Below are 118,383 nucleotides of genomic sequence, written 5' to 3'. Positions count from 1 at the left end.
CAAGCATGAATTTGTGCTCACTTTCTGGAAATAGGCACTGGTGACTGCTTGGGGGGAAAAAAAAAAAAATCAAGCCTGTGGTAATGGCTGAGGATTTCTGACCTTTGCTCTAACATTTCAAATTTGTTTTTATTGCTTCTAATTGGCCTTGCTTTGGAGCACGCACATTATCTAACTGCCAGGGCACTGGCTGTCATTATCTGCTGGGCCATTTGATTTGTGGTTTTTTTACGTTTGAAACTTGTCAGACATTCCCAGAAAATACTGCGCTCTCCTTGCAGTGTCAAATATGGGCCTGGTTAATTGTGCATCCCGGAGAGTGAAGCATTTGAAGTAATCAGGCATTGATTGTTCAGCTGCAATGGACGCAATGGAAACGGAAAGTGTAAAAATTAGATCAGCAGCTACATGACAGCAGCCAGATTTCTTGGTTTCAGGGATCAGAGGTTAGCCATTTTCCAGCCTTGATGATTCATTTTTGATCCCACTCGCATGGCTTGGATAACTTCGTTTTCTCCTCAATTTACAATTTAAACACAAATTCTCTTCTATTTTGGCCCTCTTTAATACACTAGCTGCAAAGTCACTAATTCAGATCTATTGCTCCCCACCTCAGCTTGTGTCACCAGATGGAAACAAAAGTCAAGAAATGTGCATGTGAAAGAGCTCAAAATGCCACAGTGGCACACGTATGCCTATGGCAGTGGCTTTGTAAAGCTCAGCTTATCTAAAACATTAGCCCGGTTTGTAAGTCTGCCGATTCATTTTAAGACCTTTAAGGTTTAAGATTTCCTAACAATTAGAAATCCAGATACAGTTGTTTTAGATGTGAACATGTACACAACATTTGGAGTTGATGTATATAGGGCTTGTATTCCTGCAGACGGGCTGAGAGCACTCCAGGAAGCAACAGGAATATCCCCATTTTGCAGAATGTAAAAAAGCATTGCTGGAAATACCAAGATGTTAGACCTCAATGTGAATTATGCATCTGCTGTATTTAGATAGAAGCAATTTTGCTGTTGAAATCAGAGGTTGGCATTTTTTTCCCATGGGGTTCTGTAGCTCAAAATTGTGTTGAGATCAAGCATGTAGTGGGGGTTTTTTTAGCTGTAAAGGTGAATGTATTCAGATTATTCAAGTGGTGATTTTTTGGATGTACAATTAGTTAACTGAGAGATGTGGTATAAATTTGGTATTGTAATTGCTATGCCTCTGAGATTTCAATTTGCAAAACAGTTTGCATGGCTGCAAGATTAACTGTTGTATGTGCGATGAGCATGCAGCAGAGTTGTGATTTGGTCATGACTGTCTGTCAATTGGCTGTATGTCCATAAAAATCACTTTGTCACAAGTACGTGATATGAACAGAGTGGTTGATGCTCACGATGCTTCAGTTCAGTGGATGCCTGGATGGCTGCTAAAAAAGGCCAGTGTCTAAAAATCCCACCTGTAAGTGCTATTGGTTAGGCAGGATTTCCTTTTTCTGTGTTACCCAAATAATGAAGAAGGATGGAGGTTTAAGACCCATTTTTATCCTCTTTTCATGTTTCATATTATACTGTCTCCCTCACTTGCGGAGAGGAGAATGGGAATGACGTTCAGCAGCACTGCTCTAGTGGACTGGACGAGTGGGCGCAGAGAAATCGGTGCCTGTACAGAAGAGCCAGCCTTAGCGCAGCCAGGAGCCGAGCCCTGCCTGCCCGTCCAGCGCTGGCTCTGCCCTGGGAGCAGGCAGGCAGGCTCTCAGCAGTGACACGGGCAGTGCTGATGCAGCCCCAGGGCAGGGGATGGACTGACGGGCTGGCTTTCCTGTGTTTTGCGGGATTCTCTGTTTGGTCCACAGCTGCTGCTGCGTTTGGGTCTCCAGTGTTGTCTAGGAATATGTCAATGTAATTATACACAGAACCAGAGAAACCGCTTGTTCTCACTTCAGTGTGCCTTTCAGCGTCTCCCTCCCAGGGTCCTAATTTATTTATTTTTGTCTAAGTGTTTATCTCTTGAAAATACCACTGTGCCTTCGGTTGGTGATTGAACTGTGGAGATGCAGTAGATACTGAACTGGTGGCAGCTGTGACAGCAGTGAGGAGGGGAGGGCTGGTGGAGGTGAAGCCCTCTAAGCCCTGTGCCCCATCGGCCCTTACATTATTTCAATTCTTTTAAAATGTATTTTAAAACCTCCTTCTGCAAATAAAAGCAGAAGCACTGACAAACACACACTTGCGTGGTGGGGAAGGCAGGTGTCTCTGTGTCACTACGGCACGCAGGTTTAGAGGGCCCCAGCTCCTCAGGGGTGAGTCAGGGTGGAGCGATCAATAAACCTGGGCTTCCATCTCAGCTGTTTTCCTTTCAGTTCTCCCCAAGTCTGCTGCAGGGCCTTCGACAGGTCACTTCACTTTTGGTAACATGGCTATGTGAACGGATAGGTCCTCCCCTTCCTAGCGCCTGTGTCTCTGTATGAATTGGTACAGCACCAACACCGCCTTGGCTTGGGTCTCCAGCTGCCGTAGCAAATACAGATAACTGATATTAGAGGGAGCAGACTGAGTGCTTAAAGAGTAGATGAGGCACAAGTAGAGGACTCTCTCCATTTGTGTCCTGCCATGGCAGTGGGGGGTGAATGAACAAAATCGGCAGGGTATGGCGGGTATTGGGGTGGCCAGGAGCTGTCTGAGTGGGCACCCCAAAGGCTCATCGGAGCCCCTTGGCTGGTGTGAGCAAGGCTGACAGTGCAGTTTGATTTCCTTCTTCAGGATGGGAACGTATAGTCAGGTTTTGCCACTTTTACAAAGGAGAAGCCATCAAAAGGTGTATCTGCTTTTACAGCCACAGCACAGCCAGCTTGGCGAGGGGAGGTAATTCATGCTCTGTCAAGATAAGTGGGAGATGCAGCACCATGGGGTTGGAGCTTCGTACATGCAGGGGATGATGATGGCTGCTTAGAGCTGGTGCTGCTTGGGGTGAGTGCGGAGGGACCCCACTCTCCACCAGCAGTCTGCAAGCAGGGTTGTAGGGCTGCCTTGGCTGCCAGCGGGCAGCCAAGAGCTGGTTCCTCTGGCTCCTGGTCCCAGCGTTTGGCTCAAAGGCACCTCTGCAGTTCCAGTGTGACCCACCAGTGCTGGTAGGGGGCTGTGAGGCGAAGCTCCCTGCTCTGGGATGGCCTGGTGCTGCCTGAGCCCCCCTGAGCGAGGGATGGTGCTGCAGGACCCACACCCCTTGTCATTCAGCCTCTCATCGAAGCGAGGTCTCTGGGTACAATGGTGTGAGTTGTGCCACTTTCTTCCCAGGCCTGGCTCTGCCCAGCAGCTAGACAGACCAGGGCCGGGGCTGTCGCTTGTGTCCGTCTTGCTGTGAAACACAAGTGTGTCAGGACCCGGAGGGACGAGAGGCAGCGAGAGTGCCGGGCTGTGAGATGGAGGATTTTAATTAAGGCCTCTAAGCAAAGAGACTATATAAGTAAATAGAATAGAAATGTTACAGAATTAACTGATAATAAAGGATAGAGATTTACTTTTCCTTAAAGTAGCAAACATTCATCGTGCACACCATAAACACGCACCCAGCAGCACTTTGTCTGGGAAAGAAGTAGTGAGACTTATCAGGAACCAAAGCGTTACAAAGTAGGTCTGTTCTCCCAGACAAACTGCGGGAAGCCAAGGAGCTGTTTCTGTGGTGCTGAGTTGTGAGGAGCTCAGTTCTTAGCCCATGAACTCCTGGGGCATCACTGCAAAAGTACTTTGTATTTAGGATAACTCTGCTCCTTTAGAGGTCAGTAGTTAAACTCCCACTGCTCTGCTAGGACTGTAGCCCGAAAGGTGCGCTGGAAATGCCACACTCCAAACTACAGCGACAACTAAAGCTTTGCATGACTGTTAGATAACTGGAGTTAACGGGCACAGTGAAATAGTAGTATCACATTGGGCTCTTTGAAGGCACTGGTCTGGATGCTGGAAGCACTGCCATCATGTGTCAGGCGATGGGTGTTCCCCGGCCACGCAGTGGGAGTCTGTCACTAAAGAGTTTGACCCCAGCTGTGAAGACCCCCAGCAGTGGGGGCAATTCAGTGGTGAGCAGACCCGTGAACCCAGCTGGCTGTCCTGTGAACAGTATATGCCTCAGAAGGAAACAATCACAGTGATACGAGGGCTATTAATGAGCAGAAATGAAGTGAAACGTTTCAGCCGTGTGGGAGCCGCAGTGAGGAGAAAAGAGTGGTAAGTGCATTACCCGAAGGGAAGCAGTGGGGTCCTTCTCTTGGAAAGCTCAGAGCTAGCACAAAGCCCTTGAAGTCTCCTGGAAGGACTAACCCTGCTCTGGCCAGAGGAGGATGGGACCAGCTGCTCTTTAAGCACCTCTAATTTGTCTCGAGCTGCCAAAGCCTTCCTTACAGATGCACTTCACCGTGAGACTTTACACATGGCTTCTCCTCAGAGCACACCCCACACGCAGCTTACCTGCTGCTGAAACACCGCAGTGTTTTACAATACCTGTCCTCTCTCTCTCTTCCTTTGGCAGGAAGGAAAAACTGCCGCTTTTTAAATGCACTACCCAGCGGGGCCAAGGGAACAGCCATGCTGGCGGCAAGCCAGAGAAGAGGAGCCAGGCGCATCTGAAGGACCAGTCTCTCTCCAGGCGATGAGGGCAGAGGAGGGCTGGTCTGCGGGGCGAGGCGGAGGAGCACGTCGGGGTCTGGAACCAATGATGTTTCTCTTTTTTTTCCCAGACAAGTATTTCTAAGATAACAAATAGTCCAAGGGGGAAAGCGAGAAAGGGAAATTAGCTAGAAATTTTACTATTGATTCTTTTTTATTTATAGATGGTAAATCAATGTCAGGGCTTTTTTTTCTTTTCTTTTTTTCCCTTCATCTCTGGGAAAAGAAGAGTGACCCGATAGATTTACAGAAATCATTTGCAGTGGCTGAAAAGCTATTTGTTAAAATGAGAAAGCCTCCCCTTCCTCCACCAGCCTCGCTCTCTCTCTTTAAAGGGGTAATCCATACGATGAGCTAACGAGGGAGTCCTGGCTCCTCTGCTGCACCATGTGATGTCTCCCCTTTTAGTGTCAGGCTCAGAAGCTCTTATGCCAATTGCATGTGCTAGCCCTGTTACCTTGCATTAAGAGAGCCTGATAAATAGCTTCTGCGAGTCAGGCAGGCGCTCCTCAGTGTGCCGTTTATCATCTGCTGCATGGCTAGGTTTTTTGCTCTTCTATCAGATCATTTGAGGAAAAGGGGTCATATGAGAAATGTTACTGTCAGGCTGCAGGCATGAAACTCACGGCGAGACCTGTCTAACAGGCAGGAACCATGGTCCTCCAGCAAAAACTGGTTGGGGCCTAGAAAGACTGGACTTCCCAACAGATGTACGACTGAGGTAGTGTAAGCTAAGGGTAGTGTTGAAAGGGATGAACAAACAGTGTTGTGCCACTACTGTAAGAAATCCCAGGTAAAACCTCACCACCTTCCCATTACATGGACAGCTCGTGAAATCTCTGCTCGAAGCCACCATCACTAGGCAGTCTTGTCTCCTGCGTTGTGTGACTAATTGAAACATCTGCCAGCGATGCGGATTTGAAGCGCGAGGCCAGTGGTTCTCAAATTGGAGAGTAAAAGAGGGTGACCCTGAGGGGAGTCCGAGTGTCTCCCAGGGGATGGGAAGGGAGAGTGCACTTAGAAGTGCCTCTTGCCAACCCGTCAGAACCCTTGGGAAGCAGCTTCTCTTCACTGTCTTCTGCTAGGAGTTGGGCTGCAATGGTGGCTTGGAGGAGAGAAGGTGCCAAGACCCAGTGGATAGAGAGGGAAAGGATGAACCAGACTGAGGGTAACGACAGATGTGTGAAACAAGACTGAATGAGCTCCTTCTGCTGTGGGGTGGCCCTGAAGAAGTCGTAGCCCCAGACACTGTTCTGTAGTAAAAGAGCTGGGCTGGTTGCTCCTCTCCTCTCTCCCAGGACTTGAGCGCCATGATCTAGGAACAGAGTCAGACTCAGCTGGGTCCTCGCACTGGCCTGTGTGTGTGAGAAGAATGCATCCTGGGGATAAATGAAAAGGTATGAGAGAAACTGAGAATTATAGGCTAAAACAGACCTTCCGGGTAACTTAAATTTACTGTCCCTTGTGAAAGTACTCCCTGATTCTTCAGCAATGGAGACCTGGCTGCAAGGCCTGAGCATGACCAACACTGAACTAAGGTGTGATCCTAGGAAGAACTGAAAGTAGCTTGGGTTGCATTCATGCAGCCAGGAAGCTAGCAGGCCCTCATATGTGCTCATCTGTCTCTGAATATGGTTCCCATATCTCTCTCTCAATGGATAGAAGGGAGTTCTGTGTAAGGTCCTTGAGCTCCTTTCCATACAAGTAAACACCAAGCAAGCAGGGTCAAGGCTGAGGTCTGCGTTCTGTGTCTCAGGACCTCACACACACTTCTGGAGCCCCATCACAACAGACCTCCTGGGAGCCACTGGCACATGGTTTCCATCCAGTTAGCATTAATGCATCCAGAAAGAGTGAGCAGGTACAAGTCAGGACAAAAATTTGGCTTTGCATGCCTTTGAAAAAGGACAAGCTACTCAGGATCTGAAAAACTTGAGCTGATTGTGTCTGTGCATTAGCCACCCATCAGTTGGGCTTTCATTAGTTAGTTTCTCTCTGATAAGGGGAACTTGGTTAAAAACAAGAAAGAGATATCCCACTGGAAGGAAAATGATTTAAAACACCAAGCAAACCTGATATTGTCAGTATTTCAAGGTGACGGGGTTAAACTGTGCACATTTTTAGGGAGAATAAAATGCCTTCATATGATGAATTCCAAGGCATCCAAAAGGCATGGTGCTGGCTCTCTGTCTCCAAAAGCAGAGTAACGAATAGCAGCGATAGTGTGATAATTAAAATGACCTCTTGGAGATATGGATTAGAAGGTACGCAGAGCAGGGATAAGTTCTCCTTTGAATTAATCTAGTGCTAATTTATGACTATCGTTCGGTTTTATAGGGTTTTAGTGGAAGACTTTCAAAGTTGGTTTACTGGGGGGATAGATAATGTTCCTTCTGCATATTCATTGGAAAAACACTTGCAGAATTCCTCATTATTTCTTTTTGAATGATTCTCTCTCTATATATAATGAGAGAGTGTCAGGTATTTGCTTAGCCGCTAAATAATCTATTCTAGAAATATGAATAAAGTGATAAAAGCAGCTGTGGAATGAGTGTGTTGTTTCACTTTCATTCCTTCCTCCTCACAGGCCCCCAGAGTCACTTCAAAACCAAGATGTGGACAAGCGGGTTCTGGGAAGCCCTTGTGCTGCCCTGCTATCGGTTGTCAAAGGCTCCCACTATCTGATTTGTAAAAGTCAGTCTTTTAAGTTTAGATTCAATAACTGGATCTTCCTGGAAATCACTGTCTCCACTTCTTACTTGTCTCCTGCCACCCGTATCTGCCTCACAGCCTGCCATTTCCAGGTCCTAGTATAGACCTAATGTGGACTGCTCATCTCTGCCAGAGATGCTTCCTTTCTGTTGAGATATCCTAAGCTTTTAGTTGGATAGAAAGGACAGATTGGAGACAGTTACCCATATGGGAAATGATGACATCCCATTTGTCAACTCCTGTGCTGGTAACCTTCTTCCCATCCTCTCCACCTGCCTAGCAATACCATAACATCTGAACATAAGGTTATCTGCCAAGAGCATCTGCCTTGCTCCTCAGTCGGGCAGCACGCCCTTTCTGGAGCCCACCCTCCCCATCCTCATTCCAGCACGTCATGTTCAAACTCTTTGCTCTTGCCTCCCATTTCACTCCTGTCTCAGTTTGTCTCTGGCACCTTCTGGTCCACCCACAGCCCCAGCTGCCCATACCCATTTTTTCCACCCTGAGATCCCGATCATGTCTCCTCTGAATCCTATAGGCAGAGTTGACTCTATAGCGCTTTCTTCAGAGAGCCACCTCTGCTTTTGGGGTTCACCAATAAACTGTGTTTCTTGAAAGCTCTCCCTGACCAGCTGGAGATGGGAGCCTGAGCCTTTCACTGGGGGGTCTTTGCTAGCTTGCATGATGAGGGCTTACACTTTGGCGTGGCAGAGTGTGCATCATGTGCACCCACCAAGTCACAAATTCTTGGGGAGACTATCATGGAAGCTGAAAATAGGAGACCTTTTGCTCCCAGTCTCTAGGTCACTTTCCTCCCACATGAGCACTGAAGTTCTCCTCCTCCACCTAAGCAGGTAGATACTGCTTCAGAGCCTACTTCTGGCCTGCCATGAGCCTCTTCTTCCTGGAGAAGATGAGCTATGTCTCAGACCTAAGTAATGCACGTTGTATGCTCAACAGTAATTCTTTATGAGTCACTTGTGTCAGGTCCAAGGTAACCTAACACCCAGGATTCTGAAAGGTTCAGAAGCCAATATGGGTCCAAAACTGGGCATCTAATTTGACAGAATGGTATTTACTCTTAAGAACAAAGGCATGTGTTAATCTGAGCACAAGTGGAGGGTTCTTCTTGTGGGAAGACCAAAGCCCCGTTGCATTGCCCTGCCTGCTTCCACTCTCTGCTTGGAGAGCTGGAGGGCCCTCCCTTGGAGCAGTAGCAATGTATTTACCTCCCTTTGTACAGGACTGGGTGATGAATATTAAAATGCTGAAATTAACTTGTTTTTTATGCATTCTGCTCTCCTGACAAGAAAATCCCGCTACAAACCCCTGTGCAGGCAGTCTAACTGCGCTCAACTGGACCCTCGCTGTGAGGGGATTATATGTTCTGATTGGGGCTGCGTTTGCAATTATTTTCTCTGCCACACCAAAGGCCTTTACTGCAGAGCTGCAAACCAGTTATAGGAACATGAAATGCTTTGACTTCTTCACTAGGGAAACATTAATCCAATCACAGGTTATGTCCATTACAGACTATGGCAATATTGTATACAGGAATTCCCAGGAGAAGGTTCTACAAAAATTGGAATCTCTCTATAACCATGTTATGAGATTTACTGGTGTGGATAAAATGGGCAGAGTTAAAATTACCAGGCTGGCTATCTCTAAAAGACAGGTGAAGTCTGCTGGCTATCATTGCTTCATAATATTACAAATGGAAAAGCCCTGAAGTAATTGAATAACACATCTGCTGAAAAAACCTTGTGAACTGCTATAACCTAAAGATAGACTGCAAGGAAACAATGTATGTACAGCACCCAGTTAAAAGGAAAAAGATGCTTTCCTTACCTGGTGCAGGAAGATATCGCAAATGCACACAGATTCTCTCTTTGCCTCCTAGATTACACGTGTGTGTGTGTGTGTGTGCACTTTATATATATATGTGTGTGTGTGTTTGTGTCTATCATCTACCTTTTTTCATATAAAAATAAGTTAAACCAGTTTCCTCAGCTGCCAGAGGCATGGTGCTGGATGGTAACGATTCATAAGCAGAGCTCACTGTGTTTCCTTTTGTACTGGAGATTGCTAAAAACATTTGACATGGCTTGCAAAGGAGCCGATTTCTGTCCCCTTAAAGTCTCTCTGTCCTTGTGCAGAAAAAGATTTCAACACTTTGCAAGAGTTGATTAAGGTTTTCCCTGTGCTTTAGTATCAGTATTCAGTGGTCCGTAGCCACAGTTTAATAGCAGAGAGCAACTTCGCTGGGTCGCTGCAAGCCCAGGGCTACAAGGAAGATGTGTACTGATACCGCTGCTGCAGCCACGGCCAGGAGCAGTCTGTCCGTGTAAACGCCTGCACCCTGCACGCACCGTTCAGAGCGGGAGGATGGCCCGCAGCCTGCCGACTGCCTCAGTATCGCCCTGTAATGCAACCGGGTCACCTCCAGGCATGGAAGAGCCAGGCTTTCCGGAGCCACACGCTCCAGACCCAGCAGAGCTGACCAACCATCATCTCATCCGTTCTCTGGAGGTAAGGGCACTATGGACTGGAGTTTTTGTGGTGCATGAGAGGGGATTTCAGATCAGGTCAGACACAATACATCCTTCTATGGTTCTGCCTGGGCACGGAGGAGCACCTCTCATTACTCGTGTTCGTCCCCATCTGGTAGCTCTGAGCACAGATCCAAGGGCACCTGACGTGAACTGCATTCCAGCACCACGGCTGTCAGGGGTTGTCATAGCTGGTCAATACAGGGAGGTGTGATTTATTTCACGTTTCATGCACCTCTCCATGGCAGACTAGCACACATGGAAAGAAGATATGCTTTTGAGAGAGTGAGTCTGGAGGGGTTTGCATCCTCCTGTGGAAGGAACACGGGGGAGGCTGAGAGCATGGGTACTGATGGGCACGGTATGTAAAAGACCTTTGAAATCAGTCTTTTTTTTTTTTTCCTGACATTCTTCATTAAGGAAGTTCTTTATCATTGAAAATGTTTAAAAAAATCCAAAATTACAAAATATAAAAATGCTGCTTTTCCAGTAATGCTTGCAATTTATTGTCTGGAAGCAGTGGGAACAGAAACCATCCAACTCTAACTTAAGCTGCAGTATCAATAGCCTGGGTATACGAAGGAAGATTTTCTTACCAGGTAGTGTTTGGAAGAGAAAAGTACTAGAGCAAGTTGTGCCATTGGGAACAAAGTCTTCCTCACAGTCACAAGGGAGCCAATACCCTCCTGTGATCCTCCATTACATACACAAAATTACACTGAGTATAAAGAGTCCCCTGTTCATTTTGCACATTTAGGGCTGTTACCCCTGGTACTTTCTGCCAAAGGAGCCTGAACAAATGCTGGGGATTTGTACACATTTCCCTTTGGTGCTAGGTGAAGGTGGGGGATTTTTTTGGCTTTGCTCCCTGTGTGTACCACTAAGATTGCTTTGTAGCATTTATGCCCCATTTTAAGGCTGGATGAAGAAATTTCTAGAGGTGTAATTTTTTTAGGCCCTAAGTGTTACCCATGTTGTGCGATGCAGTTGCGAGATGCCCCTTTACAGAGTCGTGCTGCCATAAATGATGAGGCCGCTTGCTGGTGTTTGCAGTGCTGAACGCAGAGCGCAGTCCTGCAGGGAGACAGCGTGCTCTTGGCGGGGAAGTTGTTTTCTGGCAAATCCATGTTGTACTTAGCACTTTCATTTCTTTCTCCCCCAAGGCAGATTCCTTTTCCTTCTCTGTCCATCACAGCCCTGTCACACTCCCAAAGAGTTTGAGCAGCTGATCCTGAGTCACCAAGTGGGAAATACGTAGCGTGTCCAGGGAGGCTTGACTAAGAAGTAGGAGGAAGAAGGGAGAAAAAAAGATGGAGAAGCACGATTTAACTTTAGCTCAGGAAACTGGTTAAAGCATAGAGGTGCTCTTTAGCATGGGAGTGGCTCTTGCAGAGCTTGTGGTTCAGCACTGAGGGTTGGGTGAAACCTTTGGTCCTTCTAGGTGAAGAAGAGTTTTGCTATTCTTCTAAATAAAGCCAGGACTTCACCCTGGAAATCTTGAATGCAACTCTCAGCTCTTCCATGGATCAGATGTTGCAAGATTTAGGATAAGGTGAGGAATATTTATTTCTGTGATTCACCTCTACCGTCCAAAACCCCATGATATTTCTACCTCATACTAATGTTGCTTTATATACCTTTTTTCCGTGTGAGGAAACACCCATTTCTCACATGGTGGCCCAAGACTCAGGCAGCTGAGGTGAGCTGAAGCAGGACAGAAGTGGGTCACAAAGCCAACGAGGGAAGTGAATGAGACTCCACGGCTGAGCCATGGCAGCCAGCTGACTGATGGCAGTGGGTGCTTGGCTAAAGCATCACAGATGGTCCCAAGGCAGTGTTGGCAGAGAGTAAACAGTAATTAATAATGGCTGTTAAATGCAGATATTTCATACCTCTCAACCTTGAAAAAATGGGGAGAAGGATTTTTGCAAAATACTTCCTTTTTTATCACTCTCACACTACTTGTTCAGTACACCCTCTTCCTGAACCGAGCTGTCATTCAGCCATCCTGAGACTTCCCAAACCATTCATCTGAGAATTTCTGACTGAAATGGCTGTGAACATCACAGTCCCCAGGTTATTAGTTAGTTCCATGACCATGATGTGATCGGGGGATCTGTGAGATGACAGAGGTTGTGTGGAGAGCCACACAGAGTACCCCAGAAACCCCCATGCCATTTACTATAATCAGTGTAGGTGCCACCTTTTGGGGTTAATCTTGTTTGCCCAGGACAACCTCCAGATATCTTTGATGACAAATGAAGATTTCCTAAGCTTCCTTGCTCAACTTCACCATAATATCATACTTATTACATCCATGTAGCCCATAAACAAAAAGCTAAAAAGAACGTACTTCGTTTAGGCATTGCAGATAGGGACAGAGATGGTTAGCTGGAGTAGCTCTGCCACGAATGCCAACTGTCCTGCCTCCTGATACAGTGGAGGTGCAAGACATAATAGGGACAGTATGATGGTGCAAAAAAAATGGTCACAGCCAAGTTCTCCCTTCAACCGGAGACATGTGGTATTTGAATGAAACTCTTCCCTGGTGCCAATGCCATTTTTAAACAATTTAAACTATAAATTTCAAATCTGTAACTGGATTTAGGGCAGCCTGTGTATGGGTTGAAAAAAAAATCTCTAATTTTCATTAATTTAGAAAAATTGTGGCAGTCTGCACAGTGTGGGGCCAGAGGTGGAAACCCAAGCCCTGTTTTGAGCTAGCGTGCCATGTAGCATGGAACATGCCAGGTTAAAAGGAGGGCACGTTCTGGGAAGGGGAACTTGTATTTGGAAATCATCAAGGGCCGTCAGAGCAACTAGAGCTGTCCAGGGTAAATTTGCCTGAATTTTGTTCCAACCTCCTCACTATTTCAGTATCCAAATGCCTGCAGTTTGTATAAAAACATGGTTGTACTCCAGGCTGCAGGTTCAAAACATTGGACTTGACTGAAGGCACAACTGAGAGGGATGAAGAGATGCATATTGCTGCTTCTTTGACATGTGTTTATCGGCACATTTGTGGTCAGTGTCCTGTCTGCATGTTTCCATGATACAGAGGGGGTGCCTGGGGGTAGCAACAACCCTCAGGCATTTTTTTAATCCCTTACTCTTAAATGCATGTAGGCCAAAATCCTTTGTTATTGTGAGTCCTCTGGGTGAACAGCTATAGGTGAGTTAATACAAACAATAATAATGATCACAAGCGTATGTATCAAAAGTGGTACAGACTAGCCTGGTGTTTGAGGAGAAGCACATCCAACCTATTCAGCCCTTGGCTGCCCCAAAGCGTTTTCTTGTGCTGTTGGGAGGACGGCAGTGCTGTGTGTTTCTGGAGAGGGGATTAATCAGTGGAGCCAAACACCACTAACCCCTTGTTACTGCCTGCCACAAACTTAACCAAACCCAACAGAAAGAAGGAAGCGGTCCCTGGTGTAACCATGGACGGCAGTCTGGCGTAACCCACACGGACCACGCACCCAGGCAGGGACACGGCTGCTCACCGTGAATCGGGTACATCCCAATCCCGTCTGGGCAAGTTCTGGCGTCAGAAAAGCAGTTCAGTCCCAAACCAAGCCATGAGGCTAATCATTCATCAGCACAACTGCACTGAGGCCAACGCAGAATAGCAGAAAAGACTCTATCCCCATGTACTTTTAAATCATCAAGCTAATAAGCACCCTGGATGATAAGATGTAATCTTTTAAATGCAGTATGGATTTCTTCCCTGAATTATGCATGATAACATCTTTAGGCATGAGCTTTATTTTTTTTACTGAAAGAGCTGTCTTTTGGTGGTGGTGGCGGCAATCACTGTGTTTTACAATGTGGCAGGCTGGCCTGGGGAAGGCTCCCTATTGCTAGACAATCTCTGCTAACTTCCTAGGAGTGTTGGGCCCCAGGATGGTGCCAGAGCATCTCCAGGAGATGTGAGGCTGTCAACCCACTGGTTCAACAAGCTGATACTGGTCTCCAAGCAAAAGTAGCCAAATCTCACATCATTGAGAGAGATCAACAGGGGAAAAGGAAATGAATACTAGGATTTCAAAGGTGTCCGGACAAATTCAGATCAAACCTGGTCACATGCAGTCCCCACCCGGGGCTCGCTGGTTGCTCAGGGGTGTATGGGAACCACACATTACACAAGAGGCAATGGGCACAAATCAAAACAAATACATGAAATTCCCTCTGAACACAAGAAAGCACTTTTTAACTGTGAGGGTGGTCAAACACTGGAACAGGGTGCCCAGAGAGGCTGTGGAGTCTCCATCCCTGCAGATATTCAAAGCCCAGCTGGACATAGCCCTGGGCAACCTGCTCTAGCTGACCCGGCCTGAGCAGAGGGGATGGACGAGATGATCTCAAGGTCCTTTCCAACATCATCCATTCTGTGATTCTGTTTCCTGTTTCTTATACCCGTTTCTGACAATTTTACTGGTCGTTTTGCAGCAAGCAGTGTAATAATGTAAACATTTAGCTCTTTTGCAGCATTTTTCACTCCTTGATCTGCAATGCCTTTAATGAGGTTTGTAGTTCATCATCCCTTTTTAATAGCTAGGGGAACTGGGGCAGTCAGAAAACAAGTGATTTGCTTAAAGACACTCAGGAAGATAGGGGCAGAGGGACCAAATTTCCTGAGTGTCACCTCCCATTCCTAGACCAGCGCTGCAACTGCAATGCCTGTGCAAGTGGTATTTCGAGAGAGATGCCTGGTGTACCTAGCACCCAGTGACAGCAGAGGCCGAAGGCGCTGGATGCAGCACTCTATCCACAGATGCAGCCCTTGGACTGTAAATCACTGCAAAGGAGAAATGCTTCTGTGCTTTGCCAGGGAGACAATGGCGCAGGCAGCTCTGCTCCGGTGAGCTCAGCTGAACCACAAACAAGCAAGCTGGTGCTTTAATGAAGGCGTATTCACAACTGGTAAAAACAGTCTTTACCCACCAGTGCTTCAAACTACAGGTCTAGTTTCTGTATATCACATGCTATTTATTTTTTTTCCAGTGCTTCTACTGCAGGTCTCAGATTTGGCCAAGTTGCAATGCATAACAACAGAAACATTCTTTCTTAATAGTACTAATGTTACCAATCCTTAGAGACTGATGTTTCTAATATAAAAATTCCTTAACTAAAGCTCACATGGCTGTGATTTTGCATCTCAATGTATTTTGATCTATTGACAAGCACACCTTTATAAAAAAAAATAACGTTCTGATTTTTCTCATGAATATTGAAAGGCAGAAGAGCAGATGTGCGTGCATGTCTACACACACACAAGCACAGAGCCCCCACTTTAAGTACTTGCTTAAATCCCAGATCCTGACAAATAGGAATGATCTCCTTGTTACTCTTTTGGTGAGCTGAATAAATACGTGGACTGTGTTTGTATGGAATAGAGCAAGCACGCAATGGCCATTTATGGACGATTAATCACAGCCATGTATTCTTTATTTCCTATTTCTGGGTGATACAGTGGGCTGAATTTTAATCAGCTCTCACTATGGTGGGTTTTCATGTTTCTGCTTTCAGCAGTTAACACTTTAGAGATATCAGAAAATGAAATTAGTAGAATGGCTATGGATTGGGATCACACTCTGGTTTTAGCAATGACTTTGCTTACTGCCTTCAGAGAAGGAACAAAATAATGTCTCGTGAGTGTGGGCTTCTGGGAAGGTAACTTGGAAATGGGTGCAGTTAATGATCATACAACAGTCAGTAGAACAGTGAGCCGAGTTCAATTAAAACCAGCTCTGAACCCAGATTTCCACTGTCTCTATCTAATACAGTTATTAAAACTAATGCAAAACAGGGAACAAAATGCTACCACTGGCATGCAGGGAACATTCCTATTTGGAGGTGCTTCACAGCCGTTCAACTGGGATAGTTGTAAGCAAGTGGAAAAGGGAGGCTCCAGTCTCGTGCCCCACTGAGTCAGCGATTCCTCCGACAGCAGGAATGTCTACAAATGAACACGGGGGTTTAATGTTTTCTGAACTTGTTACTTGGTAGACGAAGCTGGCTTCTTTTAATGGTCAGAACTGGGAGCTACCCCTGCCTGGACGGGGAACGCTGCCCTCCCTGGTCTCTGACTCTGGTACAGTTGTAGCTCAGAAGATTGGCAGAGCAAGTGCTGTAAGATTTCAGGTAGAGCTCAGCAAGGCTCATTTAAGGATTATTGCAGGAATGGCTCCTTCGTTCTTCCTTGTTTTTTAACTTAAATATGCAAGATGGCAGAACGCTTTTCAGCAGAGACACAATCTTCATCCCTTTGTTCAAGGAGCGGAGAGAAGAATAATTAACAGAGCCCTTACTTCTTCTCCTTGGATGATGCTCAGTTTGACCTTTACAGTACTGAAGTGGTATTAAGATGAGAATCATGTACTGTATCCTGACCTCAGTTACACCACGGTACCTCTGAATTTGGAGTCAGACCACTAAAGTAATTAGAATTGACTGGGACTAAGACTGGTGCACGCAGTATTTGATATTTCTGGCATTTATATTCAAGGCAGTCAGTGGGATCCATTACATCACCCCACACCTGCCCTATGCACGCTCCACACAATGTGTTTATTACGCATGGTACTAATCGCACAGCAGGCGATTAAAATGGAGAGCATTTTAAAAGTCAAATTGGCCTTTTACATCACATAATTTGGGATGGGGGCCAGATTGCTCTGGATGATTTAGATACCTAACTCAATCAATGAGTATGAGACATTGAAATGCCTTTGGAAAAAAACCTGCAGTCCCTAATCTTTAAATTTCATCTTTAATTTCGGAGTGAAATTGGTGCTTAGAAAATATAGCTCAGGGAGGGCCGGGAAAGAAGAGTCCAGTGAGCAAACCTGAAATCTCGCTGAGCCAGGGACTGTCGTCAGCCGAAGAGGAGATGGGAAATTAGCACGCAGCTCAGGCTGGCTCGCTCGCAGGAATACATTGACAAAATCGATGCAGGGAGATGATGCCATCCAGCCCCTAAAAACCTACAGTCCTTTGAGGGCCCTGGGTGACAGATACTTTTCCAGGTATTAAGGCTCTGGCAGCCCAACCAAAGTACAAGATCAAGAAAGTAAATTTGAAGGAGTTACTTTATTACAGATAACGCTGCCTTTTCCAGATAGCCATGCTTCAGTTAAACCCACTGAACCAAACGCCACGTTGCAATTCAGTCAGGAAAAGCAGCTTGCCCTAAGATATGATACAGGACAAGCAAAATTAATAATTTTGAGACGTATCATCATAGGAAGAATGTGAGGAATTTTTTTTCTTCTTTTTATTGGGACTCTTGAGATTTTCCTCCTGGGCTACTACTTAAAGCCCAACTTTTTTCGTGCTGCTTGCATCCAGTTTTCATACCCTAGCATAAAAACAGACCTCTGAAAAGAAAGCAGCATTATATTCTGTCCTACACAGTGGGCCAAGTGGAGAAGAGTCACTTCACCAATGGGTGTTACTCAATGATGGGAAGAATTTAAGTGATTTTCATGAAATGAGGATTTAGCCCACAAAGGGGCTTGGGGACATGGAGACTTTAGAGATTTGGAGCCAAAATGATAGAGCTTTGCTTCGAAGTCAGCCTGAGACTGCAGAAAACCACTCTGAAATTACCCGCTGGCTTCAGGTTATCTTTTGTGTTGGGAAGGGGATGCTTCAGCTGTCTTTCCTGGGGCTAGTGAAAGATCTCAGTCTTCAAAGCTGCCAATATTCCAGCACTGGATGTGTGTCTAAGTTGTGACAAATAAGACGGGATTTACAGAGGAAGAAGTGCTGTGCAAGTAGAGCGATGGAGGTAATAAAGAGTTTCCTCCTGGATGCACAAACATTTTTGGGGTTTCTCAGGGTCTTACTTGCTAGCCCAGTTTGAGAACAACATTGCTCGTTTGGGCACATATGTCTGAGTGTTTGTGCAAGAGCACATACACATGTGCATGGGCAGATTTCTGTCAATATCCAAGCATGGCCAGTTTGTCCTCTGCTACACCTAGAAAGTGTGAACAGCATGGAAATGAAAATCTACTCCTCATGAGTAATAATTTTGCTCTTTTATGTAACATGCTGTAATGAAGATTATTAAAGCTGCCTTCACAATTTCCAAGGCCAATTCTTTTTTATTTTATTAGGAATTAAACTTTCAGATCCCACATGTGGCTCTGAAAATCTCAGTTTGTAGGTCAGAACCACCACAGAGATTTGTAACAACTTACTCCTTGCCATAGGCTTTGTCCACAAACAGACACAGATCGATGGAGTGGGACTCAAACAATGGATGCAGGCCAATGACCAATATTTTGTACCTTCCAAGCCCTGGGACCACAACACAATGTATGCGGGAACCGCAGCAGAGGATCCAGCTGGCAGAACATGCACAGGCCAATCTTACTGCATGAAAGCTTCATCCAGTTGCTCTTGTTACCCCGTGCCTTCCAGGGAACACCATGTTAGAGCAGTGATTTGATCTTCAAGGGTTGGACCATGTAAGATCCAAAGCAAGCCAGCCCAACTCCTCTTCAACACTCAAACAAATGAATATTAAATTCAGGTGTATATTTGATTGCCCAGCATGGGGGGCAGAGGGCTCAACAATGGGGGATGTTGGAGACAGCCATTACAGCATCAGCCCAGGTTGTGAGGATCCTTACACTAATTTCCTTCTCTGACCTCTAATCTTTTTTTTTTTCAGTTCCTATCTAGATCAACGTTCAAAGACACCAAAACTAGTGAAGAATAGACTAAAATTTGAGCTAGAGTCCAAGCCAACAGGTCAATGAAGACATAGTTCAAGATGGCAGCATCATTCAATCACCTGTGCTAACCTGTCAGCTGAAAAGGAGCCAGCGAAGGATTGTGCCTTCAGTCTGCTGGCTTTTGTCCTCCATCAGGCCTTTGCAAGTCATGGCAGTAAGTGTGGTCCCCAAACCCCAACAGTTTAGAAGAGAAAGCTACTCCCAGGGCGTCTTTTTGGAAGCAGCAAAGTTGCAGCTTTAGACTGATGTTCATTTTTATTTTGTGATCATAGCTAATTAAAAGAAATTAATAGAAACATAGCCAGATCCAAAAGTTTATTAGAAAAGAAGCATTGTAGTTTAATTATGCCTCTATGTTGTGTATGACACAAAGCCCACTGAAATCTGAATACTTGATGATCTCTGGAATTTGACTAAGAGCTCTTCGGCCTTAGGGAGAAACTTGACAATTACTAATCTACATATGCTGACAATCTCTACATATCAGGGGCCCCATGAGGGTCTTTAATTGCTCTGTAAACTTCAAACTGGAGTGTTCTTCAGTAGGAAAAAACAAGATGCTGCATTCAAGCTATAGAAGAGTGGTAGTTGACATGTTTATTAAATACCCCCAGGCCCCGAAGGATTGCAAGGTGGAAGGTTCTCTAGGTAGAAGAAGTTATAAATGCAGCATCAGATTTATTCAAGACAGAACAATTATGCGTGAATGCTCAGGAGCAACTATGGCACGATGGATCCAGGAAAACTTTCTGCAAAAGCATTTCTGCAATTCCAAACCGCTTTTCTATTCTCTCACTTCCACAGCCCTTTTTGCCTCATTTGCTTGAGCTTTATGACTACGCACACAAAATGTCTGCATGATTTGAACAGAAGTGGGCAATGGATTTTATAAGGTGCTGACCTGAGCTTTTTCAAAAGCAAAGTATGTGACGTTTGCCTTACTGTTGCATAATTGTAGGCAGTGAGTTTTGTCCATGTATCTGGCAGGGGAGGGACTTCTATCCTCCAAGATACCTTCATACAGGACCTGAATTCATGCCAGAAATTTTAGTAGGTCGGGCTCAAAATGTAGCTGCAGGAAAACTGATCGTTTCACAGGAGAACTGATAGCTTCATATTCCTTCCCTTTAATTTACAGTTTGACACAAGCCCACACTTTGATGATTAAGGTTACTCGTGTGTTATGGACAGCGCAAAAGGTTATTCTGGCTCATTCTCCTGTTGCTGTATTGACTTGATGATGTCGGCTTTGATGTTTACCTTCTACATTGTCAGCATAATCGCCAAGCAAATTCTGATCGCTTCATTTCTCATTTTATTTCTTTGTATTTCAGGAATGTCTGGAGTTATCCTCCCGCTGCCGTGAGGGTTTACTACCCCTACTGAACTGGCCACAGCACACGGAGAAAGAAATAACACTAACCCCTCCAGAAGCCATCTGACACAGCAGCATCGGTCTCGACAAGGGGTTTTACAAAGTGCTTTATCATTTCTGGGGAGCAGAAGGAATAGACAGAGCTTGGACTGCACCCCGACGGGATGTGCAGCACTCACCATTAGGGGAACACCTCGCCTTGCAATGAAGTTGATCAGGAAATAACTGGAGGGAATAAATCTGGAAACTCCCAGTGCCAGCTTCATTCTGGGCTCTAACGACAGAATCCAACCCTTTGAATTTGGGGAGGGAGAGTGTTATCGACACAACACGTTAAACAACCTTAACTCCAGTGAGCAATGGCACGACTATAACACTTGTTTATTAGCAAAATGCATCTGATCTCAAAGGCCTGCATGACAAGTTCATTACATATCAATTTAATTAGCTGATTTACATTTAATTTACATTTCAATTAATGTCTTTAGCAACAAAACGTTGCCTTAATAGGGTAATTGCCTGTTAGGCAATATGTAAAAGAATAAATAGTCACATTCTGAGGAAGAATTCCTATTTTCAATTTTTTATTACCATAAATAACCTAAATAATTATTGCTCTTAAGGGGCCACGTCCCAGTTCCCTTCTGGGCCTAATTATAAAGACTTAGTACCTCATTACGCAAAATGGTTTCAGAGTCACAGAAAAGCATTACTCTAATCGTGACTCATTAGTTTCAACAAAAGAGGGGAAAACTGCAAAAGTCGGCACATTTCACCATATTATTCTTGCGGTTCATAAGCAGCAGCACATTTGAGAAGCGGCTGTTACAGCTGTGTAGGCGTTTCTGTCACAAAGCCCTACTTTCAGATGGGTTTTTTTTGTGTAACTTCGGTCATTAAAAGAGCGTCACATCCAACGGGAAAAGCTGGCACGTGCACCCCTGCCATGGAGCAAGAAGCTTGAGCAAACTTTTGCTTTTCTGTTCCCTGAGAGCTCATCTTTTCCCCACGCGGCCACACACATGGTGGCTTGGTTTGAGGCTGTAATGTAGGATCCATCTTCTTCTACCATGCCAGAAGGGTTGCTTTCATCACCATAATACATCCCAGTGCATAGAAAACAGACGTATCTTTTAGGATTTGTTTGAATTCAATGATGCTTTATCACAGTGCTCCTTCCTTGTAACTAGAGAGCAAAAATTGACTGCAGGCTTGGGTGTGACCAGACTGCGACTTTAAGGCTCTTAGTGTTGGATCCAAACCACTGTGGCAATGTGATGTAAAACACTGATCTCATATACACTCACTGCTGGTTTAAATCTGTTCAAAAAACCATGGAAGGTTTGGTGCTGGCAGGTTTCATGCTACATTAGGCACTGACTCTCTGTGCTAGTCTAACGTTACACTGGATCCGGCATCGTCTGTCCTACGGCAGCCAGTGCAAAGCCAATGTTAAAGCATTAAGCTGGCACAAACTCTGTGTCAGGAGCTCTGGCTGATTTGATGTACGTGTCTGTGCTTTGTTTGGATGAAGTTTGTTCTGCTGGCGATCCAGTGGTGCAGAGATCTGGAACTGATGACTGGAACTAAGGCATTGATTGCATTTGCTTAAAATGATGTCATGTAAGGAAATAAAAAGGGACTGATTAAGATTTTGTTTAGCAAATAATAAATTCCTAATATTCTAGGAATATATAGAGCTTTTAAAAAGAAAGTGTTTCACTAATGAGAAAACAACCTTTTCATATAGTGTTAGTTTCCTCATTAACCTTTAATGATGATTCATATGTAAAAGAAACCCAAACTCAAACACCATGCTATTCTTTCTTACATTGCACATAAAGCCAAAGCTAGAAATAGGGTTTTTTAATGATAGTATTGTGCAGCTTCTAAGAACAGATAATTGGTGGGTTTTTTTCTCCCCCCCCCCCTTTTTTTCCCTTCTTTCTTTTTTTTCCCTCTTTTTTTTTTTTTAGTGATTAAGTGTTACTGTCCTCATTTTACAGGTAGTTAAATTGGCAGCATAGAAATGTTAAGTGACGTTTCATATCTCAGAGCTGTAAGGAGAACCCCTACCCTCACGGTCCAGCCATCCTGCTCTAATGTCTACTGAAGTCAACAAGAGCTTTAGTGGATTTTGGAACTCATCTTCAACCCCGAGGTCTTCAGACAACTCAAGACTGTGATGAAAACACTGCCCCACGCTGTGCCAGATTCCTACCTGGTGTAACTCACCCAACTCCAGAGACAATTCATCTGGACTATGTGCCTGGGCAAATTTATCGCCAAAGACTGGGCAAGTTCTAGTTGCTTAGTGCTTAATTTTCCTATAACAGGGTGCTGTATGTGTATACCATTAGGACAGTGAAAAATCAGGTGGGAGGCACATTCTTCCAATACTAAATGCACCCTTTCACTAGGATAAGGAAAACAGTGCTGTTGAGAGAGAGAGAGAGAGACAGAGAGAGGCTTCCACTTCAAAAAAAAATGTCTTATTACCTTCAGAAGTTAATTGCTTAGGACTCAGATGTATCTCCTAGTATTCTGCATTTTATTTTTGCTCCTACACTTGATAGATCTGGAATTCTCTTCTGAGCTGCTAACTCAATTTTTGCTTTTTAAAGCTCATTTAAAACCTTTCCTACTTTCCTGTGTCTGTGATTAACACTAATCCACTCTACCCTTTCTTTTCCTACGGCTTCTTATATTCACCTCTTGCTGCAGCCTGCAAGAACTCTAATTGGCATCTGCTCTTCTTTTTGGGTTTCCATTTTTTTCTTTCTTCCTGCTCCATTTTCTCTCTGTTGCTATCTGGGCTGCTCTATGCCATCCTGTTATACTTTCTAGCCAAGATCTGCCTAGTGCTGTAAAGGATTTGATGTTTTTCTTTAGGATGGACTCTAATAATAGCCACAATCCTGCCCCTTTACAAATCTTTCTTACAATGAAAAAAAAAAAAAAAAAGTTCTGCCCTCCAGAGTGAATTCCATTGAAAACCAAAAGTTCTTGTTAAAAAAAAAAAAATCGCTCTCTGTTCCTGATGGACTGGAGAAATTTTAAAGGAGCAACATTATAATTTATGGGGAATTTCAGCATAGATCTCAGAGCTCCCTATTAGACAGGGTAACTTCAGCTATTATTTAAAGAAAGCGTTTCAGTTTTCTTCTCTAATACAACAACAAGCTACAATTTATAATAGGAAAACAAGCCAGCCAGAAAGTCCTTGAGGTTCTCTAGTGACTTGGCTGTTGTCAATCAAATTAACATGGAAGATGCTCAAACACTGCTCCTTTAATGGGCAGAGGGACAAAACTCCTCACACACTGCAGAGAGGCTTTTGAAAAACAAGTGACTAGCTGCCATCTGAGCTGGATGAAGCTAACAGAAGCCAGAGCCTAGGACAATAATGGGATGTGATGGATTTCGAGCTTTAACTGCCATTTCAGGTGGCCTATGCCAAAACTGTGATTTCTCAGCCCCCTGTTCAGCTGCTGCCTCAGCCTGGCTGCCCAGAGGTGAAGCTTTTCCCCCTGAAGACCGGTGTCTGACACTTGCTTCCTGGCCGTGCTCAGAAGTAGCTCAGTGAAGACAACTCTGACAAGCTTGGAGCCCCGTTGTGCCTTTGCTCTCAGGGCCTCAGAAGCCAGCGCTGCCTGCCGCCCTCCCAGCATCTCCTCTGGGAATGCCAGGCGCTGCAGTGCACGAGCTCCAAAGCGAATTGTTCAGAGCCCTCTCCTCCGTTCTCTGCTCAGTAAGCAGTACTTCACCATTTACTTTCTTAACAGAGTCACAACGTTTACAGACAGAACATACTGTTAGACCATTAGGGTAGCCTCCTGTACACCACGGACCATTAAATACTGTTGTCACTCTTCTTTTTGTTTGACTAAAATATGTCTTGTTTTGACAAAAGCATTTCTTTAGTCAGCTCCTCATTTTCCTCTGGTATTGACAGAAAATGGAGAATTCACTTTCCCTTTGATAGCTTGTTCCAGTGGTTACTCACTTTCTCTGTTACGATATAATGCCCAATACCTAATTCAAATTTTTCTAGCTTCAGCTTCTAGCAACTGCCTCTTGCTATGCCCTTCCCAGTTATATTAAAGATCCACACAGTATCCTGCATTTTTCAACACAAAGGTACTATCCACTGTAATCAAGCCACGGCTTTTGGCTTTCTGCTCAGGCCACTGTGCTATCACTGCTGCAGCTAGAGCCATCACAGCTAACTTTCCGTGAGCAGCAGTTCTTCAATGCAGAATACAGGTGCCCTTTTGTACGCTTCCAAGCCAGCTGCTCTGAACCACTGCAGGACCAGAGTCGTTGTCTCTGGGATGGCACAAGAATGGACAAGAATAGTTGGTAATTTCTGCTTCCTCCATGACTACCGTCTTGAGTTGCTTTGCCAACCCGACAATGTTCTTTTCTTTGCTTTTTAAATACAAAGCTGTACATACATAAGGAATAAAAAGCTCTAATTTATTCTGCAAAAGTGTTCATCAAGTGAGAGACAAGACTCTGGGAAAAGATTAAGAGCTTACATTTTTCATTTGACTTATTTCACATAAAATTTCATAGAGGATAAAATGATGGGAGGCAAAGAAGCAATGATATTTCTGTTTTATCTCTGTCTAAGGACCATAAATCTTTCTGAAGTATCATTAATTATAGCAGCACCATTCACAACGCTATTGTTAAGGGTCTATCAGCAGTCCCATTATAAAGCCCTATCTTCAGGGGTTTATAACTTGGTTAGAAGAATTTTGTTTCAGGCAAAAACTTCACTGGGGCAATGTCTCCATCTAAGACAATTTTTTTAAAATGCAAAAACACAAAGGAAAGTGTTACCTCTTTTGAACTGAGTAAGGGAGAGCCCAGGAACTTTCTAGGGGTACAAAGCTAATGCTGTCTTGGCTGATTTTATCAGTACTATTTGTGAATTCATAAGACTGTACTCATAGAAGTTATCTCTCAGATGAATTTAGATCACTCCTTTACAATGCAAGTTTCCAATTACTACAACTGAATTCAAGATCTGGAATATTCCTCTAGTGGCTGTAATCAAATCAGATTTGATTTCTTCTTTAGCTGCAGAGTGTCGAGAAAGAATTTAGCAGACCTGGAAAACAGCTTACACGTTAAGAAAACTTCAGTGTCTTTAGGTAGCTTGCCTTTTTTTTTTTGTTGCAGGCATGACATACATCAAGAATCAGTGAAGTTAATGGTCACGTCCACCAAAGCAAGTATTGGCTTAGCAGCAATACAGCGGAATTGCTCTGTCATGGCTGAGCCATGGTGAAATGTTAGAGAGGCACTGAGTTTCTCCAGATGTGTAGTGAAAAATGCTCTTCAATAGGCACTAGAGAGAGTGGGAGGGCACAGGGAAGAAAGGTCGTTGCTTCGCCTACATAACAACGTGACCAGGTGGCCTTTTGCCTGTAGCAACTTGTAGGTTCATCAAGGAAGCCTGAGAGCTCTGCCCAGTTGTGTCCTTGCACGTTAGGAAAGAGCAAGACGCTCGATAAGACGGGATCGACAAAATCATTGTGGCCTTTTTCTAAAGCAATAGATATTAATGAATGCTAACTTCTGGGCAACATTTTTTCCTGCTTTAACGTGGAAAGATTAGATGAAAACGTATTTTGCGAAGAGTGTGCTGACACCCTCAGGTAATCTCCATCCTCTGTCCTCATCAATAATCTAACACTCTACCTTCCCCGTTACATTACTGTCTGCAGTAATGCAATTCACTTTGGTCCCCTTAGATCCTATTAGAATCTCTCACATTACAAAATTCTTCCAGCTCTGCTCTATAGCGTACTGGGATTGTTTAGTCTTAACTTCTGCTGGCTGTTTTCCTCAACTACAACTCTTTGCACAGGAATTGACTTTTGTGAATTGCACATTTAACCTAGCAGTGAGGGAGCAGATCAAAATAAGTAATGCATGTGGGTATTGTCCTATGGGGTCCCTAAAGCGCTCTGATTCTGCTTTGAACACTGTTGAATGTATCTTGTGATAATGAGTTCCACTATCTGAAGTACTTTCTTCTATGAGTTTGATTGTGTTGTCTTTTAATTTCATTGCATGTGTCCTTTGAAAGGATAAATAGGCATGGGTAAATAGAACAACCCATTTCTACGTATTATTCAATCCCTTATGTACCTCTTTTGTATTACATCTTATTTTTCTCCTCTCCAAAGTAAAACAGTCGTAATGTTTTGTTTGTTTGCCTTTTCTAATATGGAAATCTTCCCATATCTCATAATTTGTTGCTGTTATTTGAGCAGATGCCTTCCTGGAATTCTCCACAGTTATTAATGACAAGACAATTGTACTCGGTGATGATCTCTAAATAAAAGGCTCGATGTGCAGTGAGACAGAGGTCTCTTCTGGCTGCTCTGTCAACATCAGGGGCTTAAAGTAGGCAGAAATGGCCCTCTGACAACACTCAGAAGAACTACAGCAGAGGGTGGAAAAATGTGGAAAACTCCTTTATTTCCTTCATTCTTATTGCCAGAATGACTGTGCAATGCCACTTTGCACCCAGCGTAATGCTTCCCAAGTTTAAGGAGAAAACCATTCTTGGCTTCTTAGCCAAAAGTGAATCTCTGACAAACTCAGCGATGTTAGACTTGCTTTCTGATCTCCAGTCTTATCTGATCTAATTCTGTCTAATCCACAGAATTTTTTAGATTCTGAACTTTAGAATATCCAGTTTGCAAACCTGACTCTTACCATTTTTCCCACTTTATCTATTTTGTAGCATATTTCAATACTTTGAAACTCCTGAGGCCTGACCGTCATGAGCACTGCAACAATATGGTATAAATCTTGTGATAATTATCTTAAACCAGTGCAACCTCACTCTTTTGACAGTTACTCCTGGTTTGCAATGACAGAAATAAGAGCAGAATTGAATATTTTGATGACATCAGGGTTCTTCCATAGCAGGCATGTCAGACGGCCTGGAGGACAGAAAAAGCTGAAGCTTTTAAATGGAGGAGATGATTGCAAAAACCTTAAAATAATGAAGAGCTGTCATCCAGGCTCTTTCATTACATGGAACTAAGTATAAGTAGCATTACAAGAAGATTTACTTTTGTAAAAGCAAAGGAATTCACGCGCTTTCACAGCAGGGAAACTTTATAGCAGTTAAAACCTCAGGTCTATTAAAGTAGCATGCACTTCTTGTGGTTTTGCTGATCAGTTTTGCTTATTAGCAAATGGATTTGTACTAAAAGTCAGGGTTTCCCCTCATTGTCCCCCAAATTCCTGCATCATTGTTCCTGCAGTGCAAATGCAAGACTAAATCATGCATTTCACCGTAATGAGAAGGTCCAGATGGCTCTCACACTGCTGCAGAAAGGGCTGGACAGGAAAAAGACTGCAGCAGCAGCCTTTCTTTCCAAGGCCCAGCGGGGCGAAGTGGCAGAAACTCTGCAGACCAGAGGGATGGAGAAGCATCTCTGTGCAGAGTGCATATCCCTCCAGTCTACCCCAGACTCTCCCTGGTTTACCAGGGAAAAGCACTGAAATTCATTGCTGCCTTATCTTCGGAGAAGCTTTCTGTCCTGCCTTGTGCTCCTTTTTCAAGGGTTATAAAGTACTTCTGTTCCAGGGCACTGCACATGGATATTAAATTTTCATCACAAACATGATGCCATTTTTGATTTCAGCGTTTATCTATCTTCCGTTCTTATATGGCCACACTTACCATAATATCTCATACTTCACAATCTTTAACACATTATTTATCCCTCCAAAAAGCATGTATATGAAAGGTACCTGAAAATAAGCAATAAACCATTTTAATACTGTTACCATCTGAGGCTATGCATCTTTGAGAATTTTCTTCTCATCAACTCTGGAATGCTATTCATAACTTTGAGACTGACAATGCATAGAAAATTATTTTATCCAAGTGTCAGCCCCTCCTTAATATATGTATTAGAGGTCTGCAATTCAAAAATAAGTCTTTTCCAGGCCCTAAATACAGAATCCTGTCCTTTGCTCGGACAAAAAAAACCCAACAGCTGTTACAGAAGTCACATTAGTGAAAATAAGGCCTGCATTTCCAGTCATTTATTTATATTAAAAGATTGGTATCAAGTATTAGTAGTGATATTTAATCCATCTATAGATTTCACTTTTGTCTGCACTGGCATATTATGTTCTTTGCATAGCTTCCTTTTTAAAAAAAAAAATTAAAAACCAAAACATTTTGAGAATGCTGTTTCTTTCCAGATCACTTAGCACTAGCTTTCTAGATCACTCAGAATGATTTTTCTTTGAAATTGTAAAATTAAAATAAAGCAAGGCACGGGATGCATTTGGGCCACGGAATGCATTTGGGCCACTGCTCTCTTTTGGAGGTAATTAAAATTGTCCACTGAGTTTCCTCCCCTCTCTACAGCTGTACTGGTGAATTTGGAAAGAATATTTAAAGGCTTAAACCCCTCCCACAGTCTGAGGCTGAAATGAATTGCAGTTGCCAAAACAGAAAGTCAGACTACTTTGGTGTTATCCGTGACTGTATACTCTGAGAACAACTTAGCAGCAAAGACATTGGGAAATACCCTTGATATGATCATAATGGTGATCAAGACCAGTGGCGTAAATTTGAAGTTGTCTAGTAATGAAAGCAGAAAGGGAGGCCTGAAAAGGCAGTTTCAGATGAGTGCGGAGACGAGTCTCTGAAGATGGGACCAGTCAGAATATACCACGTCTACTCTGCGTCTCGCCCACAAAGGACACTAAAACAGGATCCTCAAAGAGTCAAAAGGGCCCAGATGCCTAAAACAGGACATAGGTGAAATCCAAATACGCATCAAAGAAAAAAAAAAGACGAAAGCATGGAAAATCACTGTTTTTTAGCTATTCAGCCCTGCAGCTGTGTAAAACTTGGTTGGTGTCCCCCTTTTCTGAAGGCAAGGCTCTCTTGGCACCTTTCTGCAGGAGGCTCAGGAAGCTGGAGGGATACAGCCACGTCCCAAGCTTTGCACTCCTTTTGGATGCCCCACAGCAGCACTCTGCTCATGTATGGCCTGTCTGGTTCCCTGCCCTATGCTGGACGCTTTAGCTTTTCCACCAGCAATCCATCTCTCAACACAGCACCCATCATCGTGACCGTCTGTCCTTCGGGAGGCTGAGGCGTTGGAAATTATTCCACTTTCGATACACCCCAGCAGCTCCCTGTCAGCACCACAGGCCCCCGAGGGAAGGCCAGCCTGTGAGGCGCAGGAAGAGGGCAGGCGGCAGCACCTGAGCAGACTGTGTGGATGAACAGGGACAAGGACGGAAGGCCCCGTGGAGAGCAAAGAGAGGGCAGAGGGGCTGCTGCCTGGGAGGGGAAGGGGGACAACAGCACGGCATGGCGGGAAGCAGCAGCGGCCGTTGACGCAGGGCACTGTGGGAAGGGGCAGGCGCGCCCGCGCAGGGCATTGTGGGAGTGATGGTGGCCGTGAGCCGGCCGGAGGGCCCAGGGCATTGTGGGAAGGAGGGGAAGCCGCCGCCGCCGCCGGGGTGGTGCGGAGCGGAGCGGCAGCCCGCGGGAGGCGAGCCCGGCCCGGCCCCGCCGCGGCCCGCCCGCGAGGGATGGTGCGCATGCGCAGCGCGGCGGGGGCCGGAAGCGCCCCGGTTGCCGTGACAACGGCGTCGGCCCCGCGGCGCGGCTGAGCCGGAGCGGGCCGGGAGCCGCCGGGCGCCCGCCCCGGCCCGCCCGCCCGCCCATGCCGCGGAAAGCGCTGCTCTGCGTCCTGCAGCTGGACGTCCGCTCGGTGAGTGACCGGGCCGCGGACCCCGCCGTCCTCAGTCGGGGCGCGGCGTGCCGCAGGCTGGAGAAGAAGTCGCGGTTTGCCCTTCCGGCACCGCTTCCCGCCCCGCTTCCCTCTCTCAGCCGCCGCCCCGCTCTCCCGGCCCGGGGGTTCTTCTGGGAGGCCGGTCCGGGCCCAGCTGCCGAGCGGGGGGCCGCTCTCCGTCTGGAACTCCAGCTCAGGTCTGGCTCCTGGGCAACTTCTGCCCCTTCTCTGTGTGCATCCTCCAGCAGCCGGTCCCTGTTGGGGTTAGCAGCAGCCGTGCTCCTTCACAGTTCTCATTTTCCAGTGGAAAAGGTCTTTTTTAAGACACATGGGCTCTTGGGAAGCTGTATGGTGTGGGAAAAACACTCTTGAAAAAACAGAGCAAAAGAAATCCCAGGAAACAGCAGCTTGTACGTGGCATATGTGCCCCTGTGAGCGATGAGGTCCCCGTGAGGGGCAGGATGTGGCACTGGGCTGCTCTCAAGTGTTACTTGAGTGGGTGTTACACGGTGGGGAGGGGGGTGAGGTCAATAGGTGTGAAAGTGTAAAGTTTCTACATTAATTGTGTTAGGACCGTTCCTTGTGCACTTCGCAAAGTTTTCCGCTTATATACAAGCTGGGAGTAAAGTAAGAGTCTGTATTATTCTCCTGATAACTTTCAAGAAGTAGTTGAGGTAGTGCTCTGTTACGCTGAAGTTGTTGGCTTCATACACCCTAGTCGCTGTAATCCAGAGGTTAGGCCTCCTCGCGGGGCAAGCGCTGCCAGAATACTTACTGCTGAAAGGAAAACCTGAGGTGCCATCCAAGAAATTCAAGTGCAGATCCAGAAAGTGGACCGGTATTCCTGATTGCTTAGCCACCTTTGTTCCCAAACTTGTGTGGCTGCTCTAAAATAGAGCTGTGAATTTCTACACATAGATGGTGAGGGTATCACCGCTGTGTCAACAGCTAGTGTTTGTCTTCATAATGCAAAGGCCCGCTTGGTTACTGGAAAGGAGCAGATGTGCTTTCATTTTCTGTTCCTATTGCCGTGAGCTATTCATGTGCCAGGAGAGAGTACAGGGAAGACATTCCCCCAGGGTCAGGCTTCTTCAGTTGTGGGGTATTTGTTATTCACCCTGCTCTCAAGGCTACAAATAATAGTGGAAAGGGACAGAACAGTAAATCTATACCACACATCTGAGTGCCCCTTTCAGCACATGTGTGTCATTCAGTTATATCCCTGCTATGCTATATAATTTCTCTCAGATAACCCTTTTAATAAGTGTATTTAGTCTGGTTTTGAACCACTTGTTTTGCCTTTTTTTCCCCACTGGAGCCTACTGTGGCATTTCACTCCTGTGATTGTTTGAAAACTTTCCAGCCTGAATTTCCTTCTGGCTAGTTGATGCCCTACTCTTACACAAACGTCAACGCTGGCCTTTCACTTAAATAATTTTTTTCCTTCCTTGGTATTTACTCTCTTGATGTATTTCTTGGGCAGCAGTTCCCTCATTTCACAATTGATCTTTGTCAGCTAAAGAGACCTGGTTCTTTTGGTAGTATTTTGTGTGATAGGCTCACCAGTCTTCTCATCATCTTAGGGAAGGGTGCTACTCTTCCACTTTGAATTTGCATTGATCAGGATTGGAATTGAATTCAGCATTCCAGCTGGGATCTCACTGTTGCCTTAGGTGATGTCAGGGGAAAAAAGTCCCAACATTCATCCTATATGTCTGTAATATTAGTGTCTTCACAGCTGCACTGCAGTTATGCTGTCATTTATTAATACACTCATCATCTTCCCCTCAGCCAGCTTTGAAGGTTAGCCCCCCAGTGAAAGCAAAAACTGTTGTTAATACACAGTAGGTGCATCTCACCTCTGTTACTGTGGTCCCGCAAACAGGTTTTTCTATATGTTTTTGTTGACCTCTGATGATTTCTGCATTTTAATTGGAAAAATTTCATGAGAACACTCTGACTTCTTGTGTCAGGGTCATTAAAAATATTAAAAGGCATGGATCCCAGGATATATAGAGGAACGTTTTTAATGGTAACCCTCAGCTTGATGCCTCCCAGTTTTGCACGTTATCGATGCTGTCCTTTGGCCAGTTCTCTGTCCCCTTAGGACTTTCATACTAACTCCCATCTTCTGCATCATACGTAATAATTTCTCATGTGGCACCATATGATATCCTTTGTCCAGAAAATAGACTTTCAAGAAAATTGCTTGATCTGTTTTTATGAAACACGCGCTGCTGGGCTTTTTTCTATCACGTTTTCCTCCGTATCTTTATCCTTTACTTTTGCGTATTTAAATATTCTGATTGATGAGGTTATAATTTTTCGGATCTCTTTTTCTGCATCAAATGGGCCTTGCATTTGTTATTTTTCAGCCGATGGTACTATCCTTGTTTTCATAACATAAGTTTTAGTTATGTATAGATCCAGCAAGAAAAATTACATTCTTTCAGAACCTGGGCTGAATATGATTCAGCCTCCCTGTGGCTCCTTGGTCCAGGCCTGGTGCATATTGGGTAACTTCTGTTTCCATCATTTCATTCTTTAAGTTGTTTTTTTGCTCCTGTATTAAGTGTCATTAAAACCAAGGCAAAATATTCAGTTGTGTTTGGGACATAGATTTGTTAGTTTTCATATCTTGGTTGATGTATACTACGTCCACTTGTTTTCTCCTTGTTTGCCTTGTGACTAAAGTCTTGTCCAAATTTCTGATTCCTTTTCCTGTTCTTTTACAACGCTCTGCATATTTCTCAACCCTCTTTGAAACCTATCCACCTGTGTCAGAAGTTCTGTCCTCTTTGTTTTTCCCTTGCTTTAGGATGCAGAAGGGTTTTGCTCCTTTTGACTTAATGAAATTCCAAGATCTTTTCTAATCTCAGTCCACCAGCTCTCTGGTTTATCTCACTGCTAGTTTTCTTCATTTCTGAAAGACTGCTCTTCTAAAATGGAAAACCTTAGTTAAAGACCTTATTTGGTTTATCCTGCCATTAATTGAAATTGAATAATTCATGATTGCTCAGACTGAGATTTCATTGTTACTTGTTTTTTTGAGACCAATTTTGGTGCCTACCTCTGCTGCTGGCATTTAGATTGCTCGTGTAGCAACAGAATGAAATTCACATTATTCTTCATGTCATTGCTACCTGGAGAATTCTCAAATGCAGCAGCAAAGGTAGGTAAAGCTTTAAGCACTAAGATGAATTAATAGCATTGTGGATTACTGCCAGGTAAGGAGACTAAAATGGCGTCTCTTCACATTGAGAAGATTATTTTTGCAACTCGAAGTCCAAAATGCTATTCTATCTGGAAGCTTGCACTCAGCAGAAGTTAATATTGTCCATTGCCCTTCATAGGGAATTCTTCTTGTTTTGATGGTAATGGGCAATTAAAGGCATTTTTAAAGGCCTGCCTGTTTCATTGGTTACATATGCAGCTGCAGTTTTTGGACTGCATGTGACAAACAAATGCCATAAGGGGTTGTGGGTCAGTAGAATTCTGTTCTTTTCCATGAGATGAATTCAGTGATTTCTTTATGGCTATTTGTGATGTCCCAACAATAGGGCTGGTGCACATTTTCCATCCTCCTGGGAACTTCAGCAGAGAAGTCTAGGGTAACACTGTCCTAGACATTTATCATAGTCCTCCTGGTTCATTGTAAGATCAGTTAATTGCAGCATTGATATCCCTCTTCCTTAGCTGATCCACAGATAATACTATTACAGTTTTTGAAATGGTCCCTCATCCTGCCTGAACAGTTTGCAGTCGGATACGAGCTTCAATTTGTCTCCTAAGTGTTGTGCAGCTCCATGCATCGCATATTACAAAATAGGTTTCATGAACTGCAGATATACATGTGTCATTCATTTTTGGAGCTGGTTTAAAGTTACGTGAACATGTAGATTTGGTGTTCCATCCCAGGCAATGAATTGTGCAGTTCATCTCCAGGGTCGTAGAAGCACAAGTTTCCACATGTGCTATCTTGCCCCACATGCTGATTTGTAAGACTTTATTTTCTTTTACAGGATAGCCAGAATAAATGGCACCTGTTTTTTGCAGTTTTGCTCTCTCCAATGTCTTCAAACCTCTCACTTTTCATCTCAGTAAATAGGCAAATATTGGTTGCCTTCTCTAAGGTGAAAGGCACGAAACCTCAGCCAAAAATTATTGTAAATTCTACAAAAATGTCAAGAAGAAAAGCAAGAACTAACCTCATGTGACTTGTAGTATGTATTTTAGGGGATCTTGCCTTGTATGAATGAAATCTGTCTCTTTCACTCACTCCTATTCACACTTGCAACTGCATGAGTGTCATACAAGCTGTTTAATGCTTGACAGTCTGTTTCAATTGGGATATCTATTATTCTGGCACTTTTCTTGCAGATTTGAAGCCCTCATTTACATGGAGAGGAAACCCTTTTTTTTTCCTCCTCAGATATTTATGAGTAGAAGCACTATTTTTTTGGCTTATACTGTATCTATAATAATCTATCACACATTGGTTTCTGTTATTTCTTTCACCTGAGGCTGTTTTTCTGCTGTTTATATAGTTTTCTTTTAAATCCAGTTAGGATTTCTCAAGTAAAACACTCATTTGGGAGTAGGAGACTGTAACCAAAGCACTTATTTTAATTCCTGTCACTCTCCTCCTTTGTCTTTCTACCTGGCAATTGAAAGTCTGAACACTTTCTCCAGCAACCTTATGTTGGAAGAGACAACCTCATATTTATTATACTGCGATAAAAAGTGAGCAGTAGAACTGAAGTGAAAGGTGACAATTCTCTGGTTGGTAATAGAATAAAACCACATGTCTTGGAGAAAATAGCAAGTAGTTTTGCAATGAGTTGTGTACATCCTTGCAGTGAAAACACAAGTAAGAATGTTCATCAGAGCTTTAAAAACATACCAACTTCTTCTTACTTAAAGAATAAGAATTGCCCAGAGAAAGTTGAGAGATTAGTGGCAGTATCTGGCAGCCTGATGAGGAGCCTTCCCTGCCTTGAATACCCTCCAAGGTGGCCAAACTTCTCGGATAAAACTTTGTGTGCCGTGTGTCTGATAGTAACAGAACAACAGTTGCTTTTTCTCATTTCCATATTAGAAGGCAAAGTTAATACAATATTTGCAAATAAACTTGCCCGTTTTGGTGGCTGGACAGAGTATGGATATCTCAGCATGTACATTTACCAGCTTCATTCTCTATGTAGCTAGGCTGAAATTTGGACGGGTTTTTGTGTCTTGGCATCATGTAGACTTCATTCTACATGACTCTTCATACAGAACCTGATGTGAGCCGTGATGATTCACTCTTATATAGTCAGTGCATGCCTTTAACTGTATTAACCTGGGATTGGGATACCAGGTTTCAGTTTTGCTTGAAGACAATGGAGTATGTTTACTTAGAGTAAGAAGAATTTGGTCCTGATTATTTTGAAGTGGTGACTATTTTTCCTGGTCAGTCTGTACAAACAGAGTTGCTTTAGAAAAGGAATTTTTTCACTGTAGTCTGTTATAATCTGACTCTCGGAAATCAACCATTTCAGCCTTGACCATTTCATTTTTATCTTGAAAACAGCCGTTACTTCTGTAACTAAAGTTCAGTTTGTTTAATGAATGTGTTACTCTTACAGATAACTTGCCCCGGAGTGCTGCTGAAAGACAAAGAGGAACTTTATCTCAGTGTCTCTGTACTTGGGCAGTACAAAAAAACTCAATGCGTCCCTGCAGCGTTTCCACTCTTCTTTCAAGAAAAACTAGTATTTGAAAAGGTAAGATAATGTCAAGAGCTAATAGAAGCCAAATAAAACCCATCCCAAACTCCACAAAAACTCACGGCAAAGCCCCGGAGCACAAGTGATCACACTGAGGATGATATAGTATTATAACTCCTGCTTCTCTTCAGCACAAAGGAGGTGTGTGCCTGTATTATCCACACGGTGACTCAAGAATTATGCGTACTGAAGATTATAATGTATGATGAGACTTTTTAGGTGTTTGTTCATTCTTTTGTGAACTGTCCTTTTTCAGTGTCTGTTTTCCTGGCTTGGAAGGAACTGAATGTTATTGTTCTAAAAATTGTGGCAAGGTGAAGAACAAAGACTGTACGATATAGGAGAGTCAACTTAATTTAGTCGAAAGATAGAATAGCAGCTCAAGCCTTTTTGGTGACATCTTTCTCCCTTTGAGATACTTTTCTCATGGTTTGTCACCAGAATTCCCGGGTTGGTACTCTGGCCTTATAATTTATAGTTGTTTATCACATATTCTGAGTCCCTACTAGCTTCATTATTAGTACCACAGGGATAATGAAACACAGTATCTTACAGATATGATCTGGCTTCTTGACTACCTATGAATAATAACACTTTGCCCTTTCTAGTTCTTTTCCTTTAAGCATCCCCCAGCACTTTGAAAACCAGACTGAGTAAACATCAATGATGCTCTGGTGATGTGGGTAAGATACAAACAGTGATAATTTCACCAGCTACTGAAGAGTAAAAAAGACCATAGTCCTTAAAGGCAAACATACCACAAACTATGTAAGGGAAATGTACTGAATACTGTTTTCATTGTAATTTAGGGGAACTCCAAGACACCAGGATCTATCTGCTTACAAAAGAGGTGAACAAGAAAGCTGAGAATATTATCTGTCTTCTTACAAATAGCTATTGAATAGGTCTAGATACTTGTGGAGCACCAGTACTTGGTGTTTTTTAGTGTTTGGTACCTTGAACAGCAAAGTGATCTACACCACTCTGCTGAGACTTTTGTACAGAATTAGCGGGAAGTCTATTACCTGCTGAATATCCAGTGCAGCATCCTCCCCTATTCCTTGCCATCTATTCACATGGGATTCAGGTTAAGAGAAACCCTGAACAGTACATGAATAGTCACTTCCATGAAAATGAAGCTTAAAGCGTTACTAATATATTAAAGAACATATTCTTCATCTATCAGAATTCTAGTACATTCAGCAATTTACCTTTCTCTCTTGAAATTTTTTCAGGCAATACTTATCGCTACGTGTTCAACTCTTTACAATACCTCCTAATTTAAATATGGAGAGGTAACCCTGAATGGCTAGAAAGCATATGACAAGAACTGCTAGCTTTCAATGAATTTGATCGTGTACCAAATGATAATTTCAGTTTCCTTTTTTTTCCAGTGGGGATAGGACTCTTGGCAACAATCTGAAGCAAGGAAGAATATTGATTTTTACTTTTTTTTCCTTCTCTTTCCCCAGAGGTCCATCTGATGACTTTGACCATGCCGTTATTATTATTTATTAATTTCTTTTCCAGGTATTTGCTGATATAGTTGATCCTGGAGACCTTGTGGAGTTACTGGAATGTAGGTTCTGCTTTTTATGTATACTATGTTGTATGTATTAATGTCATGCATGTATGGGCTCTAAAGACTTTTCAGAGGTTTAAAGTATGTGATAATTTTTTCTGTCAGGGGCCTGTTCTCTGAAAAGCTGGTGGGTAACCAATGTAGTATATCATGTACTAAATAAGTAGGACCCTAGCACTAGTGGGTTTTCAGAACAGAAGATTCATTGTCAGTGCACGCAGAGGTTTTTTGCTGTCTTTGGTTACTAGTAACTTACCCAAAATACTGTTATCTAACAAAATGCCTCTAGAAATGTATGCTATATACTTTAGAACAGGAAAAGGGTAAAAAGTCATAATTAATGGAAAATCCAGCTGGTTATCCAGATAGGTAATGGATTCCTTTATCTCATCATTTATTTGATTAATTTTCAAATATATAAGGATAAACCTTCGATTTTTGTAAAATTATTCTTTTCATTTTTTAAGAAAATTATATCTCTTGCCACATGTGGAGCATAATGAATTATAGTGAGACAACACTGACCCTGAACTCAAACTCCAGGAATATGCTCCCTCATGCTGGGAGTTATCTGAAAAAGTGGCGAAGCTTGCATTGTCTTCTTTAAAAGAAGGACAAACTTGGAAGCAGATAGCACTTACCAAGTTCTAAGTCAAATTTAGAGTTGTCATTTGTACACTGCTAATGCCATTGTGTTCATCTGTGGTATTTATGTAAGTTGTTCTTAATTTTCTCTTATTGTTGGTGTAGTGGAAATAGTGCAGCTATGTACAGTGCTATGAAGCTTAAATCAATGAGCCGTTTTTCTTGGTTTTGACTATGAGAATTGCTTTCCATTTTAGTTTTTTTTAACTCACGAAAAAACTTTTTTCCTTTCTAGTTGACACAGCAGTACTTGAACTAATACAGCTTGTTCCTCCAGGTATTGTATCAGTCTCTTCATAAATTATGCAGTTTAATAGGTGAATTTCCATGAGGACATTGGCCATTACAGCACAATCACTTCTTCCAATACACAAACAACATAGAAAGCTCTTCAACAAATAGTCCCCTGAATATAAAATGTTAATAGATCAAGAGGATCTCATTCTTGAAAAAGAATAATAACTGAATATTGAAATGTACCATACTCAGGCTTAGGAAAGTGATAATATTTTAAAAATGGAAAATAAACTGAAATCATCCAGTGCACACTTATTAACTGCATCACAATTCACTTGCAAAGTGGCTGTCTGTGAAATTTCAGAGTGCATAATCTTGTTCTCAGAATGACACTTTTTTCCCTTCCATTTTAATGGTGACCATTGGGAAAACTCTTATCCTCACTATAAGTATTACAGGTCTCTTGGGATATGTGAAGATAATAAATAGCGATTTGTCATACTTCTGTTATTGGTTTGTGTGATTATAAAAATCTATTTTAATGAAATTCAAGTGTTCCCATGAATAATGTAAATCTGCATTTTATTGGAAATAAAGTCAAGTTTTAAAGAGGACTCGTTTGGAAACTGTGGTATTAAAAGCACTCTCTGTCACTTGTCCTTAGTACTTTCAAGGAAACGATTACTTCTCTCAGGTGACTCACCAGACTGTTTACTTGAAGAAATGTACTGAATGTGGATTTTTGTTGTGGGACGGTAAAAGATCTTGCATAAGGGATTTAATTTCAGGGGTCAGAGATAGGTGTGATACAGCCCAACATAAGCTGACAAGATGACTGCAATAGCACAATTTAATTTTTTTTTATAATATACATTCAAGGTTTTCCCCTAAAGAAAATAATTTTTTTTTAAAAAGTGGCAAACCAGGATAGTGAGAAAATCTTGAGAGAATGATTTTGATGTTGCTTGCATTTCTTTCTTACTACTATACCTACTATTACTACTACTATTACTATTCGGTAATATGGAATGATGCAGTTTTTCATAAGGGATTGGCTGCCATTAAAAAAAATACTGGTTTCTTCTGTGGCATGGAAGGGAAAGAAAGAGGAAAACTACTAAAGAATTGCCTAGAGAAAGCTTCTTATATGTCTCTTATAAAACAGTTAACACAATAATCTTTAATTTTTTTACAATAACAGTGAAACATACTTTCAGAGTAGATTATGCACATTTCTGCTGCTGATTTAACTTGATGAGGTTATTTCCTAGTGTGATACAAGTTTTAGAGCCATGCTGTTAATTTGTAAAGAACAAAATTTATCTTAGTTTCAGTATGGTCTTGTGTGTGGTGTCTGTACTATATGGCTTTGTCTATTTTCCAATTAAAATATATATTTTCTTTTTAGTAGGAAAAATTCTAGCTACGTATGAAGAAAATACAAGAGATTTCCTGTTCCCTGACCCTAAGCTTACCCATGGGCACCATGGTTTAGATCGTGAGATTTTAATGAAGAGATCCTCTTCTTTTACAGTGAGTGAATATCTGTGCATTGTATTTATGATACAGTGTGTTTCACTGAAGAAACCCCTTGAACTACTTCAAATGAAAAGCGATTACTTCTGACAGATTTTGCCATTTCAGGTGTTGAATGTACAAATCCACAGTTGAACTTTGGTGAAGGTATAATCTTTTTTCAAAATGCTTCCAGAAATTATTTAATGTGAAAAAGTTAGTTTCCACTTGGTTTGCAATGTGGCACCATGGCATGTCTTCCATTTCATTTAATCTGGGGTGCAGTCGGTAGTTGAAGCGATGCAAGAGAAGAGGGAGATGTCATAGCAACTTCACGGTTCTCAACAGATAAACCATGTAACTCTCCCTCCTCAGTCTCTCTTTGTAGCATTTTGTTTCAGACCATTTTTGGTACTGTTTAGGACAATGACAGTCAGTACAAATTTATAGTGCTATGCCATCTGACCTGTGGGCCTCCCTGAGGTGCAAGATCAGCGCTAAAATAGTAACTAACTGAAATTTAGCTTAATGCTGCATGATTGTTTTTCAGTTCCAAAGCCTGTTTCTTAAGGTCTATTCAGGCCATTCACGCTCATTTAGTAACTTGGCTTTTCTACAGTTTCAAAAAAGCTATGATAGATGACAACTAATTGGCAGAATGAGTGCAATGAATTAATGTTAATTTTCTGGAGATAAGGGCTCAAGTACATAGTAAATGAAAATGAATTCATCTCACACTGCCCTTTCATAGAGTTTGACTGTTGAATCTTAGGTGTCTGGAGAAACTCAGGAGGGCACTTTGAAGGTGATGGTGATGATGTAGGAGATGTGTTTTGGGATTTGTTTTGTTTGTCTTATTTTGATTAAGTTTTACTAGTGGATTGGCAGGACATTTGGATGGGGAAGATAGGGACTCAGTTGCCCTGTCCATTGTGATTGGATTAAAAACACATGGCAGGCGGGAAATGCTGGTTAAAGGTCATTAGTATCTTTTATCTGGTACAATCTTTCCCCTGCAAGGGCAACCTGGAAATTGCCCAGTCACTTGCAATTAGAAGTGCTGATTTGGTGTGTAATGCTCTGTTATATTTGAATGAATTGAAGCTGTGATTTTGTGATACGAAATGTATGGTTCTGCAGCAGCTTAAACTGTCCCTGCAAAAATAGCCATTATTTTTTGGCCATAGCATCTCTTTGATATGGCTTATCCTATGCATGTTAGTGGTGGCTCAAGAGAGGGGGTGGGACTGTATTGCTTTCATATTAATTATAGAATAGGTACTTTCCTGGTGTTGAGAAAGAATAGATAGGAAGGTAGTAATAAATGAGATGGTATTAGCAAAATGGTTTCAGATATTTTGTAAATGCAATATAATGAATCTTTGTAGAAGCAGAGCCACTAGAGAAATTTAAGGTTTTTTGTTGGACTGAGTTCTTTAATACAAAAATCATGTATTTTCTAATAAAGAGAAGGTGCCATAATTTGTGAGCTGTGAGAAGACGTGATCAGTCATTTGGATGTGTAGCTGAATGATGACACTATAGTAGCTTTAAAAAGTTGACTGATGTAAGACAGCAGTGTACTTCCATGTCCTTCGAAGCAGTGTAGATGAAATCCATCTCTGTCCTGGAACAAGGACTGCAGAAGCATCTGTTGCTCCGTTCCATCTCCATCGCAGAAAGAACAGTTTAAGAAAGGATTTTGGCATACTGACCCCGTTTTCAGGAATAATAAAGAAGCTGTGTTTGATGGAATTGGAGGGAGGCTCCCGAAAAGAACCTGTGGTTCCTCTCCTTGCTTGCCAAATGGGATAGCTGTGAGAGGATTTTTACCTCCAGTAGAAATGCAGTCTCAAATGTCTCCATCTTCTAGTGTTCTCTAATCTTTACTGGCAAGTATCTCCTGCTAACTCTGTCAGCAACAAGCACTGAATGTGAATGCTAAGCAAAAGGGAAAGTGTTAAACAAGTGTGAGGGACTGAAAGAGTTAATGTCTGTCAATGTCTCAAACATTGTAGAGGTCTGCATAAGGAAGAGGGCCATTAGCAGGAAGTTGGCTGGCATGGACACAGGGGGTGTGCCGGAGGGTGTGCAGTCCTGTGTTCTGGCAGAACCAGCCTGGTAACCCACCACATATGGCCAGAGGCCACACAAAGCTTATCTGAGGAGGGGGCTTGTAGCTCCTTGGAAAGTCCCTAAGACCACCACCCCAATGGGCTGCACATGCTCAGTAGGTGAAGAACCCTCTGGAACACTACCATATATGTTGAGAACTGTCTAGAATGAACCCATATAAGTTTTCAAGAGGCGTGACTGTGGACGGAGATTTAGACTATAAAAGACACAACTGCAAAGAGCCGGGCGCGCGCCCATCACCGGAGGATTGCCACGCTCGTCGCCGACATCGCGGGATCCAAGGGTGGTGACTTATCTGTTTTCTTTCCCCCCCTCTTTCTTTTCTTTTTTTTTTCTTATTCCTCTCTTTTCTCTCTTCTTGTGAACGTTTTGCTGCAACCCACGCTGCCCACTGTTATGCCTTCCGCAGTTTGGATTGTTCGAATAAAGCGTTCAAAGTGATCGTTTGGTGTCGTTTCACCTTAATTTAGCCCGGGGGAATCCCAGAACCTCTACGGCCCTCTGGTCTGTCCGGTCCGGGTCGTAACAAATTTGGCGTAGTCGGCAGGATTCCCTCATTGGTGCTAAAGCGATCACTGGGACTAGGCTTTTACCAAAGCCCCTCTCTGAGAGGAGTCATACACCAGGGGAGACAGTCCTCTGAGGACTAGTACGGGATCTGGTCCCTATAATTGTACACTCATAATGGCCTCCCTGGGAGGACCGATTGTAGATTGTACCCCTCTCCTGGAGAGGTTAGAGGGCTATAGCGCCCGACCTTCTCTCTCTGGTATGACTTGGGCCCACAATAATTGGCACGATCCACAAGCGGTAGCCGACAGAATTTCCACCTTGGCTAAAGAACGAAAACTGAAACAAGGAAAGGGGAAGGCAGTAGTTTGTGCGGTTTTAGGAGCAGCTCTGGTGGCAGCACAACGGAATAAACACATGGCCCAACACGTGGAAGGGGAGACAATAAAATCCCTTCAAGATCTGGTGGGGGCTCTGCAGGAGCAATTAGGAAATGAGACAAGACATCTCTCTGATCAGCTTACCGCCGAGCGGGTGACTAACCAACGGCTGCACACCGCTTTGACGGAAGCTTTGGAGCGGGAGCGAATATTGCGGGAACAATTAGATGAAATCCGCTCCCCAGTTGTTGTAGAAAATTCGGATGCCGATTCTGACGAGGGGAAAAATCCAAAACCGTTATACCCTCTTAAAGATCTAGACCGTATAAAAGAAATATTTTCCCTCGGGGAGGGAGCTGTAATGCGACCTTTAATTAAAACTGAGACTGTGGATGGTGGTCAAGGAGGACCCCAACAAGTTACCACTCGTATCATTCCCTATTCTCCCACTGATTTGGGTAAAATTCAGGAGAAATATTCCCGGGGCCCCCGAGAAACTGAAACTGAGTATGTGTGGAGAGTGTCTCTTACCGGGGGTGACCGTATCTTGCTGAGTGAGGACGAGGCGAGAGGATATTGGGGTCCGGGAGTTTTTCTAACCACAAATGACAATAGAGAACCCTGGTCCCTGACCCAAAGAGTGGCATACTGGGCGGGTGGATTGGATCCCATGGAAAGGGGAGACCCCTTCTCGATTAAAACGCCTACGGCGGGGCACATTTTAGAAAGTGTACAGAAAACTGCGTGCCTCCAGTTGATGCATGACCGGTTATTGGTTCCGCAACAGCCCTCTCCCATGCAATATGTGGCAGACCCCGACAGGTTGCATCCCCTTATAAGAGGATTACCTGATGCTTTGAAATTATATGCGGTGCAACTACAAGATCGGTTGAGGGCGCCTCGACCCCAGAGAAGGGGAGCCCCCCCGGAGACGACATGGGGAGAGGTGGCACAAGAATTGATTAATTACGGGAGACGGATGGGATTTACCGGCCAGGGAGAGACAAAATCCAAGGCGGACCTTAGGAGGGTGGAAGGCAATGGGCGAATAAAAGCTGCACCCCCGAAGCCGACGCGGCCCCCTGATAGTAAAAGATATGTCTTATGGACAGAAGGCATCTCAAAGGGGATTCCCAGGGAGGTGATGGATGGGTTACCCACCCCCAATCTGGAAAGTTTGGTGAAAAGCTGGGACAAAATAAAGGAATCCCCATCTCCCTCAAACCCCAAGGATTTTGTTCTCCCATCCCGGGAACCTGAAACAATAATCCCATCCGCCCCCCCCGGGAGACTGCATTGATCGATCTGAGCGTCCCGGAGTCGGGAAACCCCCTCCGCCGTCCCCAGTCGGTGAGCCGGGGGATGGCCGGTGGATCTATTTAAGGAGGCTCACAGAAAACGACAAAGGGGACTTGTTAATTACCTTTCCCCTGGGTCCCTTTAAAACTCCAGTCACCTTTTTAGTAGATACCGGAGCCCAGATGTCGGCTCTCCGGGAGGACGTGGCTAACCGCTACGGGATAGTGGCGGATAAAAAGCGAATTTGGGTTACTGATGTGTTTGGAAATTCCAGACCTCAATCGACTGCTCGAGTAAAATGCTGGTTGCCTGGGGACGAATCCCCGATAGAGGTTTTGATGATATTGGGGAGGTTGCCGACGAACATCTTGGGACTTGATTTGCTCCGAGGGCGTGCTTGGGTGGACTCGAAGGGAAAAGAGTGGGTGTTTGGTTTACCGACAGTCACGGTGCGACTGTTACAATCCGCGCCGGAATTACCCCCGTCTAAGGTTGTGAATGTTAAACCCTATCCTCTCCCTCTAGGAGCTAGAGAAGGGATTGCTCCTGTGATTTCAGACCTGAAAGAAAAGGGAATAATTATCCCTGTACATTCCCCCTATAATTCTCCCGTTTGGCCTGTCCGCAAGCCAGACGGCAGATGGCGGCTAACAGTCGATTATCGGCACCTAAACGCCAATACAGGCCCCTTAACCGCCGCGGTGCCAAACATAGCAGAACTAATCGCAACCATCCAGGAACAAGCACACCCGATTTTGGCAACCATTGATGTAAAAGATATGTTCTTTATGGTTCCCCTGCAGGACTCAGACAGAGAGCGTTTTGCTTTCACATGGGAAGGTGTACAATACACATTCACTCGCCTTCCCCAGGGCTATTGTCATTCACCGACTATTGCCCATTATGCTTTAGCACAGGAACTTGCCCAAATTACCCCCAGGGAAGGAGTCAAAATATATCAGTATATTGATGATGTGCTAATCGGTGGCCCTGATGTTTCCATGGTAGGACGGACTCAGGAAGACATAATTACCCATTTGGAAAATTTAGGACTCCAGATTCCAACAGGGAAAATACAACTCCCGTCCCCTGAAGTGAAATTTCTAGGCATCTGGTGGAGGGGAGGAACAGTGTGCATTCCCTCAGAGACCTTAACTACCCTCCAGCAAGTGAAAGCACCTGGTAACAAAAGGGAGCTTCAACACGCTTTAGGCCTACTGGTATTCTGGAGAAAACATATTCCGGACTTTTCTATTATAGCTCGACCTTTATATGACCTGACGAGGAAAAGGACCTCTTGGGAGTGGACCCCTGTCCATGAGGAAGCCTTAAAACTATTGATCTTTGAGGCTGGGGTATACCAGGCTTTAGGGCCAATACACCCGACTGATCCACTCCATATTGAGTGGGGCTTTGCCATCCACGGCCTATCAATACACATGTGGCAGCGTGGACCTGAAGGACCAACTCGCCCTGTCGGGTTCTACTCGAGAAGCTTCAAAGATGCTGAAAAACGATATTCAATTTGGGAGAAGGGTCTTTTTGTAGTTAATCTAGCCCTACAGGAGGCTGAAAAAATCACAAAGCAACAACCGATTATTTTGAGAGGGCCCTTTAAGGTCCTGAAGCCAGTGCTGGCTGGGACCCCACCCCCGGCGGGGGTTGCACAGCGAGAAACAGTCAGGAAATGGTATGCGCAATTAGATCACTATTGTCATGCACGAAGGGTAGAAGAAGGGGCACTTAAGGTACTCCAAATACAGGAGCCACCTGATAGCCAATCCAACCAGGATACCCCTCCTTCCCTTATAAAACCAGCTCCTCCATTTGAACCTCATTTGAAAAATGTGTGGTTTACTGATGCGTCCTCAAAAAGGGAGGGAAAGGTGTGGAAATATCGGGCAGTAGCCTTACATGTTGATTCGGGGGAGCGGATTATAACGGAAGGGGAGGGAAGTGCTCAGGTGGGGGAGTTGGTGGCAGTGTGGAGTGTGATTAAAAGAGAAGCTGAGAACAAAGAATCGACTTTTATTTACACAGATTCATATGCTGTATTCAAAGGATGTACCGAGTGGCTCCCCTTCTGGGAACAGAATCAATGGGAAGTTAATCGCATACCCGTGTGGCAGAGGGAAAGGTGGGAGGAAATATTAGAGGTTGCTAAACAGGGGACTTTCTTGGTGGGATGGGTAGCCGCACACCAGAGGGGGGATCACCCAGCCCATATTTGGAACAATCAGGTAGATTCGCTGACACGTTTAGCTCCAATGGCAGTGGAAGCCGAAGAAAAAGAGTGGGAGCGCCTGCTGGAGTGGTTACACGTGAGACGCGGTCATTCAGGAGTTAAAGATCTTTTCAGGGAGGCTGGTAGCAGAGGCTGGCCTGTAACTCGGGAACTGTGTAACACGATCACTTCTGCTTGCAGTCAGTGCCGCACCCGATTAGAGCGGCATCCCTTGCAAGGACCCCCTCTCCACTTACGGGACGGAAAGGGTCTCTGGGAAACTTGGCAAGTAGATTACATAGGTCCTTTCAAAAAATCAGAGGGAAAACAGTATATTTTGGTTGGGGTAGAAGTCGTCTCCGGCCTTGTTCAAGCCGAAGCAGTGGCACGAGCTACCGGGGAAAATACGGTAAAAGTGTTAAAGCGATGGTTCAGTTACCTACCCAAACCTAAATCTATCCAATCTGACAATGGCAGCCACTTCACTGCCGGGGTGGTTCAAGAATGGGCAAAGGATGAAGGAGTTCAATGGACATTTCATACCCCTTACTATCCCCAGGCTAACGGGATAGTAGAAAGAACGAATGGGTTATTAAAACATGCTCTCAAGTTGCACAGTGCTGGGTGGCCTGCACGGCTCCCGGACGCTGTGGCAAAAGTTAATAACAGGTGGGGAAAGAACGGATGTCCCAAACTCACTGCTTTCTGTCCGAAACCCCCCTCTTCACTGCCGGGAAAAAGGGAAGATGAAGACCCAGAAAAACCCCTCCATTATCCGGGACAGCCAGTTTTGGCTGATCTGCCAACTATAGGGGAAGTACCCCTCACTCTAAAAACCCCACTGAATCTTTACACATGGGTGGCTACTGACGCCCACGGGAAAGACCATCGCATTCACACCCGATGGATAATCCCGTCTTTCTAATATATGTATTACAGGTTGACAGAAGCCCATCGTGGCACTTAGGGTTTCAGTTGTTCAGCGGGTCATTCTTTGCATTGTTTGCCTGATCCTGTTAGGCCCGTTGCTGTTCTTTATTAGGGAATAGATGGTGTGGGGAAAGTTTATATTCTTACTTTGTGAATGTATAATCTTGTCTCAATCAACGGGGAATCTGAATAACCAACCCAACCTGGCATGGGAATTGATTACTGGTTTCGTCCGAATCTGGAATCGGACAGACCAAGGGTTTTGCGTGGACCTCCCTACGTCCGCGTCAGAGGGTCTCAAATTTGCCGTTATTTGGTTAAATCTCTCACGAGTGTTAAATTCAAAATTAGAAATGTTAAACCAAAAGTGTATTCAGAATACTCTCTGGAAGGAACAATGTTTGTGGGGAATTGACTACGCACCTTCTCTGGGGTGGGAAGCTGACTACATACCCTCTCCGGTAGCCTATAAGTTTCCAGTTAACACGACCTGGAGGGATATGTGGAAGGCTACATGCTGGAAGCAACAGCTCTGCATAGGAACTATGAGTGCTACCCTTGCAGCCCGAGAGGGTTGGACAGCATGTCCCCAGGAAGTGCAACTCCCTTGCATGTCTGTACTGAATTCGAAGTGGTGTCCCCGGGAGGAGGAGATCCCTTGTAATCTGGTACGTTGGTGGGACCCTCCCCCTCACGGTGAACCCCTACAACATGAATATAATGTTCCGCTATCCCCAGGTTGGTGTATTCAAATTCCTCGCAGATGGGGTAGCTATGCCCACCAGAATCGTTCTCGCTATGAATACGCTTGGTCCCTTAAGCATGCTTTACTTGATCCAGACAATATAATTGATGCGCAGGAAATAGATCCCCTACCCTATAAGAACACCCCCTTAATGACCTGTTCACGGACCATTGGTTGTGAATCGTTAACATGGGACCCTATAGAAACATGGTATGTCTCAGAATTGCGAACTTTCATTCGGGATATGTGTACTTGCTGGGGTTTTCCGGTACCAGGATTTAAACGTAGAGACCCCAGGTGTAAAGGGCCCATTACCAGTCGAAAAACTGCATTAAAATGTGGAGTCACACTTACCCACGAAACCAAGTGGAACCTTGTGTGGAAAGGAGGAATCGGAGTAACTAAATCCTATGACCCATTAACGTGCTCCACTATGAGATATCCATCCCCTCAGGGCACCTTTTGGGCATGTTCGAATGGGAAAATGTACTCACACCTGCATGTACACGAAATGGCAGGTTTACGCTGTACCATCGGCGTTCCAACAATGTGCCCTTCTAAAGTGTTCAATTTCTCAGTGCCCCATCATAACAGAAGGCGCCGGGAAAGTGATGGACCCAAGACGCGACCTGAGTGGGCAGTGCATGGAGTTCAGGTGCCTGATTATTACACCTGGGGCATGACAACATCTCTGATGTTGGAGAATATATTTACCCCATATGTGACCCTTAAAAGGCACCAATTCGTTTTAGAAAATCTGACCTGGCAAGTACACGTCCTAAGCAATTGGACCCGTTATGCTTTCGGGGAAACAAATTTACAGGTTCAACAAGTGTCTAAAATGGCTTTGCAAAACAGATTAGCTTTAGATATGTTATTGTTAAAGGAGCAAGGTGTATGTGGAATGTTAAATCTCACCGATGGAGAATGCTGTCTCACCATACACAATGCAACTACCACCATAGAAGAAGCGCGAGAGAAGATGAGAGAGGTAACAGAGAAAACCGGAGAACTTTTTCAAGCGATGCAGCCCAAGGATCGGTTTAACGGCTGGGATCCGAAAACTTGGCTCACCTCTCTTGCAGGCTCACTGGGACTTACAGGTTGGGGAAAATGGCTTGTAAACATTGGTCTCATGATACTGTGTGGATTTTTATTTTTGATAATGGGCCTTGCAATAGGCAGATGTATGATCTCTCGCTTGCTATCCCCCATTACATCTATTCGTCAAGTACGGATCACAACGGTCGAAGAAGACGTTAGGGAAAGTAACTTTTGAATATTGTTATAATGTTAGGGCTGTGGGTTCCTGTTTTGCCTATTCTTGTTACTCTTACCTTGTGTTTCCTCCTTCTGCTGTCTGTGAAGTCGCCACCCTGGACGAGGATTGTATGGACAATGTTTGAGCCACGGGGTGGTGTGAGGGACTGAAAGAGTTAATGTCTGTCAATGTCTCAAACATTGTAGAGGTCTGCATAAGGAAGAGGGCCATTAGCAGGAAGTTGGCTGGCATGGACACAGGGGGTGTGCCGGAGGGTGTGCAGTCCTGTGTTCTGGCAGAACCAGCCTGGTAACCCACCACATATGGCCAGAGGCCACACAAAGCTTATCTGAGGAGGGGGCTTGTAGCTCCTTGGAAAGTCCCTAAGACCACCACCCCAATGGGCTGCACATGCTCAGTAGGTGAAGAACCCTCTGGAACACTACCATATATGTTGAGAACTGTCTAGAATGAACCCATATAAGTTTTCAAGAGGCGTGACTGTGGACGGAGATTTAGACTATAAAAGACACAACTGCAAAGAGCCGGGCGCGCGCCCATCACCGGAGGATTGCCACGCTCGTCGCCGACATCGCGGGATCCAAGGGTGGTGACTTATCTGTTTTCTTTCCCCCCCTCTTTCTTTTCTTTTTTTTTTCTTATTCCTCTCTTTTCTCTCTTCTTGTGAACGTTTTGCTGCAACCCACGCTGCCCACTGTTATGCCTTCCGCAGTTTGGATTGTTCGAATAAAGCGTTCAAAGTGATCGTTTGGTGTCGTTTCACCTTAATTTAGCCCGGGGGAATCCCAGAACCTCTACGGCCCTCTGGTCTGTCCGGTCCGGGTCGTAACAACAAGGTCATGAGAACCCTCACGTTATTCCTATGCTAGTCAAGCCATGTTCTTCCCACATGAAAAGTTATTTATAGCTAGCTGAGATGTTGAGTATTTTTGACTGACAGCTGTGCTTCAGTGGCACTTTGATTCCCAATAAATTTGTCTTTTATTAAAAAAATAAAGGTAGCAACAGCAAGGTTATGGTCGTGGAGTTCAGATAGGCAGTGACAAGCAGTGTCTGATTAACACTGCTAATCTGCCAGTTGGAAGGAATCCCAAGCTGAGAGGATCAGAACTCCTCCAGAAATCTGGCACTTGGCTGATAATGTCTCTGGCTAAATGTCTTATGAGGCTTACAAACACAATACGCATACAAGACGTGCCTCGAGTTATCTCTCCTGGTCCAGTGTTGGAGGCTTTTGCTGGCTATTCTGTATCTCTCTGCAACCCTTGCCTTTCAGAATATGTTTAAGCCTTGACTGGTGGTGGCTTCTTACAGACGTTCTTATCTCCATTCCCCACTCTCATACAGTATTTGCCATGTTACTTAAAACAGTTTCTTTTTAGTTATGCTATCTTTCATTAGCATACCAATACAAGACCTTCTATTATATTCATATACACTTTTTTAAGCTACAGACTTGTACTCATGCTCCTTACAGTCAAAAGCACATATTAGACTTGTTTTCTAACTTGTTTCTAAATATGAAACACCTTTACAGTTTTTCTATGATAAAATTAATATTATGTCCATATCACTGCTCTTTAATGACTGGTACAGAAGGACTGACAAGCCTGCTCAGGGCTGGAGACACCACTAAGCCGGAGGCAGAAGAATAGATCCCAAAAAATTTCTGGCTGGATTTTCACTTACAGATATGTTTGGAACTATACAGCAGTCTTTACCTAATACTATATTGAATATCCTTCAGCAATCCCTAGTTTGGGAACTGCAGAAAATGGAACTCCTCTGATTGTTTTTGGCCTATAAGTTACTTTTGACATACCCATGCGTATGTATGCGAGTGCCATCCTGTATTCCCTCTCCACAGACCATTTCTCTGAAGAAACCATGGTTTTGTGTAATTTTTTAGCTATGAGCATTTAACAATTCTGTAATCATTCCCAGTCTCTGTAAGAGCAGTAGGTGCTCTGTTGTTGCCTTTTATAGAAGACTTACTAATTCTGATGTGTCCTTTTTTAAATTGTTGATAGCACTTGACGATTCATTAGTAATAAAAATGAGTTGATTAAAGACGGTCAGCTTTAAAATCTCTTTTATATGCCATAACTTAACTTGATTGAATCCTGGACTCTATTAATTGCTATGACTGAGCTTTCTTGGCATTTTTGTCATTTCATTTCCATAATCTAACCTGGGGCCAGATCATATTCCCTTACGGGAAATCAGTGTGTGTTTAGGCAGGTTGGTTCAGCAGTAGACTTCACTCATGAAGTTCCTGCTAATTCTTAAGACTGTGGGGCAGAGTCACAAACAGACCAGCTCCTTTTTGTTTCTCAGTGATTTGTGCGTTCATGTGCACAAATGCCCATGCATGCAGATGCCTCAGGGCAGCAAACTCTGTCCGTGTTGAAAGAGGAGAGGGTAGAAATTTCTAGGGACACTTGATTCTCTTTTTGTTTCTGTAGAGCTGTGTAAGATGCACGTAGATGATTCCAACTTGTTTATAGCATATGTGGCCTTTAGGTTTTTTTATGCCTTTTTTAATGTTGCTGTTTTGGGAAATAACACTTGTGTGTCATAATCTCTGCCATTTACACCCAGTAAATTTTGTATACGTTGGCCAATTCTAGCTAAATTTAACAGGAAATAGAGCTCTCAGAGGTATTATGTTTCTAGACATGGCTGCAGTAAAAGAAGATGAGTTGAACAGAAACTGTTAGCTATGTGAAGACAGAGGGACCTGCTAGCCATTAGTTCATGTGTGCTGGTTGACCAGGAGGCCCAGTTGGACCCCACTGATTCCAAACTGGTCAAACTAGGGCTGCCTCTTGCCAGCCACATGTGTAAGAGGGGACTGAGAGGAAGTGGAACATGGTTATAGAACATGGGGGACAATCCACAGAAATTAGACTTTGCTCTAATGGTTACAGAATAAAGGGATTCTTAATCATACTGTTACAAATCAATAGTTATTTGCAGTGTAGTTGACTAATTTTCAAAATGTTTTTACAAAAAAGATTGCACAATTGAGACTAGTTATGAATAAGTTTCCAAAGTTAGCGTTGATGAAAATTCTAGACCATGACTGGAATTTTTATTGATGCTACATAGCATGACATGAAAAATCTTTAAAAGTGCTTTTGACAAAGAAATGTATTGAAATAAAAGTCAGACCTTAATTGTTGTACAAAAGCAATATAATCATCTGTAATTGAATTGTCGGAAATGCAAATGTTAGCATCTTGACATTTACCATTGCTGTTCTGTCTTTTCTAATTATCTTTATTAAAGGCTGAAATTAACAAAGGAAATGGCTGAAAATTAGGAATGGTTTGTTACATTAGGTGACATTTACTTCTTTGATACCCTTTATCTTGAGTTGGAGCTTGATGTTCAATTATTGTCTCTCTTCTAGGGAATTGCACCAAAATTGAGATTTTCTACAAGCTCCCTTATTACAGAAAGTCTGTTAAGCTCAGGAAAGAGTCACATACAGGTTAGCATAATTTAATTGTTTGCAATTTAATTTCTAGATTTAATATTGATAGCCTTGGTTCCAATTTTTGCATGTGCTGCTCACTTCAAACTTTTCTCATTCTTTTGTTGTGGTTAAAGCAGTTATCATGGGTGCTTGACAACTTGATTAAATTTTTAATCAAGTATGAGTAAAGAGTGGGTTTGGTGCATGACAGTAAATGCTGAGAGTTCCTTGAATCTGAAACAATTATCAGCTGCTATGTTCTATGATCAGCTGAAGTGTCAATCCCTGGTGTATTTGTAGGTGGGAAGATGCCTTCTCACCATTTCTTACTGACACTTAAAATTAAGGACAAAGAAAGCTAGGTAAAGTCAGAGAAGGTACATTATCAAAAACAAACCAATTAATTTAATTGTTTTACATAACAATATCAGTAACAGTAATGGAAATGAAGATTTTTGTTGAAAAGGCTGTCATCAATATTGATCTGGAAATGCTGCTTCTGCAATGAGCAAAGTTAAAGGTGAAGTAGCTGAAGAGACTGGGGGGAAAAAAGCCCCCTCTGATGTGTTTGTTCATTTGGTAGCACTCTTCTCTGGTCTCACAGTTTGGAGTTTTGGTTGGGTTTCCTGGCACAAGCTGTCACGTAAAGTTACTCTTATGTCCTCCTTTTTTTGCTGTATTATTGAAAAATGGTGCAGCATCATTAAAATGGAATGGTTGTCAGGAAGGCTTGCGTGCAAAGAGGCTTAGGTGACTTTGACCTGTTTGTGGCATTGCTAATTAGTTCACTGAGAAGTTTCTTCCAAATTTAGCTAACAAAATGTATTGAGACACTTAGATAAAGAATAAAAAAATCAGTGAAAATTGTCATTGTCAGAAAACTAACTTCACTGAAGGTGACTTCAATAAGGACAGTTTGATTTAAAATATAAAATGTCCTTAAAACTATTTAATATGTTATGAATGGCATATCAAATTTGCATGTGTTGCAGTGAAGGTCTAGTTTCACGATTGGTGTAAGCCAGAAGAAGCACAGCCTACTTCTGGTGAAATTGAAATTAATCTTAGAGAATTAGGTTAGGTTTTGTTTGGGCCAGTTCCATAGTCTGGCTCACTACCAGCTGCAAAAGTGCTAGTACAGGCATGAGAAAGACAGTGGCATGAATAGTCTGTGTGGTGCCAGATTCAAACTATATTGATGCAAAACAAACACACAACCTCAGCCTCATTCATTGTTGAGTGTAGAGGGAAAAGAAAGGCTTGAAGGCTTAAGCTGCACATTTTGTTTCTGGGTTCCTCTGAACTGAAGTAGTGCATGCAACATTCAGATTTAAGACTAATGTCAACTTCCTCAGGCTTGAAAAAGAATTTCTAAGAGGAAGAAAAGTCTTGCTATACCATTATTTTTTTATCTTTTATAACCTGTGAATTTGGGCCAAATTTGACCAAAAAGCCTAATTATCTATACTGCGGTATTCAAAGTTAAAACATGCTGCTGACTAAGTAGCCTGATAAGAGTTGGATAATCTAGAGTGCCTTGACCTATAAAGCTTGTAGAGTAATTGAATGCTCATTTAATGTCGGGAATTACAAAGAAATGATAATGTATTTCAAACAAAACTTCAGTGTTGGAAACAGTTTCCCAGAATTTGAAATCGGTCACTGAAGAAGTTAATAGTTACTTGAGGGGGGTGTCAGTCCTGATTGTTAGGTAGGCTTTGCTGGTAACAACAACAAAAACTACAGCAGCACCACCCCTATCCTATGTTGTGGGAAGGGAGGTGGTGAGGTTGGTTGGTCCTCCACTTTTCTTTATTCTGCTGTATGTAGGTATTTTAAGAGATAGACTTCTAAGGCAATATTTGATAATGGTGGGATTTTTATAAGTTTTAGCTACAAAATCCATATTTTGGATGTCAAGTGCCAGTTGTACAAACAAACAGCTGCTTTGCCTCTTCTTTTGCAAAAGTATTCACACGATTTGAGAGGATCTTTGGAAGATAGTCTTTAAAGTTTTTTGGGTTTGTTTGGGGGGGGAGTGGCTTTTTTTCCTAAACATAGCTTCTTGATTATAACTCTTTAAAGAACTAGTAAATTCACCATGATCCAAGAAAATATAAATTTCAGAGAATGTAATTACACTTCTTGTGAGGCTTTAGGCAACTCTAAATGCATATAATTTAAACTATTAAATAGGCTTCTATTTTAATTTATGTATTTTATTTTAAATGGTAAGAATTTTAAAAGGTTAAAAAAAAGGTTTAAACAGATGAAAAAATGCTTCAAATCTGTGTATGTCCAACCCAGGTAAGGTTTGTGTTAAATGAACTTGTGACAAATTTCAATTTAATTTTTTACAGTCCTGTACACTGTGTGAGAAAGCTAATTGGGTACGTATCAGACCCTTAACCTTAACATCTAACATGTAGTAATGTGTGTTTTAACCTCCTTCTGGTTTCAGAGAAAATGGTAAATACATTGTTGTTTTTTAAATTGCTGTTTGATTATAGTTTTGTGAGAGGAACTTCAGCTGACATGGCATCTATTTCTGTTAAAATTATTAGTTCTCTGTTTGTATTATTTTCAGTGATCGTTGTTCTGCATGCTGACAAACCAGATAATTTCTCTTTTTCACTTTAGGGTGATTTGAATAGGGTACATCACTCAACCCCAAATGGAAAATTGCAAACAAAGTTACCAAAGAAAAATACTCTTTCACCTGAGAAAAGCAGGCACAGCTTAGCACCAAAGAACTACGAGCAGCCTACAATAGCTTCTAAATCACGTTCTCCATCTCCATACACGAAAAGACGAATGTGTGAGCTATCAGAAGAAGCCAGGCAACGACTGGCCCATTTAAACCTTGGTCCTTACGAATTCAGAAGAGAAACTGATAAACCTCCATTTGTAGTTAGACGGGTTTGTATTCTCTCCAAAGTGCTTCCAGCTTAAGCTCAGATCAAATATTGTTCTTTTACTAAATACTGCTCAAAAAATTCATTCAGCTCTTAGTTTAGATGAATAATTTTTCTCTCCTTAACAGTCTGTCACATAGTGATTTAAATGTAAAATTAACTAAAATAAAATTTCTTTTATCCGCATTAGTAACAGACAAAGATCAAATTCTTTCATGAATATCTTGGTTAAATTCTCTGAGGCCCCATTTCTTTTCTTTCAGCGCACTAGACAGGATAATAGGTGTATAAATTCAGCTTGGAAGTAATTGATATTGGTATTAAAAATTCCTGAATAAGACCTTAAAGAAAGAATGTCTAGTCACATTATGAACACTTATACTTCCTCTCTTTCAACTTTTTTTATGTTGGCATCCTATGATCTTTGAAACACTTCCTTTGCTCAGAGCTACATCTCTAACACTTTGACTTAGAGTTCATAACCAACCTGACTTTAGTACCCGCATAAGGACTTTTTGCTAACCATACGTGAAAAATTGTTCTGAAATTAGGTGGTACTTTAAAGAGACTGTGTTTAAGTGCTTTAATACGAAGGGGCCAGATTTCCCAGCCTCTTGGAGGATCATATTCTCTTTTTTTTTTTTCCCTTAATTTTTCTTATGATTGCAACAATCCTTTATTTTTAGAAAACCACTTTGAATGTGTAGGGGCAGAAATGGGATTGTTCTGATTCTGTGCTATGACATTATGATTTGTCTACAATTCTGGACACTCGTCACAGCCATTGAGATAATTTAGTGTTTAATTAATTTGCTTCTCACTTTATTTAGTTTTTTTTCTAGTTTATGTACAAATGAATTAATAATATCTTGTCAAATTTTAGAATTCTTTTCCAAGTCTTATTCTACGTATAGGTACCTTTTAGAAGTTCAGATTAGCCTTAATAAGCCATTAATCATTCATCAACCTACTGTTTATCTCTCTCAGATATTTTTCTTTTAACTCCTTTTAACCAATTCTTCTGGTTTTTGATCTACAGGTGAAGTTCACAGTTTAATTATAGCATCTTTAAACACTGATTATTGATTTTGATTGCTTGGTTATGTTTGTACAGACAAGGAAAAAGCTTGTCTCTTAATGTACCATATCCTGACTGTCATGGCCTGTCTAGATTGAGAATGCTCCATTTAGGGCATCTTTACTGCTGAGGAGTCTTTTGGCCTGGAGATTTTGTGTTACATGAAGATTAAAATTAGATTATGTTAAATGTAACTTTTTTAATTAGGAAGAGATTCAGATCTCTCTTGGTGAGATCTGAACTGTTTGGAATAAATATGAGATACCAAGAATTGTTTAAAAAGACTGCAGATGTTATAGATGAAGGAGAAACTATCTGCATTTTTTTCTTTGAGCAATATGATATTCAGAGTTTTCTAGACCTTTCTAGCACTGTTTTTGTTTATGCACAGTAACGCTAATAATACACATAATATGAGCAAAGTGTTGTGAAAATAGTTTTAAATAGTATTTAAATAAGAATAAAATTTCAGAAAGGACTAGATGTGATCTTATGAATGAAAACAGAAAAAAATAGGAATTGATACATCTGATACTGAGCATTTTAACAGTATTTTTGCTTCAGGTTGAACAACTAAGTCCTGGTATTAAACTTCATACCTGGTGTCCCACACGAGAAAGCGCAGCGGAAGCCTGGACCAAGGTAGACCATGGTCAGTATTTTCTACTATATATCTCATTAATGCTTTTGTTTTCTGCAGTAGTTTAGTGAGGTTATTTTGGTTTGGGGTTTTTGTTTTGTTTTTTTATTTGCTATAAAAAAGTCAGTCTATAATGGATAAAAAGCTGTTCTTTCTTCCTAGGAATAGAAAGAATACTGAATAAGCTACTGCTGAAAAAGGTGGTTTTGAATAGTTCTTGACCTCATGAAACTTGGAACATAGTTCTACATGATATGAAAGTAGGAGTAAAAAATACCAAAGCCCAGGCGGGCACTCTGTTTCACTCCACTTCTTTTGATGAGTTGGATAGTGGAGCAAATTGCACCACAGTCTGTGGGTGTGTTGATCAGGTTTGGAGTATTGATCATTTTGAAGTTCAAGGGCTCTGTTGCTTCAAAAATGAATAATGTTTATTTCAGCAGTATTAGTGAGTAGTGGATCAGTGACTTACCATTATTAATGAGCATCCAGGATGTGCTCCAATATCTGCTTCGGCATTCATTGGTATCAGTAAGTGAGGGTTTAATAAAAGGTGTGGGACCAGAAATTTAAGGAAGTACCCTAAAACTTGATTTTATTGCATATGTTTGGCAATATGAGGATTTTAATGAGTCTCATCAGTATTTGTTTGTTATGTGTGCTCTGCCTCACTTTTATTGCGCCTCCTCACTAATTATAAATTGTTATATAGCAAATCATTATGAACTTGTTATTTTACATTTGTTCTTTGTAGTAGCACTGGGTGCAGGATTTTAAAGGTTTCACATTCCCTTTGGGGTCATACTTACCAATCTGTAGTAGCTGGATAATGTAACAGACCTATTATCATCTGGTACCATTGCATACTTAAGGAAATGAGTTGGTGGTTTCTGGCCAGTGGTTAGACCAACATCTACCTCACTGTTAATATCCAGAGGATTCACTGGTCACCTGCCTGTGTCTTGAGGCTTAACTGTAACTTCTGAAAAAAACCAGATTCCTAGGATTAGAAATCTTAATACTGACAGTACAGTTTAGTCCTTTTTTACTTTCGTGCAGGTAGCTAACAGAGGGGTGTCTTTACATTGCTGTACAGCATAGAAGTACCTCTTTGGGCTTGGGTGACAGTGTGAGGGTTGTTCAGTACAGACTGATATAACTGATCAAGAAGGCAGACATAATTTAACGTCAGACCCTCAGGGATGAGGTGCGTACTGACATGAGTGAAACATCCTAACCTGGTGTGGACCTAATAATTTCCCCACATATGTTTCCATGGGCTTTGTACTCGTGTTTGTGGGTCAGTGGTGAGGGAAGGAATGAAGAGGTGATAGGAGGAGGAAGAGGTGGTCACAGGGAAGCTTGTTCAGAGAAGATTAGTAAGGTAGTGTAATGTACATGAGAATTTTTGGGAATGGTAGAGCTTGATTTTATATTGATTTAGGCAATTAATAGCTTAACAAAATATGCCACTTCTGTCTATGCAGAAGACGGTGCGTACGCTGATTCATTATTATAAATATTGTATTCCATTAAACGTGAAGTCATTGTTTTCAGCTTAAGAAAATGATTTCCTGAAATATTCTGAGGAGACTGTTTAGAATTTCACAATGTATAATGATAATAATAAATTGCTTTAGTACTGTCTGGGAGGAGAGGTAAGCTATTTTGTAAAAGGTTTCATAAAATTTAGGACATTTGGATTTTCTTTTGAATTTGTTCTGGGATGCACCTTTTTTCTTTCTCCAGATCCTTCTCTTCTCGGCAGCTACCGACCCAAGAAAGCCGAAGTGAGTACTCTGAAGTGCTGTTGTTTACACATTGTTTTTTGGGAAGCTCTGAGTGAGAGGGATTGTCTTGCATAGGTATTTTTGAAACTTTATCTGCTGTAGTATCAAAAGCAAGAAAAGGGATGTTTTAAATGTGATCTAACCCAGTTTAGGCCTGCTGACAGATTATTTACAAATAGAAACATGAAACTTAACACACTATAAGATATTCATGCCTGTAGGTACAGAACTTGCTTCTCCTTGGCATTAAGGCTTGTGACAAGGCTGTAGAAGAGCCTTTAGAAGCAGTTTGCATTTGCCTTCCCAGTCATTCTGAGAGCACACGTCATTCTGGAATTGTATGAAAAGGTAGCACTGGTACAACTGGCAAGCCACTGTTCCGTTATTTCACATCCTTCCTTTTTCAGATTTTAGCTGCTTTGTGTATTAAACGGATCTGAAGATTAATGTCAGGGTTCCTTTGGTTTTTGGTGTTTTTTATTCTTTCCATCCTCATTTAGTTGTTTTTGTCTGTGTTCCTGAAGTACTGTAGAAATTGTGGGTTTAGGCATTTAATTATGTGTGTTCTCTTAGATTTCCTAATGGCTGGGAAAACTGATGATAACAGGAAGGAGGAAAGAAGGGGAATTATAAGGATAAACCCCGATATATGTTAAGGGCACTTTTGTCAGATTCTAAACTTTTATTACCAAGGATTGCAGTTTTGTTTACCATGTGAGTCTAATATATTGTGCCACTTCTGGATTGTTCCACGGCTATAAATGAGAAACTGTGAAGAAAATAGAGAATTTCTACTAAACACACTAAATATGTATTTTTTTTTTTTTTTTTTTTTAAATGATGGGTATTTTAAGGTCGTGTCATTTCCCCCATCCCTCTGCCCCTCTCCTGCCCCCCCAATGGGAACATAGCTATTAGGAGCAGTTATTGGAGAATGCAGATAGCTGAGCTACAGGTTAATTCATTGTGTTCTTGATGCCACTAATCACTTGTGATTCTCACAGAATCAGGGCTGAAGAGAATGTATCTTTTTCTTGCCAGAAATATAATATAGCTTTGTTTAAGAGGAGCTGTTTCCCAAAGCCGAGGAAAAAAAACCCTGCAGCCTGGAAAGAGCTAATGAGTAACCTGATTATTCTTGGTCTGGTTTTGTTGTGGGTTTTGGTTTTTTTCCTCAGCTTTGGGAAACAGCTCCTGTAAAAGTCCCTGTGCCAGGTAAAAGGGGTAACCCACGGAAACATTTTAGTGGTATGTTTCAGGTTAAGAGCAACTATGGAAGGAGTAACTAGTATAGTAAAGAGTAAGTAGAAGATGAGTAGATGGGCCTGAGTTTTCCCTTGAGGAACAACAAATCATGAAGGGAAAAAAAAAAAGTCTAAGAATGAGGGGTCCCAGACCAGGAGAAGTCTAAGGTTTGTGTTGTTTAGACTCTCAGGCATCATTCTGAATCTGTGAGATTCCTGGGAAGGGTAAGCCTTTAAGTTGTGCTGTCAGAAAAGGTGATAAAAGGGCTGTTACAGTAGACTTTGCCATAAGATGGTGTGTTAGAAACTAACAGAGTTCTCTGACACTTGTTGGTTTAATTTAGACCAGGGCGCGCTCTATGAAATGAGGGTCCTTGTTCTTTCCCCAGCAAGCAGATCCTCCTGCATGTATATGCAACCTTTAACCTTTTGGTTTGAAAAATAAAAACATGAAAACTGTAAATCTTGGTATTCATAATAAATTTTAGCAAAGTTTGGTGGGTTTTTTTACAGGCAAAATCTACTCATGGAAAAGACTTTGACAGTTCTGATGTTTGCCATGAGGATGTAATCTCAGATCTACCCAAAAGACAGTCCCATTCTGCTGGTTCATTAGAGCATTCAGCACCTCCAGCATTTCAGAAGCATTCTCTAAGTTCTGTGCTAAATCGATCTTCTCTAAGGGAAAGGTAATGGCATGGTTTGGTTTGTGAAATTCTGGGATTATTAACATGAGCCAATGGTAACAGTACTTGTCTATAGTTTATAACTGGCCAGACTATAGTTTGCATGTTTGGAGGTGTGCAGGCTGAAGAGACTGAAAAATCTTTGCTCAGCAACTATGTTGTCGTTTGACTTTTCCTCAGGTGCTGTGTTTGCCATCACCTCTCTGCTTAATGAATACAATCCTAATAATATGGCAATGAAAAGGATCTTTGACTTCTCTGTTGCTAACCTTCTCTGAAACAGTGAAGCCCCAGATTTCAGGCTGCCGATGTCCGTCTCAAATAGAGACTACTTAAATAAATAAATAATCAGTGTTTCAGAGGCAATTAAAATCTCAGGAATGTAAATATAGATACATGTCAAGTAGGCTTTACAGGAGGTACTTGGAAACCTTTTTTCCTTCTGGCTTCTGACTAGTGTTTGTAAGCACATACTTGTGGCTATGCTGTAGTCAGATGTGTGACTAGCGTGCATAACATGCTTGGGCTAGCTTTAATCTAGTCAGTGTATTATTTTCCAATCTTTCTGCTTTATTGACATCCTAAGATTTTGTTTTGTTTGAGTTGAAGTGTGGGCTTCTGCAGCAGTTGTGTGTATGTTAATTGCTGTATTTAAATTAGTTCTCTTAGTAGTCTCCACTGACCCCAATGGGGTTGGAGTGGAGACAGTTTCTAATATCCCTTAGTTCAGTGGATTTCAATCTCTGGGTAAATATTTTGGGCAAGCCTCACAGCTTCAGTGTCTCATGAGGGTGGGATGGAAGAAATGTCAAAAAGCAACAGATTTTTTCATGCTCAAGTCCTCCAGTCCTTCAAGAAGAGTATTCCCTACCTTCTGCTGAGCAGAACATGTACTTGGTGTGCAATGCTTCTAATGTACATTCAGTTTAGTAAGTTACTAGATGGCTTTCTGGGAGCAGAAAAACTATATACAAAGCTGGGCCTGAATAAGCAAATACATAAAATAATTGGGAGAAGCTGGGGATCAAACTGATGTCCTGTCCTAAATGCTGAAGTGTTTACCGAGGCCCCACTTGGAGAGGTACTTTGGTGGCTAGTTCACACTCATTCCAGGCTGTTTCATCCTTGTTACCATTGGTACCTCAGTTAGTCAGTGCTCACAGGGTGCATTTTATAGCCTACACACAGCCTAATGCTTTTTTTCAAAATAGAAAAATTGTCTCAGTTTTTTTCTTTACAAAGAAAAATGACAGATGGCAGATGGGGATTGAATTTTTAATACTCATAAAGATCAAGTTGGTGTTTTAACATCTTCCTCTGCGTGAAAACTTGCTTGTTTGTTGTTCTGTGTAATAGTATTTCTTGAGAACTCTTATACAGACATTAGGATGTATCTAGGGTTTGGAGGAGGTTTCTTTGTTATCTTGTCTACCTCCCCACTCTCTTCTGATAATATTTGTGCATTAGTTAACCCATGTCTGGAGAAGAGATATTGCAATGGTGACTATTTTATCCTTTCTTCAGCTGGACTCCTTTTGGGGAGAGGGCGGTAAATTATAAAATGCATTATATTTAAAGCTGACAGGGTCCCTTATTTTGATAGCAGGAAAGTCTTGTATGTTGTGAGCTGCTGTTAGATGCATAGTAATTTAGTCAACTGCCAGTTAATCTTGAACTTGTCTGAACATTCTTGCTTTTTCTCTTTATAAGCCCCTCTCCAGAAGAGATTTGTGATCTTGTGAAATTATGTTTTTTCTTCTTATTAGAACAAATGTTCTCAGCTCTTTAGAGATGTAACATCTCTTTATCTTAAAGATGTAAGCATTTACTTTTGTCATCAGAAAAAATTCAAAATGAGAAGGTAAAGGGCATAGTCTAAAAAATTTGATCTCTATTTCATGCTGCTGAGATAACAATGATTTTAGCTGACTGTATACTGAGAGTTATACTTGGAATGACAAACATGGATCAGAGGTCAATGTCTGGAAATGGATGCAAACACTGCTGTTTAGATCATAGAAAAACAGAGAAAATCAGTACTACTGAAAGTATATCAGTGTTAGTGTATTTGCAAGAATATAGAGTCTTATCTCACAGTGTTTGGTGTTTATTTCTTCAATTTTATTTTGAATTACAAAGACAAAGAGCTTAGCATATCCAGGCTATTTTTTTTAATGTTAGTCAACCCACAGTCAATATGAAACTTGACTCCCCACCTCAACCTTTAGTTCCTTTTTTTTCTCTTTTTTCTTTTTTTTTTTTTTTTAAAGTAGTGTGAAGTGAATGTCTGCCTTCTTGGGAGTACTTCCCAGAGCCCTGCTGAGTAGTTGTTAAGCCACTGCAATACTTTTCAGTGATACAGAAATTGGGGTTTTGCATAAGGTCCTCTGAGCCCTTTTCTATCCTTTCTAGCAGTTTCCAGTCCCTTTCTGTGAGCCTGCTAGAGACCACAAATCAATCTTCTCCCCTTTTCTACTGGGTTTGAGCCTGAAGCAGAGCTGTAAATAGATTTACTGTTGAACAAGGCAGCAAAGTTTTGAATATTTATTTTTTGTACTTTATTTTTACATTTTTCGTTATTTAGGTCACCTAAGGAAAGCATTTGCTGGTGTTGCAAACTGACACTCAGCAGAGTGACGTGGCCGTACAACTCCACTTCCCATTTTGATTCTAGCTCCTGTGCAGACCAATGGTGCCTACACACTCTTTAGTTCCTGCCCATGATGTGAGGCCAGCAGTGTGTCAATGCAGTTGACTTGCCCCCACAGTCTCGATGTTTCTGTATAGATAAGTAGCCTTTTGTGCATAGATAAGTATCCTGTATGCTTTGTGAAAGAGCATTAGCACTATATTCTCTCAATGCTGCTTCAGGAAAGCAAAATTCAAGTCCAGTCCTTTCTTTCATGATGCGTATACATCCTCATGCACTCCTAGAAGATGGTGTTTTTCTTGGGGACTTACAAGCTAAGCCTTCCTTGCAGCACTGAAACCCTCAGCAAAGTACCTTTCGTAAACAGAAGGAGAAATAGTGAGATGGATTCTGTAAGGTAATGACAGAAGTCCTCTGAATGGAGCTATGTGCTGGCACAAGAGAAATCCTTTTCTCAAGAGGCTACAGCAATCATAGGAGTATTTGACCGTTTCTGTTATGTTGAGAGGCAAAGCTACTTCTCGTGCATTTGGGATCAAAGGATTCTTTTTCCTACTCTGGAAATGGCAGGCTTTTGCTTTTGTTTCCAGAGTGAAGTACAGCTCGATGTCTTTTTTCATGTTCTCCAGGTTATACTGCTGATATGTGAACTTACCTACTATAAAATTTAACAAAAACCTAAGTTCTGTTTGAAGTAAGACAGAGGTTAACTGGATCAGATGCCCTTCTGTAATATTCCTCTATTGTTTTACTACCATCTTTTTACATTATCTTTTTCCAAGTACTAGGGAAATACCAGCATGAAGTTAGATATTACTAATCATAGATATAATGATAGATACTAATAGTTAGATACTAATGAAATACTAGATCCTACATGAACTCCTTGAAAATTCCCGCTATCAGAAGCTTTGGCTTCAGTGGTCTTGACATGTGTCACCCCAGGATCTTGGATACTAGTTTTGTTGCATAGCAAAATCCAGACACAGGTAGTCCACCTAATATTTTAGAGAATGGCATGCATCCTAAGACAGAGTTTACTTCTGTGAGAGTGTATGTTTAAGTTCTGAGAACTTTGTACTACAAAGTGGAGCACTGAAAAAATTAGCAGACTTCTTAGGAAAAAAGCTTGCTCTAGGGAGAGGCTGCAACTAGGTTTCCTGTCTATTTCTAGCCATTTAAAAGTAATTTCTTATTTTTTGGAATTTAGTTTGGTAGTAAGGTTGTTCTTGAATCTTTTGGGTTTATCGGTCTCACCTCTTGGGGAAGTTTACTTATTTTGCATTCTTTAAGCTAACTTCTGGAATCAGCACTTGAAGAGCAGTTATTTCATACTACATTCTGCAAAACTGAGCAGTACCTAAGCCTTGTTTCATATTTTGGACCCACATGTGTACTATTTGTCATCTTCATTGGTTGATTTTGCTGCAGCAGTAAGTAAATTTGAAATTCATTGCTGTCAAAGCTGGTTTGTGTATAAATTAATAAATTCAGAGAAGATAGAAGTAATGGAAAAGCTTCTAAAGAGAATAAGGAGGTGCAGCCCATTTATGACATACTAATGATTTAGTACCAGAATGACTTCAACCTTTTGGGGGCAACTGCTCAGCTAGAGTATTGGCCTTCCTTGAAATCTCAGAAGCTGTCTGCCACTTAAGTTTCACTTTTTGAGGATGACATACCTTGCCACAGTTTTAAGGGCTAGATATGAAACTTAGGAGGGAAAAGAAAGCATTTACTAATTTAAAAACTCAGCACTGAATGTATCTGTAGTGCTTCAAGGCCTAACTGTAAACAGGGCTTTTGAAAGTAAGAGAAACTGTATAGAAAGGATGAGAAATTTTTACTTTTTTTCATTTCTTACTGAAGAGGGAGAGCAAATGGGTACACAGCTAAGCTGTCAGCTTCTGCTTCCAAATATTTAGGCTTCTGTGCTTTGATTTAAGGCCTTGTCTGTGTGTAATTGTTTCTGCTTCATAGTAGTATCCTGACATTGTGAAAGCAGTCTACTTCCTCCACTTCAAATATTGTGAGAACGTAAGGATTTTTATGTTGGTATATTTTAATTACAATTCAGGAACTGGTACGTACCAATATAGTCTCTAAAATGCTTTTGTGCTGCATCTACACTGAGGTTCATAGCCATCAGTCATTTTAAGAAAAAGCAAAACAAAATTGCGTCCTTTACTAAGTAGACCAGTAAAACTCAAGTGTAGCCCATACACTTTAGTGTGCCTCCACACTGACCAGCATACGCTGAGAACCAAGTTCATCGTACTGAATTACCACTTCATGTCCTCTTAAATGAGAATAAAGCCACTTCTCCACTTACTGTGAATGCTGCATAAATACCTACTTGGATATAAAATCTGTGAGATTTTTTTTCTATTTCAGAATTAAATATATTTGGTTTTCTTGAGAATCTCTCTTGTTCCATGTATAAATTCCTGTAGATTGTGGGTTTTTTCAGGTCATACTTAGCTTTAAGAGTTCTTTCTCCCTCTTCCCCCCAATTACAGTAGCGTTGTCTCCAATTGTGAATCTGGTACTACAGGACTTCATTGATTTCTGTCCTCTGATAGTTTGTCCTTGTATGTGGTTTTGCTCAGCATGAAGTCTGTGTCTTTGAAGCTGATGAATTCTTCATGGAGGCCACATGCACCGAGTTGTTCACAAGGCTAGGTGTGATGGTGGGGGAAGGGGTCACAATAGGCATTGCAAATATTCTGCAGTAGGCTTTTGCATTAATTCTACTGATATGAAATGTATTAGTATCTCCTGCTGAAATGTGATATTAACATTTTTGCTATGTGCAAGTGGATGATTGGATTGTCTGACATTTGAAAATTCCTATTTATTACAGCTCTCAAGTTTGCAAGCTGCTGTTTGAGTAGAGTACATGGGTGGATGTATCCTGTTTGTATTTCTAATGGAGTGTTTCATCCTAATGGATAAAATTATACATGAAAATAATCTTTAGCACAAGATCTAGACTGTCTGCTTGGCTGCTTTTTTTTTTTCATCAAGGTAGATGTTGTCTGTATGACCTTAAAAAAAATCCTTATCTCATAGAAGAAAATAAATGCCTTTAGTCACATTACAAGGGAAAATGGTTCTATTTCCTTGATCGGACTCGACACAACATCTTTGAAATTAATCTTGAGAAGTTCTCTGATTGATCTGGCTTTTTCTAGGTCACTGAGCTATATTTCCAAAGTGTTTATACAATCTATTGGAATCAATAAACAATTTAAACTGATGTAACTGCAGAATGTTTGCAAGTCCCAGGGAAAATTGAAAGTATGACAAAGAATACAGCTGTAGAAGTTTATTTCGTTTATCAGGACAAACAGTCATTGAAATGAAATTACTTTCCTTTCAACATTGCAATATGATAGTGACACCTTCATCACATAAATAAGTAGCTAGTCATTTTAAAAACTCGTTATTGGTGATTTGGGGCAAATGGAATCCCTTTAGTTATACTCTAAGAAGCTGTGCTGTAAAGCCTGTTTTATAAAATATTTCCAATAGGAGAGTTAGAATATTATAAAAAGGTTTCACTTCAGATTATGGTCGTTACATTTCAGGCATGATTTTATTTTAGTTTGAATTTTGATTGGTGTAAATATTAACATTATGACTTTAAATGTGGATTAGACTCTATAGGTATTACTAAAATTAGAAATAACAATACTAGAAAAGCTTATTAAAAAGAAGCTGATACTGTTTTTAATCACACTTACGGTTTTGATATTTTTTTTTTTGGTAAATTAAGTTTGGGGTATGTATGAGTGGCTAACGTTTCTTATACCACAGCGCACACTAGTGGATTGATCAATAAAATCACCTGAAGAAAGAAATTTAATAGTTCTTGAATTAAGTACTTAAATCTTCTTCTTCTTCTTCTTGCAGACATAGCCACGTATTTTCTAAATGAATACAATAGCAAGCTGGGTTTTCCTTTTTCCAAAAGTAAATACATTTATCTCCAAGGATATTTGTAAATTTAAGATTAATAACAATGATCTGAAATCTTACATACGAATTTCATAAAATTTATTTCCCAAAGGCAATCTATTCCAACTTCTCTTCTCAGTGCCAGCAACCTGGATGTTGGAAGAACAGCAGCTGCTGTATAAATAAGAGAAAATGCCATGACTTCATGGGTCTATCTTTTATTTGTCAAAGGGGAAATGACTCACTCTTACTGCATCTAGGATGCAGGTTTTTAAACATGCATTTCAGAAGTTCTTTAATTTTAGTAAATGTTTGTAAATGCTAATGGAAAGTCATAAGATGATAGTACCACTCCAGCCCCTTTCCTTTACGTCTCTTTTTTTTTTTTTCCAACAAAAAAAAAGGTTTTTTTCAAAACACTGCTAGTGACAGAGCACATGCATTGTAATACAGTACATCAAACTGGGTTTGACTGTGTTAGGGAAATGAATGTTCCTGCCTGCTTAAGGGACTTAGACTTCTATTTCTTTAAAGGCAATGCTTTCCTCCCCTAACAAAATTCACAAACCATTTTGCTTTCTTTTAGAGAAAGTTACATAGATTCTAGGATGCAAAAGAATTGAACAGTATGGATTTGCCATACATGCTGTTGGGTTTGAAATTAATTGTAAATGTTCAGGATGCTAATACGAATGTTGTAGCCAGCTTTGTGAAAATTCTTGCCTGTAATGATCCAAAGATAAACAATGTTAAATGTCATTAGAAATATGGAAAATACGTCCCCCTATAGATTATATGATTCATCCTTCCAATATTGTGTCATTTCTTGGCACCCTTTCTTGAATAAAAATAGAAGCATTCAGAAATAGGCTGTTTGATTTAAGGAAACTCATAAATAGGCTGAAAATATTGGGGCTGTTTAGAACAGAGAGATGTATTTTGGAAAGGTAAGCAATAATGAGTCCAAGTAAGTTGATTAGATACAAGAAAATAGAAGAAAGGTACTGAAAAGCAGAGAACTGGTCACTTTCTACTTACATTTCTGTCTCTCTCTGGTGATGGAAGGAATGATCCAAAAGATTGCAAAGTGCTCCAAGCCCTGCCTGTAACCTTCAAGGCAGCCTGGCACTTCCCATTTTCAGAATCCTGCTTCCATTAATTTTAGTGTTGCCAAGTTACTTGTTTTGGACTGAAGCGTTCTATGTGGACTTGGTTTGTTCTTTTTGGAAGGAGCTGTACAGTTCTTTAGCTGTATTGAAATTTCTGGAAGTTTGATGAAGTTAAGCTAAGCCAGGCATGATCAGATTGGGGATTTCAGAGTGATAGACTGGATAACACAGGGAATGTGATAAATTGGAGAGACGAGGCCAGAAGGGCTTGCGGTCCCAGTCCCACAAACCCGTCCAGAGCCCACTGTAGAATCTCAGGGTTCAGCGTCATGATGTTTCTCCACTGCATCAAATTTGTGAAGCCAGCTATCAAAGCATGTCGCTGTTTCGTGTGCTCCTGATCCACCCAGAGTATGGCAGCCCACTACTGCTGTTGGCTCTTGTTCCATTAGCTCAAATTGCAGTGGTATGGCTTGCCAGCTCGCAGCTTGCCTGGTGACCCATATTCGTAGTAGCATGATACCACATCATGAGTTTTTATTTTCTTGGTGCAAAGTCAGGTTCTCAGAGGTTAGGAAACATTGAAATGAAGATGTGCAATCTTCATTTGGTGCCCTGTTTCTACCCACTGTGATGAGATTGTGTAAGTAAACATTTCATAACTTTCCCCCAATAATTCTTTCCTTATGTTGATCTCTCTTTTTTCTTTTTTTTTTTTAAATAATACATTTTTGAGTGTACTAACATGTGGAGGTGTGTAAATGATCCTATTCTTAAAATCTTAGTTGCTTCCCTTAATAGTCTGAGAATAACTATTGATACGGAATCTCTGCCAGCTTCTGAACTTGCTGAGAAGGATGAGGGTTTGTTGGTTTTTTTTCTTTAGTAAAGTGGAAAAAAATGTGCTGCAAAACATGAAAGGGTAAAATCCAAAAGTAGCTATTGGTTTTAAGTCACTCATACCAAGCAAGCTACCTGGTTTTTACTGTAAAAAAGCAACTTAAAATGCAGTTCCATCTTGTGAAATAAAGATTGTGAATTTGTAGGTTTTTAACTCCATGGGCTTTCCAATTTGCACACATTGGCGTTATCTTCCTGTTGATTTATTCCAGTGAAAAGAATTTCATGTGTGTAATACTTCCTTTAAAAAGAGGAAAATGAAACCTGATCACTGGGAATAGAATAACTGTATAGCTTTTCTATTCTGTAGGGACAATACAAACATTACAGAAATATTGCTCAAGTTACAAAATCATCAACATTTTCTATGTTTTGCATCTTCTGTTGGAATTGTGGATGCATGCCATTTATGCACTGCTTTGAAATGTTTCTTTACTTGTACCCCAGAGGAGAAAAAGAATCAAATCTAAACATTGTGTATGTTCCAAATAGAAGGAAGTAATGCATGCTTCGTAATTTAAAAAAAAATAATCTGAGTCAAGAGCATGTTTGAGCCTTTCAACAAGAAAATATTTCTTCTGTTTGTTTTTCCTCTTCCTCTTGCAGATTTAGCTCTGGTTGGCTTTCACCAGCAAATGGAGATGAGATCCATAAAAGAGTGAAAAATATTTTAAGGACACACAGTGCTAGACAGCGCCTAATATTTGTAAGTTTGACTGCAAACTAAATCCTTTCTTTTCTCCTAGATGGCTGAGGAAGAGAACTGTGCCTACAGTCTTGGATTTATTATAATGTTGTCCTTTGAGGCAGCTTTGATTGTAGAAATCTGGATTCAGTATATAAGCTGAACTGTTTCACGCTGATTTCAGTAGCCTCCATATGTGTAGCCTTTACCTGGTATAGGTGACCCTCTCACAGGTTATTGAGGACAATTACATTTTTCCTTATATCTGGTTCTCCACTTCCAATTTAAGCAAAAAATGTTACAGATCTGTAGAACATCAAGGCTTAACATGTTGTGCAGCTGCACATCAGCAGCTGCTTGTGTCCAGCTGTTTGTAGAGCTAATATTATTCTTCAGATTTGTGCTTTTTTCCCTTAATTACCTGGCTTTCAATGAACAGAGGACTTTATCTAATGAGATTATGCCTGGGATCAGAATATTTTGTCCTTGAGTCTGATGGAATTTTGAAGTGTGGTTTTAGACAGATAAAAATTGTTGCTATTGCGATTTTGAGAAACCCAGTTGTGGCACAGGATCTCCCTGGCCAAAGCATTGTACAAACTGAATAACAAGGTTGTTCATCTGCAGAGAACTTAGGGTCTTAAGTGCGAGGTGAGGTAAAAGAAAGGTAAGATAAAAGGATGTAAGGATGAGAGGTAGGTAAGATTAAGATTAGGAGCTCTGATGAAATTATTATTTTTGTCTGACAATCTAACACACAAATGTTATGGATCGGTTAGAAGAGACATGAGTCTCTCAAAGTGGAGAAAGACATCTTTTTGCTTCAGTTTCTCCTCTTAGGAAAAGGAGTGTTGACAGAAATCTGCTTTTGAATGTTGCTGCAATTTTAAGTTGCTGCTGTCCCCAGTGGTCCACCTTTCCCCTCTGACGTAGTTTACTGTATCAGTGGGAAGTGTGATAGAGTGTGAGAGCCCTGGCCTCCCCACCTCACACTTCAGCACAGAAACGGCAGGCGTAATGCTAGTACGCTGGCGTATGAGCTGTGCTGGCTGGGATGCAGTGACTCCACGGATGACAGTAAACCCATGGCAGAGGGCTGGGACAGAAGTGAAGGTTGTTGTCTCAATTCACTGCTGCAAGATGTACTGAAGAACATCTGTCTTAGCTCTGAAGTCTTGATTGATTGATTGATTTCCCCAAATTTAGCCATCCTGGGCAGCTCCTTGTGTTGCCTGCATGCTCTCTTAATCTGATTATTTTCTCATTTCTGTTCAATCTTCATTTTTATCTTAGTTGTTGTGCTTTTTGTTTTAAGCTCTGAAAAACGTTTCTCATGCATGCTAAGACTGTTTGATCTAGTTTATGCTGTACCTCCCTGAGTTTGTATATGAACGTTATGGTCTTGTGAACTGCTGCCTCTCAAATAGAAGATGCCCATCACATTTTTCTGTGTTTCAGCCACTCCAGAATAGGTACAAATCATGTCAAATGCTTCTCTGATGTTTCAATGAACTTAAGATAACAAATTGGATTTCATGACGGTCCAGCACCTACATGTAATGAAAGTTTGCACAGCCTGAACTATCTCCAGTGGTCCTTGACTACTTTCCTTGAACAGTAGACCATGACTTTACGATAAAAGATTTAATGGTTTGTTAGCAGAGCTGGATGGCTGGTTACACGGTTTCTCCATACAGTCATGAAGACTATTAAATGCAATAATGAGTAAAGGAGAATTTGATCATTTTCTTCCTGTTTACTTATTTTACTTACATAATCCAAACATTCTACTCTAGAATGACTTACACATATGCTGATATTCACTGGTTACTGCAGTCTTGCACAAATGCACACAAATTTGCAAGCATGGTGTTATATTCTTGAAGCATGATACTTTCTGTTGGCTTTCTGTTAGCGCACCTTGTCACTTCCAGTATACACACTTGCTGAATACTCACAGGGATTAATAATCAGAGATGATGCGTTTCTGCTTCCTCTCCTGCTGGAAAACCTCATGTTTCTGCCCTAAAAAATCCAGATATCAGGGTATTGGGTAAGATTTTTGAGTCTTTAATTACTAAGCTGGTCAGAACAATGCTGGAAAAGCACCATTTTTCTCACTCTATTTTCTTGCACTGAGCAAAAGGAATGGGAGGATGTTACAGAGAAGTCTCACGGTGTTTGATAATTGTGTACAGCTAACTTGTGAAAGCTGTGCTAACAGCAGCTGACCTGCTTAAAAAAAAAAATCAGGTCTACTTGCAGTGAGTACTGTAAAATACACCAGGATTGGTTGTGCTTCCCCAGATGGCCCAAAATCTAGGCTGCGTTGTTATGCTGTTGATGGATGAGGTAAATGGGTCATCTTGAAAGTGAGGGAATGGTAAAGCGAGTGCACTGGCAATGTGGTGAGTAGATATTTGGCTCCAGTCTGGATCCTCTTCTGAACTTTGAAAGGTTAAAAAGTATCTCTTACTCTGTTTCATTCCAGAGAGCCTAATGCTAAATAACCATTCCCAGAAGCATCCAGCTGTGTTTTCCAAAATTTCGTTTCCATAGTGCTCAGTAAAAATAGTGTGACTGGAGCTCTGCTGCAGATTCCTTAGGGTGTCCACTGTAGCTTTCTGCTGTGACATTCTGACAGTATCGTAATGTTTCCATCTTTTTTTGCTTTCCAGAACATAATTTGCCTCTGGCAAATGCTGCAGTTTTATTTACCACTGTACCCCATTTCCTCTTCAGTGCTTTGTAGTCTGTGACTGCTGAAAGAAGAGAGTTTTCCTGTTTACAAACACACTTATTACCTTGTATTTCACCACAATAAATTGTGTTAGGTTTTTCCTCATCCGTACGCCTGCCGTTCAGCTTGCTTTACATCTTATTGCCATCTACCACTATATATATTGTCTTTTCTCCCAGTTTCGTGTTACCAGCAAGTGTGATTATTTTTACTGCACATTCTTTTTTCCAGTTATTTCTTCTATAGCATGAAAGATGATTTCGTTTACTAATCCTTACAGCAATTGGCTTCTGCTGAAAGCATCACTTAGTATCACCTCTTAAGTAGTGTCTTTGCTCTTCAGAGTGGAGTGAACGTGGTTGTGTGTGGTGGAATTTCTACCATCCTGTCTCAGGTGAGCAACTGGCTCCCTTCACATGAGGTGTTTTGTTTCTTACTTACCTAAGAGGGCAAATATGGGTTAATTAATGTCTAGATAGCATTTGGAAGGTAAGACTGCTTTCTAGCGACTCCTAAGAATACCACTGAAGGGTCATTAAGTGTATCATAGATATTTTTTAAAGTTGGGTAAGCATGTTCTCAGCCCTGTGTATGGAATCAAAGTATTCAGATGTGTAGAATGCTTCTGTCTGGTAAAATGCATTACATGGATAACGATAGCTCATTATAAAAGCTAATAAATAATAAGTTTTAGGTTCTTTTTCCCCTCTTCTGCAAGAAACAAAAGTAAGGCAGTGAGCAGTAGGTTTCATAGCATTTTACCAACGTGTTTGTTGGGGATTATTGAAGTTTGTGCTGTCTGCATAGTTCTCTAGATCTACACTGTCTAGAAATTCTTTCCAGTTTATTACCTGAAAATTATTAGCTGAATTGTACTGAACTTAATTAAAAGTGTTCATAAATGGCATTTGGCTCATTACACTTTGTCCCTTTCTCCCCCAGGAAATGTAAGCACTTTAATAGTCTTCTACTAAATGGAAAGAAAGTATTTTTGAAATGAGATCATTGTAATCAGAAACCAAGGTAATGAGAATTTGGTTTCTGTTTTTTTAGGATGAGAGTAACTCATCAAAAGGAGACTTGACTAAGGCAAGAGAATCTTCGCATAAAGCGCCCTTATCCATGAGTGAACTGCAGAGCAGGTATGGAGTTTTGATTTGAATCACCACTGTATACCACTGAAAGGAGGGTAATTCAATATGGGTATCATAGTGAACTTCTAATTGCAATTAGTAAGCTCTAAAAAGTTCATTTATGATTTGGCTTTTTTTTAAATTCCTGTAATTTGTAGTCACCTCTGTGCAAGGGATCTAGTTAGTCAGATTTGCACATGTATGTGAAGCTGCTGCTGAAGTTGTTAGTATTTCTATACCTGTGCTGACTGCTGTATTCTGTGTGTAGCCTTTTTGCTCCCTTATCCTTTGTCCTGACAGCTGCTGCAATTAAATTGTGTAGGATGTGTTTGTGAGAGACAAAGTGCAAGTTTTTGTTTTGAGGCAGCTTTGGGACTTTGAGATTGATGCTGAAACTGCAGACCATGAAAAAAGAAAAAACAAACCCTAATATTACAGAATCATGAAGTGATGGGATATGAAATGTGGCACTCAAGTTGGGAAAGGACTGGTCCTTGGGTATAGAGGCCAGCAGCACTAGTCCCATTCACTGAAGGGCGAGACATAAAAGGACTCGAGGATAGTCTGATTGCTGAGCGTTTGCCACAGTGCTCATAAACAGGATACAAGGACAGAGACAGAGTTCACAGAAGGACATGGTACTGTCGACCAAATGTTGGCAGTAAAGTAGATAGATGATTGAAAACCACTGGGAATAAGGAAAAGGTCCGTGTTTTGTGAAATATTTAGTATATGATTCACTCAGAAAAGAACTTCTGGGACTCTTAAAGGAGATGTATGAGGGAACAAAAGCATATGACAAGTATTTCAGAGCAGGGAGTTGCGTGCAGAAATCCTGCTGTTAATATGATTTGTGAGTGTAATTCCCAGATTGCTTAGCTCAGGTTGTCAGTTGGTTTCCAGTTGAGACAGGAGAGGGACTCTTCCCTAGCTTGGCTGTATCTTTCTCCACACCAGTGCGAAGTATCTCATGTGCAAGGACTGGCTAATGGAAATACATACACACACACACCCCCCTCCAAAAAAAGAAGGGAAAATGAAGCTTATGTCTTTTTTTAAGTCTTTGTCAGTACCAGAATAAGGAACTTGTGAAAGTTACTATTGTTTTTTGAGTCTTTCCTTTACTGCAGTTAAAGTGGTTGGATTTTGATTGTCTCTGTGTAGATTAAGCTTTTAGTAGAAGAAAAGGCAAGCACAAGGCTGACTGCAGGAAATGGGTTCCAAGGAAAAGAGTGTCGGAGCTGTTTATTGTATAGTTACAAGTGCTGCTCCTAGTGCCATGCTTATTTGTTGGCCTGAGAATTCTCCATCAGAAGTGAGGTAACATGAACTGCAGAAAGGAGGAGGTAAAACTTCAGTTATTGATGGGTCCCCAGGGTATTGACTTGTCTACATTTAACACAGGCCTGTATAACTTTTCTATTGATTTTGCTGTTTGGTAGCTTGGTTTCTTTGTGTCCAAACTGTGAAGCACAGTTCACCCTCTCCAGAATGATAAACAGGTTTAAATTTGCTTCATGCTGTTGATTGACTTTAAATGTTGGAGCTTTTTTGAAAAAGTGTGAAAGTGGCCTTCCTCCTTTTTTAATATTGGAACCACACAGAGATCTTCTTGTTTTTGCTTTATGTGGTATAGGTTGGCATCACCCTAATATTTGAATGTAAGAAATCTAAAAGCAAAAGCTATTCCTTCTTTTGTTTTCCATGGAACAGTGGAAGCTTAGAAATGTGAATTTAGAAAACTGATCCTACATCTTCCTCCTCTTCTCTCACCATTTGCCTTTCTTAAAGTGAAAACCTTGTGTTTTGATGCAGCTAGCTAGAAGTATATTTGTGAGTCCTTTGACATAAGGCTTCTTCCAATTTTGTCACAGGTGTTTACTGATATTAACTTGAGGACAAAGTTTTAAGTACTGGTTTGACCATAGTAGATTAATAAATGATATGCATATAAGAAAATGTAAAGCTTCCCTGTGAAATGTAATCCATTTCCTAAGTGAAGATGGCCACTGTAAGCTTCGCATTTCCAGTTTCATTTCCCAGACTGAGAACACTCACAAAAGGCTGAAGATAACTCAGTCCTAATTTTTAAGTGTCTTAATTGCCTAAATCTCTGAGCAGATGTGGAAAATGTCACCTCCGTAGTCATTTTTTGCTTGTGATTTTTGAGCTACTTGTTTCATGATTTATTACAGGAAAATGGCTCATTTCATTATATGACACAAGCCTTTGTTTTGAAAGTTTCAAGAGAAGGCAAATAGTCATGAAGTTTAGATATACATACTTCAGATTTGTCAGTGTTTTGTAATGACTTTCAGAGAATAAGTTTCACTTCATAGATCTAGGAAATAATTTCTCAAGGCAACTGAAATATGAGACTGTATTTGTGTTTAGTATTAAAACAGTGACACAGAAGATGGGGTGGGGAAGGAACACTCGATTGCTACTATATCATAATGTATTTGGTAGAATACTTAATCCAAGATGCTTCTGATAGAGCACTTTACAGCTGCAACCGCAGTAATTTAATATACCTCTGATAGATTGTCTTCATATTGAAATAGCTGCTTGTGGTTACATTTTGACCTTCAAAGGACACAAAAATCCTACTGTGTTGCTCTTGCATAGGCTTAGTGCCTAGTCACACTGCCTATCAAAATACAGCAAAATTACTGCACGCTCTCTGAAAATTAGTTCTCTTTCTATTTGGGAGGTATTATCAAGTGCGCTCAGGTAAGTGGGGGAGAATTTGTGTGAATGAGTAACGTGGGGCTCCCATTTCTTAGAAGTAGCTGCAGTGCAGGTTTTTTATCAATTTGTGAAAGGTAATCTGTGGTTAGCAGCTCTACATTTGGATTTCTGCTGGTTTTGTGCTTCTGATTCCTCTTCCTTATCTTGATTTGATCATTATTTCTTATCTTCTTTCTGTTGACAGTTCACCAGTACAGCAGAACACTACTGTTCACTTGGATAATGGTGAATATTGGTCTAGTCGTGCAGCTGTATACAAAGGGAAGCCTCACAGAGCGATCTTTGAAGAGAGTCTCGAGAAAATATACAGGAACATGTATCGAAAAGCTTCTGGCACTGTTTCAGACCAAAAAACGCACTCCTGATAGCAATTCACCTGGAAATGCACAGTACACAGTGTTCATATTTGTAATGAAACCTATTTTTATGTAACAAATATTTGTACTCTATTTTTAAGGTGTAATTATGGTTGGGCAGGGTTTTGGAGAAATGGGGTTTTGGCCTGGGTTGCCAAAACAAAACTATTAACATCCCCCTGCTTTCCTCTCCCTTCCCCCCCCCAAAAAAATCAAAACAAACCAGCAGCTAAGCCCCTCCATGATTAAGCAAGATGGTGTTGCTTCTTTGAGACTATGAAAAGATAGTCATTTGAATACTAATAGGTCTGCTGGACATTCCTGTCTGACATCAACTCGGGTTTCAGCTGCAGCCACTTCTTATTAAATAATTAAAACTATTTAGTAACATAAACAGAACTGATTGAAGAAGCAATATGTCCTGGTGTTCAGAGAGGGGGTCTAAAGAGGAAGGTGAATGTGAGTGTTGATTTAAAAGCGTCCCATCTGGGACAAAGGGACTTGTTTGCTAGAAAATTGCCTTTGGATTGTTTATTTTTGAGATGGGCAGAAGCTCTGATACTGACCTATAGACATGCTTTCGAAGTGGTTTCAAGCACCTTTAGTCACAAATTTTCTAATACTGTCAAATTTTAAAAGAAACCCACCCAGCCCAGCAGCCTTTGTATCAGAAGAAAGGTCATCTTCACACACTTGTGCATTTGAAAGTTTCCAGGTTCTCTTGAATGCAGCCATGACATTTGCCAATATACTTGTAATTTTAAAAAATATGAATAAGAAAGGAGTGCAGAGGGGGAAAGACTAGAGCTAGTCAGCAAGCTCCTCATATACCCCGTACAGGCCTTCTGAAGTTCCTGCATCACAATCCCACCTAATTTGGAGCCTGTCCTTCCCAGTCTGCTGGGATCCTGTTGGCAGAAATCACATCGTTTTTGCTAAAGGCCACCAAATGTTCATCAGCAGTTCGATGCTCTCCCTGGGGATGGAACCTTTTCAGCCTTGCATTGAACAGATCCCACATTAGCAGACCGGGGCAAATTGCCCATCTATAGAAAAGCGGAATGTTTTAAAAGGGCAAGAGTGTCCATCTCCTGCTTCCTTTCAGAATGGGGGAAAAAACAAATGCCTGTTCTGGCTCCTTCCCTGGCTGAGCGAACAGATTCAGTTACACCAATGCCATTTTACCTGTTATGATAGGATAAAGGATAAAGCTAGCAGTACAGATGGCAGAACATATGACTGTAACCTGCCAGCATGCCTAGATAAACAAAAAGTTGGTCTACTCTGCCTTCCATCCTTTAATGCTGAGACAACATAATTGATTTGAGAAAGCAGTTGGTGAGCAATTATGCTAGTGGGAAAGCACGTTGAAAGGCTGTGTGCTTCTGTTTCAGGAAAGGGGACTCTCAGAGGAAGTGTCTTGCATATAGACGTTTCTATTCCTTGTAACTGTTGAACCAGTTGAAGTGGATTAACACTGATAACTTCCTGTCCCTGATGCCATTTAGCACATTAGTGCTTTCAAAGGGCATTAGTTGCACAGTCTTATGCTATGGATAAGTGTTGAGTCACTCTATGAAGTAGTAGTACACTTTTTTTTTGCAGAAGTGAAAAGTAAAATTTACCCAAGCTGTGCCGCTGAAGGCATGGTGGCCACGGAGTATTGTGCTACCGGTACCTGGTACTCATTTATTAGCCTGTTGCTCTGACCCCATATTAGTCCATAAAGGAATAGATTCTTTCTCCTTGCTGTTCAGGAAAGTAGGTATATTCAAATGGATCCTAAATAGGCAGGGCATATTCTGAGAGATACTTTCCAAGCTTTTGGTTTAAAATGAATGTACTGAAATCTGAAGGTTGCTGTGGTTTCCTGTATGTGTTTGAGCCATAAGATTTAGCATTCTTCTTATGGTATCCCACAATTTTCATTCAATACTCTCTGTGTTTTCCCTCCCCAGTGTCATACCTTAGTAAAAGTTACAGTCCTCTGAAGATTGGCTGCTCCCCTTTGGCCTAATCTGAGTCTGTGACATAGAAGTACTGTTCAATTTTTCCCTCCCCGGCAATCCAGCAGATTTTAGTCCCTGTTTGTTCAATGTGTGAGAAGGCCTGAATGCTGAGGCTTTGGGTTTTTTGTATGGATGAGTAAGAACACAAGTTGCCATGAATTCAAGACACAAGGAGGGGATGAGGAAGGCTGGAGGCCACTGTGAAAAATTAGGGTAATGTTTTCGAGGGGTCCAGAGGAATGGCTGGGGTATCTCTGTTTAATTCCCCTAGCTAAAGAAAGGAAGCATATGGTAATATGGCAACCTTCAGTTTTTCATCAAATATGAAAAATTTTTCATCAAAGGTGAAAACTGGATGGGAGGCAAAAAAAAAAAGTGTCGTATATTGAATTTTGACCGGTATGAATATTCTCACTGCAGCCTTCCTATGCAGCATAACAACAAATGAAGCAGATAGACTATGAGTGTCTTTGGCCCTGCTCCAGCTGCGAGGGGAGATGGTGTGTATAATGTCTTTCTGAATCAGCTGCTGCAGGATATGTGTTTCTCTCTTGGGTCAGAGTCATTCCACAGCTTATATGCTGTGATACAGCAAAGAGTGTTCTCTTCCAAGCACTGTGCTGGAAATCTGGTTTGGTTAATGGAAGACTTTTCTCTGAAATGTGACTTAAGACCCAAATTACTCCGATCTGTCCGTAAAATCTGCAAGCCACTTTGTTTTCAGAAGCATTTGGCCCCTTCCCCGTTTGCTCAGCTAACCCTGCTATTAATATGCATACAGCTCAAGTGCACTGAGCACTGCTGCTCCTTTGCTGCTGCAGTAGGTGATAAGTATAGGTTCAGGCAGTGAACCAACATAGTAATAAACTGTAATTGTTTAGTGCACCTTGCCTTCTAATACAATTTAAATCCCTTCTATCAAATGCAAATTTCTAGGTTCCTGAGTGGAGCTTTAAATAGCGTTTTCTATGCTCATTCCTTATCTTTTGCCATCCACAAAGTGGTCTGGTAGTGACAGTGGGATGGCATAATTCGACCCTCGTCATTTTACCTCCTGAAGGAAAGCTGCCTACTCAAATCTAGAAATAATGGGCTAGATTAAGAGCGAATTAGTGTTTTTCTGTAGAGTCTGTCTCTTTCTCTTGCCCTCCCCAAATTGTTAAAACCCCTGAGTATTCTCACCAAATGCTATTCAGCATCCAGTGTTGCCTGTAGTATGCAATCAGTGCAATATTTTAATCACTTTCATTTTAATAAGTCAGAGTCTGCTTCCTACTTGCTCCCTTCCATCTTTCCTACAAATAACTTGGTGTAGTTTAGGATCTTGGGGTGGCTTTAGACAAACTACCTGCCTGTGTTCAGTAGAAATGCAAATCCTTTGCTGAGTACTAGTTGCTTTGGAAATCACTCAGTCATTGACCTGTTGTGGATTAAAGGCAAAAATGTCAAACTCTTCAATGACTTGCCTTATCTAAGTTTTCAACTAGAAGAAGGGAAGCTTAAGTTGGTCCACTGGGGACAAGAGGCATAGGGATGGCTAGAGTAATGGGAACAGGTAGGAGCAGCTTTGTAAGATAGATGGGCAGCAGTGTTTATACTCCAAATCTGAGCAGCTTGGAAGATGATGAGAGCTGTTCTTTAGATTGTACGTCACTTGTTTGAATTTTACAATTACTTTGGAGGCTGCCAAAATGGTGAGGGGAGAAAGAAATCTACCTATAGGTGTTGGGAATCTATTTTTTGGGTAAAATAACAGAACATTTAGCTCTGCTCAGTATTAAGGTCTCTTCCAACCTCCCTCTCATCGTTACGTCAGCTGTAAAATGGGGAGTTTGTGCTCTGTTGAAGCTTAATTAAATGACTGTGAAGTGCTTTGGGATCCTGAGGTGAATGTTACAGAAATTCTTTTGTGGAAGCCTGACTGAAAAGTCGAATCTCATCTCCAGGTTACTAAAAAGGCTTTATTTTAATTTTCCCAGGTTTATTATGTTTTAATCAGACAATTATTAAGCAAGTCTTAATCTTATCAAGATAGAAATCTATTAAATCTAAGAGACAGCTGAAAAAGATAATGAACTGCTTTACTACATGTGCTTTTAGGAGCTAATCTTTACAGTTGGTATCCTACTCAGCTTCTGTCTCCTGCATGATCCGAGTTCATCATATTCATACTGATTGCTCTCACAATATCTTTTTTTTTAATACAAATTAATTTTTTGTCATCCTGATGTCTTAGTGCTGTCTGCTACGTGTACTAATCAGCACTATTAACATCTATCACATCATTTGTTCTCATTCTCTCCCCAGGAGCAAGGGGTGCAATGGTGTGTGCAACTTGACAGTGGAAGAGTTTGTGTGGTATGCCATAGGTTTGTCAGTGAAAGTAAGTTGGAAGGAATCTCTGCCTTTTCAGTCTGTGTGCAAGGAATAGCTTATTATATAATTCTGCTCTTCCTAATTTTTAAGCTTGAAAGTGTTTTGTGAAACACTGAACTATGCAACAAAATTCTTAGCCTTTTAGCAGTGGTCACCTAACTGTATAAATCTTGTAATGTGGAATCTCTGGGTCATAGGAAAGCCTACCACGATGTTAATTACTTCAGTGGTTATGGAGTGATCATTATCAGGATGCTGAGAGTATCTCAAGAGATTTGTTTAGTAGTCAAGGAATTTGGGGAAACTTTCAAATCAATGAAACTTAGCTTTTTGGTTCCAGTGAAAACAATTGAAGCTAAGAGAGAACAGCACTTCTGTGCATGATCTTAATGAGCTACCTCACTGACAAATGATGTCTGGTTTAGGTGATGGTCTCTGGTAGCAGCAGAGAACCGCTCTTTGCCCAGTTCCTTTCAGTTTCAACAAATAAACCAGTGTTGTAGGAAGTGATCAAGAACACCTCATATTCCTGTTTCTATTACACAGTGAACTATTAAGCACAAGCCCCATTGATTGCATTGGTTTCTACTGCTTTCTCCATGGAGTTCAAAACATCATCAACCAAAGCCCTTAAAAGATGAGGCTGTAGCTCCTTTTGTTATCAGCGTTGGCTTGCCAAAGACATGCAGTTTGTTCCCTGTTTGTCTTCAGTGAGAAATTCTGTGAAGTGCGGTGATAATTTGTCTGGATGGCAACAAAACGGAACTGTAATCTTTCTCTTTGCTTGATCAATGTGGAGATTGTGCTTTTTCTTCATGTGTATTTCCATTCAGTTCTGGGTGATTGCTTCTGACCTAGCAGAGAACTCTCTTCAGTCTGAGAAGTGGTGATCTGAGCCGCCTTCTCACCTCTTCAGGGAAAGGAGTTTGCTGCTGCAAAACAACATCCCTCTTGGTTCATAAGAATTTACTGATCCTGAGGATACAGCACGAAAATGCTGTTCTGTGGTCAGGCGTTTGCGTAACCCTGTAGAGCTGATGCCATTGAATGAACAGAGCTTCACACAAAGTGGGGGTGGGAGGCTGAAAGCAGGGGTAGACTTTGAGAGTGGTTTGATGCATGGCATGCCATGAATTATGCATTTGTATACCATGAATTATCAGTGTATAAAATAACCTGTGAAACTTACAAGTCACAAAAGCCCCATTTACATCGCTGAACGGTGGTGAATTCTAATGCTTATATTTGTATTGTTACACTGACTTGGATTTTTGAATGTTTAGCTAATTGCGTTGTTACTAAGACTATAGTCGTATGAACTGTTTCATTCAGTACTCCAGTAGTAAACATTTGCTAAGAGGTTGCTTTCCCTGCCTGCCTTGTTTTCACCACAGTCATCTAGTGTTTACATACATTTTAGCCTCTGTGCCATTTTTGAAGGCTTTGTCTCATTTACGTTTTTGGTTTGGATAATACTTAAATATGAAATCCATCTGGGAAACATATTGTATATTCACATTGAGGGGTAAAACCAGTTTTTAATTAAAATTTTATACAGCACTTGTATTTCACTTTGTCCTGTTTTATTATGAAACACTTCAATCTTCTTCCTAAAACACATATGTCTTGTACGTTTCAAGATGTTCCTTGTTGCTCATGCAGAACCAGTTTCTGAGCTCTGTCAGCAGAGTGCCATATGTTCTGGGGTTCATTTAGCTTCTCTGGCGTTTGTGTAGGCAGCATATTGGATGTAATGCAGCTAAGCTCTGCTCCATTCTTTTCTTTGTAAACTTGTCAAGAGATGAAAAAAGCAGGGCGAAGAAAACACTGAATAATACTCGAGTGATTTGAATTATCAGTAAGTTATGGTAACTCGGCCAATCAAAATTGAGGTTTCTCGTGTGCTTGAGGATTTTCCTTAATTGCGGCTTATGCATAGCCTATAAAGCGGTGCATCCCTCAGTGCTACCCGGTATTGCACCCAAAACAAGTGCTGAAGATTGAGATGTAACCCAAGCCATTTGGAAATGACAAGCGTTAAGTGCTCTTAATTTTGTAATGATCTGCTATTTTCAATTTAAAAAAAAAAAAAGTGAATAATAGAAGGTGGGGATGCGAAGGGATTGTACTACTCTTTGTTGTCTTCTGGCTTTGTGGAAAATAGCTCGCCGCTGTTTAAATGCCTGGTACTGAAAAGAGAAATCTCAAGGCTGATGGTGCCCTCCTGTTTAAAAAAAAAAGTCCTTTTTCTTACCAATCCATTCCTGTTTCTTCCCTGCCTCCCATAATCTTGACCATGAACCAGGAGGTACTATCAGTCTTTAGTATGCTGCTAGTATGTAGGAACACAGCCCTGACTGTTTATTGATAGTAGCCATATATTGTCAGATACTGATCTTATCTCCGAAAGCTTTTCAGAACCATCTTGGTGACTGTGACAGAGGACCAAAGTATTTCTGTGATTCTGTAACTAGAGCTTAAAAACAAGAAAAGGAAAAGAAGGAATAAGAAACTCGCAAAACTGGAATACATACTAAACTGTTTCCCCTTTGCTGAGGTACGAGGCTGGAGGGAAAGGGCTTGAGTGGCTGCTTGTTACGAGGGCATGGAGGAATGGGGAGGGAAACTTCTGCAGTTCTGACCTCAGGTCGGTCAGAAATAACCAGCTGGAGTGACATGAGTGTAAACCTGGTTGAAGTGACAGGCAGCTCAGCTCCTGGGACTCTATTTACATATGTTTAAAACAAACAAAAAAATCTGCCTTTGTTCCCCAGCAAAATCTATTTACTTGGCATTCAGCTCATGTATAAGCTGGAACTTCTTTGATGGAAGATGTAGAAACAAAGCAACTGACATTTCTGCTTTGATGGGAGGTTGGAGCTAAGATTTGATTTTGAAATATGAAAGTAAACTGAAACTACCTCCAATTTAAAGGTGGGTTTTTTTAATGACCTTAAAAGTTTTGAGAAGTTTTATTTCCCTCCCCTTAGGGACCAGAAGAAATTATAACAGTAATCTTACTTATAGCGGTAAGTCTACAGAGACAGTGACTGTAGGTTAATGAAAAATTGACACTGCTACTGGTCTGTGCTTCCAGCAGAATTTTTTTTCTTCAAACTGATGTGAACTGTTGCACTGCGTGAGTTGGTTATGAGTCTCACATATTAAATTGAATGCTTCTTTTGTGAAATCTACAGGAGCAAGCCACAGCTGAATGTTTTGAACAACGTTCCTGTTTTGAACAAATGCAGCAAAAATTATGGGTTTCTTAAAATGGTTACGCGGGTCCTTCCCCCTCCCCCCCCCCCCCAAAAAAAATAGAGCTTGCTGTGTCAGTCTAAACCAGAAAGTCGGCAGAGGAATTGTCCCCGATGATCTCCATCCCAGTACCGAATCCGGAGGGCTGTCAACCCAACCTGACAGTAGTCTAGTAGAGAAACCACACCGTGGAGCAGTAACTGAGTGTTGCAAGTGCAGTTGCTCTTACGTTTTGCATCCACGTGCGTACTGTTACGCACTCTTATGCACGCTCCCCCTTGTGTGGCACTGGGACTCCTCGGGGACACCCTGTGGCTCACGGAGCGTTGTTCAAGTGCCCTCTCCGGGAGCATTTCTGCAGTGTCTTTTGGGACAGCTTGTTTCTCGCTCCTGGGAATCGTGCACAGAAATGGCACGAACTCAGCACCTCAGGCTGACTTTGGTTTGTACTCTGACAGCTTAATATCTGTTTGTTGTCCTTGGCATGGTGGTGCCATCTGGTCTTGCTTGGACAGCTTATCTGTAATATTGCACTGCATGATATTTCAGTTTTTGCTTATGAAATCTTGGGCTGTGCTTGAATGGCACACCGATACCTTGATGCCAGCCTTTGACCAGATGGCACATGCTTAAATAACATCCCTGCAGGTACTGTGATGGAGATGGATACACAGAGGTGTTGGAAATGGCATTTGAGACAAGGGGAGGGAAGACATGAGATGGCTTCAGGTATTGTATGGGACCTCAGGTCAGAAATTAAAGAACCATTGGGTGTTCACAGACTTCGCTGTTCCACTTGAAGGACTTTAAACCTATAACAGACTCTGGAGAGTGCCCAGTACTTGGGTTGAGGGGCTGTTCTGGGGCAGAAGCATTCTCCGTTTCTCCTGTAGGAGTTTCAAGACTCACTGGGTCACAGAAAGGTGGAGAAAATGCGTGACTGAGGGTCAGGGTACACTTGGGAAAAGACAGTGTCGTGTGTGGTGAAACTTGGGGCAATGATGGGCAACACCAACAAAGACTCCTCCTTGAGCATTTCTCCAACAAGGACATCTGTATTTTGCTGTTCCCAGTGGATTTGCCACCTCCACTGGGGAGAAGGTTACGTTTGGGTGATGACGGAGTCATCGTCTTTCACTTCTCTGAAGAACAGGCAGTGACGTTTCCTTGCAATCTTTTGCAGCCTGGAAGGGTGCCTTCATCGCCATTGCAGCAACGCTGTGTTGAGGCAGAAGCTCGGCAATTGGCTTCTTCACTCATGTTCACCTGCTTCAGAGGAGGTTGTACAAAAATCTCAAATTGTGACACCAACATTTTACCTGTGCTAAAAGATCACTTTCATCTATCGCTCCTTGTGTTGCCTTCACAACACACTGTATATGGCTCTTACTGCTCAAGGCAAACAAACTAAAAACTGTTCATACCTGGCTTTGGGGAATCACCGCAGTTGGATGACACCTCCCACATTACAGTGGCATCAGTCTGAAACGGGGAAAATAAACGTACCCCATTAAATGTATATACAGGACTGTGAGATAAGAGGCTTGAACTTGTTTTTTGCATCCGCTACATTTTGTCCTTTGCCACTTCCTGTTGGCTTTATCCCCTTTTTTGCCTTTCCATGATTATAAAGCCTTGTTTCTCTGCATGCACTGTCTATGATTTTTATTTATGTGGTGTAAGTTCATAACAGAAAACTACTTAATGTAACCGAAGAGGCTTGATGAAATCCAGCAGTTGAAAGCTGGAGCGAGATGCAGTCACACTAGAAATAAGGTGCAGCTCCTTTTTTTTTTTTTTTAATGTAATGAGTATTTAGGTTTTCGAGCACCTTAGCCAGAAAATTGTTTCTTCTTAGCTTGCAGACTTTATGCCAGGATTGACAATTATGCTAAAAGAAACATGGCTAAGCTGGCAGTTTGATAAAGAAATAGGCAGGGATGTTCTGCTGTACGCATTGTGGTTATTGCTCAGTCAAAGATCACAAATTCTACCAGTAAATGCTAGGTCAGAGTAGAAGATTCGACCTTTTAGAAGCTCGGAGTCTGGTCCTACTTCAGTATGTATGGCCTGGACATGTGCAGCCTGAACTCTCTCCACTTATCAAACTACAGTGTGTCCCCAAAGTAACTGGTGATACAGCTTAGGGGGCCAGCTTGCTTCTCTTATTAACTCATTACCTTTTAATCTGCAGACAAGCCAAACCCTGCTTTGGGGTATATTCAGGCTTTTCTTATGTGTTACAAATTTTTCAAGACCTATGCTACGTTGATGACTTTTCTTTTTAATTAAAAAAAAAAAATCCGGAAGACTTTGTTATGTAGCAATAAAATGTATGGTTAAATACCAGCCAATTTAGTGAGTGTGCTCTGCTGCTCTGCAGAGATACACAAAAGCACACTCGGAAATCCTCTTGCCAATATGTCAGCATTTTGAAACTGCTACAGCTTGAGGTTAGCAGGGTTATTTTCTTTTGTCTGGGGTTTAAAACGTTGCTCCCAACCTGGTATCTGGGTAAGATAAGATGAATCCACTGAATGTAGGAAGTTGACTTTATTATCTGTAGCAAAAACGCTTTTTGACTACGTAATTCAAAATTGTTTTAAGCAACCTTCTCCTCTCCCCTCCCCGGCAGGGACGAGGAGTAATTTGCTGGTGTTGGAAGCACTGGGCGCTGAGAAATGGTAAGTGAGCTGCAATACTGGGGAGGGGGGGGAAACACCTTCCAGGCACAAGGCTGTGGAGGGGAGTGGTGGGATTCCCATTGCTGGAGATGTCACAGCCCAGAGCCAGGCACGTGGGGAAGGTCCTGCAGAGAGACAGTGGTGCACGAAAACGGGGCTCAAAATGTAAGTTCGTGGGTATAAAAAAAGCAATGCAAAAGCAAAGCTGATACTAAGTTTTTGCATTACTATTCGCAGTAAAAGTAGGAGGGGGGTTCTGATACGTTCTTTGGTGTACATTTATTGTTTATTATCATTTTACTCAAATGAAGAGAAGGGAAAGTAAGAAGAGAGTGCAGAAGAAAGGAAACTAAACCATGTAAATTTACTGAGTTTGATTCTTTTCCTCATCGGGACCAAAAGTGCAGAAGGGTGCTGGGACTCTGTCAGCCCACGTGTGCCCTCCTCTCCCTCAGATCTCCACGAGCTTTACCCTGGTGAAGTTTCCCTCTATAGGAATGCAGGGAGGGCAGTGCTCCCTGCAAGGATGAGACCTTGTGATCCCGGGTACGATCCACTTTAACCCAGAAACAGTGACTTCCAGCTACGATTCACCTGGGCAGGTGCCCATCTGCGCACGCCAAGGAGGCTGTGGGCGCTGCTGCCTCCTTGTCCCAGAAAACAAGCGCGAGGAACTGGAGAAAACATGGTGCCCTGTTTGCTGACTTACTCTCCACCCTGCTAAAATGCACGCGGTTTCATTTCCTTCCTTTGTAATAAACTGTGCCCACCATAGCGTATATCCTTTTAAATAACATTTTAAAATATTTTCTGGTAAATTAAAGTGATGACATGTTTGTAGGGTTCATTGTTAATTTCATTTCCTTTGGCTCAGCCAGCCAGATAAAATGCAATGTTATTAATCTTTGTTTAAAAGAAGATCCTTTGCCGAACAGTAATAAATGATCTTGATAGATTTGTCAGGAAAATGAATGATAATCATTTGCAGATAGACACAAGCCTAGTATGGAAGATTAATAAGAAAATATGTATTGGCATCATTAATAACATCTGCTGCCAATGGACTTGTATATTGGTTACAGCTCTGAAAGCGATGTGTTCTTGTTAGGATATTGCAATTCATCACGTGCTGTGAGGAGTGAGGCTGTGTAGTGCTCCTGGGGCGATGACAAGCTACTTCCCAGGAAAGGCTCGTGAGGAGCCCAACACCGAGGCCCCGCCGCATCCGCTGTCGGCTGAGCCTGTCATCGCCGGAGCCCCGGTTCTGCTGGGCTCTGACTTCCCACGTGCATTGCCCCATGTCACTGCTAAAAACTCTTCTGGACCCCATGAATTTACTCATTCCTTGCTTGTGGGGCTATGGCTGGCTGGATTTGCAGATAATCCTTGTTCCCTCGTGAGCTCTGCCCTCATGGTGTGGGCTGAGCAATGCTGGTGGAGAAGCAGCTCCTGGCACAGAGCAGCTCGGGCTGTAGCAGCTGCAGCACCTGGGGTTTGACATACGCTTTCACTCAGGGTCTGCGCTCATCCCACCTCATGTATCTCTAAAAAGGTTCCTCCAGAGCCTGCCACAGGCATTTAAGCACTTGTATATCTTCAACTGACACAGCTTTAGGAAGTAGCCCCGCTTCACTGGATGCACAATGCGTTAGGAGATAAAGCTCTTCACAGGTGCTGCATGTGACTGTCATGGGCCTTGGTTTTTCGGCCTTGATCATCCCTGTTAGGAAAAGAGCGTTTTATTTTGGGCTTATAATCACTCCACCTGCAGAGCCTCTGTTGGGGTTTCCCTCTTAAAACCCCCAGAGCATATCTGAGGTGGTGCAAAGAGCTGCACGCTCACAGCAGCGCTCCCTGCCACAGCATCACCCCTGCCGCGGCAGGGAGCTGAGAAATCCCATCCCACCCCATCCCATCCTGTCCCCATCCTCGTCCCTGTCCCTGTCCCCGCGGCTCCTTGGCACGCAGGGCTGAGGCTGATGGGGAGCTGCCGGGGCGAGCAGGCTCCCGCTTGCTGCAGGGAGGCAAGTGGGAGCTGGGGCTGGAGGGACTCCGTGTGTTCAAGTGCAACCCATGGGGAGATGTAGCATACACTGGGAATTATCAAGACTGGGAAGGAGGGGCTGGGAGACGCAGAGGGGAAGAGCTGCACATGGATGTAGGCAGAGGGAATGGGTGTAGCATATGAGAAGGAAGGAGCAGAGGGACTGAAATGAAGAACAACATGAAAAGAAAACTCCCCCATCGCCAATCTTCAACTAGGAGGAAAACTATAATCTCTTTTTGGTTTGGTTTTAATTTTTTTCAGCTAAATATGGTGTTTTCCTAGGAAATATAAGGAAAGGTCAAGAAGTTTTGAGACGACTTTGGTTTATTTCAATAAAACATTTCAGACTCGCCTTACCCGATCATTCTTTTTTCTTTTGTTTTGCTTTAGTGGTTCAAAGCAGAGTAGTAAGTCAGTCAAATAAATTTACCAATGAAATGTGTTTCTCCTGTGGGGCGCACAGCTGGCTGCATCTGCCGGTGCGGAAGTCTCCATTCCTTCGGTGGGCCAAGCTCAGAGATGCAGTCTCCTCTCCCAAAGGGCATTACTTTGTTTAACTGACATAGACATCATCATTTTAAAGGAAATATCATCTTCCAGGGTCCATGGGGTGAGATGGTGTCGTGGTGTAACCCCAGCCAGCAGCTAAGCACCACGCAGCCGCTCCCTCACTCCCCCTCCCCCCCGCACTCCCAGTGGGATGAGGAGGAGAATTGGGAAAAAAGGTAAAACTCGTGGGTTGAGATAAGAACGGTTTAATAACTACAGTAAAACATAATACGAACAATAATAATAATGAAATATAATAATAATAATAATAATGAAAAGGAATATAATAAAAAAAAGAAGCAGGAAAAAAAGGAAAAAAACCCAACAGTGATGCACAATGCAATTGCTCACCACTCGCTGACCAATACCCAAGCAGCGATCTGCCCCTCCTGGCCAACTCCCCCCCCGTTTATATACTGGGCATGATGTTCTATGGTATGGAATACCCCTTTGGCTAGTTCGGGTCAGCTGCCCCGGCTCTGCTCCCTCCCAGCTTCTTGCACACCTGCTTGCTGGCAGAGCATGGGAAACTGAAAAGTCCTTGATGTAAGATAAGTGCTGCTTAGCAACAACTAAAACATCAGTGTGTTATCAACATCATTCTTACACTAAATCCAAAACCCAGCACTGTACCAGCTACTAAGAAGAAAATTAACTCTATCCCAGCCAAAACCAGGACAGATGGGGAGAGGAAGAGGTCAGCATCGTATATGCAAAGATCAAAACTCTTTGTGTCATTAAAAAAAAAAAAGGCTTAGTAAATTTCACTTCTATTCTCTGCAAAACTGAAATTTTCTTAGGGGAAAAGAATAATCTCAAATGTTTAAAAAACTGCCCCAGTATTCCTCATCCTGCTCCACATTGCTTTCCCTATGGCTTTAGCAGATGTGTGGTCCAAAAAAGCCAATAAAGCCATTGAGCTAAGTGCTGCTGAGGGGCTCTGTGGCTGAGGAGCACTCAGCACCTCACTGCTCTAGGCGAGGAGGCAAGAGCCCTGGTATTTCTAAATGCATTAGATATGTGTCCATTATTATTAGACATTTGCCAGCTATTAATCACAGCTGGTAACTTGATTTCCTCTAAATATTTTGAGGCACCCTCTGATCTGGGCACCACCTGCTCGAAATTGAATAGTGGAAAGGCAAGGCAAGCTCTGTGTCGTATGCCTCTTCCCGTGGGGATGGACAGGCGACGATGGGGCTGAGATCTCCCTTTTTCAAAGGAAATCTACTTTTTCGTCTTAGAAAAAGCAAATGTTTGTATTGACTTGCATGAGCACAGCGCAGACCCCATCCTGCATGGCTGATTCAGTCTCCTCCATCAAAACTGAGGATGAGCGGGGGAACCATGACCTGGGCTCCCTGTGCCAGCTGGGCACAGAGCCTTGTTTCTCCTCTCCTTGCTGGATCATGACTCATTTTCTTCATCTTTATGGCGTTGTGCTTCACTGCATGCCCTCACCTCCCCGCACAGCCCATGCCTGGTGGCTTGGACATGCCCCTGGGATGCTGGAGTGGAGGGCCACATCCCCGTGGGCCTTTTTAGCCTTCTCTAGGTGAGCATCCTAACCACCAGACAAAGATATTAACAGTGGGTACTGCCGTCTCTTCCTCTGGAGGTGGTTTAAAAGGTTATGGCCATGCCACATTACATGATGGTACCAAGATGGGTCAGAGAAGCCCGGACTTGCTCAAGAAAGCAAGGTCCAGCCTTGGACCTGGCCCAAGGAGGGATATTTCTTTTCCCTACCACAGCCAGGTCACCGTGGTCCCAGGGAGATCTTTGTGCATCAGTGCAGGATATATAAACACCATAACCCGAAGTCAGAGTTGGCTTTGTTACTAAGGCACCTTTATTGCTGGTAATGCTGTTAAGGGGCAGGATTGGCCCGCTGAGTAAACAGGCTCAGGCTGTTGGTAAGCCCCACCATCATGCGGAAGAATGGGCAGGATGGGGGGGCTTGGGGAGGGCAGGGAGCCCCTGCCCCACTGCCAATGCCGATGGGGGGGAAGTGTCGGGTGGAGGGGGTCCAACACAGGTCCTGGGGTGACTGTGGGAGCCAAGGTTGTCACTGCTGAGCTAATCCAGTGGTCCCACACTAACCTCATCTGAATCTTGTTCATATAAAAAAACTTCAGGTAGTGCTTAAGTCTCCTTCCCCACACCTGTGTAAACCAGAAGTCCTTCAGAGTCCTTCCCCTGAGAGCAGCAGTGCAAAGTCAGCCCCGAGCTGGTGCATGAGGGGAGCGAGGACCCAGCCATACCACAGCTGGGCTTTCCAAAGCCTTTGCTCCTTGCTGGGCTCAGCTCTGCACCTTTAAAATTGACCCCAGGTCTCCTGACTTGACCCACATACTGTCCCACACACCCCCTGCATCCTGGATGTGACCAGTGTTGAGTCTTGGTCACATCTTATCTTAAGGGGAAACCGAGCCCCGCAGTCATTTCCAGCAACCAGTGCCTCCAGGGGAAGGGCTGTGCCAAGGTGTTCCAGCATCTCTGGGGACCATCACGAGGGTCTCTGTCACCCAATGCTTCTGGCTTAGACATGAAGATGAGGACCCCTGAGAGCAACCAAAGCCACATGCTGCCTGACCCCACCTCAGCCAAAATATGCCCACAGAAAGACATTAATGGTCAGCAGGATAATAGCATTAACATTGCAAACAGTCTTCCATAGGGGCTTTTCCTCGATGCTGGTGAGTCTCCGCTCCAGGGCAGCTCTCTCCTCCTGGGACAGGGTGGGCGTGGGGACAGTGGACAGACCGCAGAACCACAAGTACAGCATTTTCCAGCAGGGAGGCTTGGCTGCTGTGAGAGACGGACCAAAAAATGGGTGTTATCATCTAGGTGGGACTCTTCCCTTCCTCCTTCCACTAGTTTGGAGGTGCATTGACCAATCTGGAGTGGGGCTTGAGATGCACCTTGGGTGGGAGATGCAAGGTGATGATGGGAGATGGGAAGGGAAAGGAAGGGAAAAGAGAAAACTCTGCCTCAACCATGTACAGCACAGCCTGATTACAGTTGATTGCAACACCAATCGTTCATTAGTTAATTAACAGACCTCTTCCCCCTCCTCCCCGACCCAGCTTCCATCCACTTTCACAAATTCCTGACAGCATGATGGTCCATTAGAGATATCCTGGCTTATTTATTACACATGACATGCCGGTTGAAGTATGTGTTTTAATTGTCAGCCCTGTGCTGTGTGTATTTCACTGGCTGTTCTTTCCAAATATAACCTTTTTTTGAAATGCAGAATGTCATAAGGCCTTGAAAAAGGTGTTACCCAGAAAAAAAACCTCATTAAACTGTCAACTGCTGTGTTTCGCATTTCCTTTCCCATCATTACTAATTACCAAAATACTAAGACATTTGTTTATAAAAATCTGAGTTATTAAGTGAACTAGGAATTGATAAGAAATAATAAATAATGCTGAACGGCTGCACTCAACTTAAACCCAAACTTACTCTATTGGGAAAAAAAATGTTAAGAGATTTCTTTAGTTGTTCACTTCTGTTTAGCTTGGCTGTAATCGGTACCAGTGTCCTTTAGACCGACCAGCAAAAGGAAGGAGTGAAGAAATCTTGTGTATGTGCCTTTCTTCTGAGATTTCTGCTCTGTAACCTTGGAAGGTTAAGCTCAAAACCAGAAAGCTGCATTTTTTTAATGGATTTGCAGAATAAACCTCTGTCCACTCTGAAAAGAACTTGCCTATCTTCTGCTACTGTTCTGTCTCCTGACAACTCGTTAAGTTCATTTGACTCTTTGCCTTCCTTCTTATTAAATACCCTTGGTAGGACACACAGCTATTTAAGCAATTTCGGTCTGAGTGTTAACCGTGGCTTATATCCTAAGGGAAGATGAAAGATAGTATTGGCATAATGTAAATGAGAAAACTGAGGCTTGTAGATCTATCCTAGGATATCCATGAAGTGCATGTCTGCTCTCAGTGTCTCATGGTCCCTTTGGACCATGATGTTATTTTGATACAGTACGTTACAGCATCTCTGGGTGAGTTTGGCCAGCAGAGCCCACACAGGGGTAAGGAGGAGGCATCTCTAGCACATACACAAGGGGTTTATCTCCTAGCAATGATGAGGACAGGAAGGGATGCCACTTTCATGTGCTGAAAGTTGAAATTAGAGAGCCTGCCACGACTTTCGTAGTGCTAGTGGTAGCTGCTGCTTTGGTTATGCCTGCAGTAGTGCTATGGAGCTCCTCAAGAGCATCTTGGTGAGACAGACAAATAGATGCAGTGTCATGGCATAAAGCCCCAGTGTCAATGGGGCAAGGAGCAGTGTCTCAGCAGCACAGACCTCCACCCTCCCAAGGGATGTTTGTAAGTGGCCATTGACTCCCATCTAAGGCGTCCAGCGCACCGGTAAGTGTCCGGACCTGAAGTGTTAAAATAACACTGTGACCTGGGCAGAACTGGACTGGGGTAGTTTGCATGGGTAAATAACTTGTTCTAGGGAGGAGGAGGAAAAACATTTTACTGAATGGTGGGTTTTCTTTTTTTTCAGGAATGGCAGCCCTTCTGAGCCATTGAGAGGATTGCAACGTGAAGGTAAATGCTAGAAGATATGTTGGGAGGACCAAGAACCGCAACACTTTCATTTGTCACATCCTTATAACTGGTATACCTGTAAATACAAGGCCCAACTCCAGTGAACGCAACAGATGATGGCCTCTCATGAGCTTTACAGGGACTTGCATGAGATCTTGGCTGTGCACTCACATGCACATGAGCATACTTGTTCACAGACAGCCACCCTACCTGCCTCCTCCTTATCACCTGCATCTGCACTTTCGACCAAGTCCCTCTCTCCGTTGGCTGAATTGATCTGTGCTGCTTCACTCTTGTAATTTTTCAGGTCAATGGCAGGTGCTTTTCTGTGTCTTGTCCACCACGTCAGGCAAGCGAGCTGCAAAGTGGGACAGAGAACAAACAGGTTATTGCCTGTCAGTCCCAAACTGGCATGCCAGTCATCTCCCTCTTTGGGGGGCACAGATCCAAGATGGTGCTGAGAGACCTGTTCTGGGGTGACGGTTGTTCCCCCACTTTCTCTCACCTCCCTTCTGCACAGGTGCCCACACTCTCCAGTTGGAGCTGAGAAAAAGTGTGAATTAATCTAGTTTCTTTCCTTCTATTTTTAATTAACCTGTTCCATCCCTGTCTCTACCCGGAGTAACCTTTTAGTAGACATTGAAGAAGCAGCTTCCTATTTGCTAGGCTCACTTGATTGACATGAAATAATGATGATCTGTGTCCAGAATGGCAGCCCTCCAACAGGGAAGGGTAATAAAGTAAATTGAAAAAAAAAAAAAAAAGAAGCCAGGATAACCCTCTCTGGATACAGTCAATCACAGACAGCAATTGTACCCTCAACAGAGGAAGATTGGTGGTGTGATGCCACGCAGATACATGGTCATAGAGGCACAACACAGTTATATGGCTATAAAGGTATGACGCAGATATGTGGCCATGCAAACGCTGGTATTTGAGCAGCTCCGTCTCTGGGACACGGGGAGGGACTGGAGGATCTTCTGTCTCATCTCAGTTGTCGTTTTATAGGAAAAGAAAATCCAATGTGAACATTAAACCCCACAGTTGGGACAAGCTCACATCAAAGAAGTGGCCACCTGCACTTCCAAATGAGCTTATCTCAGGGCTCGTAGTGGGAAAAGTAGCAGTATTGTGTCTCTGCTCTGTGACTGCAAGTACGTGTTCAAGAAATGCAGCTATGTGGGCAGACAGAGCCATGACAGCGAATATCAAGTCACAATTTGCAGGGAGGATTATACCATACATTAGACCAACAGGTGTAGTTACAAGTAGAAAAAAATGAGCTCTGGGCACACACTGTAAGACTTGTCCGTCCAAATGCCTTTTCTCTTTTTTGTTTGTTTGTCAGTTTGGCTTTTTTTCCTTTGTTTTTTAATTCCAGTTTTCTCTATTGGACCAATACAAGACATTACCTCTCTCTGCAGTCTTTCAGTGAAAGAACCATCGAAAGCCATGAAAGACGATCGGTCCTCAACAGGCTGCTGTGGCTGCAATCTGCTCTGCTTTACAAAAGCAGGAGGTCTGAAACTCTTATCCTAGGGCAAGTCTGAAAGTCTTCTCCTCCCTGGGGCACAAGGAATGCACAGGAGGCATTAATCTTGCAAACCTCACAGTGGTCCTTTTGCAGCTGTGGGGTGGGATTAACCATCCCATGGGCTCAGCTCTTTGAATTTAAGCCAGGCCTGCTGCTTCTTTGGCTGACCATGGCACACCAAGCAGCTTGGTGGCATCGGCACTTCCTGACCTCTGTGTGCTCTGGCCAAGCCAGGCAGCAAGGACCACGCTCATCAATCTCACTCAAATCCAGCTGCCCAGGTCGATGGGCTGTCCCCCTGCTCCAGCCTGCTGGCTGCCCTGCAGAGGAGCCGCAGGATGGGACCGGGGCAGCGAAGCTGCAGTGATGACAACAGGTCAGGCAAAGTCACTCATTTGCCTGACGAGTGGCTGCCTCCCTGCTCTGCCCGTATGGAAAGGAACGTCTCAAATGGGTCACTTACTTACAAAGTAACGTGAGTTTAATTTTTGAATTTTACACACACAACTCTAGGCAGGAGTTTCCAGCTGACACGGCATGTTGCATAATTTCCAGAAGATTTATAGCTTTATTTAAATCATTTTCAACCAAGATGAGCACTGGGCAGGGCTAATCTTTCTTGTCACGATGTGCTAAATTGCTTTGATTTGATGATCCTCATCTTTCTCAAGGATTCTTTTTTTTTTTTTTTAATCACTTAGGAAATGTCACTGGAATATAGCAAAGTTTCAGGGTACTAAAGGATTTCAAGAAATTTTTTTCTTTTCCCTCCTCTTCCCACGTGTCACTGAATGACTGTCCTCACATTGCAGCAAAATCTGCAAGGGCTGGAGTTTACCTGGGGCTTAGACTCTGCCAGATGGGAGCAATTCCCAGTTGAAAGCAGCATAGACACACAGGTAACTTCATCGCAAATCATCCCACTGACCCACCCAGGAGCTGGTGCTTTGACTATGGCCAAATAAAACAAACCACCACCCTAGAGGGCTCCTTGGTGAAGCATCACACCAACGCTCCAGCTTCAAGCTCCCCTGCGGTGGGTTTTGGCTGCCTGAATTCCTTGAGGTCCCCCTTTCTCCTCTTTGCCATCGCCAGAAGGACGTGTGCCGGGGCAGACCGACAGCGTTGTGTGGCCGTGGAGGCCACCACAGGGCTGGCTGCGCTTCCCTGGCACAGACTCACGAAGGGATGGGGATGGGGGAGGCAGATGATGGCACGTGTTTTGCATGCCTGGAGAAAGCAAGCAAATACATACATAAGGAGAACTGCTGACAGGGGAACTGCGTTAGCATAACGGACTTGGCCCTTGGAAATACTGCCTGAGGCCACCGTGCCCAAGGGGAGGGGAGCAGGGGGTAGCTGCTTGGCGGGTCCTCGGGAGCACTGTGGCTCTGTTGCCCACTGCAGAGCCATGCATGGGCACTGCTCGGGGAGCCTCGTGTTCTCCCTTAGTTTGCTCCTCTATGAGTGCCTGGTTCCCACAGGAGCTGAGCTTGCTTTGCTCTCAGTGGCACTAAATGATGCTGTGGGAGCTTCAGCTGCAGCATCTCAGAGTGCACGGTGTGGGTTCAGGCCAGCCAAAGCGGGCTTGGTGCTCCTCCTAGGCTGTGCACCTAAAGGATCCACTGAAGCCAGACCTCAAGACACAGGGAAAACATCCCCGACCCCAGAGTACATCAGGTGGAACTGCCAATCCATCAGCCTGTCTGGGTGAGCCCTGACCCGTGGGGAGGTGACCTGCTCGTGTAGCACTCGTGCTTTGTGGGCTCTTCCTCTCCCTTTTCACCCTCACATTCTCCTTGGACAAGGGAGTTTGCAAGAACTCAGCAAAGTTTTTCTTTTGTTGTTTGTAAACTAGAATAAATCCTTCTGTTCCAAAATGCCATCTGGCACCTGACAGTTGTGTTTCAGCTTCACAGTCTCAAATTTAATTGTAAGCTCTTTTGCAGGGTTTTCAAGGACGCCGTGACACAATATGGACTACCTACAATGAAGACATATGAACTCTGGAGCATACCAAACAAATTCCTTGCATACTTGTTTTCCAGCACAGCATCAATCACCACAGGGATGGGAGAGTGTCCAAAACAGCAGGAGAAAATGCTACTGCTTGCAATTCTTGGATTGTAATTCATTTAAAGCCAGGCACATTAGCTGTACTACTCTAACATCAGATACAAATCTCTTTTCTCCTTTTGTCCATTTACTATCTCAAAAGCATTGAGATTCAATATTTAAAGTTGTCCAGTGTAGTTCCTCAGCTGGTGTAAAGCGGCATAACTGTGCTCAACAGCTGTTCCTGGTCTTTGAAGGCAATGGAGCTATGCTGATTTACATCTGCTGAAGTATGATCTATCACTACATTTCCTTGGCTTTTTCTTTGCTGGCTTGTTTTTCTTTTCCTTTTGCTTGACAAAATAAATAGCGTAATTCCTAGCTCTTATACGGTGTCTTTCATCATCACATCTCAAAGCACTGCACAGATAAGGGCTAGCAGAACTAGCCCCATGCAATTTTTATGGGGAAATATCTGAGGCTCATAAAGTGAATTGACTAACACATGGGACTGGGAAGCACCAGAGCTTCAGATATCCTCAGCCAGCACACCCACTATCAGCCTCCCCCTCTCAGCCACTATCATGGGGACATAGAGGCTCTTCACCACAGGTTTGCCCACTGGCATGCCAAAACCCAGCAACCCGAGGTTGCTAATGGCCAAACACAAAGTTCAGGTGCTAGTTTCTACCCAGAGGGTTAGAGCCTGACACGTCCATCCTGATTTCTATCTCCTGCCCTTCCTTCCCAAAACCCTTCTGTCCTTGAGCCATGTCAGTACAGCCACAGACTAACTTGAGGTGAGGAGCCAAGCCCTGCTTGCAGGACACCGTGAGAAACGATGCCACCAGGAGTGATGGTCCAAACCTACACCTGCGCTCATGTCTAGGGCCAAAGTTGGGGTGAGTCTGAGGGAAAATGAAATGTGTTGGTTTTAATGCTGCCCACTCAGGTTCATGCCAGACAGGCAGCAGCCTAGCAATGTTGGCACCTATGTCAGCTTAAAACCCACGCCTTCACTTTGGCTGTTCTCTGAGGAACAAGGTCAGAGCTTTCCTTTGAAAGCTATAGCTACCACTTAGTGGCACAAATTGCCTGGCAGCCCATCTCATTTTCCCTGTGGTGGGAAGATACTGAGGGCGGAGGGGCACATAGGCCACGGACGGTCACCACCATCATCAGATGATTGATCTGGGTCTCTGTGTCCAGCCTCTCACTGCCAGAGGCAATATCATTAATTCTCATTAATTTTCTTCAACAGAATCTCTTATACAGAGGTCAAGCACTGCGCTCAGCACAATGTGGGGTCCATAGCCTACCAAAAGGTTATCCTGAACATCCCTCTTCAGAAAACTTCCCCAGAAAAGCCCAGCCTATGTTTGTTCATGGCCAGTACTGCCCTTTAGCAAGCTCTCCTCCCTCCCTGGCTCTCCAGATGTACCTGGGGGGCCAGCCACCACCCCTCATCCTTTGTTCCTCTGAGATAACTGCACACAGCTGTTTCAGACAAAATCCTGTCCTCCCTGACCATCCCACTGGCTTTCATCCCTGGACCGCTTCCAGTCTGAATCCACCTTTTTCTGAGCATTGGCTCTCTGAAGAATATGTCAGATAAGGTCCCTTAAGTCCAGCACCTATAAACTCACATATTTCTACTGAAAATCTCCTCTAAGGAATCTCTTATGATCATAACCTCTCTTTCCCTGATGCTATTATAGTAGGTCTTCATCCTGAGCTCCCCCTCTTAAAACGTGCTTTAAATGTTTTTATACCTCCGAGGTCAGACTAAAAAGCCTGTAGGTGCTGTGGCCAGTTTCTTCTTTTCCTGAACTGTTGGTATGATGTTCGCTATTTGCCAGTGCTATGTTAATGCATCTTATCTTGCTATTGCTGTGGGCAGGGAGCACTGCACATGTTTAGTTATCACAGGTCAGATGATGAGTGGGAACTCATTAAACCACAGTAATTAATTGCTGGCAACCATCTGGCCACCCCTGAGCAGTAGTGAACAACGTAAGCAGCAGAACTAATGGTGCCTCCTTGCCAGTATTTCTCTCTCCCATGTGGATCCTTTGATAGCTAATAAAAGCTGAGACTTTATCTCAAAGCAGACACAAAGACAGTCTCTCTCTCCCCCCCCCCCCCCCTTTATCTGAGCGCCTGCCTTCATGTAATCTTTAGGAGCTGGGTATCTGACACCACTAACATTCAATCAAACATTGATGGAACTGGTTAATGCTTTACAAGTTATGAGGAAGCAACAGAGAGAAAATGCTATGATGGCATCACCCTCATTTCCTCATGCAGTTAGACAGGAAAAAAATAAGTCTTTTAAATCTATCCAGTAACGTTTGTTTGGAGGTAGATGGCAGTTTTGTTATATTGACAGCTGCTTTGAAGCTTGGGACTGAGAGGAGTTGCTTTAAGGTTTTATTATATAAAGCCTCCCAACTCTGCACCATTTTAATGTGTTAAGTAAAAGAAAGTTGTGCCTGACTCAAAGTTATTAAATGTAATTGAGATCACATTGGGACAAAATGTTATTTTCCTAAATGCCCATGTTGCAAAAGATATTAATCTTGTTTGCCTGCAAGATTGATGCTGGCTCTGCTGAAACAGGGTAGATGCTACAATTAGATATATTTAATTCCTTCTCAGCAGTGCTCTGTAATATGATTTCATCTCCTTCCTCTTCTTCTTTTCTTTCTATTCCAGTTATGATGGGCTGTGGTGTCTGCCCAGCTCTAGGCACAGCATGGGAACTCACACTCAATTTCAAGCACTCGGTGCCCCAGGAAGCGTTAACACTATGTGACCTGGGGAACAGAAAGCTGAGGAGCAAGGGCTTCTTTGCAGCATATGCATTACACACCATTTCTTAACCATGGGAGGAAAAGGACAGATTTCAGAGATTTTTGGAAACCAGATGGGGGCTCTGAGAAAATGGTGCCGCTGCAAGTCACTTACCTTTTCTTCAGGGATCGGTGGGGTGCAGAGACTAATAAGGACAATGACAATCGCAGTGAGGACACAGAGGATGAGGGCAAAGTAGAGGTAGTGCAAGTCCTTTAGCACAGCTGGTCTTCTGTCCTCCTCACCACAAGACGGTGTGCTATAAATAAACTCAATGATCATCCGAACGAGACCAACAGCTAGCCCAACCATGAGGCCCCAGAAAGCACCCTGAGAAAAGGCAAGCATAAAGAAAAAGTCACTGCATGTTTGGTTGAACCTCTCCTCTCCTCTCCTCTCCTCTCCTCTCCTCTCCTCTCCTCTCCTCTCCTCTCCTCTCCTCTCCTCTCCTCTCCCCTCCCCTCCTCTTTCCAAGACCTTTTATGCCTGATGGAAACCCACACTGACATGCATGAAAGGAGGATGTTTTCAGTTGAAAATCCTCATTTTCTCTTTCTGCCCTTGAACGTGGAACAGATAGAGCACAGACAATGCAAGAGTCTCTTCCTAGCCACATGTCTCCAACTAGACTTTGACACATCATCCCTAAATTGTGGAACAATTTTGCCTTTTGTGCTTTCAAATAAGACTACCAAGAAGGACCACTTGCAGTGGCTTCTTGGAAGCAAATACACATACACTAGAGACCTGGCTAAGATCCACTAATGCATGCCAGGGAAATGCTGTCTAATTGTCACACTTTAGCTGGACTGGCTTTAAGTTTAAAGAGTCTCAAAGGCTAGGTAGTGAGGGGAGAGTTATTTATTTATTTTACCAAATTAAATACATATATATCAATTGGTTGTTATCACTCCACTTACTTACAGGCTCATTAATCCTCTTGCAGAAGATTGCCAAGATGAAGAGAGCTGTGATTGGTGGGGCTAGATAGCTGGTTATGGACTGAATGTAGTCAAAGAGCTTGCCGCTGTTAGCTGATTGAATGATCGGGATCCAGAGAATACTGATGACTACAAGGATGAGGATAAAGACTCTGGAAGATGAGGATAAAATTGTATTAGCTCTGCAGGTGGTGGAGTTCACCTGAAAATGAAGTTTTGCAGCAAAACACACTTCTAGTTCCTCGCAGAATTTCCTAAGAAAAAATCCAGACATCACTTTCAAGAAGAACCTTTCCCTGTGTACACAGGAAAAGAGAAAATTGTTCTCTTAGAGAAAGTCAATTCAACCAATTCCCAGAGCTAACTTCACAGATTTCAGAGTGAGCTGAGCTAGGACTTGCCGGTCAACATGCATGAGAGATCCACAAGGGCATGGTGGCTCCCACTGTGAGCCGGACCAGTGCAAGCCCTTCAACCTGGTGTGTCCTAGAGATTGATATGTTCTTTGAAGGACTAGCTCTTGGATGCAACAGAGAGAGGGAGCTGGAAGTTTGTGGAAGCAATCTTTCTGCCACCTTTCCAAGCAGATAATGTGCTCAGCCTCATGCCTTTGCCAAATTCCAACTCATTTGCTGCTTATTAAAATTGCTTCTGGGGTCTCAGGTGCATACCATAACCCTCCTTCATCTTTGCACTGTATGTTATAGAGGTTTCTCCATATTGCTGAACAAGAGGTACTTTCCCGCTCACTACTCTACAGTGGTGGAGTATGAGATTGCCTGCAGCCTTCACCCATCCCACAGCAAAGTTTAGAAACTTAATGCTCATGACAGGAGAGGAAAAGCACCACAAACAGGCAGAATGCAGCTTAAATTCTGCTATCAGGAGGAGAACTTTATATGTCCTTGATACAATGCAGTACCAAAGCTTGCTCATAAAGGGCCCTAAAACTTACCAGAGAGATGGAGAGCTGGGAGGCCCAGCTCTGCACTTTTCCCTGAAAAAAAAGGAGTAATTGCAATGTATCATCACTCCTGTCTGATGCAAAAATAACATGTTCTTAAAGACCTCTGGTGACAGTGACTCGAGAGCATCTTTGGCTTTTCTAAAAGTGACACTTAAGGCAGTATTTATGTTAAGTTTAGAGAAGAGAGAGGCAATGATCGACCTAGCTCAGTGGTATGCTCAGTGTTTCTATTTCACCACTTCTATCTGAGAAGAAGCTGGAAAATGTAATGCTCTTTCCCAGGCTGCATTCTTGTTCTATATTTTAGGCACCAGATTTTTCTCAGTGAGTCCAGACTGAAGAATGTAAATGCTGCACTCAAAACAGATGACGAGAGCAACGAGACATAAAGAAATGTAAGGACCTGCCCACAATCATCAGCTCCTGCTCCGAAGCCTTTCTGCGGATCCGCTGCCAGATGTCTATAACGAAGAGAGTGCTGCTGCTGTTGAAAATGGAGGTGAGGGAACTCATCAAGGCTGCCATCACCACAGCAATCATCAAACCCCGGAGTCCTGGGGGAGCAAAAAAGAGGAGGAAAATCGGGACCTGACCTTTGGCCACTCTCTGGTAACTGCAGTAAGATTTCCTCAGCCTTAGGATGGATAAGGGCAGTGTGATCCCCCTGTGCAGAGCATGGCTCAAGCCCACCTCCACAAGTGTAAAGGTTTCTCACCATCGGGCATTAGTTCTATCACGAGTTTGGGGTAGGCAATGTTGGAACAACCCACCGCAGCTCCACAGACCCTTTTACAGATGTCCGGGTCCACACAGCCCACATCATCTGTAGAAGACAGGAAAATAACAAGAAGTCAGTGTAAACCCCATTGACCCATAGGTTAATTCAAGGAAACAAATCTTGATGCCTTGTGCAGGTTCGTATAAATTCAGAGGTGCAGCTGGAATACAGCTAGAATGAGTGGAGCTGAAGAACATTTTACATCATAAAATAAAGGTGAAACTTCAAGATGACGTTTTGCAATTCTGTTCAGGATACAGATATAACTCTCCTGGAAGTTGCATAATTGTAATCCTTGATGATTTGTCGTTTGCGGGAACTGGACTGTTTCCATGAACCTGTCAGCTGGGTTACCAAGGACGTTGCAGGCTGACTTACTCCTATTTGAGGAAATCTGGGAGAGAGCCACTTGAGACACTTACACTTTCCTCCAGGAGTGGTCTCCTAACCAGGGTATTCTTCCCAGGAGGTGGCATGCTCTGGAGAAACCAGCAATGAGAGCTCCTTGGGAGACATGAGGGGAACTCTTGCTCTTTCACAAAGGAGGGCTGTTTTGCATAATCCACCAGGAACTGTATGAATCTGTGTGGCAGATTGCTAAGACTTTCACCAAATACCTAATGAAAGCAATCCATAGGACCTGAAGGACAACCTCAGTGCTCCATGTATTTCATCTCACTGATTTCCTCCAGATAGATGCACGCAATGTCCACAGCATGGAGCTATACGGACCCAATGGCAAAATATGCCCCATATGGATACTCCCAGTGACTTCTGCCACTGTGGGAGCACTGGAGGTGGAGGAAAGGCATGGGAACACCAGTGTGCAACAGGAATCCATACGAGTATGCCTGAAGGACAGCTGTTTCTGAGGCGTAAAAGTGCTGGAGGACTTGTGTGGGATTAGTGGTCATGGCAGGTATAAAGCCCTGTGGCAAGGAACATGGGAAGGCTCACCTGGGTAAAGAGCTCTGCTGATCATTCCTGGCATGACAATGAAAAACATAGGGAAGATTTTCAGATATCCTCCCAGCACCGATCCACCTTTGGCATGGGAGAGGTTCTTGGCAGAGAGAGACCTCTGGACTATCACCTGCAATCAGTGCAGAAAGGGAGCAGAGAGTAAAACAGAAGCACTACAGACAGAGCAGGATCCCTCCTCTCTCTGTCTCTTGTTCTCATGGATGACTTTCATCCGGCAGGATCCCAGGGTGTTTTGCATGCCAATGGCAACTTTCCCATCTTGGTTGACTGCAGCCTGCTGCCACTGCTCAGAGCTCAGTGCACAGGCTATAGGAGAGGGCAGCGTGGAAATTTCCTTTACAGGAATCATTTCGCCCTTGACTGAAAAGAAGCCACCTTGAGGACTGGAGACAGCAGCTGTACGGCAGCAAGAGACAAGGAATGAAGCAGACTGTACGTGTTTTGGTAAAAGTTCAGTGGTGGGTTTTCATAATTATCCCATCTTAAAGCACAAAAGCACCGTGTCTGGAGAAACAAATAGAGTTTTCCTTGTTTGTAGCTTGGAAAGGAATAGGAAACGTGAGACCTCTGGGAATATGAGTGGCTTGTCTGGAGGTCTACACAAGGTGACTGCAGAGCCAGCTCCAGATTCACATTTTCATATCCTTGTCACACTAACTGCATGAAGACTCCCAGTACTCAGCAGCCCACCGTGGGATAAAGATGGAAGAAAATAACCTGTTCTCTCTGCACTAAGAAGTGCACAAAATTAGCAGCTTGCTGAGAAGCTGGAAGGAGTGAAATATTCTGGTCTAGACCAGTAAAAAGGTAGCAACTCCTGCACAGTGAGACACAGTCATGTTTCAGCTCACACATCCACAAACTGAGGAGTGTACTAGAAATAATAGTGTGGTGGTTTGCCTTCAGAAAAAGACTTTCTTTACCTGGTCAGTGCACCAGCACCAAAGAGCTAGCACAGAGAGGCCAAATATAAGGCCAGGCCAAGGAATGTCTCCTGTGACTGGATCCCTGAACAAATGAAAGGCATCTGCACGTGGGAGGTGACAGGTCGTGTTTGGGACTATGATCTTTGGTATTGCTGTGCTGTATTTTTCCTGAAGTCCTTCATACCAGCCAACTTTTTCAAATCCTGAAAAGAAAATGCCAGTGATTTAAGGTCTGGTGCATCCTGCAAAGTTATTTCCTTATCTGAGTCTCATGATTACTTTTCTTTTCTGCTATCTTCCTCTTATCTCCTTTCTTTTCATTCCACCCTTGCTTTTGGCAGTCAAGGTTTCTACAGGAGTCAGTTGGATTTTCCCCAGAGTCCTTGTGGTTTTAACAGTGCATCCTGGAAGAGGATAAATGCAGGAAAATCACCATGATCCTAATCCCCACAATGTCCTCAGCATCTAGTCTTTGCTCATACACCCTCCAAGAGCTAGAGCAGGAAGGTATGACATGAAACAAGATATATTTATATTTCTGTTTGCCAAGAAGGCTTAAAGCAAAGACTGATGATGGTCAGTTCCTTGTTGGTTTTTTTATTTTTTTATAATGCTCAGTTATGCCCAGATGAATCCACAGTAACTCCTAAAGTCAACAGGTAAAAAGTCAGCAGAATTACTCTGAATTTACATGAGCATAGTGAGAGCTGAATTTGGCTCTGGGAATGCAGTGTTGCAAGCTCTTTGGCAACTGCAGGTAAACCCAAACTGGCGAGGTGAAGTTATCCAGAACCTCGCCTCCATACAGTTAGTGCAAAGGATGAAGCAAGTCTGACAACTTAGTGAATGAGAGTTGAGCTGACACCACTTCTGTGAGTGGTTAAAACTCATTTCTGCACCATACATGAAAGGGTGAGGTACCCTAATGACCTTGAGACCATTAAACTAGTGTATGATGGCACTGCAGGTTCCCCTTACCTATGAACATGAGGACCAAAGCTCCCAGCACCATGATCAGGGTCTGCAGCGCATCTGTGTATATCACAGCCGTTAAACCGCCTGTCAGGAGAACCAGCGACAACAGGCAGAATGCATCACCATGTATGATGAAACAGGCACCTCACCTGGAAAAAGGTTTTCCTTGGCCCCAGCCCTGTGATTTCAGGACAGACTCATTGGGAGAAGCTGGCACTGAGCTGGTTCCCGTGACCTTATAGCTGTCACAAGCCCTTCTGTGAGGAATGGCCTGAAGGGCTTTTCCACATTCATGAGAGGACTTGGAGGCAGTTCAGCATCTTAATATCTAAAGATGCTAATGTTGCAAAAAGAGAAAAAAGATCAAATATGGGCAGTGGTAGCTATCTGCACAGAGGGAGCCGGGAGCCTTCTGTAGCGTTAGAAAATTCTCTAGAAAACAGTGATGTTCCCCCAATACCAGTTTCCCTTCAGCCAGGAGGGGAGAGGGAAATAGCCAGAGGTCTCCAACAGCTGGGAGTGACAGGGCAGCAACAGGGGGAATCTCTCCCTCAGACCAGGACCTGAATACTTCCGTATGTAGGAAAGGGGAAACTTATATCCTAGGCTCCAGTTTATCATGATTCTTTTAAAATCAGCTATTTACCAGCTATGGTGTAGACAGCAGTCACTGCTAGCAAGACCACAGTGGACAAGTAGATGTTCCAGCCCAAAGAGATTTGGATGAACAATGCTCCGGAAAAAATGTCTGTCTGGAATGAAAAAAAACAAGGGCAGTCTGGCGTTAGTAGTGCTTCGTGCAAGTGAAATCTAATAAAGCAGCCTGCAGCCCTCTGCGGCTGAAAGCATTGATGAGGGAGGACACCATGAAGGTGAAGTGGAAGAGGAGGAGAGAGCATGGGGCTGTTGGCTGTGAACCTTCTTGTTCTCGGTGTAAGGAAAATCTTACCTCCAGGTCAGAGCTCTCACCATCTGGGAGCTGGGACAGCAGGAGGTTGAAAATCAAGGTCCCACTCCAAGGGACTACAAAGCAATCAAAAGACTATCTTACAGGCAGCCTTCATGGCATGTAATCCTCTCTGGCACAGACAGGTATTGGTGGAAACTGCCACTCCTTTTGCTGACTGAGAAGACATCCGTGGGGAGCAGGAGCCCATGTACCCACAGGCAGACACAGGAGGGAAAGCGGGGCAAATAGCAGAGACCAGGTTCTACCCAAGACTACATCTTGGTGGCCTCGTGGCCAGGAGACACTCCAGCTTGTAAGACCCCTACAGAATCACTGATGTCTTGTGCCATGATTTATTTATCTGGAAAGGTCAACAGCTTGCTTTTCTATCCATGCAGTTCAGCATACTAGAATGACTCCAGAAAAACAGGTTATACCTGCTGGGGACCTCACTAGAAATACAGAAACCCCCATTGGCTTTGTTTTGTTTGGACCTACTGGCAGAGAGAGTGAAACCAGAAACTGGGTGAAACCTAGCATTATACAGATAACATCATGCATATGCGGAAAGTGATATGGGAGATGTGTATGTTGGGAAATCAATCTGAAGGACACCTGCAAGTCTGGTATGGGTTGAGATACAGGTAAAGACATTTGCCAAGGGAGACAGAAGGGATTGGCCAAGATTTCTATTTGCTGTGCCTGAAATAAGCACCTTAAAAGCAAGCACCCAGTGCAACTCCTGACCTCTGCAACCCCGAGACAGGACAACCGGTGTCAGGACACCACAGGAGCCACTGTGTCTTCTGGTTTTTCACTTCCCAGCAGGAAATACGAACACCTCTGTAGCCACGCAGGATCAGTCCTTTGCCAACACTGTTTATTGAGATCTCTGTTTTTCTTTGCGAGCAGGGAAGACTCTGCAATGCCCTAGTTGCTAACCTATGTTTGGGCAAATAGCACAGGGAGAAAAATCCTTCTTGTAACCAACTGCCTGCTGCCCAGCCAGCCGCTAAATGAGCTCTCTACAAACAATAGCACTGCTTAATAGAAAGCACCTGTCATGCCCATAAACTCCACCAGCCATATCCATCAACCACGCGTGAATTAGCTGCACAGAGGAGAAACCACTGAGATGAAACAGCAATGACTGAGGCCGGGGTCCTGCTCCGAAAGGCATTGGCAAATACTGCTCTGCTGAAGGTCATTTTGAAAGACTGGTCCGTTTTCACCACATACACTGACTGTGTAGCTGTGCACATTGTGGTGCTGTTGCAGGAGAGATCTTCCATTTACCCCTCATGGGTAGAGAGGCTTCAAACGCCTCTTTGCAAGACCTCATCCTGGGCAATGCTTCAATCCCACAGAGCAAAGCTCCTGGAGGCAGTGGTGACAGCAATGGGTGACATGACCAAGAGCTGGCCATTAGAGGAGGAAATCTATCCCATACGCCCAGCCTGGAACTCCTCTTAATGCACCTCCCAGGACCTGAGACATAATAAGCATGGGAGAAGGACCCTGAAGCCAGCTGCAAAAGGCACATGAGTGCCTCATCTCCAGTCAATGTCTTCCAAGGCAATTTGACATCTAAATACTTCAGTAGGGTCTAGTGAAAACTGACTTGTACTGGCCATGGGACAATCAGCTGGAGACAAAGGACTGACATTTTCAGTCCCTGTAATGGACTCTGAAATACAGTCCTCTCCCTCCAAGGGCACAGGTAGTTCACAGCAAATCTCTGAGCATAAGTTCTGCCTCTTTATTAATGGCATTTAAATGAAGGGAAATACCCAGTAGCTTACACTGTTTTTTGGCTACCAGCAGGGTACAATGCTACAAGCAATTCAAGAAAGATGTTGAGTTTTATCTTAAGCCAGAACCTACTTCCCTTTCACCATACCTTTTTCATACAACACAAGTGACAGAAAGAGAGAGGAATAACCATAACATACTTAATGCTGAAAACTCAGCTACAAGAACAACAGCAGATTTATGATACTTTAAGAGAATTTCACATCTACAAGATGCAGCCAGATCCTCAGATGCAGTAATGCTGCAGTTCCCCTGTCTATATTGCCTAAGGTTCGATCTGATAGAAGAGGAAAAGCAGGCAGACAGCTTATGGTACTTATGCTGCTAGTAATCAGCTGCCATATCCCTGTAAAGTTCTCACTGTGCATTGCTGTTTAATGAGGGCTCTCTCTCTTAGGATAGGTCTCCATGATCAATACAGAGGCAGGTATTTACTTGAGCAAAGCAGCACACTAACTCACTGCTACTGTTTCTGGTAGCTGAGCTGGTCCTTTCAAAGACATCTGAGTTATCTCTGAGCGGCCCTGCATTGTACCAGGATGACCTACCCCTGCCCTAGACACAAGGGTTGTGTTCAACTGGATACATACGGATATCTTGGTGAATATATAGAGAATGAGGGACAGTACGGACATGTAGATTTGTATCCTCTGCCCTCCAAATCTCTTCTGCAGGTACTCAGGCATGGTGACCACTCCTGCTGCGATGTAAACAGGCACAAAGATCCAGCCGAGAGCCAGAAGTGCCCAGGTAGCCTGTTAAGGAGACAGAGAAAATAAAGGCACATGATTCAACACATGGGAACGTCCTTCTCTGTTCTTTCAGTGGACATCCTAAGAAAGCAGAAAGGTACAGTGCCATGCAATGTATTTGGGAAGCAGTCTGACTTTTTCTCCCTGCTCAGAAGATGAGATGACAAATGGAGGAATTATTACAATACAATTAGAAGCTTTTGAAGTTATCCTCCTAAGCTCTGTGTCTCTCTGTCCTGTTTCATCTCCTGGTCTTTTGGGCAACATGGTGTATTCTGTTGTTCTGGATCTCTGAAAGATGGTGTTGTATTTGGTGGCCTTTGAAACCACTGATGCTGTGGCAGTGAAGAGTTAAATGATTCAGAGAAGGATGGGAGCATCTGTTTGTTGCTTGATTAGCAAGTGATGAGGCTGAGGCAGCAGACTGTCCCTGCGGAGCATAAAAATAAGCAACAGCAAGACTCTGCCAGGATGTTCTCCTTGCAGGCTGACGCAGATGTGCTTCTGTCGCTGGTAGATAAAGGAGCAGTTCAGTTGCTTTGCCACAGGTGAAGGGTCTTTTGGAAGGTGTAAAGGCATCTCCCATCATGTATTTCTTCTCTGAAACCCAGCAAAAGCCCAAACAGGAGATCTTGAACATAAATAAAAGCCATTGAATTATCAAACCTCACCTCCTGGCTGTCTCAGGCCATTACCTTTCATCCAAATACCTTACATTAGTCCAGATTTTACTATGATCAGTTATTTAAGTTACCAGAAATGAAACTGATCCTTGTGAGCAGAGATTGTGAGTGATCAAGGGGAACAGCCATGGCTCCTGCAGTGGCAGAGACTGGCTTAGGTAAAAGATGCTTATATGATCCCTGCAGCTGAGTGGAGTCCCATGACAAAGGGAGAGAATAATGGCATATCTAAGATCCCTTTCCAATCTGAAAGAAACACATCTAAACTCATGAAGTTAGATCTGCCCTGACATACAATCTTGTCTTCATGGGCTTCTAAAATGACTTGAATAGATTTACTTAAAGTACAGCGATATTGGTATGTCCTACATGCACCAGGCTGAACACAGGCTCTGGTTTCTTCACAAAGGACTTAAAGGTGATCTTATTGGTTTAGGAAAAAAACAGTACAGTGAATAGATATCCCAGGAAAGAGCTTTTGGTGGGCCCTGCCTGTGCTTGGCAAGTATCCGCCACTATTAGCAGTCTCTGCTGATAACAGACGAGATTTAGAGTTAGGTGAGTGATGTTTATTGTGAGGCTGGCACTACTCTCACTCTTCATCACTGCAGCTGAGAAATTTCATTAGCATCACACACAAAGGGCCTGGTTTTCATGCTCTGTGTGGTGTCAGTGGCAATTTTCCAGGCCACTTCAATAGGGCAGAATGAGACTTGCCTTCACACCCAGATGTTCACCCTAGAGATGTCACATTTTGGCAGCTGACAGGTGAATGCAGTGTTGCCGATTCTTATGGCTTTACACCAAATTTAGGAGCACATGCTGCTTTTTTTCAAACTCCCTGTACCCAGAATCCTGTGATTATCCAAGCACCTTTTCAGCATTCATTATCTTTTGTTTTAATCTTCATGAGTGCAGACTTAAGCTTAAAAATATGGCCATGCCTTCTGGGAAGGTCAAAGAGCTAAGAATTTTAGTGGATTCCACTTAAACTAAAATAAAGATCTCATGTTTTTAAGGCAGTCTGAATGTCTGGAGGCTTCTCTCCTGAGGCTTGAGAACTTGTAGTTGCCGATGCTGTTAGCATCAGATTTTGGAGACAAACCCCCAGTCCCTTTGTAAACAGTGACATCTTATTTGACAACATAACTGACTCTTACGTTCCACTCAAAGCCCCCAACAGCAAGGCCCCCAGCTGCTCCAGTGCCCGCCAGGCCGATGAATAAGCCACTGCCCACGTTGCTTGACATCAGGGATGCTCCAATCTGAAACACACGGCACAGGCACAAAACCCAGACAGTCACCTTGAGGAACTTCTGTATCAGCCCAAGCATTTTCCCCAGGCACTTTCTTTCCCCAGGGCCTCGTCTCCTTGTAGGTAGGTAGCTGGGTGCTAGTGGAGAGTTTGGTTTTACTTCTCCTTTTAAAGAAAACTACGTTTTTATATCTTAAAGTGGGTGTGTCTGCTCCCTTCCACTGCCCCCACTCCAGTGCAAAGCTTAATCTCAGAATTGGGGTTCACTTTGTCAATGGTTCTCCTGAGATACACGCCTCTTATGGGGAGTACAGCGGGGTGAGGGAAGTCTGGTGGCAGCCACAGATACCTCAGTGTCCATGAAACATGGTGGATTTCTCCATTCCTTTGTTACTCAGCGAGCAACGTGCCTTCTCCAACCTTGCTGACCCTTGCTCTACCTCTCCATGTCTTGCTGACAGCCCAGCCTCTTTTAAGTCTTGCACTGAACATGCATGTGGCGGTTTACACAGCCATGGTGACTGGAGTGCTCTCTTGGAGCTCCTCCTAAGGGAGGATATTCCTGAACCATAGCAGGGATGATGTTAGAAACATGCAGGCCTTTTGTGTTTAATGTCTATACATAGGTTCAAAGATATTCAGCGCTGCAGTAGGCTGGAAAATGCTAATGCCTCAGGTTAACTTTAACTGTAGGCTGTGGGCATGGTAGGCTGTCCCTACCATGGCTCATTGACACCCTAATTGGAAAAATGCAAGCTCCAAGGCGCTTTAAACAGGGCAAAGACTATCTGACTTAATTACTACTTTTATTTGGCACAAAGCCTCACCTCCTTTCTGTATGCCAACATCAAATCTCTCTCAGGGTCAAATGAGAAGTTACCCAAAGGACAAATCTAGCCCTTTTGTTTCTAGAGAAAGTTTGCTTTTAGCCACATCGCCTACGAGGAGCTTTTCTCTCCTTAGTACTGCTACATGTGAAACAGGGAATGATGGAATTTGATCTGCTTCTCACCTTTGAGCAAGGTAAAACATTAATATGGCATCGACACCCACATTGATTCCTGTTAACAGCTCTGCCTTCTTGTCTGTCTAAGAAAACTCTTGATTCGAGAGCTGGCTGCTGCAACATGAATTTGCAACTGAGGTTGGGACTGGTGCTCTCAAGAAATGTAAACAGTTTTCCTGATATCTATATCAGACACAGAAATACAGAAGATACATTGCACAGGAGCAGCAATGTAATATCAGGGTTTAGTTGAGGCTGTCTAACACACAGCAGAAATCTGTCACCCTCGTAAAAAAAAAATAAAATACATGTAAGCCAGTCATGTACTCAAGGTGAAGGCCAGGAGGAGCTGAGCCTGCAGGAGTGCTGCAGAGGTGGAATCAGCTCTCTGACAAACAAAGTGAAAAGTGAACAGCATTAGAGGTTGCTTTGAACCTAGAATGGTAAGTCAGGAAAGCCAAGAGCCAACCTGTACCCAACAGACTCTGTGGCCACCTGTGGTTGGAGCCAAAAGCAATGAGAATGTTTTTGGGTTTGTTTTTTTTTTAAAAGAAAAAAAGAATGATGTTGGGGAAAAAACGTTCCATTTTAGTATCTTTTAATTTTTCCCCTCCTAATTAGAGAAAACCATCAAGCTAAGCTTTTCCATTAAATGTCACTTGGCCGAGTCAGAAGTATAAAGAACATTTAAGAAATAACAGATTTTAGAGAGGTGTATGTGTCTCTGATGGAAGAGGTTGAAATTCTAGCGTAGTGAATTTATGGGCAATGTACATCCAAAGGAAAAAAAGAAAAAAATACAGTGTTTTGGTTGAGAAGTGCATTCCGTTACCCACGACTCACTGGAGAGATATATGGTGCTAGAGTCTGGCATTGGCTGAGAAGGATCTTTATTCCTGTGGCGTTTTTATTCCTTTCAAACTTTAAATTATCTTTATATGTACCTTTCACTCCCAAGAAAAGGCGCCTTCAATAGATTTTTTTTTTCTTCATAGTGAAGATTTATACTTCAGTGGTTTGAAGTTTATATCCTTTACATCGTTAGTCAATAATCTCAACTTTACTCTAAATAGCAAGGGCTCAGAAAGTCCTAGGCTTTGGGTTTATTCTTTCTTCAGTCTCTAAATGCTTTTTTACTGGATAGCACATTCCTAGATTACCTAATGCTCTCTTGGCTTGGGGACAACGGTATCTTTGGTGAGTTGGGGCCAAAGAGTTTCAAACCCAGCTAGGCAGTCAGCGCTCCCTCACTCCCATCAATGTGAACATTTTTATTGCTGACTTTAGCAGAGAAATTGGGAGTTGAAAAAACCTGAAGATGCTGAACTATCCTTTTGGCCTGGCAGCTCCACACTGTAGCCCATTAGCAAAGCTGCATGGGATTATTCCTGGTGGATCCTCTTCATCTCAAGACTACAGTCAAAACATGTATGGACGGGGTCCTCTCACTAGACCTGCCCTCCTTACCTCTGGACTTGCTTTCGAACCATGAGAAACAGAGGAATGTGTTTCACTCACAGGCCACCAAGTCATGGATCGTCCAGCTAGGAAATAGCCTCCAATGGTCCCCCGGCTTGCTCGTATCGATGACTGGAAACACAGGAAAAAGAAAAGTGTTTTCCTCCATTCACCCACCCTCAGGTCAGCCCCGATGCCCATCCAAGTAGCCTTGAAACATCCCATCAGCAACCTCTTACACCACCCTGGTCCTACTTCCCTGGGTGTCACTGCAAACTGGCTCGCCCTACTCAGAGCAGCACAGACAGATAGTGTGTGGCTCTGACACAGGCTGAAGCAGGGCCCCTGTGAAAGGCATCTGATTTTGAGAAATCTCAGGGTTTTTCCACTCTTAGCCATGTGAAGATACGTGTTTGCAGCAAGAAAGGCTGCCCACCTTCTGACGATAGTATGCATTAAGAGGAAGCATTTCCCTCCTCACTGTCCAGCACCCCTAGCAAATGCCTTCAGAGCCAAATAAGGGAGAACACGGCACAGGGGTGAGAATCAGAAGACAACCTTGTATCCCATGGGATGCCATCAAGGAGTGCATTTGGGCATGACATGCAGGTGCACTCCAGGATGGCTAGCAATGCCCTGCTGCAGCTCCTGCTGCCTTGCTTCTTCCCACTGCTGTGGATTCAGGGTTTCCAGCAGGCCTACACTCGTGTGGCCACATCACGCAGCCCCATCTAGGAACTGCATGAGAACTGCAGGGATTTCAAGAGCAATAGGATGTCCATAGGCCAGCAAGCCTCTCCAATGTGACTGAGGCTGACTGTGCTTGCTGTTTGCAGCAATCAGGAACTTGCAGTCGGGCACCATAATAAAATGGTTTGCTGCAAAACACCTATGCACATGGCAGCACCCAGACGGGTGAGTAGCACTGCCACCAAGCCAGGAGAAGCCTGAATGCCTGGTCTCAGCATCAGCTCCAAAAATTTTTTTGTGTATCTGTTAAGTATGCCAGGCTTCACCCATTGCTTCTGCCTCTCTTTGTGCAGGTCTCAGATAGTCCAGCTTTGGAAAGAAGCTGCTCGTACCTATTTAATGACTTCTCCTTGAATGTACCAACTGGGAAAGAAAAAACACTTCAGCCAACCGGAACACTATAGGTCTCTATGAAAGAGGCCTTCGCAAAGCAACATGAACAAATAATTAGCAACAATCTTTCCAAAGCTTTTTAAAGTCCCTTTTCAGTCTTCTCCACCCTAATTCTGGCTTTTCTTTTGCCCCCTGCCTGCCCACACCCTGGTGTGAGACTACTTTGCAGCACGGGAGGTAGACATCATCCCCAGAACAACCTCCAGGGAACGACCTCTTGGTTGTCCCCATGTAGGGGTGGGGTCACAGGAAGGTCACTGTCACCCCCAAACTTGTTCAATAGGCCCTGCGATAACGGTGTGTGCAGAGGATGCCCTTTGCAGGCAAACACCTTTGTACCCAGGAGGGGTCCAGGGAGGATCAAAGGCTCTCCGCCTCAGGCAGACCTAAACCCAGTCACCTCGGGGACTCACCCATATCCCGACGGCGAGGACAAAGGCGAAGTAAAAAACCACGACAATGATGTCTGCCACCCCAAAGGCCACTGTCGTGTCCCCCGGCAGCGCAGGCAGCTCCGTGGTGGCTGGGGTCGGCTGGCTCATGGCTGCGAGTGAACTGATGATTTTCTCTCTCACACTGGACTTTGGTGCACATTGGCCTTCATCGTTTCCCTTGTAATAATTAACAGGGTGGAGAAGGTGTGAGTGGGGAGCAGGAGCCAGGCAGGACTGTGGCTAACGTTTTCCCAGCAGGAGCTTTGGCTCCATGGTTCATCAGTGAGGACCTCCCCATAGCTCCGTGGTGTAAGCATCCCCCCCAGACACTCCTGCAGCCTTTTACCAGCGGTCCGGCGGTCCCCTCTCCTGCCCATTCACCCACTGGTGACAGCCACTGGGGTGGCAAATGGATGTGTCACATTGTCTTGTCCCCCACCCCTCTTTCACATCACTTTCTCCGCAGCATCCTATAGGGGAAAGTTACTCCTAAGAGGAGCTGCCACAGAGGGGAGTTGGTCTGTCTTCCTGGTGTGGGTGGTAAGAATACTGATCTGTGCAGGATGGGTGCAGCACCTGCACCCACCCCCCAGGGGCAGGACCAGCCGCAGGTGAGGGCACCGGTGTCCCTTTCCTCACTCGGTCCAGCTGTGTGCTGCCTCCTTCCCCATCCTGTGCTGCAGCTCCCATGCTGCAGAGAGACCCAGAACCCCAGCAGATGGTCAGCAGACAGGGACCACATGTTACGCTGTACATTCACTTTGCAGATAGCAACAGGGGGAAGTGCAGGGAGGAGACAGCTGAATTTTCTTGGCAGGCTCTCCAGTGTGCACGTGGCCAGCAGCGAAGGAGTTAAGCTGCTTGCGTGACAAGCAGAGCCAACGCCAGGTCACCTACGTGAGTGGGGAAAGCTGCAATGGCAGCAGGAGCAGCAGCTGTCTTGGGGCATGGGCAGGTAGGAGGGGGCTGTCCCCTACCACAGCAGCAAACTGCGAACCGCAGGTCCTCCTCCCCATCCCATCAGGTGCCTGATGCAGCAGAGTCATTTCTCAGCTGCGTGGGATATCTCGCCCTTCTCTGCCTCTTAGCGCTGGGGCCAGGCAGGACCTGTGCCTCCACCTCCCTCTGCACCAGGGCCCTGCTCAGAGGCACCAGGAGGAGTCCAGGATGGTCCCTGCGGGTGCTTCAGTTGATGGTCATACCTCAAGAGCCTGAGACAGGCAGATGGGCACAGACCTGGCTTCTCAGTGTGGTTCCTAAAGATGCTAAAAGACATTTGCCTTCCACAGATTTTAGCTCCTGACACCACCCTCCAAGCCATGGGGGCTTGTGGCATCCATTCCCTCCTTAGTTTATAAATACAAACATCTCCAGACCATGGCTGGCCCAGGTCACCCTCTGGAGATATCTCTCCTCTCTCTCCACTCTTTGAGGAAGAGCTACTTTTCTCCTTTCTGCTGAGTGCCCACAGTGCTGTGAATGCCCCTCCAAGACTGTGTCGGTTCCCTGCCTCACTTTCCCCACCTGCAGTAGCACCAGGGAAATCACAAGTATGCTGGAGATGTTTCCTGAGTGCTCCTATGGAGGGGATGCTGCTGTGGGAGAAGACAGGGCAGTGGGTTGGGCTAGCAGTCAAAGGCAGGGGCTATGACTGATGTCCTTGGGAGAGGTTTGGTTTGGGGCTGCTGCCCTGGCAGGCTCAGCAGGGCTTACCCTGGGGTCTGTGAGAAAAGAAATCATGAAGGGCTCTAGCTGGATGTTAAAAGAAAGAGGAGAACACTTGGGACACACATAGGGTGGTTCTGACTGTGACACCAGCCACCAAGACTCAAGCTCCGATGTGGCTGAAAAGGTCCCTCCGTTACCTCTGTCTGCAGCTCTCATACCTGCCAGTGGGGGACAGACACCTCAGCTGAGGGCACCAGCCTGGTTTGAAGACAAGGTGGGGACCCTCCAGCACCAGTCCAGCTCTCCTTGACACCATCAGCCCTCTGGATCAGGGCACAGGGTGTGGGTCACACTGCCCCTCTGCTCCTTTGTTGGGACAGATTTGGGAGGATCGCCCAAGGCTCCTACCAGGGTTTGCAGAGCCATTACAGAGCTGGCTGTGGGGTACAAGCCTTCTCCAGGCAGTCCCTCAGTCCTCAAAGTAGAACTACCTCCTACCTCCCCCACCCT

The 118,383-nt window shown here is 43.1% G+C and overlaps 2 protein-coding genes across 3 annotated transcripts; one reads left to right on the top strand and one right to left on the bottom strand.

Annotated features, from left to right (window-relative positions):
- Positions 1–29,754: 29,754 nt before the first annotated feature.
- SPATA6 (spermatogenesis associated 6) lies at positions 29,755–83,157 on the top strand. Of its 2 annotated transcripts, XM_050901372.1 has the most exons (14): positions 29,755–29,814; positions 35,463–35,600; positions 37,134–37,182; positions 38,066–38,107; positions 39,476–39,600; positions 52,504–52,584; positions 55,210–55,488; positions 57,127–57,214; positions 58,952–58,992; positions 60,750–60,925; positions 70,148–70,247; positions 74,020–74,108; positions 77,035–77,258; positions 81,523–83,157. In XM_050901372.1, exons 1-13 carry the CDS (start codon positions 29,767–29,769, stop codon positions 77,213–77,215), a joined length of 1,437 nt encoding a protein of 478 aa, XP_050757329.1. In that variant the 5' UTR covers positions 29,755–29,766; the 3' UTR covers positions 77,216–77,258; positions 81,523–83,157. The 2 variants fall into 2 exon arrangements, with proteins under 2 accessions (XP_050757329.1, XP_050757330.1); XM_050901373.1 differs by lacking the exons at positions 74,020–74,108; positions 77,035–77,258; positions 81,523–83,157 and adding an exon at positions 73,198–73,248.
- Positions 83,158–92,731: 9,574 nt separating this feature from the next.
- On the bottom strand, positions 92,732–116,418 carry SLC5A9 (solute carrier family 5 member 9). Its single transcript, XM_050900773.1, has 14 exons — positions 116,185–116,418; positions 114,689–114,760; positions 112,070–112,174; positions 110,065–110,229; positions 107,360–107,465; positions 106,717–106,797; positions 105,736–105,941; positions 104,786–104,921; positions 103,766–103,873; positions 103,454–103,604; positions 102,067–102,235; positions 101,257–101,472; positions 94,911–95,058; positions 92,732–92,940 (listed from the first exon to the last, which is right to left on the bottom strand). Exons 1-14 carry the CDS (start codon positions 116,311–116,313, stop codon positions 92,732–92,734), a joined length of 2,001 nt encoding a protein of 666 aa, XP_050756730.1. The 5' UTR covers positions 116,314–116,418.
- Between the last annotated feature and the right edge of the window lie 1,965 nt (positions 116,419–118,383).

The sequence above is a fragment of the Gymnogyps californianus genome, chromosome 8 (genome assembly GCF_018139145.2).
Source record: "Gymnogyps californianus isolate 813 chromosome 8, ASM1813914v2, whole genome shotgun sequence".
In the NCBI taxonomy this organism is placed as follows: domain Eukaryota; kingdom Metazoa; phylum Chordata; class Aves; order Accipitriformes; family Cathartidae; genus Gymnogyps; species Gymnogyps californianus.
The sequence above is the reverse complement of the archived record's forward strand: the minus strand, read 5'-3'. Positions and strand labels throughout refer to the sequence as shown.

What these genes read in the sequence shown, in the direction of transcription:
- SPATA6 (XM_050901372.1), top strand. Translation starts at nt 29,767, where the DNA reads ATGCCGCGGAAAGCGCTGCTCTGCGTCCTGCAGCTGGACGTCCGCTCG. An exon ending in TGCAGCTGGACGTCCGCTCG is followed by an intron (nt 29,815 to 35,462) that starts GTGAGTGACCGG and finishes TTACTCTTACAG; the next exon opens with ATAACTTGCCCCGGAGTGCT. An exon ending in AGAGATCCTCTTCTTTTACA is followed by an intron (nt 39,601 to 52,503) that starts GTGAGTGAATAT and finishes TCTCTCTTCTAG; the next exon opens with GGAATTGCACCAAAATTGAG.
- SLC5A9 (XM_050900773.1), bottom strand. Translation starts at nt 116,313, where the DNA reads ATGAGCCAGCCGACCCCAGCCACCACGGAGCTGCCTGCGCTGCCGGGG. An exon ending in GAGCTGATGATTGTGGGCAG is followed by an intron (nt 102,236 to 103,453) that starts GTCCTTACATTT and finishes CTCATCTTCCAG; the next exon opens with AGTCTTTATCCTCATCCTTG. An exon ending in GCAAGAGGATTAATGAGCCT is followed by an intron (nt 101,473 to 102,066) that starts GTAAGTAAGTGG and finishes GCCTTTTCTCAG; the next exon opens with GGTGCTTTCTGGGGCCTCAT.